This window comes from Phocoena phocoena, chromosome 6 (assembly GCF_963924675.1).
Source record: "Phocoena phocoena chromosome 6, mPhoPho1.1, whole genome shotgun sequence".
Taxonomy (NCBI): Eukaryota; Metazoa; Chordata; class Mammalia; order Artiodactyla; family Phocoenidae; genus Phocoena; species Phocoena phocoena.
In genome coordinates this window covers 23,529,349-23,673,527 of record NC_089224.1, presented here as the reverse complement: position 1 = coordinate 23,673,527, position 144,179 = coordinate 23,529,349, and the positions used below count along the sequence as shown (strand labels likewise).

Here is a 144,179-nt window from a genome sequence, read left to right as displayed (position 1 = left end):
TTAAATTGCTTCTCGAAGAATGCTACTTGGAGCTTCATTGTTTTTCTTTGTTGGCTGCAAATAATTTTTCTTTGAATCATGATCTAAAATATGGCAGAATGGGAGCTCTTCATTTTCAGAAGTTTGCAAAAGTAATAAAACAATAAATGAACAAAGCTGGGATTCCCAGCATCCACATACTGAAAGCTGAGATCTGCATCCAATTTAATAGTTTCCAGAATTTAAATGTGCTTATGAATACACATGAGATTCCATCCTAATGTCACTCTAAGGGCAAATCTTTCTCCCCCTGCTTCAGTGAGTCTTCACAAAACAGGCATTTCTGGAGTAACTCACTCTTCTTTCGTTCAAGAGCAACCCTGGAGTGTGTGCCAGTCCTGCAGATGCAGCAGTGAGCAAGGTACAGAGGGGGCCAGCAGCACCCTGCCTGGAGCTGAGAGCCACCACCTGAGCCAAATCTAACCTCAGCTGGACTTGAAGGCTTTCTATTCTACAAACCCCTTTATTCACACCCAAACTCCCCTCCAGAGTTGCTACCCTCCCTTCAAGGCCTCCTCTGTGATTCCAGGTTCCTCGACTCGTGATGGACACATGGCTGTAGGTAATCTGTCCTCTGCATGGATCCTATTCTTTCCTGTGCTCTCCACTGCCATCTCCCTACTGATCTATTAATGAATAACTAAATCACCTTTGTTCACATGGGGAAAGAAAAACGTTTCCCAAGTCCTTCCATAGGGAAGGAAAACATTTTTTCCTCTACCCATCTTAGGTTCCTTGGCTGGAGCACTACAAATTAGACTGGCAAAAACCAAATCAACAAGAAGAAAACAAGCAGAGTTTATACTTGCATGCAGCCCGTCTTCATGTGGGACAAACTCAGAGATGAGTTACTCAAAGAGGTAGTTACAACTTGGGGGCTTATATAGCATCTTAACAGAAGAACAATAGATTTGTAGAGAAGTGACAAGACAAAGGAAAAGAGGTTGAACTGTGGGAAGGTCAATATATGGGGGCCATTTGTGGAGTAAGATTTGTCTGTGAAGGCCCATCTTGGTGCCAGCTTCCCATCTTCTTCACGGTCATAAAACTTTCCCAGGAGAGGGGATTTATGGCACTCCCATTTCTCAGAAGTTTCTGCTTTTAGTCAGATAAAGGAAGCTCTGGGAAGGCATCTTTATGTATCTGTTGATTCGTATTTGCCTCCAACTCAAAACAATCTTTATGCCAAATGGCACGTTTGGGCTGGCATGTTCCCATCCCCTAAACTTCCATGATGTAGCTCGGTTTTACTCGACAACGTCCCAAACCTGGAAGCCATCTCTAAGAGATGGCTGCTTCCTCTACCTTCATTCATTCATGGGCCAGGAAGGGTGATCACATCCTTCTGTGCACTATCACCTCTGCTCAGACACTCTTGTCTCCTCTTGGTAGTCCTGTGTCATTACTGATGCCACCTCCTCGCCATGTCCCTTCTGCTTCCTCCAAGGTCTCCACCTCCCTTTGGACTCACCCCTGACATTGGTACTTTCAGCATTTTCAATGATAATCCTTTAACAACTTTCATCACAAAAGCCCTTTCCTTCATTTGGATGCTCTTCCAAGCCTGCTGGGCAGGGATCAGCAGCCACCCTTGAAAAAATGAAAAATCGAGGCTTGCAGAGGTTCCAGGCAACTTCTCCAGCCTCACAGCCCATATGACAGAGCAGCCTCTGCACCAATGCTGCACCCCTATTCTCTATGAAGCTTTTTATGGCTGGCCCAGAGCAAGGAGGCTGTGACTGACTCTAGTTTGGGGAACACGTCTGAAGTTTGGGGGAATCCCTCCTGCCCTGCTCCCAAGCCACCACATTTGCAATGCCTCCATCTCTGCTCCACAATGCCATGGAAATCCTGTCCATGCTCAGCACTGCTGTGCACAAAACCTGCACTGTCCCCACACTTTTATTCGTACATATACTGAAGTGTGTTCTCACTGATGAAAATAAATTCTGGTGCATGGCTTTTACACCCAGCATCGTTTTGCCTCTGTGAGATGGTAGCAGAGAAGGGCAGGAGCTGAAAGTGTTCTGCCTAAACTGGGGACTGGGAAGGAAGCGAAAGGCATCAGCAGCTGAGATTCGACATCAGAAACATCTGTGAGGACAGAGGGCCCAGGGCCTTAACACTTGAAGTGGCATCACCTGGGAACTGGCTGGCAAGGCAGAGTTTCAGGACTGAGCCCTGACCTGCAGTCAAAACCTCCATTTTAACAAGATCCCCAGGTGATCTGTGCACACATGACAGTTTGAGGGACCCTCGGCTGGGTAATAGAGAAGGTGAATGGCGGGCCCACGGAGGAGGGGAGGGTCTGACAGCGGAGGTCATGCCTCCACTCAAATTTTTTGAGGAGCCCTGCCTGTCCACTCACTCACCTCCAGGCTGAGGAAGGCTGTGGGACTCTAGCGAGCATTTCCCTCACAATGCTTCTGGCACCAAATGAACAGGGTCTTTTCCAACACCGATTCTCCAATTCTCTGACACCAGCCAGGTGTCTTAGAGATAGCACAGACCCCGTAGGTTAAGGGCTTGATCTGGCAAGACTGCCCTCACTTCCGACACCAGGTTGTCTCCTGTACTTCTGATCACCCTGCTGTAAATTCATGGGGTTTCCATGACCCCCTCCTCTGGTTTGATAATTTGCTAGAATGACCCACAGAACTCAGGAAACTGTTTAGTTACCTATTACTAGTTTATTATATAAAGGATATAATTCAGGAAGAGCCAAATGGAAGAGATGCACAGGGCAGTGAGAGAGAATGGGAAGTGGGAACTTCCATGTCCTCTCTGGGTGCACCACCCTCCAGCACCTCCCTTCACCACCCCAGAAGCTCCCCAAACCCCATCAGTGAGAGGTTTCTATGGACATTCCACTATGTAAGCATCGTTGACTAAATCATAGGTTTTGGTGCTTGAGCTCAATCTATAATCCCTCTCCCCTCCCTGGAAGTTGAGGGATGGGGCTGAACGTTCCACCTGGGTCTTTCTGGAGACCAGCCCCTACCTTGAGGCCACCCAGGAAGGACCCCCAGCCCCAAAAGTTATCTCATTAGCAATAAGAGACACTCTTACCACTCCCGAGATTCCAAGGATTTCAGGAGCTGTATGCTAGGAACCAGGGACAGAGACCAAATATGTACCCTTTATTACATCACAGAACCTGTCTCTACCCTGTTTTCACTGGGTATGCTTCAGCTGTGTATGAAGTCTGAAGCATGTAGATTGAATTAGGGTGAGGGATGTGACATCCTGGGATACGAGCCCCCAGAAGGGCGCCCTCATATAAGATGTCCAAGTGTGCAAGAATGCGGTGCTGGAGAGACCATGTGCACAGCGGTGACAATGCTGCCAGATCCCAGCCTCCGCCATCTCCATTGAGGCACAGACATGTGAGGGAAGGGATTTTGGATCCTCCAGACCAGCTGACCTACCAGCCAAGGTACCACTGAATAATCCTGTTGATACCACGCAAAGCACAGGAAGTGCTAGGCTAGCCCAGAGTGAACCCTGCCCCGTAGGACCTGTGAGCGGCATCATGGCCCTGCATGACGCATGCACTTTGGGGCGGCTTGCCACAAGCGATAGAGATTGGAGCAATGTGCAGTGTGGGGATTTGGAGAAGCAAAGCTGTGCTTTCTTAGGGACTGGCTGTTCTTCCTGCACTGGGATCACAGGGATGGGAAATGGGAGGGGAAAGCGCCTGTCCCACCACCCTGCAGCCAGAAGAGTTGTGACTTTCAGCCTTTTAGTGATTTGTCTTCCAAGAACAATTTTCCTATGAGCAAAGAGATTTTCTGGGTTCTGAGTGTTCTTAGGCTTAGCAAAGCTGGGACACCCCTCAATTTACAGATGAGTAAACTGAGGCCCAGAGGGGAGAGGTCCCAAGATAACACAGTAGTTGGAGACCAGAACACCCTGCTAACTAACCTCCACTTGCAATTCTGGTTGTTTCATATCCAGGTGGCCTGTTCTATCCCATGGATCAAGAGAAGGAACAAGCTTCCTTTAACGTGTGTGCTTTGTTCCCGCATCTAAATTTAGCCCCTTAGGTTGGCAACTAGATGTGTTAGGCAGTCTCTAAGCAATACACCTATGTTTCTCATTACATCTTTCATCTCCATGGTTTCGACACTTCCCAACTTCTAGAACCAATTTCATTATCACGTCTCAATGACTTTAGTGGTGAGCTAAACATCAAGCAGGATATTCACACTTAAATACGTAGCATTCAGAATCTTATTTACTTATTCCTACTGGATGCTCTCTTCCCTAGACGAGAGAGGGCCTAATTGAAATGGACTCATACAGATTGATTAATCTGTAGTAACAAGCAGTGACTGAGATAAGACATCACATTCAAAGCATGTCGTAGAATTGCTAACGTAGCTGTCGATGTGGGGGATATTCAAAAAATATTCAAAAATATAAAATTGCTCAGATAACTGAAGCACACCCATTCAGAAACTTTAACAACTCTTGTTGAAAGTGTGTATGTTCTGAGCAGAGAATGTAAGAAGATGAAAACACCTAGTGAGTTTGGCACAGAAATATTCATGAAATAAGTGAATATAAAATCTAACCTAAGCTTTTTGCTAAGTCTCTGGGTCACCCTTTTGAACAGTTTTGTTGTCACACAGTAATGTTCTCAGAGACCATGGAGGTGTGTTTACCACCTTAACTCATGGTGGGAGATTTGAGGTTAGCTGGGAAGAGTATACTTGGCAATTAGAAAACAGAGGTGGTCCCTAGACTGAAACAAAAAGAGACAGTGCTTGGATAGTGTGGAACAGTCATGTGCCCTGAGGGGGATAAACAAGTCAAAGGTGCCACTTCCCTGCCCATCACTCTGGAGCCTCCATAAAGCACTTGATCTCACACAAGGCTAGGATTCTTTTTTTTTTTAATTAATTTATTTTATTTATTATTATTTTTGGCTGCATTGGGTCTTCATTGCTGCGCGCGGGCTTTCTCTAGTTGCGGCAAGCAGGCGCGGGCTTCTCATTGCAGTGGTTTCTCTTGCTGCGGAGCACGGGTTCTAGGCACACGGGCTTCCATAGTTGCGGCTCGCGGGCTTCAGTAGTTGTGGCGCATGGGCTTAGTTGCTCCGTGGCATGTGGGATCTTCCCCAACCAGGGCTCGAACCCGTGTCCCCTGTATTGGCAGGCAGATTCTTAACCATGTGCCACCAGGAAAGCCCTAGAAGTCTTAAAATAAATTTAGTAACTAGAATTTGTATGGGGACAGGGTCCTGTACCCCTGAAGCAGCCCTGGTTGCTGGTCAGGCAGCCACCAGGAGGAAAAAGCAGGCTTGAGGCACTGGGTGTAGGAGGGCATCTCTGGACGCCTGCAGTCCCTGCACCAGTTTCCTCACAGCCTCCACCTGAGCCATGGCCCACAAAGCACCCTTAAATATCTCATCCTTATTTTAAGAATTGTGCAGTTTCACATCTCTGTAGAGTGGCCATTTGAACTGCAACCTGGAAATGACTTTAGTTTTACATTTTAGCTTGTTCTTTTTGAGTCTTTGGATTTCATGGGAAAAGTCAGAATTTGGTCTTACTAACTCTGCCTCTAGAAGTTGAAATTTCTTATGACTCTGCAGGTTTACTTAGTAGACCGAGATCCTTTTTCTTTTTCTTTTTTCCCTTTTTTAGGGTATCTCTCAGCACTAGCATTTCAAAGATTCAAGGAACACGTTTTGGGAAACATTGGTTTAGATTAAAGGCCTCCAATCACAACTGAGTCCTCTACGATTTCTCAGAATCTTCCCAGTTCTCTTCTTTCTCTCAGCTTTAACCCCTGCTTTCCCTACCTCCCCAGATCCAACTCTTCCAAATGGGCATACTTACCCTTAATTAAATCCTTCCTGAGAAGTCCTCCAGCTCTAGTGGGTGTGGGACTTATCATCTCAGCAATACCCTTACTTCGATTAAAGCAGGCATCCCTTTGTCCTGCATTCTGATCCTCAATAAATATCAGCTGATTGATCCTATGAGGTCTGTGCTCATAGAAAGTGTAAAAGGAACAAAACTTGGTTAACATATCCACAAAATCATCATCCCTTACTTCTCTAGTTGTTTCTAAGTTTTTTACTGGGCTGAGTCCAATTTCATCATCGTCTGACTGAAGCAATGAACATGGCCTCTGATCTGGTTTCTGGAGGCAATTTTAATGTTGCAACCAGAGGTCAGCTAGCCCTTGGATGCTTGCTTGAAACCACCACAGCGCCATCATTGCATAATGGAAAGTATGATGCCTCTTTTCACCACTCTTTCGGGGATTTCACCTTACACTGCCCTACCTTACCCTGACATGTGATTTATCTCCCTTATGTCATTGCCCCATCTCCCATTGTCTGTCTCCTCTCCTTAATTAAATGATAGATGTCTCAAGGCAGCATCATATGCCTAGCACAATGCCTGGCACAAAGTAGGTCTTCACTAAAGAGCGGTGGATAGAGAGACGGCTCACAAGTATTAGATTTTAAAACATGGAGCTGAACCAAAATTTTTTCATCCAAGCAGCAGGCATGCAGAGTCAGTGAGGTTTATTTCTGTCGAAAGCCTCAGATTTTAAAAGGAAAAACTAAACCAAAATTTCCCCTCAACACACCAGGCATCCACAACAGTGAAGTTTATTTCTGTGTTAAAAGCCTCCAGCTCATGCCTGGCACCCCACGCACCCCAAGCTGCGATTGGAGAGATGTAGGTCACTGCTCACAATAGAGGTAAAAAATTAGTTAATGAGTTGGCTTAATCAAGAAATATGACCTTAACCAGCCACTAATAAGACGTGCTCTGAGAATCACTATCTGGAAAAATAATAAACAAAACATTTTATGCTGCAGTTACTCAGGAAAAGGAGCGTCATCTCCAAGGGAACATTGGCCTTGATTTCTGAAAAGATCACGTTCCCCAAATCTGCTCCTGTCAGGTTGCACCTCAGAGCAGCATGGGTGTCAGTCGGCATGGGTAAGGCTGGTGGTGGAGTTCTGGAGGGTTAAATGCAGATGATTTATAACACAATGGGGATTGATGGTTGGCCCACCAGAGAATGGCAACCTGACTTGGCATATCAAGTGAAAAGGGGTGAAAAGGGGATTGATTTGCAAGGCAGGGTTTTGCAGACTTTCCAGGGGATGTCCTGACAAGAGGACTGGGGACACCCATTCTGACTTGGACACTCACCCCAGCCCAGCCCCCTGAACTCCTCGATCTGAGTGGAAAGTGTGACTCTAGTCTTAAACCCTTGTTTAAACCAAACAGACCAGGAAATAAAAGTTTAAGATCAAAATCTTAACCAAATGGTAGCACTTGGAAATTACTCTTAAAATATATTTCTCTGTATTTTAAGAGTTTGACAAAAATCCACTCTGTATTTAATCTGACCAATTTTTAGATTATATTTCATATATCTAAGTAGTGGGTTGAACGATGTTTCCCCCAAAACATATGCCCAGATCCTACCCCCCAGAAAGTGTGAATGTGAGTTATTTGGGAAAAGGATTTTTTCAGGTGTGATTAAGTTAAAGATCTTAAGATGGGATCATCCTGGATTCGGGCAGGATTAAATCCAATGACTGGTATCCTTGTAAGGGATGGAAGAGAGTCACAGACACAGAGAAGGCTATGAGAGAACAGAGGCAGAGATTTGGAGTGATGCAGCCACAAACTAAGGGATGCCTGGGAACGCCAGGAGCTGGAAGAGGCAGGAAGGATGCTCCCCTAGAGCCTCTGGAGAGAGGGTGGCACCGCCCATACCTTGATTTCAGACCTCCGGACTCCAGAACTGAGAGCATAAATTTCTATTTTTTACGTCACCTGCTTTGCGAGTTTTTCTTAAGGCAGCTCCAAGAAACTAAAACAACCTGTAAGAAATTTTATTTGTTGGAAAGGAAAGGAAGAGGTTGAAAATTAAAGTTAGCCCCAGAGTTTTATGGCTTTGGGTCTTGTTTTTGTTTTCCAAGTCTGTATTTTAAAGACCATCATGGACGTTTGAAGAGATAATTTGTAGTGTTTTTTCTCCAGGCGTCCACACCCACTGTTGGGAGCAGGGGAAGAAGGGAGTCGTCCGTGAACTTGTTCTTGAAATCCCCTGTGGGTTGTTTTGGGGTCTTTTTTTATTTTATTTTTTTTGGCCTTGTGGCTTGCGGGATCCTGGTTCCCCGACAAGGGATCGAACCCATGCCCCTTGCAGTGGAAGCTTGGAGTCTTTACCACTGGACAGCCAGGGAAGTCACTGTTTTGGGGTCTTGATGCATCTTGATATTCCCACTAGGGACTGTGTCCTCTCCCTTATACAGTACTCATCTTCACTCCTCTTTTCTTTCTTTTTTTTCTTGCTTTCCTTTTTTTGTTTTCCTCTGTGGGCGACCCTCCAATTATTATTGAAGAAAGTTGACTCTGAGTCACCATTCTGTGCCTAGCCGGGGCAAATTAGGCCTATGAATCCAGCAATTTTCCTCCTTTGGAGGGAAGGAGGGATTTCTACTCCAGAGGATGCTCTGCGCCAAGGTATAAATGGGGTGAGAGGTGGGAGCAGGCATGAGTGAGGGTTTTCAGAGTTTATCCAAGATTCTTCTTTTCCCCAGTTGCCCTTAGCAGGGTAAGAACTATGTTTGTCTGTCTCTCTCTGGGCAGGACTTCTCTAATTTCAGATGAATAAACGATGTGCTCTACAATGTGTTGGAGGGAGAGCAGACAGGGGCAAGGGGAGAAAACCAGGTCCCTGGGCCCAAAACTTAGCTCCAGCACTACCTGAACCACATGTGAACAGGTGAGTGGACAAGCCCAAGTTTAGGGCTCACTGTCTGTGCACTGGACCCTGGGGGTCTTGAGTTTGGACTTTATCTGCATGTTCACATCCCTGTCATCTGTGAGTGTGGAGCCCTCAGAGCTTGGCTCTGAGGAGTGACCCCCAAAAAGGCTCTTCCCCTCTGCTTCCGCTCTGCCTCTCCTTTCCCATTAACATGCTTCTGTAGCCCATTTTCACCAGAGACAACAGAGAAAGAAGGATCGAGAGAGGGAGAGAGACCAAAAATGACCACATTGGCACTCAAATTGCAAATGTTTTAAAATAATTTTTTAAAAACGATTTATTTATTTGGCTGTGCCAGGTCTTAGTTGCAGCACACACGGGATTTTTGATTTTCATTATGTCACACAGGATCTTTAGTTGCGACATGCAAATTCTTAGTTACAGCATGTGGGATCTAGTTCCCTGACCAGGGATAGAACCCAGGCCCCCTGAATTGAGAGCATAAAGTCTTAGCCTGTGGACCACAAGGGAAGTCCCTCAAATTGCAAATTTTTATGCAGAATAAAGTTATTTCTTCAATAGAAGGTAGAACTCTTATAGATATGGAAATATAACCTTATTAAAACGTTTTTTTCCATTTTTATTTAAGGATTTTTTTTTATGATGACTGAGGTTTGACAAGAATGTGCTTGGATATTTATAATGCAGTCACATGTGTTTGCTGGAAGAGAGGCCACTGATCCACAGAATCCCACTTAAACCCTCTCACAGTATAATCCACACCCTCTACAGGAAAAACAACCAGCAGCCTCTGGGTGTGTCTATATTAATCTAAGAGGCCTGACTCATGGCTGGTGCCCAACTTTCCTTGAATTATGGTGGATTTGGGTTTGTATCCAAGTCTCTGGAAGAGCCGCTTGGCCTATCCCCAACCTACCAGTCAGTACCCATCCAGCTGCATTTATAAACCTAATATGTAAAGCCCTTTCTGCTGTCTCTAGGTCTGGCCACGGAGAATTCAATGACTACAGCATTTTCAGTTTGTTATTCCTTAAGCATAGTTCATTGGCACAAGAAGAAATATATCAGATCATAAGTTATCTGTAGACTTTATGCCTTTTCTCTAAGGCTAGAATGTGCCCAGATGCCAACAATTCTTTAGATGGTTTACTCAGATTGATACGCAAGAGAATTATCCTTCTTTGTAGAAAATCCATCTAAACCATTTACCGAAGGATTTGCTATTTGTTGTTACCTCTTTGGTAAAGAAAGCTGTATTCTGTCAATAACTAAAGTAGTGGAGCAGGGACGTGGGTGTGTTTGCCTAGCACCCCATCCAAGGGGACAGACCCCCTCTCCAAGGCCTTGCCACCTCACTGATGGGGAATCTTTCCTCCATCCTGCTGGCTTGCAGAGCTATTATCCTTGCCTCTCGTCACTTTATACGGAAAATAAAAGGATTTATTTCTGTACATCTTTGAGCTTTCTTGAGGGGAGAGGGGGTTGGTTAGAAGTGACTGGCTGTTATAAGTCGTTTTATTTCTTGTGTGCCCATCTCTATCTTAAAAGTCCCCTGAAACCTCCAGTCTGGGAGAATCGATGCCTAATTGCATAATTTTTATTTCACATAACATTTGAACATGTTCCGTGGAGATTTCACTGAACTCCTATTAGGGAGGAGTAAGCAACAGTAAAATTGCCAATAAATTTTGGAGCACAATCCTAGGCAAAAATGTTTACCAAGACAAAAATCATTTTTCTTTATGAGAAAAAAACGTTAGACAAGCACAACATGGTCCAAACATTTATTCGATGATTCCAAAGGCATTTCTACTCTGCTCAGGACTTGATGAGATGCTGCCACATTCCTTATCCTGGATTTTTATTAGTTAGAGGCCATCCCCGGTGAGAGTCAGTGTGGGGTCCTGGTGGTAGACTGTGTTTCCAAAGAAGCCTGCAGCAATGTCTCGCATCCCCTTTGCCCTTCCACAGTGTGACTGTGCCACCCTTCCCTCAAGGGGTACAGTCCAGTCCTTCCCTTTGCATCTCAGCAGGCTCTGGACAGACTTTGACCACGAGAATGCAGAAGTGTAACTGCCAAGACTGATCTCAGAGAGACAGCAGTGAGTGGTGGTGTGAAGCAAGATCTTAATTCCCTGCCCAGGAATGGAACCTGGATAGCCTGGTTGAAAACCAGCAATCCTAGCCACCATCCTCCCTGGGCTCTTGCCCCCGGTGGAAAATGCATTTCTCACGGAGGCAAAACTGTAGAAACAGATACAAAGTTTATTATTAGAGACACAGCACAACAAGTGGGAGAGCACACAGAGAAACAGTTTGTATAGTTAAGATAGAAGCAAGGCAGAGATGCACACCCAGAGAGAAAGGGTGTGGGCGTCCTCTCTAATGAGGAGGAGTGCAGTAAAAATGGATTATAGAGGCCTTAGCATCACATATTACGGGGTGGTGCCCCCTCCTCTTTGACCCCCAAGGAGCCTTTCTGCACATGTACAACGTCTCCCTTGCCCCAAGAATGGGAAATATATGACCTCTTGATCTTTTAACAGGGTTTAGCCCCTTTCTGTCCCTGCCATAAAAGTGTCCAACGTCCTATTATCTACCCTATTCCTGTTGTTGTTTCTTATATCGAAGTGCCAATCTCTAAATATAGACAGGAGTCTGGTCATAAATATGTAGTCTGGAGCCTGTTTGTCTCTTGCCTCAGGAAATGTAAACAGGGGGCTGGTAATGAATGTCCGGCCTGGAGCCCATCTTCTCACCCCAGGAACAGGAGGCCGGTTCTAAATGCCTAGCCTGGAGCCCGTCTATCTCCTGCCTCAAGGTGGGACCATGGGAAAGCTGGGTTCCTCTGCCTCCCTCCCTGAGCACTATATAAAGAACAACGTGGAGAGAGAGATCCAGCCAGCCCCCAGGCTTCAGCCACCACAGGGCCAGGTTCTCAAGTGCCAGCTGCAGGGGTCCCAGCCCCTCACCGATTTGCTCACCAACACAGCGTGGAGCAGGACTACCCACCTGAACCTGCCCTGGCCCCTGACGCTGCAGAATTCTGCACAAATAAAATGGTGGTTGTTATTTGAAGCCACCAAGTCTCTGGGTTTGTCACCCAGTGAAACAGCCAACAACCAGGAGGTAAACAGTGTCGGGAATACAGGCACAGCAGGAGGTGAAGCATGAGCAGTTGGATCAAAGACATCTTTTGCTATCACAGGCCCACACCCCAGAAGGGCCTGGAAGCAGTTACTACACAGAAGGCAGCCGGGAGTTCACCTAAGACCCCAGCCATAGAAGCTGGCTTCTAAAATAGGCAGAGACACTGTGAACAGAACTGAGGACTAAAGTCAGAGATGCCAGCAGACACAGATTCAACCCCACAGTGATGGAAGAAAGGGACTTGAAAGACCTTACCTAGGATCAGAATATGTCTTAGCAACTGAGTCATGGATCTGTCTGCAGATGGGAGAGAAAAGGCCCACCTCCTATCCATCAATGAAATACATTGAGGGCCTGGAAATAAACCCTCACATTATGGTTAAATGATTCTGATAAAAGTTCCAAGAGCATTCAATGGGGGAAAGAATAGCCTCTTTGACAAACAGTACTGGGACAACTGGACATTCACATGCAATAAAATAAATTGGACCTAAACACTGCATGCAAAAATTAACTCAAAATGATTCATAGACCTAAATATAAGAGCTGAAACTATTAAACTCTTAGAAGAAAATATAGGAAGAATTCTTCATGACTTTGTTTTAGGCAATAGTTTCTTAGATATGACACCACAAAAGAAACAAGAGAAAAAATAGATGAATTAGACCACATCAAAATTAAAAACTTCTGTGCTATACATAATATCATCAAACAAAGGAAAAGAAAATGGGAGAAAATTTACTCAAATTATATATCTGTTAACAAACTTGTATCTAGAACAGACAATGAACTCCTACAACTCAATAAGAAAAAGACAAGTAACCTAATTTAAAACTAGCCACAGGATTTGACTAGGCATTTCTCCGAAGACATAGTCAACAAACTCATGCAAAGATGTTCAACATCATTAGTCATTAGGGAACTGCCAATCAAAACCACAGTGAGAACACTTCACTCACACTCACTAGAGTGGATACAATCAAAAGGACAGAACAAATGCTAGCAAGAATATAGAGAAATTGGTAATCTCATATAGTGCTTGTGGAAATGTAAAATAGTGCCTAAGGCTGGGTTGGGGGGATTAGGTGGGAGAATGGGGATTGAATGCTGATAGGTATGAAGTTTCTTTTGGGGGTGCTGGGGAACTAAAAATGTTCTAAAATTAGATTGCAGTCATGGTTGAACAACTCTACGATTATACTAGAAACATTGAATTATATACTTTAAATGGATGACCTGTATGGTAAAGGGTTGGAGAACATGCCACCCAAAATATGCCACTTTGACATAGGGATTCTTTTAAGCTGAAGGCAATTGAGAAGCAGTAGATGCAAGAAAAGCTCTCTGCCCTCCCATTTGCCTAAAAAGACATCAATTTGTAAAGGCGTCCCCCTCTTCCTTTCTCTACCAGGAAGGACGGAAGTTAATCACCTGACCACAGTAGACCCGGATCAGCCCTGAGACACAGCAGAGGAATCTGCATTGCAAGTAGCTCTTATCTTCCATCAATTTCCCCATGTATTTACCTTCCCACAAGTTGTGGTCCCTAGAAACTCAAAGTCCTTCCTTCATCTTGTCACTTCAATAAAAATTTATTATTGTTCTGTAGAGATGCAACATAAGCTCAGGTTACACCTTGGAGTTACTCATTTCTGAGAGTTCCTGCCTGTATGAACTTCTCTCTTTCTCTTGTTAATCTATCTTTCGTTAGTCTAATTTACAGAGTCCCAGTCAATCAACATAAAATTAGTTTTTCCTCTTCTAAAGGTATGTGAAGTTTATTGTCAGGGAGGGGAAAACTTCCCTCTCTACCCATCTTGAGTTCTTGTGCCTGGATTCATAATGAAACTGAGACAAGACAGAATAACAGGAGAAAAACAAATAAATTTTAATTTGTGCACACAGAGTCTCATAGAAATGGAATCTAAGAAGTGACCAAAGCAGGCAGCTTATATACTTTTTAGACGAAGAAACAATAAATTTGCGAGGAATTGTCAGGACAAAGAAATTTAGGCTATGGGTACTTAATTAGTGAAGAATCTGGAGTTTGGGCTTGGGGTAGTAAAGTAAATAAGGTTTGTTTATACAGGCTTCTTGGCCTGAATTTCATATCTCTAGTGATAAGGGTGTCCTTCTACCTCCAGATGCAGGGAGTGTATCTTTCATATGAGAGATTAATTTCCTGCTTTCAGGGAGACAGAAAGGAGGGTCAGTGTGTCTCTCTTGCATAGGCTGTTTCTTAAGTAACTTTAATTCAAAATAATCAATTTGCCATTGACACATATCTTGGACAGCCTAAATATCTCAGTAAAGCTGTTACAAAACCAAACAACCAGGCCCGTCTCTGAGAGAGGAGATGAAAGAAGCTGGCAACTGGAATCAATTCAGATCTCCCCCTGCCTCTTAGTTAACAAGGGCCAGCATCGTACCGCAAAGGTAAGACATGTCAGTTACCTGGTATAGTTAGTAGATAAAATGCAGGACATAAGAAAATGGTTTTAATATAGTAAAGGAAATGAAGGATTTACATTAAATTGTTTAATAACATGCTTTTTTTGTTAAGTATTTTAATCTATTAAATGCTTCAATAAATTGACCACACAATAATGAAAGGGAAGACATGTAGGTATAATCATAGGTTGCCCGAGGGTCAAGGAATTTAGTAAATGTGTGGCAGAGAAAAACATATCTAAATTCAAATTGGAAAAGTCAGTGTGAACTCACAGAAACACTTCCCCTGTTAAAAAAAATTGTCTCAACAGCCACCACAGTGTCTCTGCCCACCATCATTTCTCATGTGCACCCCAAACATCCACCATTTGGTTTCCAATTCTATTCTCCCCTAAAAGGCATCTTGGAGAATAGCTGAGAACTGTCTCAAGACTGAGAAAACTCACAGTGGGCCTGGAATACCTGTCATTGCCAGGAAGCTAAGAAGCTTTCAAGGATGTCAATAGGATGCTAAGGGGACAAAGGACTAGCTTTTAGGGACTCCCAGTGACTACCCTGTGATGATTTGAATATCAAAAATCTTTTCCCTTTAATTGAGAGAAATTAAATTATAAAAAGCTGTATACAAGCAAACCAGAAGCTTGTAAGCATACTGTACTATCATACTTTTTGGTTTTTTCAATCAGCTAGGTCTAGAAATGAAAGCCGGCCAACTTTCCTCCCCTGCTTATGACTTAAAGAAGAAAAAGTTCAAAGAAATCTATTTTAACTCCTCTGCTACCTCTGTGAATGTAGCTGCAGCGTCAGAGGGCTGGCCCACCTTGGCAAGTACAGACAGGCTGTTCCCTTCACATAAACAAACATGTGGTCTAGACCTACCTACAAGTATAAGCCCTTGCTGAAGCTAAACTGGGTCAGTGGTGTTATCTTTGTAGAACAAAGGACAGTCTCTGGTTGTCACTCATTAGATGCCTCTGTGACCTTTAGAAAACCCAGAATGGTCATCATTATAAAAAGAACTGTTGGTCATGTACCAAAATGTTCATTGCAGCTCTATTTACAATAGCCAGGAGATGGAAACAACCTGAGTGTCCATCATCGGATGAAGGGATAAAGATGTGGCACATATATACAATGGAATATTACTCAGCCATAAAAAGAAATGAAATTGAGCTATTTGTAGTGAGGTGGATGGACCTAGAGTCTGTCATACAGAGTGAAGTAAGTCAGAAAGAGAAAGACAAATACCATATGCTAACACATATATATGGAATTTAAGGAAAAAAATGTCATGAAGAACCTATGGGTAAGACAGGAGTAAAGACACAGGCCTACTAGAGAATGGACTTGATGATATGGGGAGGGGGAAGGGTAAGCTGTGACAAAGCGAGAGAGTGGCATGGACATATATACACTACCAAACATAAAATAGATAGCTAGTGGGAAGCAGCCGCATAGCACAGGGAGATCAGCTCCGTGCTTTGTGACCACCTAGAGGGGTGGGATAGGGAGAGTGGGAGGGAGGGAGACGCAAGAGGGAAGAGATATGGGAACATATGTATATGTATAACTGATTCACTTTGTTATAAAGCAGAAACTAACAAACCATTGTAAAGGAATTATACTCCAATAAAGATGTAAAAAAAAAAGAAAAAAGGACTGTTGGGACTTCCCTGGTGGCGCAGTGGTTAAGAATCCGCCTGCTAATGCAGGGGACACGGGTTCGAGTGTGGTCCAGGAAGATCCCACATGCCGTGGAGAAACTAAGCCCGTGTGCCACAACTGCTGAGCCTGTGCTCTAGAGCCCGTGCTCCGCAACAAGAGAAGTCACCGCAATGAGAAGCCCGCGCAACACGATGAAGAGTAGCCCCCGCTCGCCGCAACTAGAGAAAGCCGCGCACAGCAACCAAAAATAAATGAAAAATTCCAAAAAAAAAAAAAAAAAAGGACTGTTGGCCAATATTAGTATTGGCTCAACTTGGATTGGATTCAATTCCTGTGGCCAGGAGACAGCCCTTGCTTTTGTTGCTCCACCGCCAGCAGCATCTGGAACTCCCCTTGCTTCCAGGAACAAATGAAAGAGGCAGAGTGTGCAGTGAAGGGCCATGTCTTGTCCACTTCTCTCTCTGAGCCACTATTTCTCCTCCCAGGAAACTGTCCTGCAGTTGCACGGTGTAGAATATGGGTGTGTGTGCCTAAACTTTTTTCCGGCTGGATGAGACCACTTCCTAGAGCGCAGGCTTTCTTTACAACTCTGGTGAAAGGATAAACATTTCTGAAGTCAGTCACTCATCTCATCCTTCCCTTCTCTACCTCTTGCCATGAATGTCATCCCTCCTGGCCCCTGATACTCTGCTCCAATGTTAGATAGTATGATTGTAAATTATTGTAGTATCACGTTGCATTATTTAATTAGTTCATTTTTGTTGTACATATTTTGCAGAGTAACGTCATGGGTCTACTGTTTCAAAATACGCTCAAACGACCAGACTGTAGAAAGAGAAAAGGAAAAGCACCAGCTTCTGCCTACTCATCTAGGTTCCCAGTGATTGCCAGGACAGTGTTACCAGCTCACAGAAGCAACATAAGTAGGTGAGACGGTTGGGTGTGGTGAAGGCTCTCTGTGATATAACCACCCCAGTGCCAGACATCCTGTGTGTACCCACCTTCTAATACAAGCCAACGATGCACCTGCCTGTGTCTAATTGTGGTGGAGATTGACCAAGGGCATTTGTTAGAATGTGAGGTGAAATAAAAATGGAAATTTCTCATATTAGTTCACCTTGAAAACCATTGATTGAAGGAAAACTATGAAAACAAGGAAGCTTTATTAGACAGCTTGGGGAATTCTGTACATAAGGAATACCCTTTTAAAGTGTCCTTTGAGGTATGGTTTTCACACTTTCTCGAGACGTTTTCCTGTGGCCTATTATAATTCATCCACATTGAGGTAAGGGGTGGGGGGCTGTGGAAAGCTGTGCTCAGAAAGCCCTTGCTAGTCCTTGCTTTTCAAATTCTGTGGGCTGCCTGAGATGTGTTGGGTGGAACCTGCCTCCCTCTGATCAGTGGGGCTCCCTGCCAGCCTTGCAGTCAGGTCACAGGGAGGCGGAAGCCCACCCCCAGACCCCTTAGCATCCAACACTTGATAAGAGGTGATGCACCTCCCGCTTCCAAGAACAGCTCACAGAGCCAGGCTGGAGACCATGGTGTGGCTGTGACAGTCAGCAGTGTAATGCTGGCCTCAGGGAAGAGCCGCCAGCATGTCCTAAGGCAAGACCATCAAGCATGTTTTGGTGCCCCCAAACTGTGTCCTGTATGGACTTCAGAATTTGACCCTCAGATCAATCAAGGAGTTGATTACCAGTTGAGTATTGGTTGAGTAGTCAACGTTCTTTGAGTACTAAGTAATTGTTTACCCTGCTTTAGTCTTCTCCAGAGCTCTTTTCTCCACCCACGGTGCAGTCACTTGATTATTTGTTTATTGGTAAATTGTCCCCCCTGCAACTTGTTTTCCCCCACTTCTAAGCACTATGTTTCTCAGCATCTAGAATAGTACCTGGTGCATAGTAGGGCCCCAGTTAATTTTTTTTGAATGAATGAATGAATGAATGAGGCACACTGCAATGCCCCTGTTCTCACAGGAGCTGAGGAGATAAAATCCATATCCACAAATATGGAGCTGGATGTACAGCATGCATATAACATCTTTAGGCCACATGTGAACAGGTCAAGGGGGACTTATAAGGATAAGGGCTGTAAGGACTTGTAAAGATGGAGGTTTCATTGTGGGCAGTGGAGTGGGAGGGGTAACTACTCTCAAAATGTAAACTCTGGGATAAAATAATTTTACTGCCAGAGAAAGCAAAAGAATCATTGTTTTTAGAGCAGAGGTCTGTCTTGGCTCTTCCATGAATTACCTATGGGCCTTAGCATGTCTCTAAAACTTCTGGGACTTCAAACATAGAGCGGAGTCTAGATGGTCCAGCAGCTCTTTCAATGCCAACTTTTCCTGATGATTATCGGTGCCCAATTTTTATGGCTTGAGCATGTGTTATAAAAATGAAGGAAAGGCAACTTCCCTGAGCCTGTCTTACTTGCTTCAAAGGCCATCTGAACCAAATTTCTAGTGTTGATGCAGAGCTGATTCCCCCTGGTTCTGCCTCCCCTCACTGCAGCTTGTCTTCCCACTGCTAACCTTTCACTTAAAACTTTGCCTCCTGGAAGACCCCCTCCAGTGTGAGCAGGCCATGCTCCCCCAACTCTGATTCTTCCTGAGGCCTTGCCTCCTTGTAGGATCTTCGCCTCCTGGCTGCCATTCTCCCACACTCTCCCAGGGAGGCAGGCGATCTCCTTTCCTATCTGCCATTGTAGAAAGAGCATCCTCCTTTGCCAGCTTTGTCCCCTGGCAATAGCAGCTTCTCCTGTCCCTGACTGCACTCTTCTACGTGATGATGACAGTAGCTCATGGACAGTGTGGCAGGCACTGTTCCAAGTGCATTTCATGTACTAAGTCATTCCACTCTCCAACACAATTATGTACAAGATAAGGATTAATACCATGATCCCCATTTTACAAATAAGGACACTGAGGCCCAGAACAATCAAGTAACTTGTCTAAGGGGACCCTATTAACAACTGATAGAGCCAGGATTAAAATTTAAGCCATCTGGATCCAGAGTCCATGGATGCTGTGCAATCTAGCAGTTGGGTGATGAAATTAGTGTAGGGAGTTGTGACCAGCGTTTATTTTTAGATAAAATAGAACAGAACAGAAAGAATAGAATAGAATAGAAATTAGTAAATAGAATTATTTTTGCAATACTCTTGTTTTATTTCAGTCATGCACATGTGTTTGAGTGCACACTGTATTTCATTTTTTTTTTTAATTTGAAAATCATTGCAGGGCTTCCCTGGTGGCGCAGTGTTTGAGAGTCTGCCTGCCAATGCAGGGGACACGGGTTTGTGCCCCGATCCGGGAGGATCCCACATGCCACGGAGCTGCTGGGCCCGTGAGCCATGGCCGCTGGGCCTGCGCGTCCGGAGCCTGTGCTCTGCAGCAGGAGAGGCCACAACAGTGAGAGGCCCGTGTACCGCAAAAAAAAAAAAAAAAAACAAAAAAACATTGCAATGTTCTGTGGCTTCTTCCTGACCTCATTAAAACTGTGACATGTGACTCTAAGTACCTCTCTCCACTTTGACTTCTGCCAACATCTGGATGATGTCATGGTTCACGGGTCCATCCAGTAGCTAGTTCTTATAGTTCCTTAACTCCAGATATATTCACCTCCATTTCAATTCATTTAGCTGGTTCCATAGCTAAATCCTGGGGATGATCAGTTCTTAGCAATTGCTGCACTTATGAAACTGTAAATCCTCAAGTTTACTCTTCAGACAGACCCCTAGTCTTTCATATTCTTTGCACTGTGTCTTAGTCCATGCAGGCTGCTATAATGGAATACCATAGACTGGGCAGCTTATTAAAAACAGGAATTTCTCATGGTTCTGGAAACTGGAAGTCCAAGATCAAGATGCTGGTAGATTTGGTGTCTGATGAGGGCCCACTTCCTGGTTCCTAGACAGACATCTTCACACAGAATCCTCACATGGTAGAAGGGGAGAGGGAGCTCTCTGAGGTCTCTTTTATAAGAGCACCAATCCCATTCATGAGGGATCCATCCTCATGACCTAATCACCTCCCAAAGGTCCTACTTCCTAATATCATCATGCTGGGATTAAGATTTCAACATACGAATTTTGGGGGGAGGACACAGACACTCAGTCCATAATACCCTGCCATGTCCCCAGGTCTGATTTGGAGCTCATATGTCTCTTGACTCTTCCTCTTTGTCCTTCCATGCTGTCTGTGTCCTCTTGTCGGTGTCTTTTGTTCCTTTCCTTACCTCACTGATCACCCAAGATTCTATGATTGATGACATCAACTTCTTTTCCATCTGTATCCACCACGCCATTACCTCCTTATCCTTCTATGTTCTCCTAACACTGAATCAGTCTGCAGCTGATCCTTCACTCAGATGCAAAAACCGAGGAGTATAACCAAGCAAATGGTGGCACTCAAATGAGGGTCACCATTTTTACTGGTCTATTAGTGCCCCTCGGCATCTTGCATTTGACCTGGGTCCTACCTGACAGAGAAAATAAGCCCCATCAGCTCTCCATCCCACCCTTGCAGACACATTGACATTCTCTTTCTTTTTAAAATGACCTCAGATCCAAGATTCATCCTCCATCTGTGCTCTCAGCCTCCCCGCTTCATCCTTGCTCCATCTTCCTTTCCTTATATTTTTAACCTCCTGCTCTCTACTAGTTTTCTCTCAGCCTATGAACATTTTCACATCTTTTTCATTAAAACAGCCCCCACCCAATTCTGCAGCTGCCGTCCAATGCCCAACCCCTCTCCATCACATTGCAATGAACACACAAACACGCACACACAATTCATTCAGTCTCCATTTCCTTTTCTCCCACTCATTCCTCAGCCCCCTGATACTGGGCCTTCACCCCTACAACTCCATGGAAACTGTTCTTACAAGGTTACCAATGATTTCTGTCAAGGAGAAATAAATTTTTGCCTACACTTCTAGGTTCTTCTGTCTGGTCTAAGAATTAAATTGACATGAGACAGATTAACAGGAGAAAATCAAACAAAAATTTAATAATATATATCCATAGGAGAGACCCAGGAAAATTGAGTAACTTGCCAAAGTGGCTGAAGCCCTCACCTAATTACCATCTTCAGCTAAAGACAAAAGACAAAAGAGAATGTTGGGGTAGTAGTTTGGGACTTCAAAGGGGAGGAAGGCAACTCAGAAATGGAAAAGCAAATGTTTGGTAAACAAATGTTTGCTGGGCCCTGCAGAGACAGTGGAAGACAGAGTGAATTCTGACCTCTAGGCCCTGCCTAGAGTTCCTCTCACCACACCTGGCCCATATTCTGTGCAGGTATCTCTGGGGACAGCTCTATTCTGGGGACTGGCCCTCTATCTAAATTCTTTTAGGCAGTTTGGAGGAAGGTCAAAGTTTCTTCCTGAGTCTTTTGGGCCTTGATTGTTTTTAGCTCAAAAAAATCAGCATGCTAAAGAGACATTTTGGGATGGCAAGTTTTGCTGCCCTACACTTCCTTGTGGTCAAGTCCATAAAAACTTTTCTGTCCATATATCTTTCGTTCTATCTGAGTATTTGGTTTTGTCTATCACTGCCATTGTCTTGGATCTTTCTTCCTCTCTGACTTCTGTGACTCTACTCTTCCTGTTTTCTGCCTCACATTTTGGTCATCATTCTTCATCATTAGTTTCCTGCTGTTGAGAGTTAGTTAGTTTTAGAATAAAGGGAAGAGCCCAACATCGTCCTCAATGGTGAAAAACTGAAAGCATTTCCACTAAGATCAGGAAAAAGACAAGTTTGCCCACTCTCACCACTCTTATTCAACATAGTTTTGGAAGTTTTAGCCACAGCAATCAGAGAAGAAAAGGAAATAAAAGGAATCCAAATCGGAAAAGAAGAAGTAAAGATGTCACTGTTTGTAGATGACATGATACTATACATAGAGAATCCTAAAGATGCTACCAGAAAACTACTAGAGCTAATCAATGAATTTGGTAAAGTAGCAGGATACAAAATTAATGCACAGAAATCTCTGGCATTCCTATACACTAATGATGAAAAATCTGAAAGTGAAATCAAGAAAACACTCCCATTTACCATTGCAACAAAAAGAATAAAATATCTAGGAATAAACCTACCTAAGGAGACGAAAGACCTGTATGCAGAAAATTATAAGACACTGATGACAGAAATTAACGATGATACAAATGGATGGAGAGATATACCATGTTCTTGGATTGGAAGAATCAACATTGTGAAAATGACTCTACTACCCAAAGCAATCTACAGATTCAATGCAATCCCTATCAAACTACCACTGGCATTTTTCACAGAAATAGAGCAAAAATTTCACAATTTGTATGGAAACACAAAAGACCCCGAATAGCCAAAGCAATCTTTTTTTTTTTTTTTAAACATCTTTATTGGGGTATAATTGCTTTACAATGGTGTGTTATTTTCTGCTTTATAACAAAGTGAATCAGCTATACATATACATATGTTCCCATATGTCTTCCCTCTTGCATCTCCCTCCCTCCCACTCTCCCCATCCCACCCCTCCAGGCTGTCACAAAGCACCGAGCTAATATCCCTGTGCCTTGCGGCTGCTTCCCCCTAGCTATCTACCTTACTACGTTTGTTAGTGTGTATATGTCCATGACTCTCTCTCACCCTGTCAAAACTCACCCTTCCCCCTCCCCATTTCCTCAAGCCCGTTCTCCAGTAGGTCTGCGTCTTTATTCCTGTCTTACCCCTAGGTTCTTCATGACATTTTTTTTTCCTTAAATTCCATATATATGTGTTAGCATACGGTATTTGTCTTTTTCTTTCTGACTTACTTCACTCTGTATGACAGACTCTAGGTCTATCCATCTCATTACAAATAGCTCAATTTCATTTCTTTTTATGGCTGAGTAATATTCCATTGTGTATATGTGCCACATCTTCTTTATCCATTCATCCAATGATGGGCGCTTAGGTTGTTTCCATCTCCTGGCTATTGTAAATAGAGCTGCAATGAACATTTTGGTACATGACTCTTTTTGAATTTTGGTTTTCTCAGGGTATATGCCCAGTAGTGGGATTGCTGGGTCATATGGTAATTCTATTTGTAGTTTTTTAAGGAACCTCCATACTGTTCTCCATAGTGGCTGAACCAATTCACATTCCCACCAGCAGTGCAAGTGTGTCCGCTTTTCTCCACACCCTCTCCAGCATTTGTTGTTTCTAGATTTTTTGATGATGGCCATTCTGACTGGTGTGAGATGATATCTCATTGTAGTTTTGATTTGCATTTCTCTAATGATTAATGATGTTGAGCATTCTTTCATGTGTTTGTTGGCATTCTGTATATCTTCTTTGGAGAAATGTCTATTTAGGTCTTCTGCCCATTTTTGGATGGGGTTGTTTGTTTTTTTGTTATTGAGCTGCATGAGCTGCTTGTAAATTTTGGAGATTAATCCTTTGTCAGTTGCTTCATTTGCAAATGTTTTCTCCCATTCTGAGGGTTGTCTTTTGGTCTTGGTTATGGTTTCCTTTGCTGTGCAAAAGCTTTGAAGTTTCATTAGGTCCCATTTGTTTATTTTTGTTTTTATTTCCATTACTCTAGGAGGTGGGTCAGAAAGGATCTTGCTGTGATTTATGTCATAGAGTGTTCTTCCTATGTTTTCCTCTAAGAGTTTGATAGTTTCTGGCCTTACATTTAGGTCTTTAATCCATTTTGAGCTTATTTTTGTGTATGGTGTTAGGGAGTGATCTAATCTCATACTTTTACATGTACCTGTCCAGTTTTCCCAGCACCATTTATTGAAGAGGCTGTCCTTTCTCCACTGTACATTCCTGCCTCCTTTATCAAAGATAAGGTGTCCATATGTGCGTGGGTTTATCTCTGGGCTTTCTATCCTGTTCCACTGATCTATCTTTCTGTTTTTGTGCCAGTACCATACTGTCTTGATTACTGTTGCTTTGTAGTATAATCTGAAGTCAGGGAGCCTGATTCCTCCAGCTCTTTCTCTCGTTCTCAAGATTGCTTTGGCTATTCGGGGTCTTTTGTGTTTCCATACAAATTGCGAAATTTTTTGTTCTAGTTCTGTGAAAAATGTCACTGGTAGTTTGATAGGGATTGTATTGAATCTGTAGATTGCTTTGGGTAGTAGAGTCATTTTCACAATGTTGATTCTTCCAATCCAAGAACATGGTATATCTCTCCATCTATTTGTATCATCTTTAATTTCTGTCATCAGTGTTTTATAATTTTCTGCATACAGGTCTTTCGTCTCCTTAGGTAGGTTTATTCCTAGATATTTTATTCTTTTTGTTGCAATGGTAAATGGGAGTGTTTTCTTGATTTCACTTTCAGATTTTTCATCATTAGTATATAGGAATGCCAGAGATTTCTGTGCATTAATTTTGTATCCTACTACTTTACCAAATTCATTGATTAGCTCTAGTAGTTTTCTGGTAGCATCTTTAGGATTCTCTATGTATAGTATCATGTCATCTGCAAACAGTGACAGCTTTACTTCTTCTTTTCCGATTTGGATTCCTTTTATTTCCTTTTCTTCTCTGATTGCTGTGGCTAAAACTTCCAAAACTATGTTGAATAAGAGTGGTGAGAGTGGGCAACCTTGTCTTGTTCCTGATCTTAGTGGAAATGCTTTCAGTTTTTCACCATTCAGGATGATGTTTGCTGTGGGCTTGTCATATATGGCCTTTATTATGTTGAGGAAAGTTCCCTCTATGCCTACTTTCTGCAGGGCTTTTTATCATAAATGGGTGTTGAATTTTGTCAAAAGCTTTCTCTGCATCTATTGAGATGATTATATGGTTTTTCTCCTTCAGTTTGTTAATATGGTTTATCACATTGATAGATTTGCATATATTGAAGAATCCTTGCATTCCTGGAATAAACCCCACTTGATCATGGTGTATGATCCTTTTAATGTGCTGTTGGATTCTGTTAGCGAGTATTTTATTGAGGATTTTTGCATTTATGTTCATCAGTGATATTGGCCCGTAGTTTTCTTTCTTTGTGACATCCTTGTCTGGTTTTGGTATCAAGGTGGTGGTGGCCTCTTAGAAGGAATTTGGGAGTGTTCCTCCCTCTGCTATATTTTGGAAGAGTTTGAGAAGGTTAGGTATTAGCTCTTCTCTAAACGTTTGATAGAATTCACCTGTGAAGCCATCTGGTCCTGGGCTTTTGTTTATTGGAAGATTTCTAATCACAGTTTCAATTTCAGTGCTTGTGATTGGTCTGTTCATATTTTCTATTTTTTCCTGATTCAGTCTTGGCAGGTTGTGCATTTATAAGAATTTGTCCATTTCTTCCAGATTGTCCATTTTATTGGTACGGAGTTGCTTGTAGTAATCTCTCATGATTTTTTTTATTTCTGCAGTGTCAGTTGTTACTTCTCCTTTTCCATTTCTAATTCTATTGATTTGAGTCTTCTCCCTTTTTTTCTTGATGAGTCTGGCTAGTGGTTTATCTATTTTGTTTATCTTCTCAAAGAACCAGCTTTTAGTTTTATTGATCTTTGCTATCGTTTCCTTCATTTCTTTTTCATTTATTTCTGATCTGATTTTTATGATTTCTTTCCTTCTGCTAGCTTTGGGGTTTTTTTGTTCTTCTTTCTCTAATTGCTTGAGGTGCAATGTTAGGTTGTTTATTCGAGATGTTTCCTGCTTCTGAAGGTGGGCTTGTATTGCTATAAACTTCCCCCTTAGAACTACTTTTGCTGCATCCCATCGGTTTTGGGTCGTTGTGTCTCCATTGTCATTTGTTTCTAGGTATTTTTTTATTTCCTCTTTGATTTCTTCAGTGATCACTTCATTATTAAGTAGTGTATTGTTTAGCCTCCATGTGTTTGTGTTTTTTACAGATCTTTTCCTGTAATTGATATCTAGTCTCATGGCGTTGTGGCCAGAAAAGATACTTGATACAATTTCAGTTTTCTTAAATTTACCAAGGCTTGATTTGTGACCCAAGATATGATTTATCCTGGAGAATGTTCCATGAGCACTTGAGAAAAATGTGTATTCTGTTGTTTTTGGATGGAGTGTCCTATAAATATCAATTAAGTCCATGTTGTTTAATGTATCATTTAAAGCTTTTGTTTCCTTATTTATTTTCATTTTGGATGATCTGTCCATGGGTGAAAGTGGGGTGTTAAAGTCCCCTACTATGAATGTGTTACTGTCGATCTCCCCTTTTATGGCTGTTAGTATTTGCCTTATGTATTGAGGTGCTCCTATGTTGGGTGCATAAATATTTACAATTGTTATATCTTCTTCTTGGATTGATCCCTTGATCATTATGTAGTGTCCTTCTTTGTCCCTTTTAATAGTCCTTATTTTAAAGTCTATTTTGTCTGATATGAGAATTGCTACTCCAGCTTTCCTTTGGTTTCCATTTGCATGGAATATCTTTTTCCATCCCCTTACTTTCAGTCTGTATGTGTCTCTAGGTCTGAAGTGGGTCTCTTGTAGACAGCATATATAATGGTCTTGTTTTTGTATCCATTCAGCCAATCTGTGTCTTTTGGTGGGAGCATTTAGTCCATTTACATTTAAGGTAATTATTGACATGTATGTTCCTATTCCCATTTTCTATATTGTTTTGGGTTCGTTATTATAGGTCGTTTCCTTCTCTTGTGTTTCTTGTCTAGAGAAGTTCTTTTAGCATTTGTTGTAAAGCTGGTTTGGTGGTGCTGAACCCTCTCAGCTTTTGCTTGTCTGTAAAGGTTTTAATTTCTCCATCAAATCTGAATGAGATCCTTGCTGGGTATAGTAGTCTTGGTTGCAGGTTTTTCTCCTTCATCACTTTCAGTATGTCCTGCCACTCCCTTCTGGCTTGTAGGGTTTCTGCTGAGAGATCAGCTGTTAACCTTATGGGGATTCCCTTGTGTGTTATTTGTTGTTTTTCCCTTGCTGCTTTTAATATGCTTTCTTTGTATTTAATTTTTGACAGTTTGATTAATATGTGTCTTGGCGTGTTTCTCCTTGTATTTATCCTGTATGGGACTCTCTGTGCTTCCTGGACTTGATTAACTATTTCATTTCCCATATTAGGGAAGTTTTCAACTATAATCTCTTCAAATATTTTCTCAGTCCCTTTCTTTTTTTCTTCTTCTTCTGGAACCCCTATAATTCGAATGTTGGTGCATTTAATGTTGTCCCAGAGGTCTCAGAGACTGTCCTCAGTTCTTTTCATTCTTTTTTCTTTATTCTGCTCTGCAGTAGTTATTTCCACTACTTTATCTTCCAGGTCACTTATCCGTTCTTCTGCCTCAGTTATTCTGCTATTGATCCTATCTAGAGTACTTTTAATTTCATTTATTGCGTTGTTCATCGTTGCTTGTTTCATCTTTATGTCTTCTAGGTCCTTGTTAACTGTTTCTTGCATTTTGTCCATTCTACTTCCAAGATTTCAGATCATTCTTACTATCATTATTCTGAATTCTTTTTCAGGTAGATTGCCTTTTTCCTCTTCATTTGTTAGGTCTGGTGGGTTTTTATCTTGCTCCTTCATCTGCTGTGTGTTTTTCTGTCTTCTCATTTTGCTTATCTTACTGTGTTTGGGGTCTCCTTTTTGCAGGCTGCACGTTCGTAGTTCCCGTTGTTTTTGATGTCTGTCTCCAGTGGCTAAGGTTGTTTCAGTGGGTTGTGTAGGCTTCCTGGTGGAGGGGACTAGTGCCTGTGTTGTGCTGGATGAGGCCGGATCTTGTCTCTCTAGTGGGCAGGTTCACGTCTGGTGGTGTGTTTTGGGGTGTCTGTGGCCTTATTATGATTTTAGGCAGCCTCTCTGCTAATGGGTGGGGTTGTGTTCCTGTTTTGCTAGTTGTTTGGCATAGGTTGTCCAGCACTGTGGCTTGCTGGTCGTTGAGTGAAGCTGGGTGCTGGTGTTAAGATGGAGGTCTCTGGGAGATTTCCACCGTTTAATATTATGTGGAGCTGGGAGGTCTCTTGTTGACCAGTGTCCTGAAGTTGGCTCTCCTACCTCAGAGGCAGAGCCCTGACTCCTGGGGTGGAGCACCAAGAGCCTTTCATCCACACGGCTCAGAATAAAAGGGAGAAAAAGTAGAGAGAATTAGTAGAAGTATGAGGAAATAAAGAAGGAAAGGAGGAAAGGAAGGAAGGAAGAAAGAAGCAAAGAAGGAAAGAAGGGAGGGAGGGAGGGAGGGAGGAAGGAAGGAAGGAAGGAAGGAAGGAGGGAAAGAAGGAAAAAAGATAGAAAGAAAGAAGATACAGTAAAAATAAAATAAAGTATAATATAGTTATTGAATTAAAAAATATTTAGAAAAAAGAAAAAGGGACGGATAGAACCTTAGGACAAATGTTGGAAGCAAAGCTATACAGAGAAAATCTTACACAGAAGTATACACATACACGTTCACAAAAAGAGGTAAAGGGGGAAAAATCATAAATCTTGCTCTCAGAGACCACCTCCTCAATTTGGGGTGATTCGTTGTCTAAAGGAGGGAAGGAAGGAAGGAAAGAAAGAAAGAAAGAACGAAGGTAAAATATAATAAAGTTATTAAAATTACTTATTAAGAAAAAAAGATGTTTTAAAAACCATGGACGGATAGAGCCCTAGGACAAATGGTGGAAGCAAGAGTATACAGACAAGATCTCACACAGAAGCATACACGCACACATTCACAAAAAGAGGAAAAGGGAAAAAAATCATAGATCTTGCTCCTAAATTCCCCCTCTTCAATTTGGGATCATTCCTTGTCTATTCAGGTATTCCACAGATGCAGGGTATATCGAGTTGATTGTGGAGCTTTAATCCGCTGCTTCTGTGGCTATTGGGAGAGATTTCCCTTTCTCTTCTTTGTTCTCACAGGTCACAGGAGCTCAGCTTTGGATTTGGCCCTGCCTCTGCGTGTAGGTCGCTGGAGGGCGTCTGTTTTTTGCTCAGACAGGACGGGGTTAAAGGAGCCACTGATTCGGGGGCTCCGGCTCACTCAGGCCGGGGGCTGGGGGATGGGGGAAGGAGGGGCACTGCGTGCGGGGCGGCCTGCGGCGGCAGAGGCGGGCGTGATGTTGCACCAGCCTGAGGCCCGCCGTGCGTACTCCCGGGGAAGTTGTCCCTGGATACTGGGAACCTGGCAGTGGCGGGCTGCACAGGCTCTGCGGAAGAGGGGCGTGGAGAGTGACCCGCGCTCGCACACAGGCCCCTTGGTGGCGGCAGCAGCAGCCTTAGCGTCTCCCGCCTGTCTCCGGGGCCCGCGGTTTTAGCCGCGGCTCGCGCCCGTCTCTGGGGTTCGCGCTTTTAGCCGCGGCTCGCGCCCGTCTCTGGGGTCCGCGGTTTTAGCCGCGGCTCGCACCCGTCTCTGTAGTTCCTTTAAGCAGCGCTCTTAAACCCCTCTCCTCGCGCACCAGGAAACAAAGAGGGAAGAAAAAGTCTCTTCCCTCTTCGGCAGGTGCAGGCTTTTCCCCGAACTCCCTCCCGGCTAGTCGTGGTGCACTAACCCCTTCAGGCTATGTTCAAGCCGCCAACCCCAGTCCTCTCCCTGAGCTCCGTCCGAAACCGAAACCCGAGCCTCAGCTCGCAGCCCCGCCCGTCCTGGCGGGTGAGCCGACAAGCCTCTCGGGTTGGTGAGTGCCGGTCGGCACCGATCGTCTGTGCGGGAATCTCCCCGCTTTGCCCTCCGCACCCGTCGCTGTGCACTACTCTGCGGTCCCGAAGCTCCCACCTCTGCCTCCCGCAGTCTTCGCCCGCGGAGGGGCTTCCTAGTGTGTGGAAACTTTTCCTCCTTCACAGCTCCCTCCCACTGGTGCAGGTGCCGTCCTTATTCTTTTGTCTCTGTTTTTTCTTTTTTTCTTTTGCCCTACCCAGGTACGTGGGGAGTTTCTTGCCTTTTGGGAGCTCTGAGGTCTTCTGCCAGCCTTCAGTAGGTGTTCTGTAGGAGTTGTTCCACGTGTAGATGTATTTCTGGTGTATCCGTGGGGAGGAAGGCGATCTCCGCGTCTTACTCTTCCGCCATCTTCAAGGTCCCACCGCCAAAGCAATCTTGAGAACGAAAAACGGAGCTGGAGGAATCAGGCTGAGCTGAGCAGCTTTTCATGTGCTTTTTGGCCATCTGTATGTCTTCTTTGGAGAAATGTCTATTTAGGTCTTCTGCCCAGTTTTTGATTGGTTTCTTTGTTTTATTAATATTGAGCTGCGTGAGTTGTTTATATATTTTGGAGATTAATCCTTTGTCCATTGATTCGTTTGCAAATATTTTCTCCCATTCTGAGGGTTGTCTTTTCGTCTTCTTTGTAGTTTCCTTTATTTTGCAAAAGCTTTTAAGTTTCATTAGGTCCCATTTGTTTATTTTTGTTTTTATTTCCATTACTCTAGGAGGTGGATCAAAACAGGTCTTGCTGTGATTTATGTCAAAGAGTGTTCTTCCTTTGTTTTTTCTCTAAGAGTTTTATACTGTACAGTCTTACATTTAGGTGTCTAATCCATTTTGAGTTTATTTTTGTGTATGGTGTTAGGGAGTGTTCTAATTTCATTCTTTTACATGTAACTGTCCAGTTTTCCAAGCACGACTTATTGAAGAGACTGTCTTTTTCTCCATTGTATATCCTTGCCTTCTTTGTCATAGATTAGTTGACTATAGGTGTGTGAGTTTATCTCTGGGCTTTCTATCCTGTTCCACTGATCTATATCTCTCTTTTCGTGCCAGTACCATACTATCTTGATTAATGTAGCTTCGTAGTACAGTATGAAGTCAGGGAGTCCGATTCCTTGAGCTGTTTTTTTTCATTCAAGACTGCTTTGGCTATTCGGGTTCTTTTGTGTTTCCATACAAATTTTAAGATTTTTTGTTCTAGTTCTGTAAAAAATGCCATTGGTAATTTGATAGGGATTGCATTGACTCTGTAGATTGCTTTGGGTAGTATAGTCATTTTCACATTGTTGATTCTTCCAATCCAAGAATATGGTATATCTCTTCATCTGTTTGTAACATCTTTAATTTCTTTCATCGGTGTCTTATAGTTTTCTGCATAGAGGTCTTTTGTCTCCCTAGGTAGGTTTACTCCTAAGTATTTTATTCTTTCTGTTGCAAAGGTAAGTGGGAGTGTTTCCATAATTTCTCTTTCAGATTTTTCATCATTAATGTATAGGAATGCAAGAGATTTCTGTGCATTAATTTGTATGCTGCAACTTTACCAAATTCATTGATTAGCTCTAGCAGTTTTCTGGTAGCATCTTTAGGATTCTCTATGTATAGTATCATGTCATCTGGAAACAGTGACAGTTTTACTTCTTCTTTTCCAATTTGTATTCCTTTTATTTCTTTTTCTCCTCTGATTGCCATGGCTAGGACTTCCAAAACTATGTTGAATAATAGTGGTGAGAGTGGACATCCTTGTCTTTTTCCTGATCTTAGAGGAAATGCTTTCAGTTTTTCACCATTGATAATGATGTTTGCTGTGGGTTTGTCATATATGGACTTTCTTATGTTGAGATAGGTTCCCTCTATGCCCACCTTCTGGAGTTTTTTTCATAAATGGTGTTGAATTTTGTCAAAAGCTTTTTCTGCATCTATTGAGATGATCATATGGTTTTTATTCTTCAATTTGTTAATATGGTGTATCACACTGATTGATTTGCATATATTGAAGAATTCTTGCATGCCTGGGATAAATCCCACTTGATCATGATGTATGATCCTTTTAATGTGTTGTTGGATTCTGTTTGCTAGTACTTTGTTGAGGATTTTTGCATCTATGGTCATCAGTGATACTGGTCTGTAATTTTCTTTTTTGTAGTATCTTTGTCTGGTTTTGTTATTAGGGTAATGGTGGCCTCATAGAATGAGTTTGGGAGTGTTCCTTCCTCTACAACTTTTTGGAAAATTTGAGAAGGATAGGTGTTAGCTCTTCTCTAAATGTTTGATAGAATTCACCTGTGAAGCCATCTGGTCCTGGACTTTTGTTTGTTGGAAGATTTTTAATCACAGTTTCAATCTCATTACTTGTGATTGGTCTGTTCATATTTTCTCTTTCTTCCTGGTTCAGTCTTGGAAGGTTGTACCTTTCTAAGAATTTGTCCATTTCTTCCAGGCTGTCCATTTTATTGGCATAGAGTTGCTTGTAGTAGTCTCTTAGGATGCTTTGTATTTCTGTGGTGTCTGTTGTAACTTCTCTTTTTTCATTTCTAATTTTATTGATTTCAGTCCTCTCTCTCTTTTTTTTTTGATGAGTCTGGCTAATGGTTTATCCATTTTGTTTATCTTCTCAGAGAACCAGCTTTTAGTTTTATTGATCTTTGCTACTGTTTTCTTTGTTCCTGTTTCATTTATTTCTGCTCTGATCTTTATAGTTTCTTTCCTTCTACTAACTCTAGGTTTTGTTTGTTCTTCTTTCTGTAGTTCCTTTAGGTGTAAGGTTAGATTGTTTATTTGAGATTTTTCTTGTTTTTTGAGGAAAGCTTGTATTGCTAAAAACTTCCCTCTTAGAACTGCTTTTGCTGCATCCCATAGGTTTTGTGTCATCATGTTTTCGTTGTCATTGGTCTCTAGGTATTTTTTGATTTCCTCTTTGCTTTCTTCAGTGATCCCTTGGTTATTTAGTAACGTATTGTTTAGCCTCCATGTGTTTGTGTTTTTTACTATTTTTTCCCCTGTAATTGATTTCTAATCTCATAGCGCTGTGGTCAGAAAAGATGCTTGGTATGATTTCAATTTTCTTAAATTTACTGAGGCTTGATTTGTGACCCAAGATGTGATCTATCCTGGAGAATGTTCTGTGTTCACTTGAGAAGAAAGTGTAATCTGCAGTTTTGGGATGGAATGTCCTATAAATATCAATTAAATCTATCTGGTCTATTGTATCATTTAAAGCTTGTATTTCCTTATTAATTTTCTGTTTGGATGATGTGTCCAGTGGTGTAAGTGAGGTGTTAAAGTTCCCCCACTATTATTGTGTTACGGTTAATTTCCTCTTTTATAGCTGTTAGCAGTTGCCTTATGTCTTGAGGTGGTCCTATGTTGGGTGCATACATATTTATAATTGTTATATCTTCTTCTTGGACTGATTATGTAGTTCCTTCCTTGCCTCTTGTAACATTCTTTATTTTAAAGTCTATTTTATCTGATATGAGTATTGCTACTCCAGCTTTCTTTTGATTTCCATTTGCATGGACTATCTTTTTCCATCCCCTCACTTTCAGTCTGTATGTGTCCCTAGGTCTGAAATGCGTCTCGTGTAGATAGCATATATATGGGTTTTGTTTTTGTGTCCATTCAGCGAGCCTGTGTTGTTTGGTTAGAGCATTTAATCCATTCATGTTTAAGGTAATTATTGATATGTATGTTCCTATGACCATTTTCTTAATTATTTTGGGTTTGTTTTTGTAGGTCCTTTTCTTCTCTTGTGTTTCCCACTTAGAGAAGTTCCTTTAGCATTTGTTGTAGAACTGATTTGGTGGTGCTGAATTCTCTAGCTTTTGCTTGTCTGTAAAGCTTTTGATTTCTCCCTCAAATCTGAATGAGATCCTTGCTAGGTAGAGTAATCTTAGTTGCAGGTTCTTCCCTTTCATCACTTTAAATATATCATGCCACTCCTTTCTGGCTTGTAGAGTTTAACTTTATGGGAGTTCCCTTGTATGTTATTTTCCCCCTGTTGCTTTTAATAATTTTTCTTTATCTTTAATTTTTGTCAATTTGATTACTATGTGTGTTGGCGTGTTTCTCCTTGGGTTTACCCTGCCTGGACTCTCTGTGCTTCCTGGGCTTGGGTGACTATTTCCTTTCCCATATTAGGGAAGTTTTCAACTATAATCTCTTCAAATATCTTCTCGTGTCCTTTCTCTCTCTCTTTTCCTTCTGGGACCCCTATAATGCAAATGTTGTTGCATTTAATGTTGCCCCAGAGGTCTCTTAGGCTGTCTTCATTTCTTTTCATTCTTTTTTCTTTATTCTGTTCTATGGCAGTGAATTTCACCATTCTGTCTTCCAGGTCACTTATCCGTTCTTATGCCACCATTATTCTGCTATTGATTCCTTCTAGTGTATTTTTCATTTCAGTTATTGTACTGTTCATCTCTGTTTGTTTGTTCTTTAATTCTTCTAGGTCTTTGTTAAACATTTCTTGCATCTTCTTAATCTTTGCCTCCATTCTTTTTCAGAGGTCCTGGATCATCTTCACTATCATTATTCTGAATTCTTTTTCTGGAAGATTTCCTATCTCCACTTCATTTAGTTGTTTCTCTGGGGTTTTATCTTGTTCGTTTGTCTGATACATAGCCCTCTGACTTTTCATCTTGTCTGTCTTTCTGAATGTGGTTTTTGTTCCACAGGCTGCAGGATTGTGGTTCTTCTTGCTTCTGCTTTCTGCTCTCTGGTGCTGATATGTTAATTTAAATGAAAACTTATTAAAATAATTTCATATGTTTCTTTTTCTCTTTATAAAGTGGCTGAAGGACTTCCCTGGTGGTTCAATGTGTAAGACTCCATGCTCCCAATGCAGGGGATCTGGGTTCGATTCGTGGTTGGGGAATTAGATCCTGCATGCATGCTGAAACTAAAGATCCCACATGCCACAGCTAAGACCCAGTGCAGCCAAAATAAATAATAAATAAATAAATAATAAAGTGGCTGTGAGAAATCTTTAAATTACATCTGTGGCTTGCATTTTACTTACTTACAGTGCACTATTTATGTTTTAAATAGTTTGTGTGTGGTCTGAATTTTGCAACAGTGAGTGTATAGTATTTTCACATTCAAACTAACTGTTTTCATTTCTTACTGTTTTAGTGTCTTAAAAATACATATATATATAACATAAAATTTACCATCTTAGCCATTTTTGTTTTGGGCTGCACCACCTGGCATGTAGGATCTTAGTTCCCCGACTAGGGAACAAACTTGCACCCCCTTCATTGGAATCGCGGAGTCTTAACCACTGGACTGCTAGGGAAGTCCCGCATCTTTAGCCATTTTTAAGTGTACAGTAGAGTAGTAACTATATGCACCTTGTTGTGCAACATACATCTAGAACTTTTCATCTTGCAAAACTGGAACTCTATACTCATTAAAAGACAACTCCCCACTCCCCCCTGCCCCCATTTGCTAGTAAGCACATTCTACGTTGTGTTTCTGTGTCTTTGACTATTTTAGATACTCATATAAGTGGAATCACACAGTATTTGTCTTTTTGTGACTGGCTCATTTCATTCAGTATAATGTCCTCAAGATCCATCCATGTTCTAGCATATGTCAGAATTTCCTTCTTTTTAAGGCTGAATAGTATTCCATTGTATGTATACACCATGTTTGCTTTATCCATTCACCTGTCAATGGACATTTAGGTTGCTTCCACTTCCTGGCTATTGTGAATAATGCTGCAGTGAACATTCATGTGCAGATATCTCTTTGAGATTCTGTTTCCCATTCTTTTGGATATATACACAGAAGTGTGAGGAATGTTTCCATTTCGTAAAAGATTTGCTTCCCTTTCATTTCCTCTGTGACCCTCCATGCTCAGTGTCTGCCCTTTATAATCATCTGAAAATGTCCTGGCAAAAATCTCCCACATCTTTGGAAATGTTGCCAATTCCAGTGGTCATGTTTCCACCTTATGTTACCTGACCTCTCTGTGGCATTTAGCACTGTTTACTACTTCCTTCAGGAAACTCCATGTTTCTTGGCCTTGCATCTAGTTCCCCATCCATCCTCTTCCTAGCCTCTTTTACTGGCTCCCACACCTCTGCCTGCCCTTAAAACTAGTACAGCACAGAACTTTTTTCAAGCAAGCTTTTCAGCTCACACTTGGTGTCCCCCATTCCCCCCACCACCACCTCATCCAGTCTTTTCTCAGAGGCTTCAAATCTATTTGCTCCTCAGACACCTAGAATTCCGCATGTTCAACTCTGCCTGTCCTATCCCCCACCCCCTGCTAAGTCCACCGCCCTCACCTGCTCATTTCTGTGTGCTTTCTTTCCCTGACACATAGTGCCTCTACCATGGTACTGATAATACCCAAGAAGTTTCTGGGAGTGAATCAAGAAACCTCTTTCTCACGTTCACTTCTATTTGTTCCCTAGATGTTAACTCTACTTAAATATCTCTCAAGTTAGTCCATTTTCTTTATCTCTACAGCCAGTGGTCTAATTCAGACCTCCATTCTCTTACCTGTTGAGAATTCTCTTAAGTGTCATCTGAGGGTGTTTTTTACACCTAATATCATTATGTGAATAAGATACAGGAAGCATACAAAATCTCCCATGTAATTTTTAAGTTAACAACCTGAGCAGGGCTTTCTAGAATTCTCATGTAAATGCAATTCAGTAAGTATTTTCCCAGCACCTACTTTATGCCTTACATCAGGCTGGACCCAGGGAATGCCAAGATTAAAAAAGTGCTGAGTTTCATTCCTCAAGGACATCACAAACTGATGGAACTGATGTCACAAACTGGCATATAAACAACTATAAAAACAAATACTTTTTTTTTTTTTTTTTTGCGGTACGCGGGCCTCTCACTGTTGTGGCCTCTTCCATTGCGGAGCACAGGCTCCAGACGCGCAGGCTCAGCGGCCATGGCTCACAGGCCCAGCCGCTCCATGGCATGTGGGATCTTCCTGGACCAGGGCATGAATCCGTGTCCCCTGCATCGGCAGGCGGACTCTCAACCACTGCGCCACCAGGGAAGCCCAACAAATGCATTTTATTGCATTTCATACCAAGTGTAGTGGGACAATGCAGGAAGTAGTAAATATCCAATTCTCTCAAATTCATCCTCTATACTGGTGCCAGAGGATCTTTCTAGATCCCATCTCCTATATTATAAAGGCTAAAATCCCTAACCTCACTAGCCAAGTCCCCCATGACCTGGATTTTCATCCCCTACTTTGTCCCTATTGCCCCTATTCTTCAGCCATACTAAATACTTGTGAACATTCCAGGCTTTGTCATGTTTCCAGGCCTTTGTATTTGCTTTTCTGCCAAAAAAGCCTTTCTCTTGTTTGCGGGTGTGTCTGGTGAATCACCTCCTCTATGAAATCTCCCCTGCCCTCTAAGTTTGGATGGTCACACTCCTTCTTTTGTTGTCGCATAATACTTGCAACCAGCTTCTACTAGGGCACCTGCCACAACCAAATATGTTGATTCATTTATTTTATAACAGCTTTATTGAGAGTATTCACATACTATACAATTCACCCATTTAAAGTGTACAACTGAATTGACTTTTATTATATTCACAGAATTGTACATCTATCACCACAATCAATTTTAAAACACTTTTATTATCTCAAAGAGAAACCACACATTTCTAAGCCATCACCCTTCAACCTCCCTTTCCTCCATCTCCCTAGCCCCAGGCAACCTTCAATCTCTACTCTGACTCTATAGATTTGCCTCTTCTAGACATTTTGTATAGGTGAAACCATATAACACATGGTCTTTTGTGACTGAGTTTTTTCTCTTAGCATAATGTCTCCAAGGTTCATCCATGTTGTAACATGTGTCAGAACTTCATTCCTCTTTATGGCTAAATACTATTCTATTGTAAGAATAGCCCACATTTTATTTATCCATTCATCAGGTGATGGACATTTGGGTTGTTTCCACTCTTTGGCTGCTGCTAGGAACATTTGTGTACAAGTTTTTGTGTAGACATATATTTTCATTTCTCGTGGGTATATACCTAGAAGTGGAGTGCTGGATCATATGGTAACTCTACGTTTAGCTGTTTGAGGAACTGCAAGACTGTTTTCCACAGCAGCTGCATCATTTTATAATTCTACCAGCAGTTTATGAGGGTTCAAATTTCTCCACATCCTTGACAACACATTATTTATCTGTTTTTTTACTATAGCTATCCTAATAGGTGTAAAGTGATAGCTCATTGTGGTTTTGATTACATTTCCCTGATAGATAATGATATTGAACATCTTGTCATGTGTTATTGGTCACCTATATAACTTCTCTGAAGAAATATCTATTCAAATTCTTTCTCCATTTCCTAATTGGGTTGTTTGTTTTATTGTCATTGAGTCATTGGAGTTCTTTATATATTCTGGGTATTAATCTCTTATCAGATGTGTGATTTGCAAATATCTTCCCACATTCTGTGGGTTGCCTTTGTACTCTGTTGATAGTGTTCTTTGATGGGCAAGATTCTTAATTTTGACAGAGTCAATTAATCTATTTTTTCTTTTGTTGGCTCTACTTGTGACGTCACATCAAAGAAACCAAAATCATGAAGATGTTCTGCTATGTTTTCTTCTAAGAGTTTTATAGTTTCAGCTCTTATGTTTAGATCTTCAATCCACTTTGAGTTAATTTTTTATGTGGTAAGCCCTTTGACTATTTTTAATTGAGCTATTTTTCTTTTTTATTATAAAGTTGTAAAACCATTTATTTTTATGCATTTATATATGCTAGTCTCCTTTAGTTTGTGATTTCCTTGAGGCAGAAATGGTCTTCCCGATTTTGGCATCCTCAGGGCCCAACTTAATGTTAGGCATAAAATAGATGTTGAAAAATTATTTATTGAACTGAGTTTATACAATATTTCTGAATAGAACTACTCATGTTGTTACCTAGGAAAGTATATATGGGGGATTTTGCATTCCAAGTACTATTCATGGTTTGAAATCACGTACCATGTCTGCTTTTATTGCATTTTCTTGATGTTGTGCAGTTTCTTTTGCTGAGTGAGTTTCTGTTGCTGGTTCAGTTCAAGACTAAATCCTGCTGGTTTCTTCCTGTTTCCTTAGAAGCCATTAATAGTCAATCCCCTTTTCTTTGCAATCTTCCTAAACCAGGATAAAGTGAGTAAAAGAAAATCCAAAGCAGGTGAGGCCAACCCCAAGTGTACAGACAGAGGTGACAGGCCCCATGACAACCTGGAATACATCTTATTTAATGGATAGCCTCTCCTGTGCCCACACATACTCAATGCTGCCTGGTCTTATAAATTTGGATGTTTATGAGAAGTTGCCCAACTTTTAAGTGTTGGTAACTAACTTTTTTTTAAAAAAAACATGGTTTTTAAACATGTTTTAAACAAGAAGACAGCAGTTTGTATCTTTGATCTATATATATTTACTCAACTCGTGTTAAATTACTCACTGTAGCTTGGGTTCCAGTCTTTAAAGTCTATTAAATTTCTTCTGCCAAACAAAGTACTAATTCTGAAGCTTGCCTTAGCTTGTCATTACTTATTATTTATACCATGCTGAGCTAATCCCTGAATTTGACCAAACATAAATCATTGGATGCCTACCCTGAGGAATTTCTGTCTTCCCCTGCACTTCAGAGAATTACTAGATTAGACAAAGAAATCTCAGATGGGTTATTGAACGCAGAAAAACAAACCTGCCCAAAGAAGCGCTTTAAACAGATAGTCATGCCTTATACCATATGCCCTACTCTGAGGAAAATCATAACCTTTGACCTACTTCTCTCTGAACAAATATTCAATTACATGATTAATGAAATCAATGTTTACAATTAAGTTGCTACATTTTCTTTGAATGATTTCTAAAGCTGTTTAACATTTTGCTGGTGGATAAATACCACTTGTAGTAAGTGTAAAAGTTGTCCTTGTTCAAGGAGTTCTGGTTCTCAGCTGAAAGTGCTCTGAACCATGGTAAGCCAGGAAGGAACTTAAAGCAACTGCCAAACAATTGTTTGTATTGTAGGGGAGGAAAGCTCTTCCCTTTTTCCCTTCCAGTGGCTAGTCTAGTAATTAAATTGACATAAGACAGATTAACAGGAGAAAAACAAATTTAATTTTGTATGTTCAGGGGTCCATAAAAATATGGGACTCAAAGAAGTGACCAAAGCAGACTGCTTTTATACCTTTTAGATAAGGAAACAATAAATGTGTGAAGAATTGACAAGATGAAGAAGTTTGGGTTTGGAGTAGTAAATTAGTTAGGAAGTAACAGGTTTGCTTATACAGGTTTCTCAGCCCTAAATTCCCTATCTTTGGTGATATGGGTGCCTTCTACCCTCCTAGTACAGGGAGGGGACTTTTCACAGGAGAGATTTATCTCCTGCTTTCAGGGAGAAAAAGGAAGTTCGGAGTGTCCTTCTTGCAACAGCTGTTTCTCAAGTTCTTTCAATTCAAAATCATCAATATTCCAAAGTGGCATATCTTGGAATGACATATTCTGAACCCCTGCAATGATTAGAGGCTTCTCAAATATAATATATTGAGAAGCATACCCCTTAGTGTGCCCTTATTCTTGCCTCTCTCCTCTCCTCCATCTTAGTAAATGGCCATGCCATTCACCAATATTCAAATGTCCCAAACATTTTGATGTGCTAAATGTGTGCATTTGGAGCTAGCACTTGCCTCAGAGCCTTCAGGCTTCACCTGCGCTCACTGATCATCCTTGGGGCTTGGCTTTGGTGTGGGCTGGGGGCCACTTCTAGGTACTAGTAAGTTTAGAAGTGAAGGCAAAATGATAGGTGTAAATAAACACCAGACAGCAAACCCTGATAGAATGAATGATGCTGACGGATGGGTGCGCACAAAGGAGAGCTCACAGCCCATTTCTGGAACACTGAACGAAGATGGAAGAGCGTTGATGGAGGAAATAGAAAAGGAAACCACAGCCCAGAGGAAACCACAGCTAGACTAGGAGATGCATTTTGGGGGGAGGATGGCGGGGAGGGGAACAGACTGCTCTGCCTGTAGAATGTGGGATGGGCCCAGGGCTTGACACTTAGGGGCAGGAGAGAAGAATGGGGCTGAAAACCAAGCACTGTCTGAAGATCTGTGTACAGGAGGGTCAACATCTCCCTACCCCTCCGCAGTCTGTGCACAGAGCTGCCGGGAACATCAGCCAGGAACTTACCCTGAGCCCAGAGGAATGTGCCCAGTCAGGGAAGGACTTGGGCAGCTGGTGTGCAGACCCAGAGTGAAGACCACCTCCTGTTGGAATGCAGCTGTTGAGGGGAGAGGGGCAGAGCCTTATCTTAGCCTCAGGTGCTTCTCTGCCCACTCCTGCTGAGGAGTCCAAGGCAGCAGTCCCTGCTCCAGTCCCAGAGATTTTGTCTGCCTTTAGGGGCTCACTAGAGATTAGACAAAACTTGTAGCATGAAAGAAAGCAACCAGGATTTCTTTCTTTCATGCTACAAGTTGTGGCCCGTGAGCCACAACTACTGAGGCCCACATGCCTAGAGCCCGTGCTCTGCAACAAGAGAAGCCACCACAATAAGAAGCCCGTGCATCACAATGAAGAGTACCCCGGCTTGCCACAACTAGAGAAAGCCCGCCCACAGCAACAAAAACCCAAAGCAGCCATAAATTAATTTAATTAAATTTTTTTTAAAAAAAAGAGAGAGAGAGGCTGTCACATGTTATTTAGGGTAAGGGTCCCATAAGTATCTTGGGTTTCTGGAACACTGTGCAGATGATCTGGATGCCTGTGTTAAGGCAATAAGTTGTCAAAAGTTAAGATTCCATCCAAGCTGAGACATGCATAAGTCCCACCTCATCAGTGGCCTCCTGGCTCCATTTTAGAGCGCTCTCTCAGCAATACTGACTCCATTCTGATTTTTCTTTTACACCAGAAACTGGAATGTAAAGTAGAGAAAGATGCATGTTCCCCAGGGGAGATGTGACCCAGCTTAGGCATCAGGAAGAGTTGCCTTGAAATGTGATGAGTAAGCTAAGAGCTGAAGGACCAAAGGAGCTAGCAAGGCAAAGAACAAAAGAACATTCCAGGTGAAGGGGGCTCAGGTATGGAGCCAGGTGAGAAATTATTGACTAAAATGAGAAATCTGTGATTACGGACTTCCCTGGTGGTCCAGTGGTTAAGGTTCCATGCTTCCACTGCAGAGGAGTATGGGTTTGATCCTTGGTCAGGGAAGTTCCACATGCCATGCAGTGTGGCCAAAAAACACAAAATCTGTGATTACAAATAGTGACATTGTCACTCAAGAATTACCAATGCCATTTCTATTCATAAAAGGGATTTGCTCATAGGGTCCTCGGAACAAGATGTGGATTGAGTTTCATCTTCACAGTAAGCAATCTGGTAGATTACACAGCTCTACTATTCTGAAGTAGAAACATATTCTACTATGTTCCATCTAAGACTGATATTCTTTCTGCAGTTGCAAAACACAATATTCAACTGCTTTTGTATAGCTTTGTAGCTTCATACAAGATAAATGTCCTATATCCCAATATATTGACTGATTTTTGTATCTTATAAAAATATTTTGCCCAGGGCTTCCCTGGTGGCGCAGTGGTTGAGAGTCCGCCTGCTGATGCAGGGTACGCGGGTTCGTGCCCTCGTCCGGGAGGATCCCACGTGCCATGGAGCGACTGGGCCCATGAGCCATGGCCGCTGAGCCTGCGCGTCCGGAGCCTGTGCTCCGCAACGGGAGAGGCCACAACAGTGAGAGGCCCATGTACCGCAAAAAAAAAAAAATTGCCCAGAGGATGCTTTGGATTCTTTTTTTCAGAATTCAGAATGTTGCACATGGTGGGGGGGGAGGGGTACAGTTGGAAGCCTTTAACTACCAAGTAGAAATTTCATGATGTTCTATATTTGAATGTGTAATTTCATTAGTGATGTGTTCTTTTTCTTTCTTTTTTTGCTATTTGCAGTGACTATTTCAGAGTTCAAATTACAAGTTTTACTTTGAAGATTTTATAAAGATATAATTGCCTACTTTAATTTACAATATTGAATTTTCAAATAAAACAAGGATGCACAGTGATTAAGGTCCTAGCCAATGTAATAAAGAGACAAAAACTAGGAAGTTAAATAATGGAATGATGCTTGTCTTACAAAATTCAAAATGATCAACATAAAATCTAGTGGAAGTAGTAAGAGAGTTCCATTAGGTGGGCAGATATGGTTGCAACAAACAATAACCATTCACACTGAAACCAAGCCAGACCCTGAGGGGCTCTCCTGGGTACAAGTCCCTTCATGTCCTGACTTCTGATTTGTAAAAAAAAGTTTTAGTCTCCTAGGCCTTCCCCAAGTTCCAAAGATCAGACTCAAGCAGTTAAGTATTACAGAAGTGAGAAAATGCAGAAACAAAGGAAAAGCAGTCAAACAAGAAAAGTACTAAGCCTGAACAATAGAGTCACAGGACTCCTAGTTCCTTCTGAAGGGATATAGATAACAATCTGATGCATATCCTTGAGTTTTTTACAGAAACTAGGACCGCCCCACCCCCCACCCCGGGTTGGAAACTGCTAACCACAAGCACACAGACATCAGACTGGTTGGAACCAGAAGGTTGAGGATTTAGATTCCTGAAATATCACCTTGTTACTGCACCACCAACCAATAAGAAGAATGTCCACAAGCTGATCACGCACCCTATGACCCTCACCCCTAATGTTGCCTTTAAAATCTCTGAAAGCCATGAGGAAGTTTGGGTCTTTTAAACATTGGCTACCCATTCTCCTTGCTTAGTGCCCTGCAAATAAACACTGTACTTTCCTTCACCACAACCTGGTGTCAGTAGATTGGCTTTATTACATGGCAGGTGAGCAAATGTAAGTTTGGTTTGGTAATAGTTTTTCACATAGGAGAACAACCTTACAAGGAACATCTAGTTAGAAATGTAATGCAAAATAATCCCAACAAAAACTATAAAAAATTACCAAAATTACTCAGTAAATTCAACCAATCTTAAACCTAATGGAACTTGAAACGTGAATTCTAAAATTTTTCTAAAATATAAATAATATCTGCCAAGATTTTTTGAAGAAGAGGAATGATGAGAGCACACTGTCCTATCACAGGTAAAATACTGATGGCTGTGAAATGAAAATAGTGTGGCTTTGCACTGCTGCAGGCTACTTGACCAATGGGAATTTAGCACATGACAAAGTCAAAGTTCAAAAATGTAGAGAAAGAATGGATTATTTTTTAAATGGTATTGAGACAACTGTTCATACAGGAAAATCTGAGATGTCTTTCTGGTGTATGGGAGCAAAATTTGCCACCCCAAATTGTGTCTCTTTGGCATGAGGATTAAAACAGGCTGATTATTTTTAAGAAACAAGAGATTCAGGAAGTCTTTTTTCTCCCTTCCCCTTAGCTGCCTAAAGAAGTTAAATAAAGGGCTTATTTACAGAATAAAGCTGTCCAGAGTTATCTGCAAAGAATATAGATTAGGTGTGGTGGGGGAAACTCAACAGGACCCAGAGACCAGAGTTTGCTTTGTGTCCCCTCACCTCTGCCTGGCCCAGCAAACATTTATTTACCAAACATTTGCTTTTTCAACTTCCTGTGAATTGCCTTTCTCCCCTTTGAAGTTCCAAACTACTATCCCCAACATCTCTTTTTTCTTTAGCTGAAGATGGTATTTAAGGTCAGGGTTTCGGCCATTTGGGTGAGTTACTTAGTTTTCCTGGGTCTCTCCCATGTACAGGTTATTAAACTTTTGTTTGATTTTCTCCTGTTAATCTGTCTCATGTCAATTTAATTCTTAGACCAGCCAGAAGAACCTAGAAAGGTAGAGGAAAATTTCTTCTTCCCCAACATCAGTTTAAGAATCACACAGCCTTGGGACTTCCCTGGTGGTCCAGTGGTTAAGACAATGCACTTCCAATGCAAGGGGTGCATGTTCGATCCCTGCTCAGGGAACTAAGATCCCACATACCACGTGGTGTGGCAAAAAAAAAAAAAAAATCACACAGCCTTAAAATGTTTTGTATTGATTAAGGATGTAAATGTTAAAAAGTGAAATTATAAAAGTACTAGAAGAAACCAAGGGGGAATATTTTTGATTGTTGGGTGGGAAAGTGAAACCAAATAGAACCCTGTGGATCTCCCAGGTACAAATCCTTTCTGTGTTCCCTGTTTCTTGTTTGCAGAAAATAAGCTTAATTCAGCTTCCATGACCTTCCCTGAGTCCCAAAAGGCAGGTTCAAACAGTTGCTAATCAGGGAAGGGAGGGAATGCAGAAATAAGGGAGAAGTCAAGAAACAATAGTACAGCCTTGGGGCTGGGTCCTGGTTCTTCCTGAAGGAATATATATAATAATACCTTTGAATTCTTCTGCAGGAGCTAAGGTCCCCACACAGGTAGAAGATGGTAACTTCAAGCTGAGCACAAGATTCCTGGAGCACCACCCTGTTACCTCACCACCAGCCAATCAGAAGAAAGTCACACACCCTGCAGCCCTTATTCTAAATTTGCCTTTAAATATTTCTCGCTGAAAACCATCAGGGAGTTCAGGTTTTTTAGCACAAACCACCCATTTTCCTTGCTTGACCTGGCAATAAACCTTTCTCTACTCCAGACTCCCACATTTCAGTTTGTTTGGCCTCACTGGGCATCGGGCACACAATCTTGTGTTTAGTAACAAAAGTACTGTTAGGGACTGAATGTTTATGTCTCCCCCAAATTCATATGCTGAAATCCTAACCCCCAGGGTGATGGAGTCTGGAGGTGGGGCCTTTGAGAGGTAATTATGAATGGGATTTGTGCCCTTATAAAAGAGGCATCAGAGATCTCCCTCATTCCTGCCAGGTGGGGACACAGTGAGAAGACAGCTCTCTAGGAACCAGATAGTGGGTCCTCTCTAGACACTGTACCAGATGGTGACTTGGTCCTGGACTTTTAGCTCATAGAAGGTGAGAAATAAATTTCTGTTGTTTGTAAGCCATGTATGGTATTTTGTTATAGCAGTCCAAACAGACTAAGACAATGACTTACTAATGAGGATATGAAATGCAAAAGCCATAAAGAAAATAAATAGGTTGGACTTGGCTGCATTAAAATTTAAACTTCTATATGGCAAGACACCATAAAAAAAGTTAAGCAAATAATGCACAAAATTTTTTTAACATAAGAAGAAAATTACAACAACCCAGCAGGAGGGAAAATACATAAAGGATATGAGTAGACTGTTTAGATAAAGAAAACTACAAATGGTTAACAAAAACACCCTCTCATAATAGTTATCAGAGAAATGAAAATTAAAATAGTGAGATATCATTTAAGCTAATTAGATTAGCATAAATATTAAAGATTAATAATATCCAGTGTAGGGACTTCACTGGTGGAGAAGTGGTTAAGAATCTGCCTGCCAATGCAGGGGACACAGGTTTGAGCCATGGTCCAGGAAGATCCCACATGCTGTGGAGCAACTAAGACCATGAGCCTGCGCTATAGAGCCCACAAGACACAACTACTGAAGCCCACATGCCTAGAGCCCGTGCTCCGCAACAAGAGAAGCCACGGCAATGAGAAGCCCTTGCACCACAACAAAGAGCAGCCCCTGCTCGCCACAACTAGAAAAAAAGAACCCGTGCTCAGCAACGAAGACCCAATGCAACAAAAAATAAATAAATTTATTTTAAAAAATAATAATATCCAGTGTAAGCAAATGAATCTGTATGTTTCTGGCATGGGAAGGAAAACTTATTCTTATACATTTTCGGTAGGAAATTGGTATAGGACTTTACAAAGAACTATTTGTAAGCATCTATCAATCAGATTTTAAAGTGTACATATACTTTATGATAGCAATAACATTTATAAAAAGCCCTTCTATAGAAATAATCATGAATGTTAAGTGGATGATTATAGAAGTATTGTTTATCATAATGAAAAATAGAAACACCCTAGATGTTCATCAGAAGGGGGATTTAATTAAACTGTGTCACCTTAATATTATAGAAAACTATGCAGTGGTTTAAAAGGATATAAGAAAGTCCAGTTCAGGACAGCAGACCAATGAGACATCCCACCTTCCACTTGTCTGAGACCTCCTGCTTCTAGCAGTGCCTTCTTCATCACAAAGCTCCCTGACGACACACACTGAATGAAGTCTGCTGGTCAGTGAGTGGTCCCCTGAGTTCCCAGTCAAACTCACTAGAAAGATCCCTGGGGTGACATGACTTCCATCCAAAACAACAGCATAAATTTCCATTGGCCACTGAGCTCTCCTGTAACAAACATCCACCAATCACCATGCAGAAAAAAGAGAACCAATAATTTACAAAAGAAATATACAAACAAATGGCCAGGCATGGAACAATAATTTGTGAACAACATATAAGATGAAAAGTCTCTAACATACTTGGAGAAATGTAAGAAGATTTTCGCCAACATAAAACCCAGATAAATGTGGAGTTACTGTGTACTGGGTACAGAGTTCAAGTCTGGGAAGTTGAAAAGAGTTCTGGAGGTGGAGGGTGGTGATTGTTGCACAACAGTGTGAATGCACTTGATGCCACTGTACTGCACACTTAAAAGTGGTTACAGGTCTTCCCTGGTGGCTCAGTGGTTGAGAATCTGCCTGCCAATGCAGGGGACATGGGTTCAAGCCCTGGTCTGGGAAGATCCCACATGCCGTGGAGCAACTAGGCCCGTGAGCCACAACTACTGAGCCTGCACGTCTGGAGCCTGTGCTCCACAACAAGAGAGACCACGATAGTGAGAGGCCCATGCACCACAATGAAGAGTGGCCCCTGCTTGCCACAACTAGAGAAAGCCCTCGCACAGAAACGAAGACCCAACCCAGCCAAAAATAAAAACTAAAAAAAAAAAGTGGTTACGATTATGTTATCTCTATTAGACTACAATTATTAAAAAAACAGAATATAATGAAAAATAAGACAGAGGGCCAGTTACTCGGCATGGTTCTTCTTGCAGCTGTGGTACCAAAGGAGATGTTAACGGAAGTTGTTCGATTTGACATCTGGGAAAGTGCCTGGAAAGCGGCACACATCCTGGGATGTGTCTGCCTCCGACATACAGCTGTCTTGGGACAAGAGGGAAGGCAGCCTCACCAAAGGCATCACTACCCTGAAGACCTAACAAAGGAAAACAGACGCCTTCCCCAGGGAAGAGGTGAGGAATAACCACCCTGCACTGCGAAGGCACCTTCCACTGGTCTCCTCTGTGGAGGTGGTGTATGGATGATGCCCCAGCAGATGAGGTAATAAGACAAAACCCCCATTGTGAACGTATGTGTTTCAGCCCCTTGGGAAGTCAGCTGTCTGAAGCCAATCAACTTGTGGGCATTAGTGTCAGGGAGCAGGTGACAAATCACATCTTGCTTGTTACAGCTAAAGCCAGAATGCCTCAGCTGTTGAGGAGAGACGCGTTAACCCCTCAACATCCGTTCCCATGACGCGCCTGTCACGAAGACTAGAAGAGAAATGCTTCCCTTTATTCTTGGTAGCCAAAGGGGATCACTTATTCCATGGACACGGGATAAAAGAATTCTTAGTCATCCTCATTAGAAAGACCGTTAAACCATAAATCGCACAGATCATGGAGGCATAGGAAAATACTCCAACTGCTAGCCCTCCTCTTTCATTTTGGAAGTCAGAAACTTGGGCCTGGAAAAGCTAATATTTTTCACAAATTTAACAACTAATTTGGGAACTTAATTTCATGCTTGGAAGTGTAAGAGAAGAAAATAATTTTCCCTCTACCCTCTGAGTTCTTGGCTGAGACCCTCCTAATAATAAAAGACAGACTGACAAGAAAAAAAGAACAGAAGTTTATTAACATGGATACCTCATAGGTGCATGGAATATACCCAGGGAAACTGTAAATTACCCAAGATTACCCAGATTACCCAAGCCACCACCTTAAATACCATCTTCAGCTAAAGACAAAAAAAAGATGTTGGGGAAGGGAGGCCAGTCATGGTGATGGTGGGGGTTATTTCCAGGAAGAGTAAAGTAAACAAGGGTAAAGTTGTTATATAGATTCAAGTGTGTGCCTCCCTCACTTATTAGACTCTCTTGTAATTTAGAGTCATCGTCCTCTTCCTTGTACATAATAGGTGATACCCATACAAATGGAGAATTACTTTATAAATGTAAATGTCCCTTACAAAAAGGTAACTTCTACTCTGTTTTCAGAGCTTCTATGGCCTCAGCTGTTTCTCAAAATAATCCTTGTGCCAAAGAGGCATATTTTGGGGTGGCATATTCTGCTACCTTTCAGCAAGCTCTAATATCTGTAAGAAAAATGGATAGTTTTGATATTTTTCCCCAAAAAACTGCACATTCACTATCACCTTGAAAAAAAATCTAGATGCTTGACTGTATTTTATTCTATTGAGTTGTTAACTGCTCTGGTATTTATAGTTCTGTTTCCCTAGTGAAGACTGTGGTTTTAAAAGCCACTGTCCCTCCCCCATACATCACCATCTCCCTTACTCCACTTAATTTCTTGGCAGTTGGAACCTTGTCTCTAATCTTCAGGTCAAGAAGAAATCACGATATAAAATATTAATTTAAAATGTCATACATTATCTATTCTGGGTTTTATATAAACCATAATATAAACTATGTTGTATTATATTAACACTGATTCATTTTTTTTATAAATCTTATTTGATGTCTAGAAATTTTTTCCCTAGAACTCTAAATTTTTCAGCTATAGAAGCCAAATATTCTCTCCATATAGGACCTCAAAGCATAAATCTGTGTTTTCCTGCAGAAACAGTATCAACAATCTGTATCAAAGATCTTTATTTATTTATTTATTTTTGCGGTACGCGGGCCTCTCACTGTTGTGGCCTCTTCCATTGTGGAGCACAGGCTCTGGATGCGCAGGCTCAGTGGCCATGGCTCACAGGCCTAGCTGCTCCGCGGCATGTGGGATCTTCCTGGACTGGGGCACGAACCCGTGTCCCCTGCATCGGCAGGCGGACTCTCAGCCACTGTGCCACCAGGGAAGCCCAAAGATCTTTATTTTTTTAATGGTGACTAAACAGCTCTCAGAAGGTAGAAGTGATTCAACACGTTAAACACAGGGGCTAGAAACCTGGCAGGGGAGAAAGGTCCTCGCGTCTTTCACATTCTCATGTGCTTGTGCAGTGGGTCAGTTTTCCTTCATGGCCCCTTTTTGTCTCTGTACTTTGCAGAGGGTGAAAACAAAGTCTCAGTATTTACATCAGTAGCACTAATATAACCGGTTTTGCTTAACTGATTTATTTCCATTACTATGCAACATTTCTGATGGTGGACTATATAAGTAATATGACATAGTCCTATCTGATCCATGTTTGTTCATGAATCAACGTAGCTCTTACATCCTCCTTCCCTTTCTCTTTACAAAAGATTTTGTTTAAAAAAAAATTAAATGGGGAGCAGATGGAGCACTCTTCAGCACATATTAAGCCTTAAATGTGAAAATAAGGAACTTCCCTGGTGACACGGTGGTTAAGAATCCGCCTGCCAATGCAGGGGACACAGGTTCCAGCCCTGGTCCGGGAAGATCCTGCATGCTGTGGAGCAACTAAGCCTGTGTGCCACAACTACTGAACCTGAATGCCACAACTACTGAAGCCCATGCACCTAGATATCATGCTCCACAACAACAGAAGCCACCACAATGAGAAGCCCGTGCACCACAACGAAGAGTAGCCCCCGCTCGCTGCAACTGGAGAAAGCCCATGCACAGCAACTAAGACCCAAAGCAGCCAAAATAAATAAATAAATAAATATATATATATATATATATATATATATATATATGTATATATATATATATATAAATGTGAAAATAAGCTGAGGTAGATAGAAGGATCTTGCAATGTCCACCTGTGAGCTACAGGGACATGGGAACACATGTAGACATCTCCCTGAGGCTGCAGCCCTGCTTTGTGTTTCCCCACCTTCTTCCCTCCAACACCAGAGGCTAATGGATAGGTGGATAGGCACCACACTTCTCCCTTTGTTCTGAGAATGCAGAAGTAAACACTTTCCTACCAACTCCCTGGTGGTCACTGCCTTGCCTCTCCTGAGCATCTCTTTGCCCATACCTCTTTTTCTGCATCCTTCTAAAGGACAGAAATTTGGGGATGCAGTCCACTCTTCACTTCCCAAATACAGAAACTGACAGCTCTCTCCCCAGTCACTCTGGCCATAGTCCAGTCACCTGTAGGAACAGACCAAGGAGCAACAACTGGACCACTTCTCTTTTTCCTTCTCAAACAAGCTAAAAGAAATTATCCTGATATTTGTTCAAATGGTAAGGAAGACCTTTCTCAAGACTATTGCGATAGGGGCAAGAGATCAGGCCCAACTCTGAATGCAGCAAAGATGGCTAGGGGTTTACAGCCAATGAGCCAACTGTGAGGTTGGTGGATGGGAAATCACTAAGAGGAGACATCCAGGATGGGGGATTCTGGCTAAACCTGTCTAACTGGATTCTTGCTGAAGGCATCAAGGATGAGACACCAATAGTGGGGGATGAGGAGTTTGATCAGATATCAAGAGTGGGTGAATCAGGCTAAACTGACTTAGCAGGATTTTTTGCTAAGATTGTCTTTAGCAGGCCGTGGATGAGGAGTCTGTCTAAAGTTTGGTCAAACAGAGAGTGCTTGTGAACCAGCTGACTTAAATTGGGGTAGCCAGGGAAACTGCAAGACTCCTTCCTTCCTCAAGAATGCCTGGGCCAAGGAGCTGGTGCTGGTGGTGTCCTTCGGGGGCCTCATTATAACTCTGCCCACAATCAGCCCCTGCACCAAATATGCCATCATGATCAACCCGGCCTCACCTTACAACCACACAGTGCTCCTCCTAGACCATGGGAACATACCCAATGGGTCCAGCCACTCACAGGACCCACAGGGCCCAAGCTTAGAGTGGCTGAAGAAACTGTGAGCACCTACATTAACAGGGCAGGGTCCTCTTCCCTGGATCCCCCAATAAAAATGTGAAAACTGAAAAAAAAAATGTGGGCAGCAAGCGTATGTGCATGTGCATGTACGTGTGTTTAATTATGGGAATGGGAGACGCAGAAACAAGTGTATTTTTAGATGAGACAAGTCACTTCCCTAGGCCCAGTTATTCCATTCCAAGCTGCTTGGGGATTGGTGCCCTGCCTCTAACCAGAGATTTGAACCAGTAAAGGTTTGCTCCATCTGTTTTTTGAAATACAACTATAATCCCAGGGAAAAACAGCTATTTGTCTTGGGGACAAACCAGCCAGGGAAATTTCAAAGAAACGAGACAAGAGTTGGGGGGACTGGCCCACAGCACTGTCGTACTCATCCTTCAGGATTCCGCCTGGCTGGCTCCATTCCCACAATGTCTGGACAGTCTGCATACTAAGCCCTAAGGGTGAGGACTCTGCCTTTAGTCCTCAAACATTTGTTGAACACCTACCTGAGCTGGGCCCTGAGAAGGTGCTGAGGATCTTGACCCCACTCTTGAGGAGCCTGCAGTCTGGGAGGGGAGGTGAAAATGCAAACACTCCCAGGACACCCGGGGATGGGGGGATGGGGGTGTCCAAGGCAGTTGGGGTGCAGCGTCAAAGGGAGGAAAGAAGGAAAGGGGAGGAGGACAAGTCAGAGAAACTTCCCTCCCTCTGTCTCTCTCCCTGCCTCCCTCCTCCCTGACAATAGGAGAATTCATTTTGCTGTTTTATTTAATCCCAGTAATTCCACAGAGTCTAGCTAACTGCTGGCACATAGATGCTCAAAAAAAGTTTAATTGACTGACTGACTGAACAAACCCCATTTTTCCTCTTAGAATGTTTCCTTGGCATGAGGATTATCTCAAGCTGATAATTTTTAAGAAACAGAAGACTCAGGAAGTCTTTCTCTTTACTTCCCTCTTACTGCCTAAAGAATTTAGATAAAGGCCCTGACCCAGGAAGAGCCCCATCACCAGAGATATCTGCAAAGAATACTGGCTGCGTGTGGCAGGGGTCACTCAGCAGGGCCTGGAGACCAAAGTGCTCTCTGCGTCCCACTGTCTCTGCATGGCATAGCAAACATCTGTTCACCAAACATTTGTTTTTCCACTTCCAAGTGAATTGTCTTTCTCCCCTTTGAAGTCCCAAACCCCTACCCTTTCTCCTTCCCTCAGATGACATATAGGCCTCAATTACCTAACTCACATTCTTATGGAGGCCCCGTAGGTATGTAGTATGTAATTAAATTTTATTTTCTCTTGTTAATCTGTCTCATGTCAGTGTGGTTCTTAGACCAGCTAGAGGAACCTAGAAAGAGTAGAGGGAAATTTTTTCCTTTCCCAACATGGCACCATGAGCTTCTGGCTGGCATGCCAATGCCTCCTTCTCTTGGCTGCTGCTCTTCAGTATTCTGGATCCCCAAGACATTGATAAGGGTATCCAACCCCACTATGAGGAAACGTATTAGCTCTGTAGGGGAGGAAAAACTCTCCCTCTTCCCTCCTAGGTTCTCCAACTGGGGCCCTGCAAATTAGACTAATAAGAGACAGATTAAGTAGAGAAGCTCAGAGTTTATTAATGCATGCAACACACATAGACATGGGAAAACTCAGGGATGAGTAACTCAAAGGGGTGGTTAGAACTTGGGATTATATAACATCTTAACAAAAACCAATAAATCTCTAGAGATGTGACAAGACTCAGGAAAAGATGTTCAGAATTTAAAGGCAGCAAACTTGGGAAGGTAAATTTATGGGGAGAACTCATGGAAGATAAGTGTTGCTTTAGTAGCCTTGTTAAATAGATTCCTCTCCTGCTATTTTGAGAGCTGAGAAGAGACTCAGAGCCATCCTCCTCTTCCTGGTACAATACAGGGGACACTTTTACAAATGGGGGTTTATATCGTGCTTTTAGGCAGATGGGGAGGCTGGAGAGTTTTGTTTGGCATCTGCTGTTTCTCAATTGTCTTCAGCTCAAAATAATCTTTATGCCCATGTGGCATGTTTTGGGGTGGCCTGTTCTGATCCCCTATAGCCCTTAATAATCCCAAATCTTGATTGGTGGCCAAAAGCACTGCCCATGTTTAAGGACAACCATGGTGATGCAGGATTTATATACCAGTAGTATAACAGAGTTTAAGATGCCCTGGGAGGATGTGGACCAGACTTGTCACCTTATTCCAAATGGCAAAGGCTACCTAATGTGATGGGTTGTATGCCCTTGGCTGTATCAAAGAGTGATATTTCTTTCTATCTTTTCAATCTTTTTAGTGAGTTACATTGAATGCCTGTGATGTGCATCGAATTCTGGTTTAATGCTTTATTTGATAATATGTTTTTTTCTTCTGCTTCTGTGGAGCAGTATTCTAGGGTGGGAAAGGATTTTGCAGTTATATTTGCCCCGCACTGGCCATAAACAAGCCCCAGCACACCTGGCCCAGTGTACCTCCAGGTGGTTGCAGACTCAGCCCCCTACCCCAAGGAGTGCTCTTCTTCCTGCCACACCTAAAGTGCCAGGGTACTCTGGAAAAGACCAAGGCCCTGTAGCCCAGGCCAATTATCATTGATCAAAATTTCTGGGGTAGAGCTGGGAAATCAGCATGTTTTTTTAAAACTTCCCAGGAGATTCTAGTGTGCAGTCACTAGAGAGATTTGCAGCTCTGGGAGACAAAAACCCAACTCTTGCTGGAATTGGAGCCTCAAGCAGAGCTATGTAGGGGTCAAAAATGGCCAAGCTCCTCATGAGGAGACACCACATCTCTTCCTGCTCCAGGCCTCTCAGCCTTCTCGGTCTCCCTGTCCTTTCTCAGCCTGGGCCTTTAGCCTTTCCTTCGGTTTTGGGAACAATAGATTGCCATTCATTTCACTTCACTTAAGTTAGCTCACAATGATAAAACCTCATACAGTTATCAGAAAAAGTGTATGGGATGAAGAGGGATGACCCTCTCAGGGTCCCTGGCTAGGTCTGAAAATTAAACTGATAAAGGAAAATGGACAGGAGAAAAGCATACACATTTATTTAATGTAAGTTTTATATGACATGGGAGCCTTCATAAGAAAAAGAAGACCTAAAGAAACAGTTAAAACTGAGCATTTTTATGCTAAGTTTGATGAAGAGTGCACGGTCATGAAGGAACAGGATAGGACAGGGTATGAAGTCAGTGTAGTAAACTGGGGGAAACAGCAAGGCCTGTGTGCTCAGAATCTTCTCAGTGTCTCTCCAACCTGGAGATAAGGAGGCTGCTTTACTCGGGGTATAAGGAGGGCACCTCTTATAAGAGGATCTCATGACCTGCTTTGGGGGAAGTGGGAAGTCAGAGAACCCTTCCAAGCACCTGTCATTTCTCAAATGCCTTCAGTTTAAAATATTCAATATGCCCAGGTGCCAAGATGTTCTGAACCCCATCAGAAGGAATCGTTACTTTCAACTTTATACTGAAAAATCTAACATGAGTTAGATTTTTTTATAACCTCTCAAAACTTAGAAAATCCAATCCAAACTTCCTAAGACTACGGCCCTGTTAAAGAAAATATCATTATGACACTTGTTAAAACAGTAAAGAAGAATCTCTTCAGCACTATGTTGAAAGGTGTCAAGACTATTGCAATAGGGGCAAGATATAGGTCCAACTCCAAATGCAGCAAAGTTGGCTGGTGGTTTATAGCCAAAAATCAGAGTGAGGGGTCAGTGGATAGGAAATCACTAAGAAGATAAATCCAGGGTAGAGGATTCTTGCTAAACTAACTTAAGAGGATTCTTGCTGAAGGCAGGCTGGGGCTGTCAGATATCAAGGGTGCAGGGGTGAGGAATTTGATCAGATATCCAGGGTGAGCAGATATTGAAGTCATTCAGGGCACTGTCAGGGAAGAAGAAAACTTTCCCCTACCCTTCTTAGGTTCCTCTGGTTGGTCTAAGAATTAAATTGATATGAGACAGATTAACAGGAAAAAATCAAATTTGCTTTTGTATGTATAGAAATCCCACATACATGAGAGAGTCAGAGACCCCACATACATGAGCAGTTCAGAGACAGAAAGGTAGAATGAGGTATATATGTCATCCTGAGCTAAGGAATGGGATAGGGGCCTGGGGCTTCCAAGGACAGAAAGGTAATTCACAGGACAGTAAAAAGAAGAGCAGGTGTTTGGTAATTAGATGTTTGATCTGCTGTATATATTGGGCCACTTAGATAAAATTTATCTCCCAGTAATAACTTTTCTGGGAAAAATCCCCAGTTTAAATTCTTCTAGGTATTTAAGGGAGGAGCAATAGCTTCTCTTAAACCAGCAGGGTCTCAATTGCCTTTAGCTTGAACTAATCCTCATGCACATTTTTGAGAGGCTTGTCCTGAATCCTGACAACATGCTACCCCAAAATATGCCATTTTGGTATATTGATTATTTTGAGCTGAAGGCACTTTAAAAACAGAAAATCAGGGAGAGGCTTTCTCTGAACTCCCCACATTCACCTAAAGACAGATCCTCCAGAAGGAATTCAGCTGTCATAAATCATATCCCCGGGAGTTTCATCCACCAGGAGAGAAGATTAGTAATTGACATCACATCCAGAATTTGTCCCAGTCTATCATACCTCCCATCTATTCCTCTAAGGGCTCCGAAATCTTTCCTGAAAATCACTTACTCTCTCCTAAGGGGCCCATATTCCCTATCCCCTTCCCCTATTAAGATGGTATATAAACTCTTACTTATACATGTTTTTTTTAGGTATTCACTTTTTTTCCTGTGATGGCTTTGTGCACGTAACATTAAAAATTAATTGGGAATTCCCTGGCGGTGCAGTGGTTAGGATTCCGCACTTCCAATACTGGAACTCAGGTTCAATCCCTGGTCAGTAACTAAGAACATGCAAGCCACGTGGTGCGGCCAAAAAAACAAAAAACAAAAAAAAAAAAAGAAAAAAATTAATACATTTGTATACATTTTCTTCTGTTAATCTGCCTGTTGTCAGGGTACTTCATAGACCCAACCATCAAATCCAGGAGGTAGAGGGAAAGTCTTTCCTCCCCTACAATACCAAGGGTAGGGGATTCTCTCTAAACTGAGTTAGCGGGATTTTGGCTATAGCTTGACTTGTTAGGCCAAGGACAGGACTCCAGGACAAGGCATAGTCAAAAAGGAGGCTGTCTAAAGTTTCATTTCACTCTCTGTTTCCATCACTTCTCAGCCTTTACTTCATGCTCCAGCAACAACTGCTTGTATCCACACACATGCACACACTCCACTCCTTTGACCATGTAATCTTCTATGCTTGAAATGTTCATTCACCTTTTGATCTATAACCCACATTTAGGAGTTAAATAAGCTTAGATAAATTCCTTGAAAAATATAATTAGCAAATATGACATAAGAACATCTAAAGAGTTCCAAATCTATAAAGAATTCATAATAAAAAAAAATCCTCCCTCTATAGAAAGGCCCAGACCTAGAGGTCTTTCCTGGTGAATTCTATCAAACATTTAAGATAGAAATAATATAAATACTATACAAGCTCTTTCAGAAAATGGAGGAAGAGGAAATACTTCACAACTTGTTTTGTAAGGCCTGTGTGACCCTGATACTAAAACCTGATTAAGACTTTGCAAGTAAAGAAAATTACAGACAGATGCAAATATCCTTAACAAATATCAGCAAATTTACTTTAGTAATATATCAAGAATTAGGCTTATCATGACCCACTGGGACTTATCCTAGAAATATAAGGATGGTTTAACATACAAAAATCAATTAATGTGGGCTTCCCTGGTGGCGCAGTTGTTAAGAATCCGCCTGGTAATGCACAGGACACGGGTTCCAGCCCTGGTCCGGGAAGATCCCACATGCCACAGAGCAACGAAGCCCGTGTGCCACAACTACTGACCCTGTGCTCTAGAGCTTGTGAGCCACAACTACTGAGCCTGCATGCCACAACTACTGAAGCCTGTGTGCCTAGAGCCCGTGCTCCACAAGAGAAGCCACCGCAATGACAAAAAGAAGCCCCCACTTGCCACAACTAGAGGAAGCCCAAGTGTAGCAACGAAGACCCAATGCAGCCAAAATTTAAAAAAAATTAAAAAACAGAAAAAAAATCAGTTAATGTGATTCTCTACATTACATTGAAAAAAGATAAACTTTGAAAACATTATGCTAAATGAAAGAAGCCAGTCACAGAAAATCACAAATGGTATAATTCCAGTTATATGAAACATCCAGAATAGGTAAATCCATAGAAACAGAAAGTAAATAAGTAGTTGCCTAGGGAGGAGGGAATGGAGGGTGATTGCTTAAGGATATGGGTCTTTTGGAGTTATGAACATATTTTAAACCGATTGTAGTGATGGTTATGCACTTTAAATGGGTAAACTGTATGCTATGTAAATTATATCTCAATACATGCTATAAAGATCTCTTAGGATGTCCAAAAATGCCCTGTAGGACATTTCTCATGTATCATTCCATGTTCAAAAGGCCAGACCTCCTAACTTAAAAATACAGTGAGGGAATTCCCTGGCAGTCCAGTAGTTAGGACTCAGCACTTTCACTTCTGAGGCCTGGTGTCGATCCCTGGTCGGGGAACAAAAAGCCTGCAAGTCAAGCGGCATAGCCAAAAAAAGAGAAAAATACAATGAAATCTTTTTAGAAAGATAAATTAAGTTTATCTAAACCTAGACAAATACTTTAAAGACAAACAGGAAGAATGCCTCTTCTACCCCACACATGCTCTCAATTTCTGGGAACTTGTACTTGGAATAATGTGGTTTCCTACCACTGAGGCTCAGATGCCTGACTCCTGTGGCCTCATGTCTCTCAAGGACTGGGCAGAAGTTCTGGCACCAAAGGATACAACTTTTGCACAGGCTTCATTGGTGGAAACTGGCTTTCCTTTTTTGTTGTTGTAGTTGCACTTCATTTTTTTCAGGCATTATTCACGTCTTATTAAGCATGATATCCCTTGTACCTAACAGTGCCTAAAAACTCAGTAGGCATCCAATAAATATTTGTTAACTGAATAAGGGCAGGAGGTCAGGGAGGGAAGCCTGATATCTGTAACTATAAATTGCAGACTCTTGTTATTTCTATACTTTTGACATAAACAACCCCCAAAAAATGGCAGCATCTTGTAAGGATCTCCATGTCAGAGAATTTTATTGTCAAATTTCAGTGGATTTTTTTTTTTACTTCTTTTTAAATCATGTTAGCATTTTGCTGTTATTACATGCTGTGATGGTTTTAGAGTGGGATTTGCCAGAATCGTGTTTGCCCCATTAAAGAACTCCTATTACCATTGTCATGATCGTCTCCTTCAGTTGAGCGTAATCTTGTTCTCCATCTCCAGATACACTGACCATAGGTATATAAATTACATGGCATGGCTTACCAATAACATTACTAAAGTACTTAAAATGCTTTACAAGCTAACCTTTTACAGTTATCATTACAAAATTTGTGAAATAATGTTACTCACTATGACGTGGAACCTTGTGATACATTATTTAGTGTTTTATTAAACCTGGAAACTCACTAGCTTTAAGGAGCTTTCTCTCATAGGTTAATGGACACCAACCTACTTCGTCATTGTTCACTAGTTCTATGCCTCAGACTCTCTGAATCTCTGGTGTGCAAGGTGTAAATTTATCAGAATAAAGCATAATTAAACACAGTGTAGATGCTCAATGAATACATAAAAATCCCACCATTATGGTGTAAAAATGGTCTAAAGAATTTGATCACCTAGAGTGTGGGGTCACATTTCTGAATGAGTCAAATTCTATCAGAAGTATTACTACGTTTAGAAAATGAATGAATGAGTCATTAAAATAGATACGTAGTGACCTCCAAGTATTTATGCACTCATTTGTTTTGATATTATTTGAACTTATTAATAATATGCTTTGAAAGATGAGAGCTTTGGCTACTTTCCTACATTAGAAAACACCTGCTGTTGGAATATGTCCAAATGAATCTTCTATCCTACTTTATGCCTTTGTTTGCTTTATAGCCAGGTATGAGAAACCAGGTAATTTAAATTTTTTTCTACAAAAATGAATTGCTCTTTGGTTCAGTTAAAATGCCAAATGAATAACTTACACATTTGTCATGTGTTTTCCTTGCCTAAATGTGAAGCAGGCTCTCTGGCTACAGACACTGTCTGCTGTAGCTGAAATGAAAAGACCCAGCTCAGTGTTGGGTTCATTCTAGGATTAAAAAAGCTTTACAAGTAAGGATAGCTTTATAATAAAACCAAAATGAGACCAAAATAGAGGGGATCTTTTGCTAAATTTAATGAAAAGAATATGTGATCATGGATCCCTGAGGTAATGATACTTTTGCAGCAATCGTTCTAGACCAAAGGCAAGCTAAACAATACAGCATTTTCCATGCCATGTATAGATGGTGTTCTTATTTAACTTGCATTCCACTGTTTTTAGTGTTTTATTTAAACTAGAGTGTGAATTTTATTGTTCTTGAGCTTGTTTCCTGAGGCAGCACATAACTTGTGTATAAAGAACCAGGAGAGATGGTTAAAAGGAAGAATGTGACTCAGTAGCAGGTGGGTCTCCCAGGGGCTGCTGCTGGTCCATGAGCCTCATATTCATTAAACATGAAGGTCCTAGAGGACTGACCATTCAAAGATCACAAAGGGAGTGATTCTCCTTCCAGTAAGAGTGGAATAAAGGGGACAGAATTTGTATCTTGCCTTACCCAACTGAAAAACAGATCAAATATAGGAAACAACTATGGATTACTGCTTGGATGATTTGCTGGCCATGGAGCATCATAAAGGGTGCCCAGATGTAGCCCAGCAGTGGCAGGATCCCTGGGTTAAGGAGACACAGCTCAGAGATGGGGGTGGCCAAGGCAGCTATGCTTCACAGGAGAGAGTGCCCCAGAGGAGAGATCTCCACAGAGAACTCCAGAAATCTGTCTGCAGATATGTGAATGAGTTCTGAAAAGTGTGAGTACCTGAGGAGACAGGCCAGAGAAAGATCACCAGAAAGGATCAGGGGAACAATCCCCAGGTTCACACAGTCCAGGAATAATTCATGTTCCACTAGCCAGACTGGAAAGACTCCTAAGAAACAGGGTGTTGAGAAAAGTAGTCAATAGTGTATTGGCTTAGGAGTAGGGACAAATTAGCCCTAGAGTGAAAATCAAGTCTTGGAAGGATCAAACTATTTACAAATACCTTCACTATGTACCAGGATAAAGGCTAGTAACATTTAAAGGAATACTAAAAAAAATTCCTACACCCAAGAATATATTTACCATATCTATCATGCAATAAAAAAATTACCAAATATGCAAAGATCTAGGAAACTATAACTCATGATTAGTAGAAAGATAAATCAGTAGAGACAGATCCAGAAATGATACAAATGATAGAATTAGTAGACAAGCATGTTAAAATAGCTACTATGGATGTTTTCCAGATGTTCAAGAAGGCAGAGGAACACATATGTATAAAAGAGTTATTGGAACATATGAAAAAAAATAGAAAGGACCTCAAGAAATAAAAAATATAATGTCTGAGATGAAAAATACACTGGATGGAATTAACAGCATTTTAGACAACGCACAAGAAAAGATTAATGAACTTGAAGACCTAGTAATAGAAATCATCCAAAATGAAACAGAGTATCAGTGAACTGTGAGACAATATAAGTGGCCTAATATTTTTGTGACTTGAGTCCTAGAAGTATGGAGGGAGGGGATTTGATGAAAACTATAAACCCACAGCTCAAACAAACAAGAACAAAAACCAAAACTGAACAACCCCAAGCAGCAGGATCATGAAGATAATTACTCCAAAGCATATCATAATAAAATTGCTTAAAGTGAGTGACAAAGGAAAATCTCCCTGGCATGTGGAAAACAAAGGGCACATTCAGAATGGAGAGATGAGGATGGCAGGGGAGGAGTGGCCAGTGGGTCTAGGACCCTCTGCTTGAATGCTTGTATGTCCCTCATTTGTCCTCCTGGGCCCAGCTCACAGGCCAGCTCCTGTGAGAGACAGGAGGGGACACTGCTTACTCTTTTTTTTTTTTTTTTTCACTGCTTACTCTTGATTGGCAAGATCTGTTTCACTGATGTAGCAGGTGAGGGAGGATAGCACCCTCTCCCCTCACTCTGTGTACCTGTCTCTCCAGACTATCTTTGAAGAGATTTGTGTTTGGAAAGGGTAGAGGAGGAAAGACTTGCCCTGGCTGGGTCTATGAAACACACTGACAACAGGCACAGTAAACAGAACAAAAGGCATGCAAATTTGTTTATTTTGAACATCCCATGAATGGGGGTGTCTCAGGGAAAAAAGTGAATACCCAAAATGTTGATGAGATTTGAGAACTTATATACTGTCATAATAGGGGAAGGGGAGAAGGGATGTGAGCATTTTAGGGGAGAGTAAATGATTTACAAAAAAAACCCTCAAAAAACCAGATGGAAGTTGTGGTAGCTTGGGACAAAATTTAAGAGTGGTGGTGACTTCCTGTCTCTTCTCCTGTGATAAGAGTCAATCTTCCCTAGTGAGTGAAAAACTCCTGGGAGGGAATTGATGACAATTGAGTTCTTTTTTTTTTCCTTCTTTAATTAAAAACAAAAATTATTTATTTATATTTAGGCTGCCCCTGGTCTTAGTTGTGACATGTGGGAACTTTTTAGTTGCAGAATGCGGACCTGTTGCGGCATGCATGTGGGATCTAATTCCCCAGCCAGGGACTGAACCTGGGCCCCCTGCATTGGGGGTACAGAGTCTTACCCACTGGACCACCAGGGAAGTCCCTGGTTTTTTTTGGAGGATTTGTCTTTAGGCAGATAAGCATTTGCTTTTTTCAAGTGCCTTCAGATCAAAATAATCAGTATACCAAAGAGGCATAGTTTGGGGTGGTGTTCCTGAATTCCTTCAAAGGGCCTTAGAATTTGTTGGTGCAGAGTTAAAGCCTTGGGAAATACAGAATCCAATACAGACCTTAGAATTTGTGGGTGCAGAGTTAGAGCCTTGGGAGATAATGTCACTTAAATATCTTAAGAGCCACAAAAAGACAAAAATCCCAAATGCAAGGAGGTTAGGTACCATCTTAAGGGGGAGGCTGCTGATCTTCGGATAGGAATTAGATAATATACAACTTGAGTGATTGAAACATGGGCTGGGACTCCCTTTAGTACAGAAATATGTCCCTTATTCTGAGAAGGATCACCTGGATTTTCTGGAGCTGAGAGAATAACCTTGCTTGGGATGGTTACTTCACTCCACTCAGGTGGCATCACATGCTTGTGTCTTTGTTGTGTCAATGTATCTAAAGTATGTGTAGACCTAATTCATAAATCAAACATATAGAGTTAATATTTTTGTGCATACTTAGCATTTTAAGTATTTTTAAAGTTTCAGAGATTTGGGGCCCAACAATCTTGTAATTTCAGCTTAAAATGTGTAATTAAATAACTGACAAGACTTTTTTAATTTTAAAAGAAAATCTTACTCTTTGTAAATATTATTACCATTAAAAAGAACTTACGGGCTTCCCTGGTGGCGCAGTGGTTGAGAGTCCGCCTGCCGATGCAGGGGACACGGGTTCGTGCCCCAGTCCGGGAAGATCCCACATGCCGCGGAGCGGCTGGGCCCGTGAGCCATGGCTGCTGAGCCTGCACTCCACAACGGGAGAGGCCACAACAGTAAGAGACCCGTGTATGGCAAAAAAATTTAAAAAATAAAAAATAAATAACTTACAATTCATGAATTTATGAAGATTGGTGATTACTGGGAAAATTTTGTTCACTAATCAAACAACCGAAGTACTCACAAAGGAAATCAAACACACACATATATATACACACATATATACGTATTTTGCTATTCTTTTATTTAAGTATAGTTGATGGAAATCAAATATATTGTTAAATGTTTAAGGAGACTTAAGTTGTATAAAAGCCTTAAAATTTATTTAAAGATTTGCTAGATATATAAATAGAATAATATGAATTATAAGTTTATTTAAAGAAGAACTAGGTTTTTACAATTCTAGAATTCACTAATTTTAAATTTGTAACTTTGATACAGCAAATATTGATTTAAAAAACAAAGTTTACCCCACAAAGTAGTTGAAATGTGTACAAAGAGCTACTTTCAAGGATATCCAAAATGTACTTTGAAAAGAAGGAACTTTTCCAGTAAAAGAAGGACTCTGTAGGTGAACAGGAGCCTTCCCTGAGCATTGAAGGTGCAGGTAGAGCTCATTTTATACATTTCTGTCATTCTTTGTATCTTTTACAGCAAGTAAGCATGAGTTTTCTAGTAAGAAAGTGTTTTAACAAGAAAAAAAATCCTTCATCTTCCTTTTCTTCCCAAGGGTGATCGATGACTCATGTTGACTTAAAAAACACACACACTGTAAGAGCTGTGAGTTGAGTATATTCAGCGTCTTGCTGAGGACTGTAGACCAGGAGACAGCCTCTCAGCCCTGAGAAACTGTTCCGAAGCAGTAAGGGAGAAGCCAGCATATATATATGAGATTTTTCCTGGAAAAGACAAACAAAAAAAACATGTAGTTGAACGTCAGATTACTGCTAATCACAAAAAAACAGACATATAAAGTTAATGATTTTAGTGCTTTGCTGTATATAGAAAGATGCAAAAATCTGGGGTCATTGAAATTTTTCCTTAGATATGCATCTTAACTACTTAGGGGCTGGTATCCAAAACCCAGAATGCTTCCTGTTATTCTCCATCCTGAATTCCCCTCAGGTGACCAGGCAACTGCAGTGGTTAATGGATTGATGGTTGTAGAACTGGAATAGCAAGCAACATTTTTTTTTCCTTTACCCTCAGAAGTCTAGCTCTTCGACTGCAATAATGGAGGAGGAGTACAGAGCCCACTGAGGAGCCTGGAACATAAGGGGTGAACAGGGTAATTAAGGAATGATTTGCCGGATACTACTCCAAGAAGAGCTTCGAAGGGCCAGTTGACTTTTGTCCTTGAGAACCAAAAACCATATCTCCTGGAATTAAAAATTCTTCCCCTTAGCCTCCACCACCTATCAACACAACATTATCATTAGCAGAAAGTCACTGCACGCACTCTAGCTGGGCGAACTTATATTGAATTTAATTGACATCCAAGGCAGAGAGAAAAAGCTACGCTTTGCCAGTTTTTTATGTAAAGATTAGCAGTAGTATATATGGACACACATTAGAAGCACATTCACACAGGGGGGTGCTTGCTCAAAAGGTTTTCAACTTTGAGATCGAACATGTTTGGAGCTCATCTATCTAGAACATTCCAACTATTCTGCCTCACAGGAGAGGTGATCAGAAAAAGACTGAAGATAACAAAATTCTTGGCTTTTGATTTACAGAGTAGGCTTCTGAGGTCTCAAGGCAGAGATTTTAGTTTGAGAAAAAAAACTTGAGAAGTATGAAAAGTGGGTTTGAGACTCAAATTGCTAAGGACTCACAGATTTGGGGGATATCTAAAGAATAGATGAAACTGGCCTTTCCCGCCCTCCTGAAATGAAGACTCCCTCCTCCTTCCAGGAAGCTGGCATTGCTATGAAAAGTAGAAGGCCTTGGGATCAGGGCTTGGGACAGATCATACCCGGTGGGAGCCTCTCTGTCCCTAGGTTGCCAATGCCTGGGAGCTAGCATCTTAGCTACGTTCTCCATAGGTTTTGGCTTTGTCCTGGCCACAGGTTGCACCTCTGTGGGTTATCCTGGATGTATGTTATCTGCTAGAATGCCAGTGCTCACTGTATGTGTCTCAGGCTTTGCTCAGTCCTCTGAATCATCCTCATAGCCACAGGAGGTGCGGTGAGGCCCAGACTGAAGTTGGTAGATGACCCAGTCTTGAAGGCAAATTGTGAAAATAATCACCACCCAGGGTCCTTGTTTGCAAGCATTGTGGCTTCACAGATTTAATATCTCTGATAGCTCTAAGGGACTGCTCCAAAGAGGCAAGGGAGGATCCAGGATATACAGGAGTTTTTGCAACTAAAAGCAGGTACTCAAAACATCAAAAGTTACTGCTAACTAAAGAAAACCAGACATCTCAAGTTAGCACTTTTCTATCTATGGGAAGATGCAAGAGTCTGGGCTCATCGAAATTATTCCTTTGATATGCACCTTAACTCTCTAGGACTGGTATCCTGCTTTTCTCCATCCTGAATCTCTTCATGGTGCACATTATGGGGCATCTGCAGTGGTCGATGGCTTGATGGCCCCAACATCCTTTATTTACTGATAAGCCTGGTGACATTCTTCATTCTCTTAATGAAGGGAAACCTCACTAAAATAGAGTTGGGAGGGCAGAAGGGGGAGCTCTCACACAGATACCATTTGAAGTCTATAAGATCCCAACAGGAAGAGAAGTACCTTCCATCTCCTACAGGAATGATACTACTTTATTACCACCAGCAGGAGGAAGAGAGATTTTCTTCTTGCTTGGCATGGCTCAGACAATGAGAGACTGTCACAACTTAACCAATGAAAAGCCACTATACTTTGAACTCCCAGTTTCCTCTAGTGCAGCAGTCCCCAACCCTTCTGGCACCAGGGACCCATTTCGTGGAAGACAATTTTTCCATGGACCGGGTGTGGGGCAGATGGTTTCGGGATGAGTCAAGCACATTACATTTATTGTGCACTTTATTTCTATTATTATTACATTGTAATATATAATGAAGTAATTATACAACTCACCATAATGCAGAATCAGTTGGAGCCCTGAGCTTGTTTTCCTGCAACTATATCTTCCCATTTGGGGGTGATGGGAGACAGGGACACCCGAAGTGTGTTGTTTATGTCCAGTCTACTCCGTAATCTCATTTTGGTTGCTGTCACTGCAGGAAACCCTGTTTCACAAAGATAGGATGTTGCAAATGGAAGCAGGCTTTTCAGTGCTTTTGTGGCAATCTCAGGATATTCCGCTGTGACTTTAATCCAGAATGTATGGAGTATGGAGATTTAAAGTTGTCTCAAACATACTTTTAAGGCCACCATCATTTGCAATCTCAAGCAGTTGATCCTCTTCTAGCACAGACAAAGTCAATTCACCTGGCTTATTCACAAATGGGTCGCAGATCCATTCCTTCCCAGTTCAGGGGTCTTTTGTGGTTGGGAAGTAATGCTCAAACTCTTGTGAAAGCTGAGATAGATGAGCAGTTTTGAAGGTTTCATGGTTTCGTTGGATAGCTGGTCTCCACATATTATACAAAGTGGGCTTGGAGAATGTGAATCACCTGCTGCAATTTAAGTAAGACTCTTGGTATTTTCCTTTAAATGCAGCTTTTTTTTGTTGGCAGCCTGAGAGTCTTCTGCTCTCTCATCATTGGGTCTTTCACCCTTTTCAAAGAAGCTCTTCAGCGACATTTGTTTTTTACTCATTTTGGCTAGGGTGAGCTTGTGGGCTTACCAAGACTATGACTGAGACAAGTGCACAGTGTGGGAAAGAGGCCCGGATGGAAGTGGTAAATAAAATAATGGGTGGGCCACGTGCAGACTAAAATAAGTGTCAAATTCTGACTTAAAGCCTGCCACCAGATGCAGCTTAATTGTCACTTGTCACTCACTGATAGGGTTTTGATATTAGTCTGCAAGCAATTGATTTATTATGGTCTCTGTGCAGTCAAGCCTCTCTGCTAATGATAATCTGTATTTGTAGCCGCTCCTCAGTATTAGCATCACCACCTCAGCTCCACCTCAGATCATCAGGCATTAGAGTCTCATAAGATCCTTCGCATGCGCAGATCACAGTAGGGTTCATGCTCCTATGAGAATCTAATGCTGAGGCTGATCTGACAGGAGGCAGAGATCAGGTGGTAATGTGAGTGATGGGGAGTGGCTGTAAATACAGATGAATGGCTCACTCACCCGCCGCTCACCTCCTGCTGTGAGGCCTTGTTCCTAACAGGACACAGACCGGTACCAGTCTGTGGCCCGGGTTGGGGACCCCTGCTCTAGTGGGCTTTTTGTTTATAATAGCCCCTCCCAACTTTCCCTTCTCAACAAAAAGTTTCCTCTCCTTACTTTGCTGCACTTCTTTGCTGGATTTTGATGTCAAAACTCCACAGGCAACTTCCTCACTTTGACCCAAGCTCTTGATAAATATTCAGCCGATGGAATGTGCTTGGCTCTAGCTGATGCTGGTGACACTGTTGAAGATGCTAACTTTATGGAAACCATGGCAGATGCAGGTATTCTCCATCCGTACACCTGGGTGGAATGGGTGAAAGAAATGGTTGCCAACTGGGATAGCCTAAGAAGTGGTCCTGCCAACACCTTCAATGATAGAGTTTTTGCCAGTGAAATTATAAAAACAGATCAAAACCATGAAAAGATGATGCTTAAAGAAGCTTTGAAAACAGGGTTTTTGAGTTTCAGGCAGCAAAAGATAAGTACCATGAATTGGCCATAGAAGGGATGCACCAAGACCTGTGTTCCGGTTTACTGAAGTTCAGACACTTCTCTTGGCTCCATTCTGTCCTCATTTGTGTGAGCACATCTGGACACTCCTGGGAAAGCCCAACTTAGTTATGAATGCTTCATGGCCTCTGGCAGGTCCTGTGGATGAAAGCTTGATACATTCCTCACAGTATCTCATAGAAGTAGCACATGACCTTAGACTGACTCAAGAACTATATGATACTAGCTAAAGAGAAGAAGACTGACAAGCAGCCCCTTCAGTAGCCTTCACATTGCACCATCTATGTGGCGAAGAACTATCCATCTTGGCAACACATCACCCTGTCAGTTCTGCATAATCACTTTGAGACCAACAGTGGAAAATTGCCTGATAACAAAGTCATGCTAATGAACTAGGCAATTTGCCAGAAATGAAGAAATACATGAAGAAAGTGATGCCATTTGTCACAATGATTAAGGAAAATCTGGAGAAGATGGGACCTCATGTTCTAGATTTGCAATTAGAATTTGAAGTGCTCATGGAGAATAGAGTCTATCTGACCAATTCCCTTGAGCTAGAACACACAGAACTCAAGTGTGCCTCTGAAGCAGATAAAGTCAGGGAAGATTGCTGTTCTGGGAAACCACTTAATGTTTTTAGCACAGAACCTGGTGTATCAGCTTCCCTAGTGAATTCTCAGCCATTCAATGGCCACTTCTCAACCAAAATTGAAATCAGGCGAGGAGATAACCGTGATTCTATAATCTGGCGTTTAATGAAAGTGGACCGAGGAATCAAAGACCTTTCCAAAGTGAAACTGATGAGATTTGACGATCCACTGTTGGGGCCTTGGCAAGTTCCTGTCCTGGGAAAAGAGCATGCTGAGGAGATGCCCATTTCTGAGCATGCTGTTTTCCACATGGACCCCACGAGCAAGAAAATTCATCTCACTGAAAATGGGCTATGGGCAGATATTGGTGATACAATGATATATCTTGTTCATTAAATTCAGGCACATTGGAGATTTATCCTGGTTTCTGGGGATATTACTACTATGACTGTGCCTACAGATGGGCTATGAGAACCTTAGGCTGGACCTAAATGTGGTTTGCTATAGTTGCGTGTCTCGAATTGCAGTTGTTTTCTGCTCCCAGATAAACTTGCTTTGCTGGTATAATAACTGGCTGTTTTATTGTCTGGTGTTAACAAAAACTTTGCAGGAAAAAAATAATACAAACAAAAGAAAAACCCAAATAAAATTCGGTAAATTTTTTGCTACACATATGACAGAAGACTAGTATTCTTCAAGGTGCAAAGAGTTCCTACAAATTAAGGAGAAAAATAAAACAAAAATCCAAATAGAAGAATTGACCATGGACATAGACAATTCACAAGAAATAAATATCAAATGACTGTTTTCTGTTTCATTTTTGAACAGCTTCTTTTGAGATTTAATTCATTTACGGGTAATTCACACCTTTAAAGTGTAAAATTCAATGGTGTTTAGTACATTCCCATAGTTATGGATCCATCATCATAATCAATTTTAGAACATTTTCATTACGCCCAGAAGAAACTCTGCACACCTTAGTCATCACTCTTCAGTCTTCCTAACCCCTCATCCCAGGCAACAACTAATCTAATTTCTGTCTCTACAGATTTGCCTATTTCTGACATTTCAGATATATGGAATCATACAATATGTGGTCCTTCATCGGTTGATGATACTGAACACTTTTCCTGTGCTTATTGGCCATTTGCTTATCTTTTTGGGAGAACTATTCAGATACTTGGTCCATTTTTAATTGGGCTATTTGTTGTTTTATTATTGTGTTGCTAAGTTCTTTGTATGTTTTATACAAGTGCCTTTTCAGATATGTGATTTGCAGATATTTTCTCCCATTCTATGGGTTGTCTTTTCACTTTCTTGATGGTGTTCTTTGAAGCTCAAAAGATTTACTTTTGGGGATCACTAGTTTACCTATTTTGTTGTTGTTGTTGCTTGTGCTTTTGGTGTTAGAATTAGAAACCATTGTCTAATTTAAGGTCACAAAGACTTATACCTATGTTTTCTTCTATGTTTTCTTCTAAGCATTTTATAATTTTTACATCTAGGTCTTTGGTACTTCTGAGTTAATATTTACATGTAGTGTGAGATGGAAGTCCAACTTCTTTTTCTAAAATGTGGATATACATTTGTCTGAGCACCATTTGTTGAAAATACTGGCACCCCTTTGAATTGTCTTGGTACCCTGTTGAAAATCAATTGATTGTAAATGTGATGGCTTATTTCTGGACTGTAAATTCTACTCCATCCATCTATATATCTACTCTTTTTTTTTTCTTTTGCCACACAGTGGCCTGTGGGATCTTAGTTCCCCAACCAGGGATAGAACCCAGGCCCTTAGCAGTGAAACCCCGGAGTCCCAACCACTCAATCACCAGGGAATTCCCTATATATCTATGCTTATGTAAATACCATATTGTCTTAATTACTGTAGCTTTGTAGTAAGTTTTAAAATTGAGAAGTGTGATTCCTCAAACTTTATTCTTCTTTTTCAATATTGTTTTGGCTATTCTGTATTCCTTAAATTTGTACACAAATTTTAGGATCAGCTTATCAAATTCTGCAAAAATGTCGAGATTTTGATAAGGATAGTACTGAATCTGTAGATCAATTTGGAGAGTATTACCATCTATAAATATTGTTTTCCAGTTTGTGAACATGAGATACTTTCAAACTTATCTAGTTCTTTAATTTCTTTCAACACTGGTAATTTTCAGAGTATAATTTTTGTTTTTATTTTGTTAAAATTATTCCTATTTTATTCTTTTGAAATCTATTATAAAAGGAATTGTTTTCTTAATTTCACTTTTGGTTTACCCATTGCTACTGTATAGGAAAAAATTGACTTTTGTATATTGATTTTATATCCTACAACCTTGCTGAACTTGTTTATTACTTCTAATAGTTTTTAGTAGATTTCTGAGGCTCAAATGACTTAAATATATGAAAAGAGACCAACCTGTCATAAAATGAGACAAATGTAAATAAAAACTATCATGGGATATGGTTTTGTTCACCTACTGAACTTGCAAAGATATAAAATGACATTCATATCATTGTATGGGTGTGGTATGTATTAATATTTCTACTAATATTCATACTCTTTATTCAGCAATCCCACTTCTAGGAATATAGCCAAGAGCAGCTATCTTCCAGTTCACATACAGCATCCCTAGGGATGCATAAACAGTATTGAAGTGTTATGTTGTATGTAGGCAGGTCACTGTTTGATTCCATTTACATAACCAGGCAAAACCACTCTGTTGAGAGAACTCAGCATAACTGTATCATCATATCATTTAATCAAAATTTTTCAGGAGACTTCCCTGGTGGTCCAGTGGCTAAGATTCAGCGGTCCTACTGTAGGAGGCCTGGATTCGATCCCTGATCAGGGAACTAGATCCCACATGCCACAACTAAAAGTTCACATGCCACAGCTAAAGATCCTGCATGCCACAACTAAGACCTGGCACAGCCAAATAAATAAATAAATACTTAAAAAAATTTTTTTTTCAGGATGTTTCTTTAAATCATGAGGACTTCCTCCATCTCAACCTAACCATAATCCTCCTCCTCAATAAAATAATAACTCTCCTCTATCATCGAGTAGTTTGCTTGCTGTTTGTTTTATTTTTTTAATATATATTTTTTACTTGGGTTCCTTTTAAATTTTTTTTTTATTTTAGAGTTGCTTTACAATGTTGTGCTCGCTCCTGCTGCACAGCAAAGTGAACCAGTCATATGTATTGCTTGCTGTTTAAAAGTTATTGTTATATTACCCTTTTCATAAGCATTGTATCCAGTTCAAATCCAGCCCCCCCAAGTTATTTCAGTAGCCTTCTACATGGTTGCCTATATTTCATAATTTCTACTCTAAATTTTCTTCTAGATAACAACAGATTGATTTAAAAAAGTCACCCCACGAACCTGACTGAACATCTTCAATTGTCTCCCACTGGATGGTGAAACTCCCTTACATGTGCATAGAATTTAAATTCCCCAATATCCTGGCACTTGAGGCCCTTCACAAACCCTATGTTCTAACAAATGCGCATGATACAGTATTCAGTCAAGTCATGTATTCATTTATAACAAATAGTTGTTGAACACTTACTGTCCTCTAGGAGGTATATTGATAAGGAAAACAGATCTTGCCTCTGGCCTCTGGACTTTATAATGGGGTGGGTGGTGACTAAACAAGTCAGTGATGGATGTAATTACAAAAGAGAATCAGTACTACAAAGAAAAATAAACAAGGATGTCAGTAAAAGAGAATAGAGGGCAATCTACTTGTGCAGGTGGTCAGAAAAGGCTTCTCTGAGGAGGTGACATTTAAAAGCATATATTTGCCTGCTGGGTAGAGAATGACCTGGAGAAAGGTGGGAGTGAGCCAGGGGAGGAAGCTGCTTAGTTGACCAGATGGCTGAACTCTGCTCCTGCTGTTTCTTTCTTGGAGTCATTCATTCAGTAAATATTTCCTTAGCACCATGTGATGTTCCCTTCATGAAGTGTAAACATTCTTGTGCATGTAGACACAGTGTCCCCTCCAGAGGCTAATGCAGTACCTTGTGCTCCGTAGGGTCCATTTGATATCTGTTGAGCCAGGGAGTGGAAAGGCTCTTCTGGCTCTCTTTTTCATTCAGCAGTGCTGTGACAGTGATAGTTTCAATTATTTGAGAGAAGCCTGGAAGAGGAATGGCGCTCTAATTTATGATTTTCCTGAGGTTCCAAGGTAAGCCAAAAATGAGTGTAGAGAAAGAGTACTTTCTGAGAGAATTCCTGAGAAGAAAGTGGTCCTCTTTGGTTCTTCTGGTCCCACTGCTGCCAGACTTCCAAGGAAAGAGGCTTGCGAAATCTGGCTCCTTCCCCCTCTAATAGGAAGCTGCTCAGGTCTACCTGGTCTGAGGCTTCCTGGGAAGCAAGGTGGCCAGACCTCTCCTTTCAGAATGGGAAAGGAAGGGACTCATACCCTCCTGGTTGAGGTTTTTGGAGCCAGGGCGGACTGCCTCCAAATATGCCACAATGGCACATTGATTATTTTGAATTAAAGTTACTTAAGAAATGACCAATGTAAGAGGGACACTCTGACCTTCCCCTCTGTCTCCCTGAAAACAGGAAATAAATCTCCCATGTGAAAGGTACCCTTTTTGTACCAGGAGGCAAAGAGAGATACTTATCACCAGAGACAAGGAAATCAGGCTGAGAAGCCTGTATAAACAAACGCTGTTACTTTTTAAATTTACTACCCCAAGCCCAAATTGTTTAGATTTTTCACTAATTGAGCACCCAAAACGTAAGTTTGTATTGTCAATTCCTCACAAATTTATTTTTTCTTTGTCTAAAAAGTATAAAATCTGCCTGCTTTGGTCACCTCGTAGATCCCATTTCTATGAGGCCTACATGTGCATGAATTAAAATGTTTCTTTTTCTCCTGTTCTTCTGTCTTGTGTTAATTTTGTTATTAGTCCACCCACAGGAACTCAAGAGGAGTAAAGGGGGAAATTTCCCCCTCTCCAACAGGGTGAGGACACTAGAGAGGGCATGGGGGTGGGGGTGGGGGTGGGGGGTGGGGAGGGTGGGGAGGCAGAGGGGGAGGGGAGGGGGTCAGAAGCCAGGGTGTTGGATCTAGGTCTGTGTGTGGCTCCTGCAGAGTCTGCGGTAGCACCTCTGGCAAACCTGTTTTTTTCCCCTAACTGGTTACTTCCCCTCGAAGAAAAACTTCTGCATTGAGGCCATGAAACAAACTTGGGGAAGCTGGCTACAAACCACAACTAGTCTTCTGTAGTCTTTAATGAACCACATCTCTCACCAGGCTCTAGTCCAGGCAGTACAGATACAGCAGAAAATAGAAAAAAAGGTGTGCTCTCTGGAAGTTCAGAAGACACAATGTGACAGAGGGTGCTAAGAGGCTTGGAGAAACCATCCTCACTCATTCCAGCCTCCTGTAGCCCTGAGTGGGGTAAATACCTGGAGAGGTGCCAGGCAGCGCTGACCCTGCCTTTCCCTGAGCATTCCTTACCTCTTCCTTCTTTTTTGGCCCCACTGCTGGCCATCCAGGTAGGTTCTGGTCACCTCTGCCCTGGATGACAGCCCTAGACCTCATGCTTCTCCCTGTAGAACATGTGCATCAATGTGGCTCTCGTCAGAGATCTGACCCCAGAGCCAGCGGAGAGGAGTGGCTTCTGTCCTAGTGAGGCCACCATCTTCTCAGGATTCACATAGGGCTGCCTAACCAGCATAGCCATAATCCATAGCCACAAGTGCGAGTAGGAGAACCAGCATAAGCTACAATCATAATGAGGGTCATCATGTTAAACTTGTAAGCCCTGAGTGCTCCCAGTTCAATGACCTTTGTCTCCACTTCCCCGGGGACAGCAGGCTATAGCATCCAATTGGGAGTTGACCCAGGCAAACACTGGGGAGAGATCATCCTTACTTACAAGGTGACTGGTGGCCTATAAGGCTCACTCACCTAGAGGTTAAGTTAATACAAAGAATCATCCCTATTGCATGGGGTACATACTGAAGACTGAATACTTTTTGCTGTGTTGAATAACTGAATAATCCTGTAATAAATATAACTAATTTAAAAAGGCTCCTGAGGATCAGTTTCCTATGATCCATCAATGTCAGTGGGGTGAATATACCAAGGTTCACTGTGGGTTCATCTCTGGGGCAGAAATTCCCTTCTCCCCAAGTAGGATCCCTGGGATCCAGCATTAAAATAGACATAGGTCTTGTATAAGTTGAAACTTTTAACACGCCTGTTTATATTTGCCAGCAATATAGCTCCTGCAGGATGAAAAATACATGCAGGCCCTTCTGACGTAATCTCCAGAAGTACAGTGTGGTTGAAAAACTGTAAAGAAATTAAGTTTCTGGAAATGCTTAGTTAGCAAGTTGGAAGAGAATAGAGGCTGCCTGGGAAGTTGAAGCAATTTGGCTTATTTAGCATTCCAAAAATTCACAAAATACTTCGTATTCCACTTTTCTAACTTGCTATTTTGAAAAATTTCAGTTTTCCAGAAAAGTTGAAAAAATTGCAGAATTAAAACATATATACCCATCACTTAGATTTACCAATTGTTAACCTTCTGCTACGTTTGCTTTATCTGTATATAAAATACATGTTTCTGAGCTATTGGAAAGAACATTGTAGCCACCACAACTTTTAAAATAGTTCATCACACAACTCCGAAGAACAAAGACATTCTCAAACATAGCCATTATCACAGTGAAACATTTAACAGACTAAATAATACTCTCTTTAATATATTTTCCATCAAGTTCTCCAATTATCTCCCAAATCTCTTTCATAGCTTCTTTCCTTCAACTTGGTGTAGGATCAATGGTCATGCAATGGATTTGGTTGTGGTCTCTTATGTTTGAACTTATTCCTAGCTTTCCAGTGCTTTTCTTGATGTTGATTTTTTGAAGAGTCTGGTGGAGCTGTTTTGCAAAAGGTCTCTCACACTGGATTTGTCTGATTTCTTCCCCTGTGACTAGCTTCGTTTTAAACCTTTTTGGCAGATATACATGGGTGACGTAAAACCTCATTTTTGACATTCAGCACGCTAGCAAGTAAGGTTTCTGAGGGCCATGGAGATATTTTTAGCAGAAAGACTAGTAGTTGCCTTCTCTGGAGTGTGGCCCTTTCTGACATAGGGCTGGCTGACCTCCCTGGCCTGTGCATTCTTTTTTGTTTTAGAAAATATCTTTTTTTTTAACTAAAAAAATTTTATTTTTATTTTTGGCTGCGTTGGGTCTTCGTTGCTGTGCAGCTTTCTCTAGTTGCAGTGAGCAGGGTCTGCTCTTCGTTGTGGTGCATGGGCTTCCCATTACGGTGACTTCTCTTGTTGCGGAGCACCAGCTCTAGGTGCGTGGGCTTCAGTAGTTGTGGCTCGCGGGCTCTAGAGTGCAGGCTCATTCGTTGTGGCACACGGGCTTTGTTGTTCCGCAGCATGTGGGATCTTCCCAGACCAGGGCTCGAACCCATGTCCCCTGCATTGGCAGGCGGATTCTTAACCACTGCGCCACCAGGGAGGCCCTGGCCTGTGCATTCTTGATAGCTCCCAGTGATCATCACTAGAGGCCAACTTTAAAACAGGGGTTCTCCGGTGTTGGAGGGGATAGGACAACATATTTGGCTTTGTCTGGAGACATTTTTGGTTTTCATGTTGGAGAAGGGAGTGTGCTACTGGCACCTAGAGGGTAAAGGCCAGGGATGCTGCCAAACATCTCCCTTAAAAAAGAGTTATCTGACCCCAAATGTCAACAGTAGCGAGGTGGAGAAATCCAGGGGATGCCACTGAAATATTCCAACTAACTGACTCCTTGGCACCTGCCTCCTTCCAGTTCTCCTTGTTTCTGAAATGCTCCACTAATGTATGCATCATAAACATTAAACACAAAGGAAAGTAACAATTTCTCAACACTTCCTAACTGGTAAGTATGGCGCCACACTTTTGTATATCTGTAACTAAATTGGCCCTCTACTTGGCCTGTGAACTTGTAGCTCTTGCCAAGTGTGTCATCTGAGATGAGCACTTTAATTGTTCCAACAGGCACGTATCAATCTTACTTGGAAGAAAAAGGTGCCAGTAAAATCCCAAAGAGCATTGCTAACTGACAATTGTCCTGCAGGTTAGAGTATACACAGTGCTTTCCAATAATACATCTGTCATTTGACCTGACAACATTCGGGGAGGCGGTTTATTACGAAGTGACTGCACTTTTGCACTCGAGGAACCACGTCCGCCCAGCGACTCGCTGGAGGACACCGGTCTGGTGGGCGGAGAGGGCTGGGCGGGAGTCGGGTGATGAGGATGTGGGGAGAGGAGAGTCCCAGGCCAGGGCTTGGAGGGGGCAGAACTCCAGGCTGGGGTAGGGGTTCAGACCCGGGGTTCAGCCTCCAGGTACGGCACTCCGCAGGAGTCAAAACTGTTCTGGACGCTTCCTTCCTCTCCCCGTCCTCCTGCAAACAATTAACCTGACACTCAAAGGGCATCTTGGCTTAAACATAACTCAAACAAGTTCACGAGTAACCGTGGGAATGCCTGGCTCCTGACTTCCGCGGAGAGCCGAGCGAGTTCTCCAGTTTGTGGTGGGGGCGGCGCACGGGGAGGGAGTGCAGGGTCAAGAGCTGCAGAGCTCACCTTCCCCTGCCAGGTAGGGCAGGTGAGTGGGCGAGGCCCGGGTCCGTGCCGCGGTGGCGCAGTGCGGCGGAGGGGTCCGCGCGGTGAGTCGGAAGGCACTGGACGCTGTCTCTGCGGCCACGGCTCAGCCAGTGGAGGGCCTTGTCACTGTATCCGGTTTTATCCAAACGGGCGGCGTGCGCGACGCAGGTCGACTTGCTGCTTAAATTCAAGGACGAGGAGGGACAGTCATTCGGTGAAAGCCCTCCCACCGCGCGAAAACGAAACTTCCAAGGATGCCAGACTTCCGTTGCGACCGCGCCGCCCCTCTCCCGGGCCTCCGGGCCCTGAACGCCGCCTCTTCCAGCGCGCAGCGGGGGCGCAGCCTGGCCCCCCAGCCAGGCCCCGCCCCCAGGTGAGAGCCGCGCCCGGCTCCTCCCCGCCGCCAGGCCCCACCCGGCGCCAGGCCCTGCTCCGCTCTGTTCGGCGGCCAGGTGAGTTGTGCCAGACCAAGGCCTGCTCTGCCACCAGGCCCCGCCCCACCTCCAGGCCCTCCCTCACTCAGTCCCGCCCCACCACCAGGTGAGCAGTCTCAAGCCAAGTCCGCCGGGCCCCGCCCTCCGCCCTCTAGGCCCCGCCCACCGACTGCAGCGCCTGCGTAGTACGGCCCGTCGGGCCGGGGCCGGGCCGCTCGGCCGGTGCAGTCGGCGGGCGCAGTGCGCGTGCGCCGTGCGGCCGGGGGCGGGCGGCGGCGGCCGCGGAGCGGGGGCGGGGCGGCGCCGTCTGGCTCGGTTGGGCCGGGGCGGGAGTGCGGCGCGGGACGGCAGGGCCCGCGGGCTGCCGACGGCGGCCTAGGTGGCCGGCAGGTGAGGTCCGTGCGCCGTGGGGAAGCGGGCGCCGCAACGGGGTCGCGGGCGGGGCGCGCTGAGGGACGGTGGCGCCCGGGGAGCAGTGGGCCGAGGCGCATTGTCCGGGCGGCGGGTGGCGCCTGCACAGCGCCCCCTGCCGGCCGGGCCGCGGGCGGGGGCCTCGGGCTCTGACCGCGCGCCTTTGTTCGCCGCCCCCGCCAACATGGCCGCCGCCCCCGGCCAGGCCGGTCGGCCCGCGCGCTTTGTTCCGGAGGCCTCGGCACACAGTGGGCGGGGGGCGCGGGGCGGCGGGGGCGCTGCGGCGGGCCCTGGTGGGGGGCGGGGCGGGGTGAGTGTTGCATAACCCGGGCTGGGCGGGGAGGAAGGAATGGGACCCTCGGGTATTGAGGGGGAGGGGTTCGAGTCCCCTGGGGCGGGGGTGGGGACTGTATCCCTGGTTGGGTGGGAGGGGATGTAAAGGGGGGAGGGGAACGAGCCCTCGGGGCGTGGGGAGGGGCTGGGGTGGAGGGTGGGAAGGAGGTGGGGGAGGGAATGGGGACTGCCTCCCGGAGCGTGAGAGAGAGAGGGGCTCTGCACCGAGACCTCAGAAAGGGGAGGGGGTTTTCCGGGTTCGGGATCCCCCTGAGGCCTGGCGCTGGTCTCCCACCCAGGGCTGTGTACCTACGACGGCGTAGCCTCCCCGGCGGCTGCCCTGGGTCCTGCAGCAGTAGGCTTCGTGGAGAAGGTGGTTTTTCGGGGCTCCCCGTAACACCCCCCGCCTAATTTCCGCCGCCCCCTTGGCTGCCTGTCCGCGCGCCTTGGTCAGCTATGCGCGGGACTGGCGGACGGCGGGGTTTCTGCACACCCACACTCACACACACACTTTTCTTTTTCATCACGAGTGACCTTGAACGCATTCCGCAAGCATTTGCTGAGATTAATTGCACGGCTCGGAAACTGCGCAGTGCCTTCGGTTTGGCTCTGTTCATCTTTCCAACTGCGGATGCGTCCTCGACTCTACCGGGTTAGATTTTAGTGATGGCTTCAGCAATAAATGCCACGAAATAGGCACCCCAAATCTGTTTACGCATTTGCTTTACGTTTATTTGCTATTTATGATTTGTGGATTGAGATTCCTGGTTTTGGAGAGGGTTTTCCATGCATGTTGGAGTAGCAAATACGGATTTTGCTGTACGTTAAAAAGCAACACCAAATACATTTAAGTGTTAACGGGTTACACTGCATAACGTGACTTGTGCCAGAGACGACATACCTACCAAAATGCGAATTCCTGTATAACTTCTGTTGGAATTTTCTGGAAGGAACTCCGCGGTCTGAAAGCATTGATGGAGAGTACAGTAATTGCTTTCTACACAGCTTTTGTTAGGAAGTGAAAACTAAACCTACACTTGAGGATGTATACCAGGACAGATTGAGTTTGTGAACATTCTTAAAGGTTGTGAACTTTCAGAGGCTGTGAAATTTCAGATGGGGGCCGAGTGAAATGAGGAGGCTTCTCCCCCGTCCCCCCAACCTTGGTTAATGGGCAAATACCAAAAAGTTGTAGTAGCTGCTGGATTACAGAACCTTTATTATCAGACTTGATAATTAAATGTAAGAGTTGCTAAATATGTTTGTCAAAATTATGGGTAGTAGATGTGTGTTTCTTGTGAGAAATAAAATAGAATTTCTTTATTTTGACTCGAGTAGCAAAATGGTTACTTTATTTTTTTTAGTATTTATTTATTTGTTTTTTTTGACTGTGCCGGGTCTTAGTTGCCACACACAGGATCTTTACTTGTGGCATGTGAACTCTTAGTTGCGGCATGCGTGCAGGATCTAGTTCCCCACCCAGGGATCGAACCCGGGGCCCCCTGCATTGGGAATGCGGAGTCTTACCCACTGGACCACCAGAAGTCCCACAAAATGCAAAATGGTTATTTTAAAATGCTGTGAAATGGGTAAGGAAAAGAGGCCCTCAGTCATCTCTATGATTAACTTAGCATTCTTTTTGTTTTTTTGTGGTACCCGGGCCTCTCACTGCTGTGGCCTCTCCCGTTATGGAGCACAGGCTCCAGCCGCGCAGGCTCAGCGGCCATGGCTCATGGGACCAGCCGCTCTGCGGCATGTGGGATCCTCCTGGCCCGGGACACGAACCCGTGTCCCCTGCATCGGCAGGCGGACTCTCAACCACTGTGCCACCAGGGAAGCCCCTAGCATTCTTTTTTTTAAGGTTTTCTATTGGCCCCAGAATTTTGATAGTACTGTTTCTGACAGTACCTTTATTTACCAATTCAGACCACAGTAACAGTATTTACTTAGTTTTGGAATATATATCTGAAGCAGTGTTTAAGGTGGTATTCTTGGTAATACTAGTGCTAAGAAATGCTACAGGAAAAACAGAACGGTTCTTGGTTACCTTAGTTTGGGAAACATTGCTTTGTCCTTTTCCTTCTCCCCAAGGGTCACAATTCACATTATCAGGTTAAGGGCTCTGAGGAATAGTACCAGCACTGTTTTCCGTATTTGGCCCCAGATCCTTTCTTGTTTTGTTTTTCGTGTAATATCTAGTAACACTTTTGAAATCCAGGTAATGGTGAAACGTTGGTCATTGGTGTCCTTACGGGTAATGGTACCACTCCTATAAATTGTGGACTGGGAGGTTGATGTGATTTGTGTGTGCCTGTGCATCCTATGGGAAAGAGTACCTCAGATTTGGCTCTTATCACACTGATAGTGTATAATTATGAGTTATTAATTTGAGGTCTTAACTAGGAGAAATTTAATTATGTAGTGTTCTCACTTCCCAATGACTTACCTGATTGCATACAGTTAAACTCCACTGGCTGCACTCCTTAATTGTTAGCATTTTTTCCGCCGGTATGTTGGAAACACATAAAAAGGATACTGTTGTTCCTGAAGAATTGTTGTGGATTATTTTAGAGATTAAAAATAATGCTGTTGGGTATTTCTTTTGAATTAGCTATTAGCAGGATTCTAATTTGCTGAGAAAGAACAGTTAACATATATCATGTAAATACTTTCTTATATTTATTAGATGCTTAATTGTGTTTTCTTTCTCTTTTCCTTGAATGAAAAGAAATTGAAAGCAGGGAATCAATTGTGCAAAGGATAAGAGCTCTGGAGTTGGACATGGAGATGGCCTTCAGCTCAGAAGAGTCTGGGTTGAAATCCAGCCACACTCCTTACTGGTTCAAAGCTACATACATGATTCATCACATAGCCTTTTTAAGCTTTCTTAAAAAGCTTAAACCTGTGATGAAACATAGGTTTCATCCTGTAGGATGAAACCTATCATATAAAGCTATTATGAGAATTAAATGCAATGGATTTGTAGAGTTCCCAGTACAGTTCCTGAAGTTCAGCAGCTGGTGCCAGTCATTGTTGATTTCCTTCTCCATCCTGATTTTGAACTTTGCTATAGTTATTACCATTTTTCTTTCAACATCAGGTTGCTTAGTTGTGCTCGTCTTCAATTAAATTTTTTTTTATACATTTATTTATTTATTGGCTGCGTTGGGTCTTCGTTGCTGCACGTGGGCTTTCTCGCGGCGAGGAGGGGCTACTCTTCGTTGCGGTGCACGGGCTTCTCATTGCAGTGGCTTCTTTTGTTGCGGAGCACGGGCTCTAGGTGCGCAGGCTTCAGTAGTTGTGGCACGTGGGCTCAGTAGTTGTGGCTCACAGGCTCTAGAGCGCAGGTTCAGTAGATGTGGCACATGGGCGTACTTGCTCCGCGGCACATGGGATCTTCCCAGACCAGGGCTCAGACCAGGGCTCAAACCCGTGTCCCCTGCATTGGCAGGCGGATTCTTAACTAGTGCGCCACCAGGGAAGTCCCAATTAAATTTTTAATTAAATCTCTACTGGGTGCTTATTATATGGCCTTAAAATTGCCATAAGTCATACATGGACATAATGTATAAAGATGTGCCCTCAGAGACCTTACAGCTTGGTAGGGAAGATACCCATACATAAGATGAGGAAATTCTATGCTTTTGATATCTGGGAAGAGAAGGTGATGTTCCAGCAGGGTTAAGAATATAGATTAGGAGAGGAAAAAAGTCTAGATGGAGGGACAGCAGGAGCAGAGTCCTGAAGAGAGTGTTTGAGATCATTCTGGATTTGAATTACAACCAAAAGTTTGCCCTGTATTATCGGTTACTCCTGTGTGACTGATTCCTAGGGTCCCTGGACATCATAAGTTCTCTGTGGGTATTGATCATACCACTGCTGACACCACTTATAATTTGGCATGGCCAGTCTGTCTAGGGATGAATTTGGGGCCAGATTTTAAATAATTGTACATATCTCATTAAGGTGGTTGGTGTTTATCCTAAAGGTGAGGGGAGCCATTGAAAGGCATTAAACCGTATGAAAGGAGCATTGGAGGAATCTGCCAGTGTAGGAGCTCTAGTTTAAAGAGTGTAGCCTGTTCAAGAAGGCAGATGAAGTCATTTGAAGCAGGGGCAATTTGTCTGGAGTCCCTAGAATGTTAAGTGTGTTGACTTTTTGGGGGTGTGGGTGGTGGGTGGTAGAGGGAGGAAGGATCCATTCATCATGGATATTGTTTTATCCAAATGTTGAGAGAGTAAATGAAGAGGTTAATAAAGCATTTTCATACCATTTTAGATGTTTTTAGACTGTAGTAATAAAGCATGACAACTTTTTAAACTTAGATTATATTTGTTTGTTTATATTTGTTGTTCAGCTTGCTTATAGTTATATCCTTATAACCTAGGTTTAATTTTTGGACCTGTCTGCAAATGATCCACGTATTTATCTATAGATGATCTATATACTTACACGTATGTATGACCTGTATATCTACCTGTATATTAACTAATCATATATCTAAGTTAATATTCCTAGTGTGAGTTTTAGGTTCTGACACAGGATAAGAATGTTCTTTTTCCTTTGTACAGGGTTGATTTGTTGTTGTTTCTTTTTGCTTTCTCTCTTTCAGGATCACTGTGGACCCAAGGAATTTTATGTATTTGGTGTGTTTTAAACAAGTAGTCATCATTCTTTTCCCTCAGCTTGTTCTAATTTGGGCATGGCTTGGTCCTTTCAAACTAGTTCTCTTCCCTGGAATGCGACCCCATTAATCTTTGAACTGTTTCTTGCTCATGTTACAAGATGTCTTAGATTCACTTTGTGCTTTTCCTGCCCAATATCTATCAGCCAGTTGTTTTAGCTCTTTTTATCAGGCAGTGGAATTTAGATAACAAAATCTGGTGCTGTGTGTCCTTACTGCTACTGAGATGCCCTTGCTTTCATTGGATAGGCTTGGGAAATAATAAATTTTGATTTTGTGTTGATATTTCCAATTCACATTTAACTTTATAGGGTTTTTACTTTGACTTTATCCTTTCTTCTCTAATGTTAAAAATTTGCATTCTTAGCAACAGTAGTTCCTTTCCTTTATCCTACAGTATAAATATAGTAGTTTGAAAATGTTAATAACCGTAGAGTGATTGTAGGTTTGTATTTTATTCTCCTTGTTTTAAAAATGTATCCATGCAAGGATGTACAGTTGACAATCTGAATTATAAAATCATTTGAAAACATTTTCCCTCTGATTTTGTAACCAATTCGATCATTAGTTTGGTTTATTTGAATGAAATCTTTAACTTTTAAGGATTTCTTTAATATTTTAATGTATTTTTTCAGTGTGTAAAACATTTATATAGTTCCAGAATCAAAGCTGCATTACTAAGGTATGTTCACATTCTCCCTTTTCTTCCTATCCCTGCACTGTACCCTTCCTGCCCCACTTTTATTAGTTTCTGGTTTATTTTTCCACTGTTTTATTTTTGCAAATTTAATCACAAGTATGTTTTTTACCTGCCTTTCTTAAAAAGAAGTTTGTGTACACTGTTGTTTCTTCTTTTTTACTTAATATATTCTAGAGATCACTTCGTATACACTCTTTTCCATTCTTTTGTGCTTGTAGTTCATTTCCTAATTATAATAAATACTTGGGTTGTTTATATTCCATTGCTGTGAATAACCTTGTGGATGTATTGTTTTGTATTTGTGCAGGTATAGTTTCAAGATAGTGAGATTGTTGGCTAAAAGGTAAACGTGTTTGTAATTTGTTAGTGTCAGAAATTACCTTTTAAAAAAGCAGATCTGATTATGTCACCTTTTACGTAAAACCCTCAGTGGCTTCCTGTTGCTTTAAGGACAGAACTTCAAAACGTGGCCTTAAGGGTGTGCATATTTCTTAAACTTTGGGGTCTTGACCTCTCCTGTACCACATCTCCCTTTGCTTTCCTTGCTCCAGCCATGCAGGTCCTTCTCACATCTCCCGTGCCCAGGGAGTGTGGCATTTGTTCTTTCCCTCTTCCTGGAATGCTTTTCCGTCCGGGTTTCAGTTATTCCTAGTTTCATTTAGAGCTTGTCTCAGGCATCACTTTTTTATGAAATTCGTTTTGTGTGAGTTTGCACATTTTATAATAATTCGTTTTGTGTGAGTTTGCACATTTTATAATAAAGGTAGAATAGGGAACTTCGATATATCCACCACTTGCTACAGTAACTAGCAGTTTTCTTGACTTTACTGAAGTCAAGTTCTTCTATTAGGGACATTGTTGGCCTTCCTGGTGCTTATCAAAATTACAGGGTTACATTTGTTCACATGATTTAATGGATTTTTGTTTTCTCAAAAAGGCTGAGCTTCATTAAAGTAGAGATTCTTCTTGTTTTGTCCATAATTACTTTTCTAGTCCTTAGTTCAGTACTTGGGTTGTGAGTGCTCAAATTCCCTGGGCACTAGAATTGTCCAAGGGCAGGTTGAGGCTGTGTGGTTAAATGTGTGGTCTGTTGCACAGGGGTCTGTCAGACAGTCTTATTCAGGGATCTCAGTTAACACAGTGTAGGAGCTGATGATGCAACTCGTTGATAAGACTGTTGTCTGTGTGCCTGATGCTGGAGTTTGCAGTCCATAGGACAGGCATTTGAGAAGGGAAGGTGGATGTACAGTGGGGGAGAACCCAGACTGGAAGCCACAGCAAGACAGATGGAAAGATGTGTCAGTTCTGTTGCCTCTGACCTTGGTTGTGTGGATATCCTGAAAGAGCTGGCCCTTTGCCATGGAGGTAACCATACACACTTGGCCCAGGAGGCAGAGACTCTCAGTGAGCCTGGGGGAAGGTAGAGTAGTTTTTGCAGCCTTGCATCATTGAAGCAAATGGGGAGTTCAGTGGGTGCAGGCTGCAGATGTCCTACCAGATGTGTGCCCCTTCACTTGCTCCCTCCGCGTGCTGCACAGTAGTCTCTCTTGTGGCCCGCCCAATCTAGAAACAAATGGGAGTGGAAATCTTGGGGAACGCGATTTAGCCTAGCCAAGTGAAAACGTTGCAAAGCAAAACGATGAGTTCAGGGTTTTAAATTACCAGGTCAGGTTCCACATAAGGGACCTGAAGGTTTCTACAACTGCCCTAAAACTGCAAATTGAATTCCCCGTTTGTAAGTGAAAACATTGGTTGGTAAGGAATGGGATCCTGAAAACTGGATTAGCGGCATATGGTCAGATTCTGATGTGGCTGGAGACCTTGAACACCTAAATTCTGCTGGGCTACCTTTCCCTGTAGAAGCAACCTTTCCATCCCTTCCCTGAACTTAATCTCCCTTTGCCTGAAAAACCTGCATTTGGCTTCCCCTAGGATCATCCCAAGAGGCCCCAAAGGGTGAGGTGCAAATTGTGACCCATGAAGAGGTAGGCCTACCCTCCAAAAGATTGTCTACTTTGCCATGAGAGAAATAGGAACCTGGGGAATATTTATGGGAATGGATGTTAAGGGTGTGAGTTGAAGGTGAAGGGAATGTAAAGTTGGGTTAGGCCAAATTTATTGATGTGGACCCATAAGGAGAGATTCTGGATTCAGTGTTACAGCTTGAGGGCTTAGAAAGGGCTCTGCTTGGTTGATTGCCTGAAACAAACCGAAGGGTGACCTGTACTAAGTGGAGTTGAGGTGCCAGAACTACCTTGGTATACTGTAGAGGAAGGTATCCAAAGGCTTAGGGAGATTGGAGTATTGGAGTGGATTTGTCATGAAAGACTTACCCTTCCTGGGAAGGTTCACAACTCAGGCCTTATCCCACAGCCATAAGACACCTGCAAGACATCTGAGCATTTGGTACGATAAGCCCCAGTATCCTTGAGAACTCTGGTCACTCTTCTCTGTAGATCAGAAATCACAGTGGGATCTGCTGGCACTGAACTGGGATCTGTAAATGCTGTGGTGACAGTTGGATCCTGGGTTGTGAGGTCTATTAAATGGTCTTTTTTATTTAGAATCAATCTCTGGGTTGTAACTACTGGTAATTTTTTGGTTACTCTGGTATTTTTGTGTAACCCTCTGAAATTTTTCCTTAAATTGACTCAGTGAAAGATAAAAGCAATTTTATGTACTTTCCGTTCATAATTACTCTTCACCACAAGCTTTAGTCCATAAAGTAGGGTTCATCTAAAATACATTAGCCTTTAAATATATAGTTTATATGACCTGTGGGACTATAATTTGGTGGACTCTTTTTGGAAGGTGGCGTCATTGAAACAATATAAAATGCCTGTACTCTGTTCGGCCTAGCAATTCCACTGCTAGGAATTTATGGTATAGATGTATTTGCACAAATGTACAAACCTGTATGTGTAAGATTTTTCATTATAGTGGTGTTTGTGGTAGTGAAAAATGAGAAACATCTGTCTAATATTGAAGTTAACAGTAAAGTAAGTGATCTTTATGTCCATACTCTGGAATGTTCTGTCACTATTAAAAATAAGAGGGAAATAAAAATAAGAGGAAAAAATTCCCTATACTGCATGGAAAATGTAATGTTTAGTAAGAGAAGCAAGTTGTAGAACTTTGTGTGTGCATGTATGTGTTTTAAGATGTTTGTATATCTGTACTTACTATGCTTTAAGAATTTGCATATGTCATTAGATTCACAGCAGTCTTTTAACAGTGGTTACCTCTGAGGGATGTGAGAATGATGAAGGAAGGGGGAGGAGGGCTCCATGTAAACAGTCTGGCAGCTTCTTTTTTTTTTTTATTTATTTTTTTTGAATTTTTGAATTTTATTTTTATATAGCAGGTTCTTATTAGTTATCTATTTTATACATATTAGTGCATATGGGTAGCTTCTTAATCTGAGTTAATAGTAAGTAGCAAATTCCCCTTTGGTTTAAGGATAGTTGACTTTTCAGAGTCTTGCCTTTTTGATTTTTCTTTTTTCTTTTTTTTTTTTTTTGGTGAAATATACTGAAAGTACAGAAGTAGTTACAGATCCATGGTTTGTGACATACCAGCCATGGAACTCTACTCATTTTGTCATTAATTTCATTCACTCGGTCATGTATAGTTGTAGTTTGTTTATTCATGTAATGATTTATTCATGTATTATCCATGGTAGTAGTTCATTCTTCTGTTGATAAATATTGGGTTGTTCCCAATTTGAGCCTGTTAAGGTCCCCGAAGGACAAGAAGACAACAAGTTGGGATTAGATTTTGCTGTATTGGGAGAAATACTTGTGAGAAAGCCAACAGCCCCTTGCAGGACTGATGTATGTAGAGGAGGAAGAGGTTGGAGGGAACGTTTGGTACGATAAGTCTTCAGACTTCAGTGCAGTTCTAAGAAAGTTTAAGCAAGGCCAGTGACATGTCCTCCAGCCAAAGTTAGGGTCAGAGGAGTTCCTTCTGCAGGAATGGACCTGCTTTAGCATCCTGCCTATGGCCAGTCATTGGCTAGAACAGCCTGTGGGAAATGTTGGGCTGGGGGAATGGTGATGATGGATTCAGAACAGAGCAGCTCCCCATGTTAGGTGATCGAACAGGCTCATTTCCATGACTGTCACGGGGCTCATGTGAGCAGGCATGCTGTGAACATTCAGGTGCATGTTTCTTGTTTGCTTTTTTGTTGGGTAGACTTAGGAGTAGAATTGTTGGGTCATATATTATGCCTATGTCTGGTATTAGTAGATAATGCCAAACTTCCAGTGTGGATATACCTATCAGTTTCTATTCCAGCTACAGCAGGGGTCCCCAACCCCCAGGCTGCGGACAGGTACCCGTCTGCGGCCTGTTAGGAACCGGGCTGCACAGCAGGAGGCGAGTGAGCGAAGCTTCATCTGCTGCTCCCCATCACTTGCATTACCGCCTGAGCCATCCCCCCCCACCACCCCCATCCATGGAAGAATTGTCTTCCATGAAACTGGTCCCTGGTGCCAAAAAGGTTGGGGACTGCCGGTGTAGAGCAAACAGAGAGCAGAGGGTGGGGGAGAGGGCAAGGGTGGGGAAAAGAGGAGGAGGGAATGGGTGGGAGTGGGAATTTTCTTCATCTTAAGCAGCTAAGATTTCTAGGGTGGTTTGTAACCATAGCATACTCATTAACCTATCTTGTCAGATAAACTCTTTTTTTTGTTTTAAATACACTTTATTTTTAAGAGCAGCTTTAGGTTCATAGCAAAACTGAGTAGAAAGTACAGAGTTCCCCTGTACCCCCTGATCCCACACAAGCACAGCCTCCCCCATTAGCAGCATCCTGCACCAGATTGTACATTTGTTAGAATGGGTGAACCTACATTGACAAATCATTATCATCCAAAGTCCATAGTTCACATAGGGTTCACTCTTGGTGTTCTATATTCTGTGGGTTTTGACATTTATAATATGTATCCGACATTATAGTGTCATAGAGAATAGTTTCACTGCTCTAAGAATCTTCTGTGCTGTATTTGTTTTTTTCTGATTTCTGTCTTCATTCCATTGTGGTCATAATACTATGTAATTAAAAGCTTATGAAATTTTTTGAAGCTTGCTTTATGGTCCAACATATGATCACTTTTTGTAAATGTCCTGTGTGTGCTTGGAAAGAATGTGCCTCTGTCTTTGTTAGATGCAGTGTTCTATATTTGTTAGTTTAACTTGGTTAATTGTGTTAAATTCTTCTACATCCTTTTTTCCTTTTCGTTTGCTGGTTGTATTGGTTACCAAGAGAAATGTATTAATACTCATATTTTGCATTTGTCTGTTTCTCCTTACTTGCGATAATTTTTGCTTTATCTATTTTGTGGCTATGTTACTAGGTGCATACAATGTTTAGCATTGTGTATTTTCTTTACCGGTTGAGTCTTTTAAAATAATTGTCTTTCCTTAAGGCAAAAGTGTTATTAGAGGTAAAGGTTGATTAGCTTAATATTAATGTAGTTGCATTATCTTTTCTCTGATTAGCAGGTGCAGTGTATATCTTTTTTTTTAACCTTGTACTTTCAGTCTTTGTACTATGTTTTGGACGTTTCTGTTTTCAGCAGTATATAGCTGGGATTTTAAAAATCTAGTCAGACAATATTTCTCATAATTGGAGTGTTTAGTCTATTGATATTTAAATTTAACCCAACTGTTGACATAGTTGGGTTTGAGTATGTTGTCTTAATAAGTGCTTTCTGTTTATTGTACCTGTTTTATGTGTCTTTTACTCCTTTCTTGGCTTTCTTTGAATGCCTTTTTTTTTTTCCTCTGCTAACCTCAAAGTTACTTAAAACATGCATCTTTGACTTGTCAAAATCTAATATTTGGTTGTTTCCCCCTCTTCCTGGACACTTAAACTCCATTTATATTAGTTTCACTTAGGTAGCACAGTTTGTGCTATTTTAATTCTGTGTATATTTTGTCTTAGGACGTTATTAATTTGTACAGTAGTAGCCATTTAGATTTACCCTTTTCATTGCTCTTCGTTCCTTGTTATAATTCCAATTCCATTTTCCTTCTGCCTGAAGAACATTCTTTATTTCTCCCCTGTTGTGTGACTCCTAATAGTGAATTCTTTGAGTATATGTTAGTCTAAAAATATCTCAAATTGATTTTCCCTTTTGAGGGATATTTTTGATATGTATAGAGTTCTGACTTGTCAGTTTTCTTCTAAGGTGTTGAAAGAAGTTATTAGATTTTCAGCTTTCATTTTTTTTCTTAAAGTAAACTCTCAGTTTAATATTTGCTGTCATGGATGGGATCTATCTTTTTTACTTCAGGCTTTTATGGTTTTTTTTTTTTTGGTCTTTGGTTTTCAACAGTTTCTATGATGTGTCTAGGTATATATTTCTTTTTATTTATATTTTGTGTTTATAGGTCTTACTGAATCTGTGGTAATGTTTTCTATTCTTTTGAGAAGTTTGTAGCCATTATCTTTTAAAGTATTTCTGCTGCCCTGTCCCCCCTACCCCCTGCTCCATTTAAATGCATGTGAGGCGTTCCCAGTCTCTTACCCTTTGCATGCTTCGTCCTGGGTATTTCTTCTGATCTGTCTTTGTTCACTAATTTTTAACGAGACCAGCCTATTGATAATCTATCCATTGAGTTTATTGTATTTTTTCACTTCTGGAAAATCTGGTTCTGTGATAGTTTTCTACCAAAGTTTTATATCTTATTTTTCTATCTCTGAACATAATAGTCACAGCTATTTTATTTTTCATTTAATACTTTTATTTATTCCTGTAACCTTCCTGTAGCTTACTATAAAGTATGATTTTGTAACTGCAACACCTAGTAGCACAGTGGGTCTGCTTTTTTCTGTTGTTTATCTGTCGTTTCTGCTAGTTTTTATTTTGTCTCTTTCTGGGCTAACTTGCATGGTTGCACATGTAGTAGATTACATTTTTTAAAGTGTTTGAGATAATTTGGGGTCAGGATGATATTCCTAGACAGGATTTATGCTTGCTCTGCCAGACGTCTGAGGGAGCTGGCAGCTTGGGATCACCTCTGCTAAGTTTTAGGGTAAAGAGGAGTTGCGGCTGGACTTCTTACCATTCCCCCAGCTCCCAAGAGCAATTCAGGATTCCATGTCATAGAGATGTGGGTTCACCAGCCCCCTCCTTCCTTTGGTAGTCCCTGGGTTCTGGTCTTTGGCCCCTCACCTTGCAAAGTTATTAGCCTCTAGCTGCCCCTTAACACTTGGCAGTTACTCTCAGGGAGAAAAGTGGTTGCATATGTGGGGTTTACCTACCACTCTAGGTCCTGCCTCTGGAAGCACTGCTATCTTCAAGTTCTTTGATGCCTTCAAGCATGTGGTTAGTGTATGTGTCACTGTGTGTGTTCATGTTTTTGTCACGGAAGTTTTCAGTCATATACGGTCGTTCCTCGATATCTGCTGGGGATTGGTTCTAGTATCCCCAGAGGATACCAAAATCCATAGATACCAAAATCAAGTCCCTTACATAGAACGACGCAGTTTTTTGCATATAACCTATGCACATCTTCCCATGTACTTTGTCATTTCTAAATTATTTATAATATCTAATACAGCATAAATATTGCATAAATGGTTGTAAATGCAATGTAAAAGCTGTGTAAATAGTTGCCAGTGCTTTCAGGAACTTTCTGGAATTTTTTTTCCCCTGAATATTTTTGATCTGAGGTAGGTTGAATCTGTTGACGTGGAACCCACAGATGTGGAGGGTGAACTGTACAATAGTCAAGAAAATAGTGTGAAAGATCCCCCTTTGTCTCTGTGACACCATTCCAGTGATCTTCCTGACCTTGATAGCTTCCTGGCTTCTGGTATGGCAAGATGTTCCAGGCTCTTCATATATTTCCTCCCCCTCACCTGGAATTAACCTTTTCTATAAGAAACCCTGCTTCCCAATAGTTTTTGTTAAGGGTATTCTTTTAGATTTTATTTTGATATTCTAGCTTTCAGGAGAGTGGTCTAAATTACCAGTCCATCCCTACCAGGATTGTCCATTTTTTACATTGATTCCTGCAGGTGGCCTTTAAAGACACATCAAAGATTCAGGGTTACTTTTTGCCAGTGGTTTTAGGCAGGGGTCGTTGTGCCACGGACGTTTTCTCAGTCTGGTGAAACCTGTGGATACCTTCTCAGAATGTTTCTGAATACAAGTGAATAAAATACAAGGGAGCAAAGAAGAAATGTTATATTTAAATAGTTATTAAAATATGAAAACAATGTTAATTTAGTAATATGGCTTTTTTGTTAATATGTTAAGTGACAGATAAGACATACAGAAACAGTTTCATTTCATATTTTAAGGTACTAAAGTGACAGCTCTTGATGTTTATCAAAAAGTAAATTGAGGTGGTCTTTTCTCTCCTTTCACATATTGATCAACAAATAATTGATGATAGGGAATACAAGAGAGCATAGTAGATCTGTGTGTCACAGCACTGTAATCCTGACACACTAGCTACCCAGAGTGAGGTCAGACTTTATAGGCCGAACCACTGTCCTCCATAAAACTGCCCTCACTACAGACACCAACAATAAACTTGGTGGTCCACAGGCCACCCACGTTTCTGACCACCTGGCTACGAATTCGGGGGTCCTCGTGACCTCATGTTTGATAATTTACTAGAACAACTCACAGAACTCAGGAAAATGCTATATACTTATGATACAGTTTCATTATAGCAGAAAAGGATCCAAATCCATAACCATCCAAAAGAAGAAGCACACAGGACAAGGTCTGGAAGGGTTTGAATGGGAATCTTCTAGTTTTCTTCTGTGGAGTCAGGAAGTGGAGTATCACTGACCTGCACATGGATATGTAATGGTGCATGGAGTTAGAGTATTGTAGACCAGGGAAGCTCTCTCCGGCTTCTATGTCCAGAGTGTTTATTGGGGTTTCGTTATGTGAGCATGGCTGATTGAATCATTGGCCATGAGGTTGAGCTCGGTCTTTAGCTTCCCTCCCTGAAAGTTGGGCTATCAGGGGATTCAATGCTCCAATCCTCTAATCCCGTGGTTGGTCTTTTTGGTGTGGCCAGCCCCATCCTGAGTCATCTTGTTAGCACAAACTATCTAGGGACCCACCATAAATCACAAACACTCCTGTCATTTAGGACATTCCAACGATTTAGAAGGTACTTCCCAGGAACGGGGGTGGGGAGGGGGCAAGGTCCAGCCAAACTCTTTGTTTTACAACAGTCACCAATTTTGTTGTCACAGTTTGATGACTAATGCCCTGATGGCTGATCCACTCCGGTCATGTCTTGTTCTGTGGCAGGCCTCATAACTTAATTTAGAAGTAGTTGATGAGGGCTTCCCTGGTGGCGCAGTGGTTAAGAATCCACCTCAGAGGACACGGGTTCAATCCCTGGTCTGGGAAGATCCCACATACCGTGGAGCAGCTAAGCCCGTGTGCCACAACTACTGAGCCTGCGCTCTAGAGCCCACGAGCTACAACTACTGAAGCCCGCGCGCCTAGAGCCCATGGTCCACAATAAGAGAAGCCATCGCAATGAGAAACCCGCGCACCTCAAGGAAGAGTAGCCCTCGCTTGCCGCAACCAGAGAAAAGCCCGCACGCAGCCACAAAGACCCAATGCAGCCAAAAAAAAAAAAACCCCCGAAGTAATTGATGAGCTTAAAAGCTGTTTTGAGATCTGTAATAAATGCAGTGGGGTGGAAAGATCTGTGATTTCTGTTGTTGAGAAAGTCAGGGATACTGGTAAAATAATGTGGTTTCATACGCTCATGATGGAAGGAAGTGCTTGCTGTATAATTCAGGTGAAAGTTAGGAAAATGAAGATAGAATTTTTCCCTCATCCAAATTCATGATACTTGTGAATTTTGTCCATCCTTAAGAGCTCCTATGTTAGAACTTGGTGGTTGGGTGTCTTGTGATTTAGGCTGTTTAATAATTTTGTTTATATTGATAAGAGAGTTTGTGGCCCTGAAGGCCTTCAGATATACACTTGGTATGTACTGTAGCCAAACACTGGGTAATTAACAATGCTGTGTTCAAACAGCCCTTCATTTTAATCTTGAGGTTTTAGCCAAAGGGACAGCCTATGCTGGAGACCTCTAGAGCACTGTTTTTACATGCCATCCATTAAAACATTTGTGACTGGGCTTTCTGGTAAATTCTTTTGGGTACTTAGGAAGGTTCTGAGTTGTAATACATTGTTTTTTCTTTCCAGATTTATAGAATCTAAAACTATTGACCCTTTTTCTCTCTTAACATTTTATTGTGAACATTTTCAAGTATACAGAAGAGTTGAAACGCAGTCGAACGTCTGTATACTCACCATCCAGATTCAGGAATTGCAAATACTTTGCCACCTTTTTTTTTTAAATAATTTTTTTTAATTTTATTTTATTTATTTATTTTTGGTTGCATTAGGTCTTTGTTGCTGCGTACGGGCTTTCTCTAGTTGTGGCGAGTGGGGGCTACTGTTGGTTGCGGTACGTGGGCTTTTTGTTGCACTGACTTCTCTTGTTGTGGAGCACAGGGTCTAGGTGCGCAGGCTTCAGTAGTTGTGGCACGTGGGCTCAGTAGTTGTGGCTCACGGGTTCCAGAGCACAGGCTCAGTATTTGTGGCACATGGGCTTAGTTGCTCCGCGGCATGTGGGATCTTCCCAGACGAGGGCTTGACCCGTGTCCCCTGCTTTGGCAGGCAGATTCTTAACCATTGCGCCACCAGGGAAGCCCTACCACCTTTTCTTAATCTATTTTTAAAAATCACATCTTAGGAAATAAGCTACAGACTTTGGAGTACCTACAGTAAATCTGTGTTGTTGCCACCAATTCCAAATTTTGCTGTTCTTCTCTCTCTGCTGTTGTTTTCCCCAAACTTTTTATTTATTTATTTATTTATTTTGCGGTACATGGGCCTCTCACTGTTGTGGCTTCTCCCGTTGCAGAGCACAGGCTCCGGACGTGCAGGCTCAGCGGCCATGGCTCACGGGCCCAGCCGCTCCGCGGCATGTGGGATCTTCCCGGACCGGGACACGAACCCGTGTCCCCTGCATCGGCAGGCGGACTCTCAACCACTGCGCCACCAGGGAAGCCCTCCCCAAACTTTTAAAATGAAACTTCCTATGCACTGAAAAGTTAAACCTATAGCTGAGTTATACCTGTATATTTTCCATTGATATTCATTTGCTGACATTTTGTTATACTCACATTTTTTGTTGTTAAGCCATTTGAAAGTTGCAGTAAATTGCAGACATCATGATACTTTTAAAAATAAGGATTTTTTTTGGTAACTACAATATCATAATTAAATTAAGAAAATTATTTCTTGTTTAATATTCAGGTGCTATTCAGATTTTAGCCATATGTCATTTTTCACATAAATATTTGTGATAGCATACATTCCTCCCCACACTTCGAACCCTTTGTGACGACAACTGTAAGACACTTGTTGGCAGCCCAAACTTCAGCTTAACACTTGGTGTGTTTAGCAGTTTGTACTTTTCCACTAGTGTTGAGATTTCTTTGGAACACGGCACTTTTGCTGAAGCAGTTTTAGAAATTTATTTTATTTTTATAAATAGCACTGTTTGGTGATAGCAGCTGGCAGCAAATATTTTGATATGTAACTTTTTTTAAAAAAATATTTATTTATTTATTTATTTAGGCTGCTCCAGGTCTTAGTTGCAGCATGCATGTGGAATCTTAGTTCCCCTACCAGGGATCGAACCTGTGCCCCCTGCAGTGGAAGCACAGAGTTTTAACCACTGGACCACCAGGGAAGTCCCTGTGTTTATTTTTAAAATAAGAAATTTATCTCAGCTATGCTACTTGTAGTCTGTATGTCCACGTGCATTTTAATTTCGGTGCTGTAGGTTTTTATTATTTATTTTTTTAACATCTTTATTGGAGTATAATTGCTTCACAATGTTGTGTTAGTTTCTGCTGTATAACAAAGGTGCTGTAGGGGTTTTTTTATATATGAATTTATTTATATTTGGCTGCGTTGGGTCTTCATTGCTGCACACGGGCTTTCTCTAGTTGCAGTGAGCCGGGGCTACTGTTCATTGAGGTGCGCGGGCTTCTTGTTGTGGTAGCTTCTCTTGTTACGGAGCACGGGCTCTAGGTGCGCAGGCTTCAGAAGTTGTGGTGTGCGGGCTCAGTAGTTGTGGCTCACGGGCTCTAGAGTGCAGGCTCATTAGTTGTGGCTCATGGGCTTAGTTGCTCCACGGCATGTGAGATCTTCCCGGACCAGGGTTCAAACCCGTGTCCCCTTCGTTGGCAGGCGGATTCTTAACCACTGCCCCACCAGGGAAGTCCCGGTGCCGTAGGGTTTTAATTTCCAAAATGGAACAAGTATAGTGTGTGCCTTATGGTGGTTGTATAGAGTCTGAGTTGATGCATGTATAGCAGTGTGTGACACACAGCATGTGCTTGGGGACACTTGTTTGTGAAATTGTGAGAATCTTGTGATCCCCTTTCAGCTGGTTACAGAAATATTTTGAGTTTCGAAACTAAATTCATGACATGTTTTAAAGATTGTTTAGCAAAATTGCATGCTTGGATAGTTAATTATATTTAATACAGATGGACTTATAGCAAAGGGAAATAAATCCAGGATCTTCTTTTCCCCAACTTTCTTTATGAAAAATTTTAAATTGAAATAAAAGTTAAGAGAATAACATTAGTATGTTCTTTGTATAGATTCAAAAATTAATATTTTGTCATTTTCACTTTATTGTTTGTGTATGTATCACTTTCTTTCCATGAACTATTTGAAATTCACTTGCAGACATTAATTCAGCCTACCTGTAGAAATTTCAGCATGTATTTCCTAAGAATAAATATATTCTCATGTATAACTACAGTGTCATTATTGTGCTTTTAAAGGTTAATTATAATTCCATAATGTGTCATCTACTATATAGACCCTATTTAAATTTCCCCAGACTTCAGTGTCTTCTATAGCTTTTTCCCCTCCAAACCATTCATTCAGGGTTTGCTTGCTGTCTGCTTTTAGTCTCTTTTAATCTAGAGCAGTATGTCTACCTTTTTTTCTTATGACATTAACCTTTTAAGGAGTGTATTCCATTTGTCTTGTAGAAACTTCTCACATTCTCTTGTATCACCTGTATTTCTTAAAAACTGGGAATTAGGTCTAGAGTCTCAAGTAGATTTAGATAAAGCATTTTTGGCAAGAATGTTTTATAATGATGTGATGTACCTTGCATCACATCACATCTGGAAGCCTCTAAAGTGTGGTTGGCTCACAATTAGTGGTGTTGAATTGTTTGATCCCTCCATTGTCAAGAAGCATTTATAATCAACAGGTAATTTGGGGTGATTCTTTGGTACTGTGCAACATTATTTTTTAACAGCCTTTCACGAATGGTGTTAGCAATCTGTTGGGTTTAGTCCTGAATACAGAGCTATCTTTTTTATTGGCTTCAATTTAAGCTCCATTTGACAACATTTTGTGTAATATTTGAAAAAAATTATGACTCCTGCTATCTTAGAAATGAGATTGTGCTGTCTCAGGATTTAAGATAAGATCAAGCAGTTGGAATAGTAATTGCAACTCAAAAATGGGGAAGGACTTTTATCTGGAATTTTGTTTTCTTATATTATTCAAAAAGCTCCTATATCCTTCCCTTCTGCAACTCTTTTTTTCAATCTGTGTCTTATACTTTTTAAAAAGTATTATAACAATTTCAACCTGAAAATTTTAATGAAGTGGTAAGCAGTAGAAAAATCATACCAAGATAAGCTTAAATCTGCTAGTGAGAAGGGTACATACTCTTTAGACCATCAGTAAGCTAAAATTTTCATGTTATAGAACCAAGTTGATTTATTAAGTTAAGAAACATTGATACTTGTGTAGATTAAAATATTCTTCAGTCTTTGAAGCAGCTTTGTAAAGAGTGTCAGAGAAAAGGAGCAGAGTCATGGGATGTTTTTAAAATTGGGAAATACTGCATTATTTATTGTATACCGATGAGAACAGAAATTGATAGAGAAGATAGAGATGGGATTGTTAAAACATATGAAAGCGTTGAATTTAAACACAGTTTATCTGTTATTATAGTAGCAGAGGCTACCAACCAGCTGGTGAATTTGTGGTGGGAAGATGAGTAGTTCTCTTCTGTTTGCTTCTGTCTAACTAGCAGAAAGGAACCTTATCTGCCGAGGATGGGCTTGGTATTGTCAAATGCCCACTTGAGATATGAGATTATAAATTTGGAAGTTTTTCAGCCCCATTTAATGGCTGAAATTGTGGGTGCAGTAGGAAAGGAGTTGGGTTCGGGTTTTGCCAGAAAGTGACAGGAAGAGAAAAGCAAGGGAGTCACTCTAGTGGTTGACCATCTGTGGAATCTAAGCTGAGTAATGAGGGAAGTTAGTCCCCAAGGAAGATAAAGGTCAAGCTGTAGTTTGGAGGTAGTGGTTGCATCAAAGAATTGTTGGGAGTGAAACTTCTGGTGTAGGAAAAGTGGAATGATCAGAGGTGGTTTTGAGTGTGAGATGCTTGAAACAAAGATTCCAGAGGTATTGTAGTCATTGGTGATGAGAAGGTTGAGGTTGTGGCTGTGGAGATAGTTGGTTGGAGTTGGGTAGGTAGTTTGAAGTGAGGATGTCAGAGAACCAAGGGAGCACGTTGTTCAAGGATCATATGTTGCCAAGAATGTGATGGAAAACAAGTAAGATCTTCAAGAGTGTGTGCAGATGACTAGAGGATTAATAGGTGGATGACTGCAACAAAATGGGGGGCCTGTTATTACTAGTGCTATGGCACGTGCCTCCATGTTGGGGTGTTGGGGTAGGAGAGATTGTGTAAGTAAGGTTGTTTGGGGAACACAAACAACCAGTTTGGAGAGAGCTGCTGGATGGAGGGGACCCTAGATAGACTTTTGCTACAGACAGACTGCCTTTCAGAAGGCAGCAGAAAGGTTTGGGCAGATGGGGGAAGAGGGCTGTAGGGTTCCAGTAGGGAAAGATACATCAGAGTGGGAAGAATTGAATGGGGAAGTGAGATTTCTGGTGCTGAAAGAGGTAGAGTGATGCGAGGCTTACATGTCTGTTGGGTGGCCTTGGGAAAGACAAGTGTACGTCTTTGTTGTCATGACAGCCTAGACTTTGTTGTCATGACAGCCTAGACTTCATTTCCTTACCTCAGTGGGTGGGGAGGCAGGCTGGTTGTAGCTCCTAGGAAGAGCACATGAACCTTGCGTGGGAAAAGTCACCTTCAGAAAAGCTGCTGCTTCCATGTTTTTTCTGTACAGGCATACCTTGTTTTATTGAAGGTTTGTGGCAACCTGGCATTGGCAGATGATGGTTAGCATCTTTAGCAATAAAGTATTTCTAAATCAAGGTATGTACATAGTTTTCTTCAGGTATAATGCTACTGCAAACTTAATAGAGTACAGTATAATATGAACATAACTTTTATATGCATTGGAAACCAAAAAATTAGTGTGACTCACTTTATTGCAATATTTGCTTTATTGTGGTGGTCTGGAACTGAACCCTCAATATCTCTGAGGGATGCCTGTATAACTTATTGCCACTTGAAATACTGTCTCTTTTCCTTACTTATTTGTGTACTGTCTCTCCCCTCCTACCTAAGCTTCAAACAGTAGGCATTCTGAATATTCATTAAATGAATTATAAAAGCCATTTGTTTTTAAATTTCCCTTGAAGTTCTATATAGTTAAGCATTTTTACCAGTTGAAATGATTCCTCTCTCCCTTGTTATTTAGGCTTTTTAATTATTTTAACTATTTTGTTGAATTTTAGTCTCTAGAAAATTCATTCCCTTCAATTCTTAAACCTGTGAATGCATGGCTGTACGATGTAGACATGATGACTAACAACGAGAACTGAACGTAGTCATGTGGTTCAGTGAAACTTGTGGTGGATATTTTTGTGTTTTATGAGAATACATTTCCATATATGTTTTACTACGTGGACTGTAAACTAGACCCAAATTTCAATTAAATGATAAACTGACTTTTTTGCATGGGTATGGAAATTTCTTTGAGGCTTCTCCAGAGTTATTGGATCTTCCGCTCTGGTTTCCCGAAGCTTGGGAGCAGAAAGGGAACTGCGAAGTCTTATTGGCTGTAATCCCTTCTTTTGCCCAAGGCTGCTGGTTTACTGACCATACCTCTAGCTGTGGCTCAGACTTGAAGTAGCTTCCAGTGTTGCCTCACCCTCCAGCTGTTGTTCCACCATGCACCTGCCACACCTCTGTTGCCCGCTCCAGTGCCTTGCTGGGTCTTTTTGTGTCCCATCAAGAATATGGGACCTGCCAGTCTAAATCTTTTCTGACATGCCAGTGTCTACCCTTTTCTGACTTTTGCCAGCAAAATGGATTGGCTGCCAGCAAAATGGGTTGGGATACAATGGGGGAAGCCGGAAGCCAGATGCTGTATTATGTTCAGTTGACCCGTGAGGAACTGCACTTTTCCTTGTTGAGGGGTCTAGTACCTCCTTTTCTCCTGCTTCTCTGTGTTGTCCTTGGCACCGAGGTCTGAGGAAGTAAAGTTAATTGCTTCCTGGCAAAGTGTATTTTAGCTGATGTTACGTTTAAAATTTGTCATGTTTGATGGCTTACTTGGAGTAGTTTGCTTTTGTGATGCTCTAGTAATGAACTATTATTTCACTGTCTTACAGAGTACTTTGGATTTCACGTATTTTTGCTGAACTTATAAAAAAAAAGGCGCTTGGGATGATGGATTAACAAGAACATTGAAATTCTGTGAAAACTTTCAAATTGGAGCATACTGAATTTTCACCCTAGTCCAGCAGCTCTGCTGCTCACTTAAATACAGATGAATGAAGACCCCATTCGGGAAGACACCTGGCCAGCGGTCCAGAGCTGATGCAGGTAGGCAGTGCAGTTCTACACTTTAGTACAATAAATTTAAAACAGTTGTAAAAATGAGAAATGCTCTCATGTAATTCCTAGTGGTTTGCTATTCCTAAAGCTTTGTGATTTCCAGTATTTTAAACACATACACATGTGAAAGAAACAGGTTTAGGTTTTTGAAAGGTAGGGATCATATTAATTTTTTTTTCCTGTGGTCTCTTGCAGTAAGTTATAGATGTCCAGTAAATACAGCAAGTGAATTGTAAATACTTGTAGGATTATAGTAAACAAAGGATTTATCATTTGTTTTTGAAAGAAGATGTGAAAGTGAGATGACTAGCTGAGTATTAGATTTAGTGAGATTTAGGATATTTATAGGGAAAAAGGTAAGCTCAGTTTTTTGTGTATTTATTTGAAAGAACTTTACTGGAATGAAATGTATGGAAATGAAATGAATATTTAATAGAAATTAATTTTTATTTTTGTGGCACACAGCCGATACTAGAAGTTTAGACTTTGCATGATTTTTGTCCACCCTAAAAACAAAGGTTAAAAATCTTATAGGCTACAAAATAAAATAGGTAAGTAGTATTTTCTTTAAGATTTATGTTTTTCTCCATTCCAGAAATACATTTGAATATTGGAAAAAACCTGTCATAACATATTAAGGTTCTTTGATAAATGAATCTGAGAATTCTAGGAAAATTACTATTAATCTTACAAGTGGTTGCTATGTGATTTAGAATTTATTTTATTTATTAACTGTAGTGTTTGGAATTCCTTTGTAGAAGAGCCACAGGGATTAAGATTTTTAAGTTTCTCTTTTCTCTTTGATTTTAGTTCCTCTCTTGTAAAGATAATATTGATTTAACTGTTAAATATTTGTCAGTAAGATTAACTTGCAGTAGTGGTGACTGACTGAAGTATAAGTCACCTGAGAGGTTACTATTTAAATTCCAACCGGCTCATCAGCTCTGTCCTGCTCTTTTATTAGCTGTATAAACGTTGGTGCATTTTGTATCTTCTTAAGCTTTGATTTTTCTCATCTAAACAATGGGACTGTTATGGTATGTATCTATTGGGGTTATTATGAAGAATAAATGTGTTTATGTTGTCAGGTGTTTAGGTAGGTGCCTGGCACATTATAGCTGCTCTGCAAAAAGCATTTTTTTTTTGTTGATCATACTGTTTGTAACGAAATATTTATTCCATCTCATTAGTTGCAAAAATTGCTGTCAAGTTTTTGTTGATCAGTGAACACCCCATGTTTCTGTCATTTGAAATAGTAATTCGTACCCTCAAGTTCTTTTTATGCACACCACTCTAAATTCAGCACTCCTATTTTCTTCACTGATTTAGTCATATTCTTAGCAGAAAGAATTGATTAAAGTGATGTGTAGTATGGTATAAGTAATTGAAGGAGCTAAACCAAGAGATGTTACTGTTAAGGGAGAGATTGTCTGATCCTAGCCAGTTCTTTGATCTTATATTTTCTAACTCTTTGATATTTTTTAGAGCATATGGCATAGTGCTAAAGACAAAGTAGGTACTCTGTAAATTCTAATCAGCCTATTGTTGAATATTTTAACATATGAAACCCTGGGGTCATTTATTGTTTTTCACTGTTGCGTATTATACTCTATTTTAGAGAGATACTGATCCCTTGATCAGTATTACTTATAAACTAGTCTTAATCATTTTCCCTGTTAACATAGACAAAGGCTTTGTTACTTTTAAATCCCTGTATCAGTAACAAATGTGCCCATTTACAAATAAAGAAAATTCACACACAAAGGGGGTTTCTTTTTCTCATGCAGCAAGAAGCCCAAATAGGCATTCCAGAGTTGATATGGTGGCTCGGCTATGCCCTTAGTCTGGTGCCATCTGAAAGGCTAAAGTGGGGGCCTTCAGTGGATAAGGCTCCTAGGATGTTTCTCTTCCTCTGTGGGCCATTGTGTAGCTGGACTTACTACATGAAGGCTCCCGGAGCAAGTATCCCAAGAGAAACAGGCACAGTGGCATGGTCTCTTCTCTTGGAAGTCATACAGGTTCACTTCTGTTGCATTTTGTTCATTGAAGCAGTCTCAGAGGTCTGCCCAGGTTCAAGGGAGTGGGCATGTACTCTGCTCCATGGGAGAAGTGTCAGAATTGTGGTCATGTTTTAAAACCACCACAGTGAGCAATTCCTAATACCTGACAGTGCTTGACATTAGGGTGTGAGTGATCAATAAAAATTTGAAAATTGAATTTTCTACATTCTCTTTATGTACCTAGTTCAACATATTAGGGATTTCTTTTTTTTTAATTAATTAATTATTTAATTTTTGCTGCGTTGGGTCTTTGTTGCTGCGCACGGGCTTTCTCTAGTTGCGGCGAGCGGGGGCTACTCTTCTTTGTGGTGTGCGGGCTTCTTATTGTGGTGGCTTCACTTGTTGAGGAGCATGGGCTCTAGGTGCACAGGTTTCAGTAGTTGTGGCACGTGGGCTCAGTAGCTGTGGCTCATGGGCTCCTGTAGAGTGCAGGCTCAGTAGTTGTGGCACATGGGCTTAGTTGCTCTGTGGCATGTGGGATCTTCCTGGACCAGGGCTCGAACCCATGTCCCCTGCATTGGCAGGCAGATTCTTTAACCACTGTGCCACCAGGGAAGTTCCAGGGATTTCTATTTTTTAAATAACTTAGGTTTATTTATACAAATGTGTTGGAATTTAATTGGTTACTAAAGTGGTAGTTTATATATACCTAATGACGTTGGGAAGCAAGTCCTTTTTTACAGTAAAGCTTTTTTCATATTTTTTTTTTCCTGTAAAGTTAGCCTCCATTTTTACTAGTTTACCAAAGGTTGCAAATTTTCTCCTTTTATGACATTATACTGATAGGTACAGGGAATGGTAGTAATAGATATCCATGTGCCTAATACTCAGATTAACAACTATTTTTGCTATATTCAGATATTTTTAAAACCTTGATTTTACTTTTATCAAATCAATAAAAATTCATGGGTGAAATGTCAAGTAGTGCCGAAGACTTATATCAAAAAGTAGGCACTCCATTCATTTTGATGTTTACCTTCAAAATTTGTAAATGAGTACACAAATTTCTCTTGATCTGAAAAATTTAGATATGTATTGAAACCTGTGGAGGATGACGGCTTTTTCACGTAACATCTTTTTTCTCCCGTTAACCTTTTTTTTTTAATAACGATGTCAATATTTAATTTTTTTTATTGAAATAAAGTTAATTTACAATGTTGGGTTAGTTTCAGGTACACAACAAACAGATTCAGTTGTGTATGTATACATGTACATATGTATGTATTATTTTTCAGATTCTTTTCCATTATAGGTTATTAACAAGATATTGATTATATTGGGACTTCCCTGGTGGTCCAGTGGCTAAGACTCCACGCACCCAGTGCAGGAGGCCTGGGTTCGATCCCCGGTCAGGAAACTAGATCCCACATGCTGCAACTAAGAGTTTGCATGCCACAACTAAAAGATCCCGCCTGACACAACTGAGGATCCTGTGTGCTGCAACGAAGATCCTGACTGCCGCAACTAAGACCTGGCATAGACAGACAGACAGATAGACAGACAGACAGATAAATGAGATTTTTTTTTTTAAAAAAGATAGTGAGTATCATTCTATCTGCTATGCAATAGGTTCTTGTTGTTTACCTATTTTATATATAGTAGTGTGTATATGTTAAGCCCAAACTCCTATTTTATCCCCCTCCCCCATTATGTCTCCTTTGGTAACCATAAGTTTGTCTTCTATGTCTGTGAGTCTATTTCTGTTTTGTAAGTAAGTTCATTTGTGTCATTTTTTTAGATTCCACATATAAGTGATAGCATATGATACTTTTCTTTGCTTCAGTTAGTATGATAATCTCTAGGTCCATACATGTAGCTGCAGATGGCATTATTTCATTTATTTTTTTATGGCTGAGTAATATTCCTTTGTATATACATACCACATCTTCTTTATCCATTCATCTGTTGACGGATATTTAGGTTACTTCCACGTCTTGGCTATTATAATTAGTGCTGCTACAAATATTGGGGTGCATGGGTTGCAGTATCATATGGTAGCTCTGTTTTTAGTTTTTTAAGGAACCTCTATACTGTTCTCCATAGTGGCTGTACCAGTTTACATTCCCACCAACAGTGTAGGGAGGGTTCCTTTTTCTCCTTTCTCCACACCCTCTCCAGCATTTATTATTTGTAGACTTTCTGATGATAGCCATTCTGACTGGTGTGAGGTGATACCTCATTGTACTTTTGATTTGCAGTTCTCTAATTAATGCATGTTGAGCCTCTTCTAATGTGCCTGTTGCCCATCTGTATGTCATCTTTGGAGAAATGTCTGTTGAGGTCTTCTGCCCTTTTTTTTTAGATGTTGGGGGTAGGAGTTTATTAACTATTTATTTTTGCTGTGTTGGGTCTTCATTTCTGTGCGAGGGCTTTCTCTAGTTGTAGCAAGCAAGGACCACTCTTCATTGCCGTGCGCAGGCCTCTCACTATCGCGGCCTCTTGTTGTGGAGCACAGGCTCCAGACGCGCAGGCTCAATAGTTGTGGCTAACGGGCCTAGTTGCTCCGCGGCATGTGGGATCCTCCCAGACCAGGGCTCGAACCTGTGTCCCCTGCATTAGCAGGCAGATTCTCAACTACTGTGCCACCAGGGAAGCCCTGCCCATTTTTTGATTGGGTTGTGTTTTTGATATTAAGCTGTATGAACTATTTGTGTATTTTGAAAATTAATCCCTTGTCAGTAGCATCATTTGCAGCAATTTTCTCCCAGTCCGTGATTGTCTTTTTTCATTTTGTTTATGGTTTCCTTTGCTATGCAAAAGCTTTTAAGTTTAATTAGGTCCCATTTGTTTATTTTTGCTTTTATTTCCATTACCGTAAGAGACAGATCCAAAAAAATACTGCTGTGATTTATGTCAAAGAGTGTTCTGCCTATGTTTTCCTCTAGGAGTTTTGTAGTATCCAGTCTTACATTTAGGTCTTTAATCCAGTTGAGTTTATTTTTGTATATGGTGTTAGAGAATGTTCTAATTCCATTGTTTTACATTTAGCTGTCCAGTTTTCTCAGCACTACTTATTGAAGAGACTGTCTTTTTTCCACTGTATATTCTTGCCTCCTTTGTCGTAGATTAATTGAACATCAGTGCGTGGGTTTATTTCTGGGCTTTTTATCATGTTCCATTGATCTCTATGTCGGTTTTTGTTTCAGTACCGTACTGTTTTGATTACTGTAGCTTTGTAGTACAGTCTGAAGTCAGGGAGCATGATTCCTCCAGCTCTGTTCTCCTTTCTCAAGACTGTTTTGGCTATTGGCAGTCTTCTGTGTTTCCATACAAATAAAATTTTTTGTTGCAGTTATGTGAAAAAGACCATTGGTAATTTGATAGGCATTGCATTGAATCTGTAGATTGCCTTGGGTAGTATGGTCATTTTAACAATATTGATTCTTCCATTCCAAGAACACAGTATATCTTTTGTCTTCAATTTCTTTCATCAGTGTCTTACAGTCTTTGGAGTACAGGTCTTTTGCCTCCTTAGGTGGGTTAATTTCTAGATACATTCTTTTTGATGCAGTGGTTAATGGGATTGTTTCCTTAATTTCTTTCTGATATTTTGTTTTTAGTGTATACAAATGCAAACGATTTCTGTATATTAATTTTGTATCCAGCAACTGTCAAATTCATTGATGAGTTCTACTAGTTTCCTGGTAGCATCTTTTAGGACTTTCTATATATAGCATCATGTCATCTGCAAACAGGGACAATTTTACTACTTCTTTAGCCTTCTAAGTTTTGGCTAAAATGGTACTTACTGTTTCTATCATGATTACTACATAAGTACTGAACTTTTGAGCCAAGTAATGCAGTATGATTATTTTTTTCTGCACATTTTTCCTGGAGTTTAGTGATTGCTTTAGTTTTTTTCTATTTCTTTAAGTTTCTTTGCAAGTTGAAGTCTTTTAAACCCTCCAACAGCTTTATAAAGCTCCTCTCAGTATAATTTCCTGCATGCCAAATCCATCTGTCCGTGTTTTTCTTAGAGGATTTTTTCCTAGTGCCTTCTGTCCTTTTCTCATCTGTTGATTATTCTCTCGACCTGCTGCAACATTGTCATCCTTGGAATTTCTTTTTCCTCTTTTGTATGTTAGATTCTCCTTTCCTCCTGGTTCCCATGCATTTTGTCTCTTAGTGTGTACTCTTGCCTGGGTAAAGCATGTACGTCTTCAAAAGTTTCAAGAGTAGGCAGTGAATGAGTTGATTGTTAAAGCTGCAAGTGGAATGTATAGTGATTCATTCATATTCTTTACTTTCCACTTCTCAGATTTCCTGAAATTGTCTCTAATAAGAATTTTTTAAAATGCACATAGAAGATGGAAGGTTTTTTGGACCTTGTATCAACATTGTTATTATTCTACTCTCATGCTTTATATTTGGCAGGGAAAAGATTCTAGGTTGGAAATAACTTTTTCTTTCAGAATTTTCCAGGCATTGCTCCATTCATTGTCTTTGAGATCCAGTGTTGCTATTTGGGGAAGTTGTATGCCATTTTCATTTCTGAACCTTTGTATGTGTCCAGTGGTTTTTTTCCCCTCTTCTCTAGAAACTTATTTTTTTTAATTTTTTTAAATTTATTTATTTTTGGCTGCATTGGGTCTTTGTTGCTGCGTGTGGGCTTTCTCTAGTTGCGGCGAGCAGCGGCTACTCTTCGTTGCGGTGTGTAGGCTTGTCATTGCAGTGGCTTCTCTTGTTGTGGAGCACAGGCTCTAGGTGCGTGGGCTTCACTAGTTGTGGCATGCGGGCGCAGTAATTGTGGATCATAGGCTCTAGAGCGCAGGCTCAGTAGTTGTGGCACATGGGCTTAGTTGCTCCACGACATGTGGGATCTTCCCAGACCAGGGCTCGAACCCGTGTCCCCTGCATTAGCAGGTGGATTCTTAACCACTGTGCCACCAGGGAAGCCCCTGTAAGTTGCATTCTTAAAAAGCCTTTCTTGAATTAGCTCTGCCTCTTATGATTGTCTTAGTGTCTCTTTGCTTTTCGTCTCTATTTGTGAATGTTTTCTCTTGTGAATGTTTTCTTTAGAGATGGATTTTCAGATTTCCTGCTTGTATGATGAGAGTATTTAATACCTCTCAGATTTCCTGATTTCTCCCTTAAAGTTATAAAGTCATACTCTTTTTCTGTTTGTTGAAGTGGCACCCCCCCAGAGACGACGGCTGGTCATGTAAAGCCAGGCTAATTAAAATTGCTGATCAACAGGGAGACTGTCACCTTGACAGCCTCCCAGGGAAATTTCACAAGAGGGAAAGGTGCTCACAGGGGAGGAATGAGTGAGTTAATAGGATTGGAGGCAATGAGTGTGGTGTGTAGGGGGATTGGTATTTTTAATCCAAATGAGTTGCTGGAACAGACATTGGTCTTTATCCTTGGAACATCTGAGTCCATGCAAAGTTAAGTCAAAAGTTGGTTATTTTGGAACATGTGTCTGAATGAACTTGTTAAAACACTTTGAGTGTATATAGTTTTACTTGCCTGTCATGGTTTAGTACAATTTAAGTAGTGGTTTGGTGAGTCATTGAACAGTTTATTTTGTAAATTAGGCTTTTTTCCTCATTTCAATCAACAAATAGATGCAGCTCCCTAATAAAGGGTCTTGTTCTGTTTTCCACTGGAAAATCTGTGATCCTCAGATGGGTGATATAACCCACCATTGACAACTAACTGACATTGGTGCCCAGTGAATATATACACACCTACCTACTCTTCTGTTATTTGCTTCTTCCACTTAACAGTATGTATAGGTGACCTCTTCTTAGCAGTATGTAGAGAAATTGCTCATGACTCTTTACAACTGAACAGTATTCCATTGTGCAGGTGTACCAAATTAGTTTGTTCAGTAGTCAGTTATTTGGACATTTAGGTTGTTTCTACTCTTCTGCTATTAGAAATAATAACTGCAATGAATAGCCTTGTCCATTTGTCTTGCCAATGCCATTAGGATAGATTTCTAGAGGTAGAACTGAATCAGATCTTAAATGTGTATGTAATTCTGTGAGATGTCACCAGATTCCCCTCAACGGGCTCTGTACCGTTTTGCATTCCTACTAGCAAGTAATATGTGTTTCTCACAGAGTCTCACCAGCGTTGTATGTTGTCAGCAGTGTAGATTTTTGTCCATCTGATGGGTGGGAATGGTATCTCTGTAGTTGTATGCGTGAGGCTGCATATCTTGTGTTACTTGTAAATGCCTCTTTGACCTTTTTCTGTTCTTATCTCACCCATTTTTTCTTCTCTACTTTCAGAACCTCTTTTAATGTCAGAGATATTAACTTTTGTCTGTGGTATGAGTAATTTATCTTATACTCTCTGTTGTGTGGAGTCAGCTTCTTGGAGAAAAATCTTCCTTGAGTCCCTTGTCTCTTGCTCCCATCTGTATGGGTCTCTTAGCCTACTTCTCAGAAGCTGCGCTGAACTTCTAACATGGTTTCTCAGATCCTCTGTGTTTACAGTGCTTTTCTCTCAGTTTCTGGAGTATCCTCCAATAATTCTGAGAGAAGATTTGTTTAAGGTTTAAATTTTGAGCCCGTACATGACTGTAAATGCCAGTTGGTAATTTATCTGGTTACGAGTTCTGTATTCAAAATAATTTTACCTCAGTTTTGAAGGCATCACTTACCTCTTGTTGTCTAGCCCAGTGTTGATGGTCAAAGAATAAGTCTAGTACCTCTTTATTTTTTTTAAAGAATTAAAAAAATAGACTATTTTTGTAGAGCAGTTTTAAGTTATAGCAAAATTGAGCAGAGGGTACAGTGATTTCTCATATACCCCCCATCTCTCCCCAGTGTTCCCCAGTAGCAGCATCCCACACTCAATTATATATGTGTTACCAATGAAGGTACTACATTGACACATCAGCATCATCCTAAGTCTGTAGTTTACCTTAGTGTTCACTCTTGGTGTTGTATGTTCTGTGGGTCTTGACAAATGCATAATGACACAAATCCACCATTATAGTATCATACAGAATGGGTTCACTGCCCTGAAAATCCTGTGTTCCAACTATTCATCCCTACCTCCCTCTTAACCCTTGGCAACCACTGACCTTTTATTGTCTCCATAGTTCTGCCTTTCCCAGAATATCATATAGTTCGAGTCATAAAATTCCTTCATGGCTTGATAGCTTTTTTTTTTTCAGTACTGAATAATATTCTGTTGTCTGGATATAGTACCAGTTATTTATCCGTTCACCTACTGAAGGGCATCTTGTTGCTTGCTTCCAAGTTTTGGCAATTATGTATAAAGCTCCTATGAACATCCATGTGCAGGCTTTTATGTGGATGTAAGTTTTCACCTCCTTTGGATAAGTGCCAGGGAGGATAATTGCTGGATTATATGGTAAGAGTTTTGTGAGAAACTTCCAAATTTGGATTCCCACCGACAGTGAATGAGAATTCCAGTTGCTCCACATCCTCTCCAGCATTTGGTGTTATCAATACATATTTTGGATTTTCACCATTCTGATAGGTGTGTTTAGTGGTATCTCATTGTTTTGAGTTTGTATTTCCCTGATGACTTATAATATAGACCATCTTTTTATACTTTTATTTGCCATCTCTGTATCTTTGGTGAGGTGTAAAGGTTTTGGGTTCAATTTTTTTTTTTTTTTTTTTTTTTTGCGGTACACGGGCCTCTCACTGTTGTGGCCTCTGCCGTTGCGGAGCAACAGGCTCCGGACGCGGGCTCAGCGGCCGTGGCTCACGGGCGCAGCCGCTCCGCGGCATGTGGGATCTTCCCATACCAGGGCACGAACCCGTGTCCCCTGCATCGGCAAGTGGACTCTCAACCACTGCGCCACCAGGGAAGCCCTTTTGGTTCAATTTTTAAAAGTTGTTTAATCAGTTTGTTTTCTTATTGCTGAATTTTAAAAGTTCTCTTTATGTTATGGATAACAGTACTTGATCAGATATGTCTTTCCCAAATATGTTCTTATCGTCTTGACAGTGTCTTTCACAGAGCAAAAGATTTAAATTTTAATTAAGTCCAACTTATCAATTATTTCTTTCATGGATTTTGCCTTTGGCATTGTATCTAAAAGGTTCCCAACATAACTGAGGTTATCTAGATTTTCTCCTATGTTACCTTTTAGGAGTTTTATAGTTGATAGTTTTTTGTTTTACATTTAGGCCTGTGATCTGTTTTGAGTTCATTTTTGTGGTGGATATAAGATCTGTGTCTAAATTCATTTTTCTACATGTGGATGTCCAGTTGTTCCAGCACCATTTGTTGAAAACACTGTCTTTTCTCCATTTTATTGCCTTTGCTCATTTGTCAAAGAACAGTTAACTGTATTTATGGGTGACTATTTGTGGGCTCTTTATTCTGTTCCATTGATCTCTTTGTTCTTTCACCGATACCACACTGTCATGATTAGTGTAGTTATATAGCAAGTCTTGAAGTCAGGTAATGTCAGTCCTCCAGTTTTATTTTTCTGCTTCAATATCCTGTTGGCTATTTGTGTCTTTTGCCTCTCCATATAAACTTTAGAGTCAGTTTGTTGATAACCACAAAATAACTTGCTAGGATTTTGATTGGGATTGCATTTAATCTACAGATCAAGTTGGGAAGAGCTGACATCTTGACAGTGTTGGTTTTTCCTATCCATGAACATGGAATATCTGTCCATTTATATGGTTCTTTAATTTTTTTAGTCTTTGAGACTAAAAAGTGAAGCGGTCATAAAGTGCAATTATGAAGTTTATTGTGGGGTGACTTACACACAGGCAGGATCAGCTGGACGACCATCCATAGGTGTTTGCAGCTGCACTCCATACCACCAAAAGGAGTATAGGGGGATTTAAAGGAGCCAAAGCTAAAAATGGAATCTGATTACTAAGGGAGAAGCACACCCACACAGATGGGACTGGGGTTTTTCCTCCCCCCGCCAGGGGTCTCATGTCCACTAACCATCTGCATCAGCAAAAGATACTCTCCCAGTTTTCATATCAGGTAAAGGCAAGGGTAAGAGTTGATAGGAAACTTACCTGCTTTGGGTGCATTTCTTGTGAGTAAGCTAAAGCTCAGTCATGCAGAAAGGGGAGAGGGGGTGGGACTGAGGGCCTAAGAAGGAGTTGACAAAGAAGAGTCAGTGTGGTTCAGCCACTCAGAGCCCTTGGCATGTTATTCATAGTTATTTTAAGTTCTCAGTTGGATAATTCCAGCATCACTGCCATATCTGAGTCCGATTCTGGTATTTGCTCTGTCTCTTCAAACTGTGCCTCACAGTTTTTGATGAAAGCCAGACATGATATTCTGGGTAAAAGGAGCTCTGGTAAATGAGCCTTAAGTGATATGGTGGTGTGGTGTGGGAGGGAGAGATGCACTATGTAGTTCTGTGATGAGGTTTTAGTCTTCAGTGAGTCTGCCTCACCGGGCTGTGACCTTCACTTGTGCTCCTCAGTTTCCTCCCCTCTTGTGTCCTACAGGGTGGCTAGGGGGCTGAGCCTTGAAATACCTGTCACACCAGGGGACAGCTAGAGAGTTGGAGTTGGGTATTTCCCTTCCCTCTGGTCACTTAGGCCCTGATACAGTAAGGCTCCAATAAAATAGTTTCTCTCAAGGGCAGGCCTTGTTAAGAACATAATACTTTGCTGTATTTCAAAAAGGGTACTTCTCCCTTCCCTCTGCTGAAAGCATAAGGGGGTTTTTCTCTGCTCTTCACTGTGAGAACCTGATGGTGCTTCTGGAGGTAAAACTTAAAAATATGTGGAGCCCCTTCCTTCCCATGACTAGGTCCCCTGGAGTTTTTATTTTTCAGACTTGTCCACATCAAGCCTCTAGCAGTTAGTCAATTGCCTTTCAGGTTTTCCTACCCAGGTACTGGTTCCTGCAGAGGATTCTGCTACCATGAATTGTGATTCTCTGTATCTGCTTGTCTGTGTCTCCAATTTTGGGGACAGTGATTCCTTGTAACCTCACTTCTCTCACCAATCTAAGAAGAGTTGTTGATTTTTCAGCTTGTTCAGCCCTTGTTAGGACAGAGTGATAACTTCCAAGCTCCTAACATGCCGGACTGGAAATGGAAAGTTCTCTCTCTTCATTTATTTTAATTTTCAAGAGCTCTTGTTGTCCCTTTTTATAGCCACTTGTTCCCATTTTATGACTATAGTATCTTCAGTTTTCCTGAGGATACCAGTTCTTTTATTTAATCTTCGTAGGCCTTGGAACTACAAACAGTGATGCTTATTTTTATCTTTCTCATACCACTGGGTTTTTTGTTTGTTTTTTTGTTTTGTTTGACTGTTGTTCATTGTCCATTCATACTTAAGAATTAAGGATTAATTACAAACGGCTTACCTTTTCTTGATTGATCAGAAGATTGTTTTTGTCACGGTACTCATCTAAATGGGAAAGTCAGCTTTGTGGGGAGTGTGGCGATGTCTGGGGCCTGTTAAGTGTCTAGGATGCAGGGAGCCGTGTGGGTGTTAGGCCGGGGGTGTACCAAATGCTAACGTCAGCTGCCCTTTCCTTGTATAGTTAGTGGTGAAGGGAAGGAGGGGATCCTGACACCAGGTACAATTCCAGTAGATCTTGATCGAATCCTGTATTTTCACGTCTACTTTTGCATTTTTTATATCGTTATACGCATCTGTTGTAAGCCTTAGGGATGTTCCAGGGATGCTCTGGATAGATTTGCTCTCTGTTCAGTCTGTATCTCATCTTCATGTATGAGCTGCCCACTTCGTGCACTGTATATATATAAGCATGCTAGGTGAAAGTGGGGGAGAATGGCTCTCTGAGCAATTGGGGTAATGTCTCACTGTTTTTATCTATGAAGTAGAATGGACAATCTTACACAGACCAATTGACCATATATCTCCTTTTTCATTTAACTTCTTAGAATTGTAAATGTTATGTAAGTACAGAAATTTATGTCTAAAAATTGCATGTCTTAACGTAAAGCCAAGGAGAGAGAACTTTGCAGAAAACCCAGAAGCATTCTTCCTCCACCCAGGTGGATCTTGTTACTTAGCGTGAATTTTGATCAATATAGTAAGCATGCTTTTGCATCATTCCACAGATATTGATAGATTGTTTTCATTTTCATATTTTTATTCAAAATATTTGAATTTTCTTTGTGATTTTGTGTTTGAACCATGAAGTTTTAGAAGATTGTTGTTTAATTTGCAAATACTGGGGTGTTTCCAAATACCTTGTTATTTATTTCTGACTTGATTCTGATATAGTTAGAGGACATACTTTGTATGATTTCACGTTATTTTAAGTGTATTGAGGGTTTGTATTCTGAGTAGCATATGGTGTATCTGGGTTAATGTCCCATGTGAACTTGGAAAAGATCTTTATTTTGACAATATTGGATTGGCATTCTGTAAATGTCAACTAAGCCTAGTTGGCTGTTTGTGACGTTCAGGTCTTTTATATCCTTTCTGATATTCCTAGCCACTTGTTATATCAATTACTGAGAAGCGTTCATATTTTTAAATACAATTATGAGTATGTCACTTTTCCTTGTGAATTCTGTCAGTTTTTGCTTTATATATTTCAGTGTTCTTTATTTATTTTATTTATTTATTTTTGGCTGCGTTAGGTCTTCGTTGCTGTGCGCAGGCTTTCTCTAGTTGCAGAGAGTGAGGGATACTCTTTGTTGTGGTACACGGGCTTCTCATGGTGGCTTCTCTTGTGGAGCATGGGCTCTAGGTGTACAGGCTTCAGTAGTTGCAGCACGTGGGCTCAAGAGTACAGGCTCAGTAGTTGTGGCATGTGAGCTTAGTTGCTCTGCGGCATGTGGGATCTTCCCGGACCAGGGATCGAACCCGTGACCTCTGCGTTGGCAGGCGGATTCTTAACCATTGCACCACCAGGGAAGTCCATATATTTCAGTATTCTATAATTAGGTTCATATACATGTAAGATTGTTATGGCTTCCCTTTCTTTGTTTTGTTTTGGTTTTTTGGCCGCACCGTCACAGCTTGTGGCGTCTTCATTCTCCCACCAGCGGTTGAACCCAGACCCTCGGCAGTGAGATCTTGGAGTCCTAACCACTGGACCACCAGGGAACTCCCTGGTATGGCTTCTTGATTGATCCTTTCGTCATTTTGGAATGTCCTTTTTGATCCCTGATAACTTTGTCCTGAAGTTACTTTGTCTGATGTTAATAATCATCTCTTCCTTCTTTATATGGTCTCTTAATTGATTCATTTAGACTATGTTTAATGAAATTATCAATATTGTTGGGGTTGGAAAGATTTTTGCTATCTATAGTATTCTGAATCCACAGGTAGGTTATTTTGTTTATCTTAGCAGCACCTTAAAGATTTATTCCACTGTTTTCTGGCTTACATTGTTTCTGACAACAAATCTGGAGCTAGTATTTTCTGTTTCCCTAAGTTTAAGGTGTCTTTATTCTTTGTCTGCTTAAAATATTTTATTTATCATTGGTTTTCAGAAATTTGATTAGGATGTGCCTTGGTGTGGTTTTTTCCTTTGTCTTTATCTTACTTTGGCTTCATTGAGCTTGTTGACTCCATGGTTATGTACTTACCACATCTGGAAAACTTTCTGCCATTATTTTTGTCAGACTTTTTCTTCCTTCACCCCTTGGTCCTCTCTTTCATGGAGTGCATTTCATTTATGTTGGGCTAGTTGATATTGTCCTACAAGTCACTGAGGCTGTTTGTTTCCCCCAGTTTTTTCCTTTGTGTTCTGTTTTAGATATGTTCTACTGCCATGTCTCACATTCACTGGTTTTTTATCTGTGGGGTCTAATCTGCTGTTAATCATATCCAGTGATTTTTTTTTTTCTTTCATTTTGGATCATGTATTTTTCACCAGTTTCATTTATTTATTCTCTTCTCCCCACCCCACCCCCATTTTTCTATTTTAAGTGTTTTTGTCTTCCTTTAGCTATTTGAGCATAGTTGTTAATAGTTCTTTTAACATCCTTGCCTGCTAATTACATCGTTTTGGTAAAAACCCGCTTGGTTATGGGGTTACAGTCTGCCGCTTTTCCACAGGTCTAATAATTTTAGTTGGGGTGTTGGACATTTGAAGTGTGTTGTGGAGCACTGGGTTTTATTGATGTCCTTTAATGAATATTGGAGTTTGTTTTGGCAAGCAGGTGCTAGGATAGGTCTATAGCAGCTTTTCTTCTTAGGGCTACTTCATCCTTCTGGTTAACGGATTATCTTTTTATGGTTTTTACTGACTGCCCTGTGTGTTCAGAGAGGTGGCTAGATGGACTTTGAACAACCCTCATGCCTTTGCAGGTTAATATCTAGCCAGACTTAAGACCACCCCTCCCCTTCCAGATGTTTGGAGCTCCCTCTGAGATCTCTCTCCTTGCCAGCACTCAGATCCACAACTCCCAGCCACCTCTCCCTCCGCAACTCCCATCTGACTCTCAGTGTAGCAGAACCACAGTGTTCTTGGTTTTCCCTTCATGAACCATCATCCACAAGTTGTTATCGGGATGCACTTGGTTGGTGTGGGGACCTCTGCATGGGTTTTCTGCTCCCTGGTTCCACAGTCCTCTGCTGCCTGTTGTCCTGATATTTGGATCCAGATGTGTCATATCTCTTGTCCCATTTTCTAGTTGTTTGTGGCAGGAAGACAAGTTCTGTACCTTTTAGTTCTTTATGACTAGGATTGTCATTTTTTGTTGCAGTTTTTGTCCGTGTGATTTTGGTTTTGTTTTATGGCTGATTTAGGGAGATAAACTGCTGTCTCTGTCATTTTATCTTCCCAGAATCCCTTATATCTCCTGTTTAAAAGATAAGTGAACAAATGGTTTTGTTACATGTTGGCTGTTTGTGGGTTTTTTTGGCCACGGCTTGTGGTTTGTGGGATCCTAGTTCCCCAAACAGGTATCAAACCTGGACCCTCGGCAGTGGAAATGCAGAGTCCTAACCATAAACCACCAGGGAATTCTCTTGTGGTTTATTTTAACTTCATACTTTATATAGCAGTTTTTCATAAGTTAACTTTTTCCTGAGTTTGAACTATTTTTTATTCAGTTTTCGTTGACTCACACTCACTTCTCTTTTAGGCCATGCTGGTGTATCTGCAAGCATGATGAAGAAACGGACATCCCACAAGTAAGCAATTCTGAAACTTGCCTTTTTAGATAGCAAACTGTGGCCTTTGGTTACATGAGATATGAGGTCATCTATGTGAGGCTCTCTCCGTGTATGAGCAGGTCTTGCCTCACAGCAGCCAGCGTCACATATAGCCTTGCTGCATGCTGAGTAGTGGTGTGCTATCTAATCCCTGTGCATTGAGGACCTGGCTAGCACTCTGCCAGGCACACTCACTTCTTTATAAGATTTTCAAATGAATGAGGAGCTTGTAATTTAGAGAAAGCATAAGTATGTTGAAAGATAATTTTAAGTGACAAATGTGTTATAAATCCTAAATTCTATAGGTACTAGAGAGTAGAAGCAACTTTTTTCCTCCCTGAAATCTTCTTTTGTGTGTAATGTAGTTATGTCCAAAAAGAAAATTGAGATACTATCTTAAATAACAATATCCACTGGTACTGTATTTTATTTAATAGATTTTACAAGTATCCACAGTATCCACTACTGTGCAGTAGTGACAGCTACTGCACCATGGAACCCTCTCTAACAAATCAGTTATGATTGTATGAGTCTTAATCGTGGATTGTTAAATATGGAAGACTCTCCTTGACCCTAGCACCTCCTAAGACTCTCCCCATAGCAATTATTTTCAAATTACTCATATTGAAATGCTTGTACCTCTTGGTCACCGCACTGTAGTGGTCAAAGAGTGTGAGTCCTCGGGGCTTTTGTGGAAAGTTTGGATGAATAAAGGTGCCTTTTAGTAATTGTTGGTGATTAAACTAAATATGTCTCTACTTAAATGAATACTTGTATATGTAATGTAAATATTTGTGATATTCAGTTTAAGAAATGACTTGGAAAGTAAAAATATGAAGATAAGGCAAGTTCTGAGGTTTGATAAAGCGTTTCTCAAATTTCATTTATTTGCCCATCACCTTCACATCTTCTGCCATATCTAGTAATCTGATAATTTATGTACTATATCTCCACTAATTATCATATCATTACCATAAATGGTACACCACCTCTTGGCACAAATAGAAGGTAATGAAAAAAAACTTAAATACAGTGGGAAATGAAAGTAAATTACACATTAACTTTGCAAAACCGGAACTCTTCATCTTTTTTCCCCTAAAACACAAGGCTTGAATACCTACCTGTTCAATTTTTGAAGTTCATATGTGTACAGCTAAAAGGTTTCTCATCCTGTATGTTGTATGATACAGGGAACTTGATCTAGTGCTTTAATATGAGGTGTGCTTGTCTCACTTAAAGGGTAGACGTTTTGAACATATTAAAAGGGAGAAGTTGAAATGAAAGGAAAAGTTATCGGTCATTTTCCTATTTTTTCTAATCTCAGTGCAAATTTGAAGATGGGTGGGATGGAAAAAAACTGAAAAGTTTCCACATTTCACAAGTGAAAGGTGTTAATAGTTGTCCTTGGAAGGGTGAGTGGGAATAATGGCTGTTGGAGAGGCTGGCCTTGGAGTGGGAAGCCCCACTGGCTCAGCTGTGGGCGTTACCAAGTTCCCTCATGTGCCTGGTGCTCTGCTTAACTCATGTAAAGTCATGGTGTTGGACTAGAACAACAAGGTTTTCAGCTTTTTATCATAGAATCCTTTCTACAGATGAAGTGTATACAGCAAACAAATATAAGAAAGCAGAACTGGAGCCTCACTCTCCTTGCCTGCCCCCATTGTGGCTCTCCAGAAAGTAAGGCCCTCGGGACTCCTCATGTGCAGCCACTGACCCGTGGTCATGCCTCCTCTCGCTTCCCGTCTTGGAATAGGGAGACTGAGCAATAATAACTCCATGTGCAGATGCCTCTGCTTGCTTGAGAGAGTCACAGGAACTCCCAGGAAACAAATGCTGGCAGAGCCACCGTCCTGAGAACGGCACCTCCCATCCCCGTGGGTGCTAGGGGATTCAGGTAATAGGTCTCCAGTGCTTGGAGCAGTACCTCTGCACCCAGAAACGTTGTGTAGCTGAGTCTTGTTCTCATTTTTTAAAGTAAATAGAAACACACTTTTGTACTTCTTGCGGGCTAGGGTCCTTGGTGTGTTTGGGGGACAAGCTGGTGGACAAGCCTTTCCTGGCTTCCCAGGAGGTTATTTGGGAAATCTGCACTGAAGTTACATCTTGAAGGGAAGTGTAGTTGGGGGACATGTAAGGTGAATTTAGCTACAGTGATTCTTTGTTTTAGTTTTCAAATGTAAATCTGGCTCTTTTCTTCCTAATTGGAATAGTGGATAGATTTACATTTCAGGGTACTGTTGGAAGGTATGACTGGGCTTTGGTGTATTTCCTACTAATGTACATTTAGAAAATGGATCATGAGCTGTTACATGCTAAGTTGAGGATTTCCAGGGAATGTTTTCCTTTCATTTTATAAGATACCAATACTAGTATCTTATAAAACTGTCACTGTGATCCTCCTCCTTGTGTCCCTGGTGTAGTCTCATTTAGTGTTCATGGCATCCCTGTCAGGTAGGGACCATGAATTCTTCCGTGCACAGAGAGATTAAGTAACTTGTCTGAGGTCATACGTATAAGAATTGACTGAGCTAGGATTCAGAAATAGGACAGTCTGATTCTAAAGCCCATATTAACTACCACATTCTATTTCCTGAACTGTATGTTTTGTTGTCTCATATCTGAAAAATATATTATTTCTGTCCTAAACACACAGACTAGATAACAGTTGGAGCAAGCATCTAAATGATCCATGGTATTGACAATCTTAAATTGGTCAAATATGTAATACTTTTTAATCAATTTGCCAATAACTGTTATTAACACCAGTGAAAGTGACTAGTGCTTTGGAAGACCCTTGAGGCATTTGGATGTTTGCCATGGACATCTCTGATATCCTCAGGGTGTACACTGTGTAGACAAAATAATGAAAAAACCATAGTGATTTGGATGGAAAACTTGACTTTCTCCATCTTGTTTTTATATTGCCAGTTTAAGCTGGGAATGACCGTATCAGCTGTAGAACTTTTATCAAGCAACAAGTACTAGAGAAGCAGTTTTTTCTCTCTCGACTTGCTGGTATGCATTTTGCAGAAAGATAATTATTTGCCTTAATAGTTTCTTTTGAAATCTGCTGGAACACAAAGTCAGGAAACTGCTGTTATCTCACAATACTAAATAGAATAAGGAAAGAGGTCAGTAATTAATTCATACACCAAAGTACATGGTGTGTGGCAGTCATTTACTGGTTCATAGTAGAATTGTAATGGTTGAAAATTTAACTTGAAGAAGTATGGTGCCTTTAAATATTGACTATAAAAGTAAGATATTTACTGATGAGAAACAGTAGTCAACTTAAGTCAATAAGGGAGTCTAGATAAAAGATGAAAGGTCTTAAAACAGATTTTTTTTTAATTGGGGTATAGTTGATTTATATTATGTGAGCTTTAGGTATACAACATAGTGATTCACAATTTTTAATGATTATACTCCATTTATAGTTATTATAAAATATTGGCTATATTCCCTGTGCTGTACAATATATCCTTGTAGTTTATTTATTTTATACATAGTAGTTTGTACCTCCTAATCTCCTATCCCTATTTTTCCCCTCCCACTTCCCTTTCCCTATTGGTAACCACTAGTTTGTTCTTAGGAATTCTTTTCTTGATGACCAAATAATTGGAATGGTACATTGAGAACTTATTTAAAGTATTGAGCAAAGTACAGAAATATTTTCTGCACTCTGTTTATCTTTTTTGGGCACATGGATGGATAGAAATTAGTGTTTTTTCTGGATCAGCTCTACTAAGAAAGGTCTGGTGCCAGCAGCAGTAGCACTTGGAAGCTTGTTAGAAAGTCTTTGGTCACTCTCCAGACCTGCGGAATGGAGCCCAGAGTCTCTGGGGCAGGGCTTGGGTATCTTTTTTCAAAAGCTCTCTAGGTGATTCAATGCAAGCCAAAGTTTGAGAAGCACTGGCCTAGACCATTATCAGAGCTGATATCTTAAAGCACGTTAGATAACTAAGTCAAGTTGTTTGGAAATGAGTACACAAAATTACAGCAATGAAGGATGATTGGATGCTGTGTACTTGGTCACCATTTTCTCCCATTGAAACTACAAGAAAAGCCATTTATAGCTTCTGGAGATAAGAAACAAGGAAAGTGATTATAGATGTTTAATTCTTGTTTCTCTGCTTTTATCCTTGAATTGTTTGGATCTTGACGGGATGCAGCTTTTTATTTGCCCTTGGCTATGTAATTCCATATGTCTTCAGTTGAATGAAGTGTCTTGGTATTTGTTTACAGTATTGCTGTTTATTTATTGACTACCTAGTAAATGATAGTTAAGAACATTTTAGACTTTTTTTCCAAAGAAAATACCAGAGACTAAGGCTGTTAAAAATAATATATCCAGGGAGAACAAAAAACAACATTACCATATTAAAGGAACTGTTATTTTAAATTTTAAAAGTTCATTGCTTTAAATCATTAATCTCACATCCTTATTTGTACTGCTCTTATTTATTTATTAAAAAAAATTTTGTTGTTGTTCATGCTGTGTGGCTTGTGGGATCTTAATTCTCCAACCAGGGATTGAACCCGGGCCCTCAGCAGTGGAAGTGAGGAGTCCTAACCACTGGACCACCAGGGAATTCCCTGTACTATTCTTAGATTGAACTGTCCAGAGATGACACACGTGTGTTTGTGTTCTTTTTATATCTTCTTCCAGTAATCTGACATATTCTTATTGTTTGCTTTTATATATACTATTTCAACTCATGTAAGTAAGCTTTAATTTTTATTAAAGTTTTTTCTTTATATATATATAATTATTTATTTATTTTTGGCTGCGTTGGGTCTTCGTTGCTGTGCGTGGACTTTCTCTAAGTTGCGGCGAGCGGGGACTACTCTGTTGTGGTGTGCGGGCTTCTCATTGCGGTGGCTTCTCTTGTTGCAGAGCATGGGCTCTGGATGCGCGGGCTTCAGTAGTCATGGCTCACGGGCTCTAGAGCACAGGCTCAGTAGTTGTGGTGTACGGGCTTAGTTGCTCCGCGGCATGTGGGATCTTTGCGGCCCAGGGCTCAAACCCATGTCACCTGCATTGGCAGGCGGATTCTTAACCACTGCATCACCAGGGGAGTCCCCCCTTAAAGTTTTTCTTACTGATTTTTGAATCTGAATTAGCAATTAGAAATTAAAGTAAAATGTTAGAGTTTGTTTAATATATAATTCTTAACTTTTCTAGTACGGAAAATTTCAAATACACACAAAAATAAAGTAGTATATAATAAATCCCGAATTCCTATCATCCAGATTCAGCAATTATCAACATTTTGCCCAATATTAGATACTCTTAGTATATTTCTTGTAATTTAGGGAAGTTCTAAACCTTGTCTTCTAGTAGATGCTATAGTTGGAAGAGCTTAAATCAGTTTATCAAAAACTTATATATTTCTACACTTAATATTAAATAATATTTAATATTTTAACATATGTTTAAAAATATTTTTAAACATTCTTCTTTGTAAACTTCGGCTGCAAGGGTATTTGAACAGTTTAGGCATTCAAGGTGCAATAATTGGAAAGCTTGACTGATGATTTTAAAAAGTAGTATATTCTAATTACTGTTTTTGTCTTTAGTATTCGTTGAGGCATCCATTCTTTTTTTTTTTTTTTTTTTTTTTTGCCACGCCACGCGGCATGTGAGATCCTAGTTCCCTCACCAGCAATCAAACCCGTTCCCCCTGCCTTGGAAGCGCAGAGTCCCAATCACTGGACCACCAGGGAAGTCCCATCCATTCATTCTTTTTTACCTCCTCCTTTCGATCAAATTAAGTTGTTTATTAAATAAATTGGGCAGAAATGGTATCTATATTAGATCTCCTTGAATTCTTCTTTTAGAACTAGTGAAATGATGTAAAAAAAAAGGCAACAGAAATAAAATTTGGAATTGATAACACTAATATGTATAAATCTGTTTTTATATATAGTTTATTGCAGAATTAGGACATCCATTGCATTAAGAGTAATTAAAAATTGTTTTATCTGCCTATGAAAGTAAAATACTTAAGTCATAGAAAAATTTGAAAACACAGGTAAATTCAGAGGAAGACAACTTAATTATTTTTAATGCCATCATCCAGAGATCACACCTGTTAATAATTTAATGTATGTTTTAAAAGTTTTTTTCTGCATATCTGTATGGATAATTGTGTGTCCTACTGTGTGCCCTGCCATGCACAGTACTAAGTGCTTTGGAAACATTATTTCATTTATTCCTTGCAACGACTCTGAGGGATGTATGTACTGAGTTGAATAATGTCCTCCAAAATTCGTGTCCACCTGGAAACTGACTGTAATCTTATTTGGATATAGGGTCTTTGCAGATGTGATCAAGTTAGGATGAGGTCATACTGGATTACAGAGGTCCCCCAATTCAATGACTGGTGTCTTTATAAGAAGAAAATTTGGACACAGACTTATAGGGGAAAAGACTATGTGAAGACAGAGATTGGAGTGATGTGTCTACAAGCCAAGGAATAAAATGTCATGTTTTTTCTGTGATTTTAATAGCTATGTAGTTATTTCATCATATAGATACACTATTACTTATTAATTCAGTGAGACCTATTGAACATTTTTTATTTCCAGTTTTCCCTGGTATGAACACTGCTCAGAACTTCACTGTAGCTGTAGCTTTGTGCTTGTCCACTGTTTTCTTTTGATAAATTCCTAGACCTGGAATTACTGGGACAGTGGATTGCCAGATTGTTCACTAGGAGGGCTGTATTTATTCTGTAAGCAGTTAGAAAATAGTACTTCATTGTAATTTGCATTAAATTTGCAGTTTTTGTTATTGGTGTAGAAAGATCATCCTACCAGCAGACCAGAACACTGAGAAATCTCTGCAAGATATACAGCAGATGGGAATAGATTTATATAAAAACTCAGCTAAGCCAAGGAACTCCCAACCACTTTCAGCTGCAAAGGGAGACCTCCAAAAAGTTGAAAAAGTTAAATGTTCAAACTAGACCCCTAGAATCTATTCAGGTCAGGGAGAGCAAAGACTGGCTGCAGTCGTCTGAATCATTATGGGTGAGAAACCATTAAGCAGTAGATGCTCACCTTACCTCCCCTGACTTGAAGTTGCTACTCAGTCTCAGCTGCTTCACAATTCCCTGGGTCCTGGCTGCTTTATCAGAACCTGTACTTAATACTCAGACACCAGGGACCCTGACTTGGCCTGAAGAAATACATCTCAGCTACAGATACCACTTAATCTTTCCTTGCATCTGAAGTATAAACACCAAGAATCATCAGGCACCTGAGGAACACTGATAGCACCAAAGAAAGTCATACATGGAACAGGGCAGCTGAACCAGGAATCTGCAAGTGTTAAGAAAGCTGCCACTCAGACAGCAGCAGACTCAACAAAGACAAGGCTAAACCCAGAAGTTCACAAGGAATCAGGAAAAGTGAAAATTATCCTCAGATATCAGAAGTTGTGTTCATTAAAAAGAAAAATCATTCAAGATAAAGAAATAATCAGTTCATAGAAATTAAAAATATTATGTAAGGTATTCAATAGATAGACTGAAATTCAAGCCTGTTTTACCTAATTCAAGAGATTGACCAAGTGCTAGTGAGGGATAATTAGAAACATATGTCACAAGTCCTGGTAACATTTCAGAATCCAGTAACAAAATTCTAAAAGCAACTTGAAGAGGAAGATGGGTTACCCTCAAAGGAGCAAGGATCAGATTGGCATCTGGTATCTCTCAACTCTGGAAGGTAGAAGACAATGAAAATACCTTTTTGCAATAAAGGTACTGAGGGGAAAAGGAATCTGAGCCTGCCTTGTATACCTAGGCAAGTCAAGGATGAGAACAAAATAATATTTTGAGGCTTGCAAGAATTTGGAGTTTGCATTTGTTAACCCTATCTGACTTACCAGAGGACATGTCTAGAAAGACCAAATATATTGGGTTGGCCAAAAAGTTCAGGTTTACGGGAAAACCCGAACGAACTCTCTGGCCAACCCAGTACGTGAGAAAAATATAAATGTTGCAGAAAGCAACAAAAATCCTCTTGTTTACTTCTAAATAAGGAAATGTTTTTTGAAAATTATTTTTAAGATAGTAGCAAGATAAATAACAGTTTGGAACAAAAGACTGAATTTCAGCAGTGTGGTGAAAGTGGCCAGGAAGGGGTTACTAGGTGCTAAGGTGTTTGTTTTTAAAATTCTTTCCTTCTTTTACTAAGAATTTTTTTGTTACTTTTAGTCTTGCTTGGACCGGGGAAGGGAAAGTATAGGTTTTGATTAATTGTAGATTTTAATAGAAAATTGTAAGTTTAAATAGGATTTTTTTTTTTTTTTTTGGCCGAGCCATGTGGCTGTGGGAAGCTCCCTGACCAGGCATCGAACCCGCACGCTCAGCAGTGAAAGCATGGAGTCCTAACCACTGGACTGTCAGGGAATTTAAATAGGATATTTAGGAAGTTAGAAGTAATTGCTGTAAGTTTAGAAATAAGATCTATAGATTCCTACAGCTTCCATTAGAAGCTTTATTTGGTGCAAAGAAACCTTGCTCATCCTAGCTGTATAGATAAAGGAAGAAAGGGGTGAGGAAATGAGACAAAGTATTGCAAACAGAAACACAAAGCAAAATGTTAGAATAGACCAAGCATATTATTTACCACAGCAAAAGTTAATGATTAAGGGCTTCCCTGGTGGCGCAGTGGTTAAGAACCCACCTGCCAATGCAGGGGACATGGGTTTGAGCCCTGGTCTGGGAAGATCCCACATGCCGCGGAGCAACTAAGCCCGTGCGCCACAACTACTGAGCCTGCGTGCCACAACTACTGCAGCCCGTGCGCCTAGAGCCCGTGCTCCGCAGCAAGAGAAGCCACCGCAATGAGAAGCCCGCGCACCGCAACGAAGAGCAGCTCCTGCTCACCGCAAGTAGAGAAAGCCCGCTCACAACAACGAAGACCCGATACAGCCAAAAATAAATAAATAAATATTTTTAAAAATTAATGATTAAAGTCCCCTTAAAGAAAGTGAGGAAATAAAATCCATGCAAAAAGGAGGGATTGTGTTTCTTCAGAATTAAAGGATATAGGAGCCACTTTGAATAGGGATGCTTGCTGGCTAGATTTGAGTCCCTTGTGTTGTCCAGAAGATGGAGGAGAGCCTTGTGTACTATACCACTGGAGGTGACCAGGATAAAAACTGCTTGTTCTGAAATGTGATTAGAAAGCATCAAGCGTCTCCCTCTTCAGAAGCAGTTGCGGTTCCAGAAGAATGCCACTAATGAGTATAGAAAGGATGAGTGACTGAACTAGAAAATCACTGCTGTGAGTCTTCCAGTTGCCCTTTCCTGCTATCAATGGCTAAGTTTATATTGGTTTTGTTGAGAATCATAGTAGTAGAAAATTTCATGCCTCTGAATCTAGGATGGAATCTTTGCTGTTTGTAGTCAGTGTTTTCCAGAGAAACAGCACCAATGGTGCGTGCATAGAGAGACTGGAGATCCAGGGAAGAGCTGATGTTGCCGCTTGAGTCTGAAGGTAGAATTGCCTCTTTGTGGGGGGCGAACACTCTTTCTTAATACCTTTAACTGATTGGATGGGGCCCAACTATGTTATGGAAGGCAGTCTGTCTGTTGATTTACATTTTAGTTTCATGTAGAAAAATACCTTCACAGAAAACATCTAATGCTTGATTTAGATACCTGAATACTGTGGCCCAGCCAACCTGACACATTAAAATTAACCATCACACTGGTGAAGATGCTGAATTTGCTTATAATTTTGGTAGTAATAATGAAATGTCTGTGTGAATTACAAAATGGTGCATATGACTGAATTCTTTCTTCAGTGAGTTTTGGGAACCAACCTCTGCCTTTGCTGTGAAGAAAGCCTGATTCTGTACACAGGATGAAACACAAGGACTTTTGCCTAAAGATCAAAAGAAGATAGGTAATTGTCTATTTGAAGAAAAACATAATGCTAGCAAAGATTCTTGTATTCTAAAGGAGGAATAATCACCTTCACCAGCCATATCCCTACAGAGGGCCAGTTGGATGTAGTGGCACATTTTCAGGGATTATGAAAAGGTCTTGAGGTTCACTTTCTTTCGGGTTTGAGTATTAGTAGTAGTTACAAGTTACAGACTCAATATGTTATTAAGGTTTTTTCCTCTCCACTAAGTTTTATACTGAAGTCCTTAAAAATTAATCTTATTAATTCATTTAAGGTTATATAGATTGGTTCCTTACTATGAACAATATTGAATTTAGCTCTTGCTTTTCTCCTTTCTCTCTCCATTTAATATCAGGTACTTTGTTCCAAGTAATATTCTTTTGCTTGGTGAGCTTCTTATACTTTACATATTCTTCTTTCATTCCCCTTTTCAGAGTAGTGTTAACTGTATTTTCAGAGCAGGTAATAGTTAAATTCTACTCTATTTCTCTTGTTCCTGTGTTTGTTCTATAGTAAGAGATATTCATTGCTTACTATCAGCTCTGTGCTGAAACTTTTCTAAGTGTTCTTTCTTTTTTTCCCTCTTAATATTTATTTATATGGCTGCAGCAAGTCTTAGTTGCGGCACGTGGGATCTTCAGGTGTGGCATGTGGGATCTAGTTCCCTGAGCAGGAATCGAACCCCGGCCTGCTGCATTGGAAGCACGGAGTTTTAGCCACTGGACCATGAGGGAAGTCCCCAGGCGTTCCTGATTATCTGAAACTCTGTCCTGTACAGTCGTCCCTTGGTGTCCGAGGGGGATTGGTTCCAGGACCCCTTCACACCATACCAAAATCCATGGATGCTCAAGTCCCCTATATAAAATGGCATAGTATTTGCACATAACCCACATAAGTCCTCCCATATACTTCAAATCATCTCTAGATTACTCATAATACCTAATACAGTGTAAACACTATGTAAATGGTTGTAAATACAATGTAAATGACAGGTAAATTGTTGCCTGCGTATGGCAAATTCAAGTTTTGCTTTTTGGAGTTTTGGGATTTTTCTATCCATGTTTGGTTGAATCTGAGGATGTGGAACCCATGGATATGGATGGCCAACTGTTAACTTCTTCAGGAAGCATTTGTGAGAACAGTATTCCCCGCGTTCTTTTGTGTTTACACAGTTTTATCTGTATACTTTCACTTGGAGGTCAGTATAGAATTCTTGGCTGCCTGTAAAACCCTCACCTCACATTTTCTTTCCTGAGAACCTTAAGTTTGTCACTCGGTTATCTGGTGGCACACGCATGGTGTCACTGTGTGATTTTCTTTTCCTTACACATGTGATTATCCTTACACATGATGCAGTTCTTTTGCTTGGATGCCCACGAGATGTTATTTTCTTTAAAGTTTGTTTGTTTCACTAGACTGTCTTAGTGTCAGTAGTTCTGGGTCAGTTTTCCCAGGGGCATGTGTGTACATTTAAGTCTTTTATTTCTGGATATTTTTCTTGAATTATTTTAGTATTCTTTCTGTTCCTCTGATTTTAGCTTTTGGGTGATTCTGTTACATGGAAGTTGGAATTTCATATCTGTTCCCATCTGTCTCTTTTTTATTATCTGTTTTCCTTAAATGCCCCATGGTGTCAATTTCTTCCATGTTCCTCTAGTTTAGCCTTCATTTCTGAAAAGTTTTCAAATTGCTGCTTGTTTGTTGACTGTGTCTGATTTTTCTCACATCTTCTCTTGTGTAGCTATCTCTCATCTGGGCTCTTATGTTTTTGATGTAAGTTCCTCTTTTATGGCCTCTGTTATGTGCATAATGTTAGGTGGTAATTTCCATCTGCCTTGTGGGCATATTTTTGGGTTTGCCTCCGTTGCCCATTGGTGCCACCATGGTTCTCTCCCGAGACTTTTGTACATGAGAAGGGGTGAGAGTATTCCAGGACAGCTATCCTTGCTGCAGAGCTCTTCAGTATTCCCATGGCATACTCAAGTTTCTCTGTATAGTCTCCTATGTGATACCTGTTGAGGTCAGCCTCCTTTGGGCCCACCCTGTAAGCATCTGAACCTCATCTTTCCTTTACCCATGGGCCTCACCCTACTCAGGATGTTATTCTCAGTATGTGTCCTCAGTTCAGGGCTCTGCCTTTCCTGGAAGGCCATTTGGCTGGGTGTTTGCAGAGACTTAAGGGCTGGGTTAGACACAGCGTTTTCTGGTCTCATGTCCTGCATATAACCTTGTGAACCCTTTTACAGTCCAACTGGAGAAGTTTTCCTTCTGAGGTGTTCCCCAAATGGTGTTCCCTATCTTGCTTAGGTAAAGGACTGTGTCAACTGATTCTAGGCCTCCTTGAGACAGCTTTAATATCTTGTTGTAACCTGTTTCTCTGTTTCACAAAACCACTAAGTTTACCAAGCTGGTCTACTTAAAATATATACAACTGTAGTTTTAAATATTACAGGCTACAATAAATTACTTGTTTTTAAAAGTTTATTTGTATTTATGCCATTTGTTCACCACTTTTATTTGTGGTTTACCAGATGAGAGCTTTATGCCCACATAAGCTCTGGGTTCTTATGAGTGGGTTCTTTTCTGCTCCCTAAATTTTTTCATTCTTGGCATATAGCAATCCATGTGCCAGCATGGCTTTGGCCTTCAGCTTGCGTTCAAGCCAAGTCTTGTCCCTTGTCTCTGGATTTCTACATGAAATGAAGATTTTTTTCCCTGATATTGAGAGCCAGGTGTATTACTTGTAAACATTGTATGTAGATTTTTCGATTGTTTGTAATTGAGAAAGAATGTAGTTTGGTGTTACTTCAATAATTTTTAATACTACATTAAGTATTTGTTACAAATTTAAGTGTTGAAGGTTATGTTTTCTAGAGAAGTAATGATAGTATAAATGCATGGATAGAAGCCAGCCTGAACTCCAGTTTAAGAAAAAGTTAAATGTCTAGTTTATTCTTATTGTTTAAGCCAGTGGGGACAAAATTATGTGGGCATTAGAATGGGTGAAATTGAGTTTCTTTTTAACGAGAAATGGATTTCTATTTTATAAAGCCATATGCATGTGCGGTTATTTCATGTAGTCAGCCCTTGTCTTTCTTTGATTAATTTGGATAATTGTGAGTTGATTGAATTAAAGGAAACTCAGAAAGCTGAAAAACTGATACTTAATTTTAAGGCTAAGTTGCTATTGACTAGTTGTGTTTTTCTGCGTGTCCTGAGTTAGGGTGCACAAGAAGCTTCTATTGCTAGAGACAGGCCCCACCTGTGAGCCACCACTGCACGGCTGTGGGACTGGGAGATGGCTGCCTGTAGCCACCTGAACCCCGAGTGTGGCAACATTAGCTAGCATAGGACCCGGAGCATCTGTGATGGGAGCATGCTAGCTAGCAGTAGTTGTGTTGGTAGGAGTGCATACTTTTGAGATGATACCTTACGTGTGTATATGTGTGAATACAGAAAACATCGGAGCAGTGTGGGGCCGAGCAAACCTGTTTCCCAGCCCCGGCGGAACATCGTAGGCTGCAGGATTCAGCATGGGTGGAAAGAGGGGAATGGCCCCATCACCCAGTGGAAAGGAACCGTTCTGGACCAGGTGCCTGTAAATCCTTCTTTGTATCTTATAAAATACGATGGATTTGACTGTGTTTATGGACTAGAACTTAATAAAGATGAAAGAGTTTCTGCGCTTGAAGTCCTCCCTGATAGAGTTGGTAAGTTCTCTTTACTGTTTGTGCGTTATATGCTTTAAAAATGATTATTGAAATGGATGCTTTTTGATTATTAGCATTACTGGTATTTTTTTAATTGGAGCATAAGTACTTCTGATACACATTTAAATCAGTCACCTAAAACCACAAAAACTGCTCAGCAAATGTTCTAAAACCAAAGTTCAAGGAACTGTGAAGGATATAAAGACGTATAAAATTGTTCCCCAAGAAGTCGACAGTCTAATAATTTCTAATATGATTATTTCCCACATTTTGCTCAGTTTATCTGGACTCTGGTGAGTAAGAGTATTTCTCATTAGCTCAAATATTCAGTGTGCTCATTTCATCAGATTATAATAGCTCAGAAAAATTTCATGTATTTATTTTAGGATCTTTATGTGAAGTGAATTTTTATCATTGTGTATTATTATATAAGTGATAATTGTACCTTCAGCCAAAATTTAAGCAACCAAAACATGTGAACTCTATTACAGCATTTTTGGGGTTCGTTTGTACAAGGTTTGTGGGAAATGATGGCTTTTTTAATGTCATACAAATCAGTTTTGCTTTGGATACCTTAGGTTCCTTAAGGCATAAGGTGTCAGTTAAATAATAATGACTGGTTTTATTTTTAAGATTAAAATAAAATATGATTTTATTTTTAAGATCAACGGAATACACCCAAGTTGTTACTTTCTTCAGAGTATTTACTTTGAAATGTTTTCTTATTATTACACTGATGCTGCTATTGCTTGAATCTGGTTTATGCTTTTGGAATTGTCCTTAAAAGCCTATATATTTACAAATAGAGCCTCAGCAGATCTGCACTTGGAGGATAGAAATTTGGGATTAAATTGTCAAGGGAAGGCGCTTACCTAGCCCCCCCTTTCCCCCTTTGTTTTTGCCATTGTGTTCCTGGAACACATGCTTCCTCATCAAGTTAACTTTGCCAGAGCAGCAAGTTATTTTTTTAATCCTTGCTTTAGATAGCAAACACTGTCTTTATTCATCCTGTATAAATATAGTTCAGTTTTCACAGAAATCTTTCTTTAAATTTGTATTTTTAACCAAAGGTAACTAATTATGTAATAGTAAATCTTTGGCATTTTAGTCTAAGTTCAGCCGAACACATTCTTCCTCGTGAAGCACATCCTCTTTTCTCCTCATCTTGACATCAGTCCATTTTCCACATTAGAAATTAACATTGAAGAATCTTCCCTTCAGGGCTTAAAAAGTATTATCCACACCTTTGTATCAATTATTTGTGCTCAGTAATTATCATACATTCTTTTTCTGACCCAGAATTTTAGTTTCTGACCCCTTCAAGGGCAAGGCTGCTAGCTTACTTGAAATTTACTGCATTCTGCCACATGACCTGTGTTAGCTCTGTTGTCATCATAGGACAGAAGAAACCTTTTATCTTGATAAAAAAGTGATTTGACTAAACCAAAATATCCGAAGATATATGAGTATCTCTGGTGATGGGATTTAAGGGTTTCTTAATGTTTTTCTTTCTAGTTCTGGGCCATCTCTGTTTCCAACAGTAGATATGGATTGCTTTTGTAAACAGAAAAGCAATTTAAAAAAGGAAATCCAAAGGCCTGTGTGCAAAGCAGCAATATGTTACATGCCTAATTTAATTAATAGTTAACTATGGTATTCCCTATGATACTTTAGTCTGAAAAATTATTTGGACTTCATTTATGTTCCATGTAGGAAGAAAATGGTCTTTCCTAATTTGCTTAAGGCAGTACATTAAAGTTACAGTTTTGTTTTCCTTAAGCTAAAGATGGAGAGAAAAGTAAGTCAGTCAACCCAAAAGCATGTGATGTCACAGAGTACCAGTTCCCAAAGTGTAGTCTGAGGACCCTTGAGGTTTCCAGAGGCCCATTCAGGAGGCTTATTAGGTCAAAATTAATTTTCATAAAAATCTTAAGATATAATTTGCCTTTTTCACTCTCATCCTTTCACAGTTATACACTGGAGTTTCCCACTATTTGGAAGATCTGCATAACTAAGTGAATACAATATTTTCTATATGAGCAATGCATGATGTTACCAAATCATATATTGGTGAAAGATCCATTCAAAGACCAACAGATTTTTTACGTTGTGGTAAAAACACAAAACATTAAATTTACTACCATAATTATTTTTAAGTGTACAGTTCCAGAGGCATTAAGTATATTCACATTGTTATGGAATAGGTTTCCAGAAATTTTTCATTTTGCAAGTCTGTAATTCTTTCCCCATTAAAACAACAGCTACTCTTTTCTGCCTCCCACTGGCCCCTGGCACCCACCATCCTGTTTCTATGAATTTGATTACTTTAGATACATCATAAGTAGAATCATGTAGTATTTGTCTTTTTGTGACTAGATTCTTCCCCTTAGCAGAATGTCCTCAAGATTCATCCATGTTGTAGCATGTGATAGGATTTCCTTTCTTTCTAAGGCTGAATAATATTCCATTGCATGTGTATACCACATTTTCTCCCCCATTCATCCATGATTGGACACTTGGGTTCCTTCTACCTTTTGGCTATTGTGAATACTGCTGCTGTGAACATGGGTATACAAATATCTCTTTGAGCCCTTCTTTCAGTTCTTTTGAGTATTTAACCAGGAATTCTGAATCATATGGTAATTTTGTGTTTAATTATCTGAGGAGCCTACATACGTAATATTTTCCATAGTGTTTGTTAACATTTTACAGTCCCACCAACAGTGCCCGAGGGTTCCAATTTCTCCGCATCCTCACCAATATTTGTTATTTTCTGTTGGTTTTGATTTGCATTTCTCTGATGATTAGTGATGTTAAGAATCTTTCATATGCTTTTTGCCTGTTCGTATGTCATTTTTGCAGAAATGTCTGTTCAAGTCCTTTGCCCACTTTTTTGATCAGGTCACTTGATTTTTTTGTTTTGTTTGTTGTAGAGTTGTAGGCGTTCTTTATGTATTCTGGAGACAAATGAATTTTAATTTAATAGTGTGACAGAAGTTTATTGATAATGATTTCAGATTCTACATTGCAATTAACCTTTAAGGAAAGCTACCACTTGTTGAGTTTTGATGTGGTATCATAGAAGAATACCTAGAATTATCTGAACACTAATAAAATATTTTTTCAACAGCATATCTTTGTGATTTTATACACCAACTAAAAGTACATACAACAGATTGAATGCTGAAACAGATACGAGATTCTAGCTGTCCTTTTTTTTTTTTTTTTTTTTGGTGGTACACGGGCCTCTCACTGCTGTGGCCTCTCCCATTATGGAGCACAGGCTCCGGATGCGCAGGCCCAGCGGCCATGGCTGTCGGGCCCAGCCGCTCCGCGGCATGTGGGATCTTCCCGGACCGGGGCACGCACCCGTGTCCCCTGCATCGGCAGGCGGACTCTCAACCACTGCGGCACCAGGGAAGCCCCTAGCTGTCCATTTTTAAAGCTAGACATTTCTTACTAATTTTTTGTTAGAAAATATTTTTCATTAAAAATGTGTTTCTGTAGGTATTTTAACATATTTTTAGATAATGTCATTTATAATTTCTAAAATAGTTGGTACTGATATTTATCATCCATATAAACAAATGCGCAAAAACTTTTAAGAATGTAAAGAAGTCCTAAGATGAGAAAGTTTGATAACTTCTGGTATGAAGAAAACTAGTGGGATTTTGCTATAGTGTCATGCACAGTGGGGAATTCTATGTTATTTTGGGTAATTATTGCATACTTAAACAAAGAAAACTACCGTATGTGTTTACAGTGTCCTGATAAAATTGGATAGCAGTACCTTTACCAAGAAATTCTAATCTTTGTTCCTTTGAACTTTGACAAAAATAGGACTCATGAGTAAGAAGTGCTAATTTTTTTTAAAGATAATTGTCTAAAATGTGAGGAATGGATAAACCTTAAAATCAGTAGGTTCCTCCATAATTTTCCCAATATTAAAAAAGAAAATGAAACTTGTAATTTTTCACCTATGTCTTTAATGTAGAGCAGGGCTGCAGAGAGCTATTGATACACCAGTAGGGAGGCCTGTGTTCCTAATCACACAGGCCATCTAGAACAACCTGCTTTCCTCTGAAATAATTAATTTATACAACAAATGTTGAACCCCTGTGATCACAGTATTGGAAACAAGATGGGAAAGGCCTTTGCTTTCATCACTGTGCAGTCTAAAAGCAAGGAAACAAACATGTAAAACAAGATAACTGCAGAGAGTGGTAAATGTCTTTAAGAAATCAAGCTCGGTTAGGTGACTGATTGTTGGGGCTATTTTCACCGGGTGGTCCTGGAAAGCCTCTGGGAGGACATCTGCTCAGGAAGAGCCAGCCCCCGAGGATGTGGGGGCCATAGTCAGCCCAAGGGTATCCCAGGAAAAGATGCCCATGCTGCTGAGGTGTAAGGCAGTCAAGCAGTATGTGACGAGCAGGAGGGCAGAGGGCTACCAGGGGATGATGGCCAATGTGCTGTGGATCTGGAGAAGCAGTTCGTTATTCAAATTATGAAAGGAAAGTGCTGGAGTGTTTTAAGCAAATGACCAACACAATCTGGTATAACGGCCACAAATATCACTCTGACTGTAAAAAATAGGTTGTAGGGGCAAGAGTAAAAACCTATGCCTTGAATAGGTTAATACCTTGGTTTTCATAAATGGTCAATGGTTATATAAGATATTTAAAAGGCAAGGTGGGTAAAGGGAATATGGGAACAATATTATTTTTGGAACTCTTCTGTAAGTCTAATTCTATCTCATAATTTAAAATAATTATCTATTAAACAATAACAAAAAACACTTTATACCTTGAATAAACTAAAAGTTTTAATTAGGTACAGTACCAAGAACAGATGAATTCAGAAAAAAAAGAAAAAAGCAGATTCTTTCACGTAAACTATTGTTTGCTTTTTTGTCCCCAGCAACATCTCGAATCAGTGATGCACACCTAGCCGACACAATGATTGGCAAAGCAGTGGAGCACATGTTTGAGACCGAGGATGGCTCTAAAGACGAGTGGAGGGGAATGGTCTTAGCACGTGCCCCTATAATGAACACATGGTTTTACATCACCTATGAAAAAGATCCTGTCTTGTACATGTACCAGCTCTTAGATGATTATAAAGAAGGCGACCTTCGCATTATGCCCGATTCTAGTAAGTATAGATTGACAACTTTTATTTTTGATAATTCAAAAATAATTTGATAAATCAAATATCTTTAGAGCAAGATATTTGATTAACTCTTGTGCAGATACATTTAAAAATTTTAATTATTAGGGTTAAGTGGTTATTCTTTTAGTCATGCACAAAGCATAGGTTGTGAAATTTTTACCCTTTTGCCAAGAATAATTTACTTTCCCTGTTCTGGACTTTGGACTTTCATATGAATGGTGTATATAATGTGGGGTCCTTTGTGACTAGCTTCTTTCACTCAGCTTATGTTTTCAAGGCTCATCCATGTTGTAACGTGTGTCTGTATTTCATTTCTTTTAATAACCAAATACAACTCGATTGGATATACTGTATTTTGTTTATTCATTCATCTGTTGATGGATATTTGGATTTTTTTGCTTCTTTTTGGTTATTATGAAGAATTATGTACAAGTTTCTGAGTGGACATTTGTTTTCAGTTTTCTTGGGTATATGCCTTGGAATGGAATTGATGAGGCATAGTGATCACTCTGGGTTGAATCATTTAGGCAACTGCCAGACTGATTTTCAGAGTGGTTGCATCATTTTATATTCTCACCAACAGTGTGTGAGGGTTCTGATTTCTCCACATCCTTACCAACACTTGTTACTTGACTTTTTGATTCTAGCCATCCTAGTGGTAGTGAAATGGTATCTCATTGTGGGTTTGGTTTTCATTTTTTTTGATGACTAAAGATGTCAAGTATCTTTTCGTGTGTTATTGGCCATTTTTGTGTCTTGTTGGAGAAATATCTATTCACATCCTTTGCCTGTTTTTCAATTGCATTGTCTTTCTGTTATTGAGTCGTAACAGTCAATAGTATAGGTATAAGTCTCTTGTCAGATATGTGACTTGCAGATACTTTCTCTTATTCTCTGAGTTGTCTTTTCAGTTTCTTGATAGTATTCTTTGAAGTACAAAAGTTTTTAATTTTGATGAAGTCCTATTTTTCTAGTTTTCCTTTTATTGCTCATGCTTTTGGTGTCATATCTAATAAACCCTTGCCAAATCAAAGGTTATGAAGATTTGCCCCTATGTTTTCTTCTAAGAGTCTTACAGTTTTAGCTCTTACATGTAGGTCTTACTTGGATCTTTGATACATTTTGAGTCAATATTTGTTTATGATGTGTCATGTCCAACTTCTTTGTTTTGCATGTGGCAATCCAGTTGTCTGAAAACCACTTTTCAGAGACTTTTCAAAAGACTATTCTTTTTCCTACTGAATGGTTTTGGCACCCTTGGTAAAAATTACTTGACTATGGAGGTATGGAGATATTTCTGGACTTTGAGTTCTATTCCATTTGTCCATATGTCTATAGTTATGCCAGTGTCACACTTGATTACACTGCTTCATAATAAGTTTTAAAATCAAGAAGTGTGAATCCTCCTTTTTCAGAATTGTTTTGGCTGTTCTTTGCAATTTTGTATGAATTTTAGAATCAGCTTGTCAATTTCTGCAAAAGAAGTCAGCTGGGATTCTGTTAGGTATTGTGTTGAATCTCTAGATCAGTTTGGCGGGGGCGTATTGCCATCTTAAGTTAAGCCATTGACCCATGAGCATGGGATGTTTTTTCATTTATTGAGTTTTTTCCATTTCTATCAACGTTTTGTAGTTTTCTGAGTATACTTTTTTGCCCTTCTTATAGTCCTAAGTATTTTATTCTTTTTGATGCTATTGTGAATAAAATTATTTTCTTAATTTCACTTTTGCATAAGCCTTTTTTTTTTTTTTCTTTAAACTACTCAATAGCTTTTCCTCAAACACATGAATTCTTGGCCCTAGGCAGATATGGCCGACTGACAGACACTGGATATATTAGCAATGTAACACCATCTCTGTTCCTTTTTTTTTTTTTTTTTTTTTTTTTTTAAAGTTCTTCCTGTGAACAAGCCACTCATTGAATCTACTCATGTGCTCATCTGGCCCTGACTTCTGCCTTCTTAGATTTTTTTTTTTTTTTAAGTGCATGTATATTTGTTATAAATGTGTAATGGAAAGTAAAAAAGGCAGGAATTTAAATTGAGAGCATACCATAAAAACATTTCCTCCAACCTATATGAAGTTTTAAACTTTTTTGTAGAGAAATGTCCAAAGCAAGTACTGTTGACTTGATAATAGAAAGTATGAGGTCATTTGCAGATTAAATCATTGCCTGCACCAACCACGTCTTTATCCTCTCACTCCTTTCTTTCGAGTGATATGGAAGTTTATTTGCTGTTACTTGCTGTTGTGATGTTCTGATACAAAGAGCTCTGCAGTGGCCTCTGAGTCCTTGGCTTCTTCACTTATGGTTACTGTAAAACGTATGGCGATCATGTGTTTGTAATTTCTTTGTACACATGAGGTGCCACAAAAGTGTGGTGTGGTATGACGTTGGTGCTTGATGGAAGAGCACTGTTGAAGAAGAGTTCAGCTTAGATTTCCTCTTTACTTCCTTTTTTTAAAGAACTGATAACACTATGCTCAGGTGGTTTGTTTGTGTTGTGTGAGATCAGAATAGCAGGTTTCAGATTATGCCATTCAATGAGAGAATTTATTATAATCAAAGAGGCAAACTACTGTTAATACAGATACATGATATGATCCAAACCAGGATACATGTGAAAATAAAAAGGTGCACTGCTAACCATTGTGTCAGGACTACAGGCATAAGCACTAACTGTCTTGGGCAAACCAGGATACCTGGTTGTCGTACTTGAAGGCTCTCTGTTACTACATGGATAAGAGCTTGAGTTATTCAGGACCTGTTAGGCGTTTCTTAAAATAGAATTGTAACTGCCTAGCTCCTTCCCCTGGCTCCCCTTTTTTGTACTTTGTTTCTTTATTGTTGACAGTGATGATTTGTTCTCATTTTATGTGTATTCCTAGAATTTACAGAGTTCTTGCTAGGTCATAGGGCGGGCAGTGTTTTCCAACACTCAGATTTTCTTGGGGGCTTCTCAAAAAGTTCAGGTGCCTCAGCCATCCTCTGAGATTCAGTTGTAATTGGTCTGAGGATGGAGTTCACTTAGCACCTATTTTTATAGCACAGGAAATCTCTTTTATTTTGAAACTGGGTTAAGAGGACCATGTGTGATGAAATGAAGTTGAGGGAAAAAAAGCTTTAAGGATTCACAGGATAAGACAGGAATACTTAGGCATTTAGGCACATTCTCAGTAATCCCAGTAGGTATTATCTGCTTTGAAATTATTTCAAAGTAAAACAGCCTTATTTTTAAGAAGCTATAGAACACAACATTGTAAATCAACTATACTTCAATAAAATTTTTTTAAAAAAGAAAGAAGTTGTATAATTACATTTGATTCTTGAACAGCTTGGGGGTTGGGGAGACTGATCCTCCGTGCAGTTGAAAATCTGCATATGACTTATGGGCAGCCCTTTATATCTGCAGTTCCTCTGCATCTGTGGATTCAACTAACTGCAGATCGTGTATTTACTATTGGAAAAGATCCCTGTATAAGTGGACCCATGCAGTTCAAACCCCTGTTGTGCAGGGGTCAACTGTATTTAGTTTTTTTCTTGACCCTTTCCTTCTTTTAGTCCATCCCTATTTAGGTCATTATAGCTATAACTAAATATAAGCCAAAAGAATTTCTGGTTATGATTTTCAAAATCATTTACATGTCTAGCTCTTGGGGATCAGCACACTGTTTTTGTAAATAAAGTTTTGTTGGCACACAACCACACCATTCATTTATATATCATCTGTGGCTGCTCTCATGTGACAACAATACAGCTGAGTAGTTGGTACAGAGACCGTATGGCTTCAGGCCTAACATATGTATTGTCTGGCCTTTGAAGGAAAAGTTTGCTGACTCTTGGTCTAGAAAATCAAGATGAATTCAGGATATTAAAAAAAATTTTTTTTAATTATTAAAATAGATATGTGAGTTGGTGTGTATCTAAAAATTGACTCTAAATTCTCTTTTTTCCCCCTTTTAAATACAGATGATTCACCTCCAGCAGAAAGGGAACCAGGAGAAGTTGTGGACAGCCTGGTAGGCAAACAAGTGGAATATGCCAAAGAAGATGGCTCTAAAAGGACTGGCATGGTCATTCATCAAGTAGAAGCCAAACCGTCTGTCTATTTCATCAAGTTTGATGATGATTTCCATATTTATGTCTACGATTTGGTGAAAACATCCTAGATGTCATCACGAACTTTGCCAAATTTGTGGAACTATTAAATGTATAATTTGTAGACATAAAGACTTGATTGCTTTCCAGTTTAATGAAAGCTTAAATGTCCCTGCGAACCCACAATCTCTGCCAGCAGAACTGGTTTTGTTCTGAATAGTACAGATTTATGTGAACACAAAGCATTTTGTGTAAGGAACTCCTTCCTCTTAAAAGAAGTCTGTCTGTTTGGAAGGGAGTTACAGGCAAGTCTGGTAAAAGTTAAGCTAGTATCATAGTCATTTAAAACTGTAGTAGATCTTATCCACTTTCCCCTTCACGCTTAACACTGTTATTCTGCTGCCACAATGCAAGCATAGTTTGGTATTTTTGTTATTGCCTTTTTTTTGAGATATATATGTATCTGTATCTACCTATCTATCTATATCTGTGTGTATACATATATAATGTATATATACATACACATAGATCTGTGTGCATGCGCGCGCGCACACACACATACACACACACACACACACACACACACACACACTTCATGGGCAGTCCTTTCTTTGTGGATTGGAGTGAGGGTTACATAATTTTCTCCAGTTTAACAGGAGTGCTGACCCAAGCCATTTGTATTTAGTGTATTCAGTGTATTACTGCTGTTTATTTAAAATTAAATTTGGGCACAGGAAGCACATTGGGACATTCAGCTTATTTTGAAAGTCAGGTTCAGAGCACCATTTCAGTCTGGAGGCTTTAAACTGTAAATTCAAATATGAATCACCTGTGAACATTTAATGACCCACATTACAATTTTACAAAACAGTTAGAAATCTGGGTAAAAGGCTGCCTTTAATTCTAAGCTTTGTATATTATTTGTTTACATTTTTTATCATAAATACTTCTTTTTAAGCAAAGCCCAGGTACTTGGTCCACATAGTGTAATGCAGGTGTATTTTGGATGGCGCATTTGGTCCATTATTTGTACAAATTAGTAATCTGGAATTTTAGTACATGGATTTAAAAGGCAACAGTGTACCAGCGGTTTATGTGTATTTGGTAAGTTCCTGGAAGAACGTAGTGCTTTTATATTAGAAATGTAAGTTTAAGAATGACGTTGTTGCCTTTTAACAAGTTCTCTGGGATACCTTTATTTTTATTACTGTTATTACTGATATATGATTATGGTCAGAAGACTTTTCCCCTCAAAGAATGTCTAGACAAATAACAGCTTAAATTCCTGACACCTCTTGTGGTGCTGTATGTTCTTACTCATGGTATGCTGTTGATGTGGATTCATGCCATTTGGTGGATCCTACCACATCAGGGTCAGTCACCTGCACAGGCTTGTGGGTGTGACTGATAGCAGCCCTTAGCCATTGAATCCTTTCCTGCAAGGTGGTTTTAACTAAAATAGAACTGCAAAAGTGGTTCATTTAGCAGCAGAACATCAGTCTATCACTTTGTTTTTGATGATCCCTGGCAGTTTGAAAGCTAGGAGAAAGATGATATGTGAAACCAATCTTGTGGAGATTGAAAATCTTACCTCTGATTTGGGCAGAAAGCTTAAATGCATATGAATCTCAAACACCAGGTCTGTGTGACGTCTGTCATGGCTGTTCTTGATGTTAAGAGATTCTGTAGTTTCAAGGCTGCGCTCTGCATGGTTTGTGTGATGCCCATTTTTGCCTTCAGGAAGGCTGTGCCTTGTTGTGCTGGTGGGTGGTAACCTCGCGCACCATGTAAATACAGCACCCCAGTTCTCTCCAGCGTGCCCAGTGCCTCACTGAGGGCAGCCAGGGGTGAGCTTCTCCATGCAGTGGGTACCCAGGTCTTAGGTGTTCCTCCTGTGCTTGAAACAAGTGTCATGCTACAGATCTGTCATCTGTTCTCCTGGAGGCTCTTGTAAGAGTTCCTGCATGTGAATCTCAAGGTTGAGCCCAGCTCCCTGTGCCCAAGTGGACACATGTGGCCCAGAGAGTGTGTTGTCCAGCGTGCACTGCATGAACAGGACACAGTGACTTCAGACTGAAAAACAAAGTCCTTTGGAGGTATCCTGAGGGTTGGGTCAGTTGAGTTGAAACATTTCTGGCATTACTTAATGACTTGCATTGTGGTTTTTCTGCAAGTACCTTTAGCAACTTTTAATACCACATGATCTCTCTAGATGAATGTGACGTGATTTATTATCATCATTATTTTAATCATTATTCCATTTATTGCCTTTAGGGTTGAAGGAAGGGGAAGGGGTCTTTTTTTTGTTGTTTTTTCCTTTTTTTTTTCCCATTCTTTTTTCTTTTGGTGGCTTAAACCACACTTCCTGATGCCATGACTAACTCTGCTCCCCAGCCGAGTATTTCAGGCTTCGTCTAGGCTCATGTTTCAGATCTGCATGCATTGCTTGCATTTTCCTGGTATCGGAATGTTGGTTCCTTGTTCTAGGAATACAACATTAATTTCCAAAATTATCATGGGACTTGTGACAACACAAGACATGAATCTCTGTATAAAATGTATTGGCCTTTCTCATTGACCTGCTATAGTATTATTGTGTCGTGTGTGTGTGCGTGCGTGATGTCTGGCTGCCATGTAAAGCTTCAAAGGAAAACCTTAAAAGCAGACCATCCTTTTTTGCATGCTCTATTCTAAGTAGAATGTTCAATGTAACTAACTAAAATTGCATGTTAAATATATTTAGGTTTTTTGTTTTCTATCTTTGTTTTTATTTGGTTTCAGTTTCTGTATATTTGCTTAACTGTGCTGTTTCAGTGGTTGTAGGATAAAGATGCACTGGTGAAGCAAATGTAGTGCCAACCGAAGGTGATTTTCCAGTTGTGTATGTCATGCAGCATTTGAAGGGACTGTGCATTCTTAAAACAATCACAGTTGCTTCTAAACCAGATTTCATTTCTATTATTGTTTTACGTGCCAAACCCTGAAGTGCATTGGGCTTGAATCTCTGAACGCTGTGGGCCCATTAGAAGGCTGTTTTGATTGTCACAAATTGTAGTGCCTGAAGACATTCTTGAAGCTGATTGTCTTAAAAAAAAAAAAAAAAAAGTTCTCCAAAGACAAAACAGGAATTATTGTAACAGAAAATAATTATGGTCAAAATGTCTGTGGTTCCTTGGAAATGCTGCGCTTTTTGTATTTTCCATCATTAGTGCAGTTCGAACGAATGTGTATAGTTCAGAGGTCTTCGTGTTCGCATTTTAATATTAGGTAAATGACCTCATCTTTCAAGCTTGAATTCATTTTTAATTTTAATTTTATTTTATACAATGTGTAGACAGTTCCCTGTTCTCTGCATTTAGAAGTATAAACAATATAAATCTGTTCATTCTGTAAGTAATTTTTATAATTATGATGTAACTCTATCCTATCCTTAAAACATTTAAAATAAACCCTTTATGTGCAACTTTTGACTGTAAATTTTGTGCTTATGAGCAAACTGTGATGTGTTAAACGTGCTTCTGAAAAAGTTTTTGAAGTTTTACTTGAAGATTTTAAGAGACCTTTTTTCCCTCTTTTCACCAAATGTAAATGTCAGATATATATAGGAACAGAAAGAAATAGAATTTTTATTTGAATGATAATTAATAGTACCTGTAAAGAAAGGGAGCAATAATCAATAGCCCCAATATATTATATAGTCCAAAATATGAAAGTTTGTGATTAGCAATTAATGAGAAATTTCAGTTTATCATAAAATTTTAAACTTAAAAGAATTGTTTTAAATAGAATTAAATAATGTGTGTTTTATACTTTCACATCTTTTCTTGCTATAATTATATATTGCTTTTATTAATACTTAAATACCAACTAGTGAAATTCTGCAGTGAAAAAATCTTTTTTTTTTTTTTTTCCCAGTAGTAAGGACAAAGACGTGTAGGTAATACTGGAATTATATGTACTCTATATTTTATCTTCCTGGATAATTTTATCAGTGAGAGGGAAAAGTAGAGTTTATGGTATGCCTGCCCTTAATTAGATTCATTTTTTATGTTTCCCTGTTCGGCCCAAGGATCCGTGGTTAAAGCTAGGACGGGACAGGTCACTTTTGTTGCGGCCAGAGTGGCTGGGGAGGCTTGGCATGGCAGCTGCAATGACCACTGCTGAGGCCCTGGCCAAGGGGATGCAGGACCACCTCTCAGACTCTGGTGGGAGGAGTTGCAGACAGGTGTTGGGAGAAGATGAACCTGGAAGCACACGTGTTCACCCTGGGCGAGATCTTACAGTCTTCTTCCTGAAGGTAAATCACTCGTTGTAGTATTGAAGGTACAGCTCAGGAAATATTTTCCCCCAAAATAACAAAGCAAGCTTAGTCGAAAGGTTGGCGGTTGCTGACTGCTGTTTGTAAACTGAAGAACTAGGTCTAGAGCAGTCGCCACTATTGGAG

The 144,179-nt window shown here is 40.7% G+C and overlaps 1 protein-coding gene and 1 pseudogene across 1 annotated transcript; both read left to right on the top strand.

The window, feature by feature from the left end:
* Window positions 1-67,747: 67,747 nt before the first annotated feature.
* Window positions 67,748-69,035, top strand: LOC136124613 (leucine--tRNA ligase, cytoplasmic-like; annotated as a pseudogene).
* A 9,022-nt stretch (window positions 69,036-78,057) lies between these two features.
* SPIN1 (spindlin 1) lies at window positions 78,058-143,212 on the top strand. Its single transcript, XM_065878813.1, has 6 exons — window positions 78,058-78,096; window positions 100,480-100,693; window positions 116,765-116,813; window positions 130,215-130,468; window positions 135,386-135,619; window positions 139,607-143,212. Exons 2-6 carry the CDS (start codon window positions 100,642-100,644, stop codon window positions 139,804-139,806), a joined length of 789 nt encoding a protein of 262 aa, XP_065734885.1. The 5' UTR covers window positions 78,058-78,096; window positions 100,480-100,641; the 3' UTR covers window positions 139,807-143,212.
* Window positions 143,213-144,179: the final 967 nt, after the last annotated feature.

Excerpts from the sequence above, each read along its gene's own strand:
- SPIN1 (XM_065878813.1), top strand. The coding sequence starts at position 100,642 with ATGAAGACCCCATTCGGGAAGACACCTGGCCAGCGGTCCAGAGCTGAT. Across the intron at positions 100,694-116,764 it reads GCGGTCCAGAGCTGATGCAG|GCCATGCTGGTGTATCTGCA; the intron begins GTAGGCAGTGCA and ends CTTCTCTTTTAG. Across the intron at positions 130,469-135,385 it reads AGTCCTCCCTGATAGAGTTG|CAACATCTCGAATCAGTGAT; the intron begins GTAAGTTCTCTT and ends TTTTGTCCCCAG.